The sequence below is a fragment of the Schistocerca gregaria genome, chromosome 2, assembly GCF_023897955.1.
Source record: "Schistocerca gregaria isolate iqSchGreg1 chromosome 2, iqSchGreg1.2, whole genome shotgun sequence".
Taxonomy (NCBI): Eukaryota; Metazoa; Arthropoda; class Insecta; order Orthoptera; family Acrididae; genus Schistocerca; species Schistocerca gregaria.
This window is the reverse complement of record NC_064921.1, coordinates 2,188,148-2,332,326: the sequence shown is the minus strand read 5'-3', so window position 1 is coordinate 2,332,326 and position 144,179 is coordinate 2,188,148. Positions and strand designations below refer to the sequence as shown.

Here is a 144,179-nt window from a genome sequence, read left to right as displayed (position 1 = left end):
TCATATAATTACAATGAATATAATGATTCCTGCAATAGAAATTGTAGACCCAATTCTTGATACTACGTTTCATGATGTATATGCGTCTGGGTAGTCAGAGTATCGTCGAGGTATTCCTGCTAATCCTAGGAGGTGTTGAGGAAAGAATGTTAAATTTACTCCAATGAATATAATTGTAAATTGGATTTTTAATCATGTATTATTTATAGTTAATCCTGTAAATAGTGGATATCATTGAATGACACCTCCTATAATTGCAAATACTGCTCCTATAGATAATACATAATGAAAGTGGGCTACTACATAATATGTATCATGTAATACAATATCAAGTGATGAATTTGCTAATACTAATCCTGTTAATCCACCAATTGTAAATAGGAAAATAAATCCTAGAGCTCATAATAATGGTGGATTGAACTTGAATTTAGTTCCATATAATGTAGCTAATCATCTAAATACCTTAATTCCTGTAGGTACAGCAATAATTATTGTTGCTGATGTAAAATATGCTCGTGTGTCAACATCCATTCCTACTGTAAATATATGATGTGCTCATACAATAAATCCTATTAGTCCAATTGATAGTATAGCATAAATTATACCTAATGTTCCAAATGATTCAATTTTTCCTCTTTCTTGACATACAATATGTGAAATAATTCCGAACCCCGGTAGAATTAAAATATAAACTTCTGGGTGTCCAAAGAATCAAAATAGATGTTGATATAGAATTGGGTCACCCCCTCCTGCAGGGTCAAAGAATGATGTATTTAAATTTCGATCTGTTAATAATATAGTAATAGCTCCTGCTAAAATTGGAAGTGAAAGAAGGAGAAGTAATGCTGTAATAGCTACAGATCATACAAATAAAGGTGTTTGATCTAAAGTTATACTTTCTGATCGTATATTAATTGCTGTTGTAATGAAATTCACTGCACCAAGAATAGATGATACACCTGCTAAGTGCAGTGAAAAAATAGCTAGAGGGTCATAGAATGATGTATTTAAATTTCGATCTGTTAATAATATAGTAATAGCTCCTGCTAAAACTGGAAGTGAAAGAAGGAGAAGTAATGCTGTAATAGCTACAGATCATACAAATAAAGGTGTTTGATCTAAAGTTATACTTTCTGATCGTATATTAATTGCTGTTGTAATGAAATTCACTGCACCAAGAATAGATGATACACCTGCTAAGTGCAGTGAAAAAATAGCTAGATCTACAGATGCACCCCCGTGTGCAATAGCTCCTGCTAGAGGAGGGTAAACTGTTCATCCTGTACCAGCACCATTATCTACTATAGAAGATGTAAGAAGAAGGGTTAGTGAAGGTGGTAGTAATCAAAAACTTATATTATTTATTCGTGGAAATGCTATATCTGGTGCACCAATTATTAGTGGAACAAGTCAATTACCAAATCCACCAATTATAATAGGTATTACTATAAAGAAAATTATTACGAATGCGTGAGCTGTAATAATAACATTATAAATCTGGTCATCCCCAATTAGAGATCCGGGTTGGCCAAGTTCAGCACGAATAAGTATTCTTATTGATGTTCCTACTATTCCTGCTCATGCTCCAAATATGAAGTATAAAGTTCCAATGTCCTTATGGTTTGTTGAGAATAATCATTTTTGCTGTAAGATGGCTGAACTTTAGGTGGTAGACTGTAAATCTACTTATGAGATGTTTTCTCTCTTATCATATTTAGGTCTTATATTCAATTATGATTCTAGACTGCAATTCTAGAGGTGTAAAATTTTACTAAGGCCTAAAAGATTATTCTTTTAATTATAACTTTGAAGGTTATTAGTTTGATTAACTTAAGTCCTTAGTATAATGAAATTAAGGTTGATGTTGAAATCAATCCGATTGTTGAAATTATTACTGTTATAGGAAGAATGATTCTTGATTTTTGGGACTTTATCTTTATAGATCACGAATTTTCTGTGTATGATATAATTAGAGCTGAGAATCTAATACGTATATAGTAGTAGAGTGTAATTGTAGTTAATACAACTATAATAGTTATAATAGTTGTTATATTGTTTTCTATTAATGATTGTATTACAATTCATTTTGGTAAGAATCCAAGGAATGGTGGTAGTCCACCTAAAGATAATAAAGATAAGAATATTATGAATTTAATTTCGGTTTTTATAGTTCTGGCTGAATAAATTTGATTTATGAAAAATAAATTTATTTGCTTAAATAATAAAACTATAATTAATCTTAATAGTGAGTAAATAATGAAGTATAGTTCTCAGATGTTTTCTCTGACTGTTAATGATCTAATTATTCAACCTAGATGTCTGATTGATGAATATGCTAAAAGTTGTCGTAAGGATGTTTGATTTAAACCTCCTATTGCCCCAATAATAATTCTTAAGATAATAATTGTTCAAATAAAAGTTCTTAATTGAATACAATAAGATAAGACCATTATTGGGGCGATTTTTTGTCATGTTATTAATGTTAAACAATTATTTCATCTTGATGCTCCTATAACTTCTGGAAATCAGAAATGGAAAGGTGCAGCTCCAATCTTTAATAATAGTCTAGATCTAATTATTATTGATGGGATAAATTCTGTTTCCCATCCCATGGGATATTTTATTTGAATCAGCAAAATTGAAAATAATAATATTGTCGATGCTATTGCTTGGACAATAAAATATTTAATTGATGATTCATTTATTATTATATTTTTATTTCTTGTTAGGAGCGGAATAAATGAAAGTAAGTTGATCTCAAGTCCTATTCAAACCCCAAATCAGGAATTTGATGAAATGGACAGGATCGTTCCTATCATTAATGTTGATAGGAAGAGAAGTTTTGTAGAGTTGTTGGTCATTAAAAAGGAGAGGATTGATACCTCTATAAATGGGGTATGAACCCATTAGCTTGTTTAGCTTACCTTTTTACATTAAGGTGTATGATGCACGTTAGTTTTTGATACTAAAGGAGGTAGTTTAATTCTGTCTTATGTAATTTTAATGAAGATAATTTTATTTACTTTATTTACCCTATCAAGGTAACCCTTTAGTCAGGCACTTCATTTATTTAATATATAAATCGAAAGTTTTTTTTGAAATTCTTTTATGTATTATTTTGTTTAATTAGGATTAATTTATCCTGCTCATTTTTTTATATATATATATATAATAAATAATTTATATTAATATATTACATTTAATTGAAATTAAAGTATTATAAGTTCATCTTACCATTATCAATTGATTATTTTAATGCAATTATTTACCTAGGATTATAGCTACTTATGTTTTTAGCTTAAAATAGGTTATTATAATATAATATATATAATAATATGTAATTTAATATTTAATATTATTATAATTGGATATAATAAATAAAATTATTAATTTAAATATAAAATATTATAATTAATTATCAAGTGATTTTGGATTTAGCAATTGATTTAGTATCGGCATATTCGTGCCAGCAGCCGCGGTTATACGATTGATACAAGTGAATATTATTGGTTAAAACAGTTGTTTATATTCTTAGGGTTGAAATATAAATTTGTAAGGTGAAATGTTAAAATTTATTTGTGGCCCTTTTTATGAATCTGTGAAATTTAAATAATAAACTAGGATTAGATACCCTATTATTTTAAATGTTAATTATATTTTTAAAATTTTTGTAATAATGATAGAATTAGTATATTTATTTGTATGAAATTTTTACCTTGTGAACTTATTATAAGGAACTAGGCAAAATTGATTTCCGCCTGTTTATCAAAAACATGTCCTCTTGTTTATATTTTGAGGTCTGGCCTGCTCACTGAGCGTATTTTTAAAGAGCCGCGGTATTTTGACCGTGCAAAGGTAGCATAATCATTAGTCTCTTAATTAGTGGCTGGAATGAATGGCTTGACGAGAAATCAACTGTCTCTTAATAAATTTTTGAATTTAACTTTTGAGTCAAAAGGCTTAAATTCTTCTTTAGGACGAGAAGACCCTATAGAGCTTGACATTTTACTTTTATATAGTTTTTTGTTTGTCTTTCTATATTTAATGATGATGTTTTGTTCGGGTGACATGAAGAATAGATAAACTCTTCATTATTATATCATTTATTTATGTTTGTTATTTTGATCCATAATTTATGATCATAAGATTAAGTTACCTTAGGGATAACAGCGTAATTGTTTTTGAGAGCTCATATCGACAAAGCAGATTGCGACCTCGATGTTGGATTAAGAAAAATTTTGGGTGCAGGAGCCCAATGATTAGGTCTGTTTGACCTTTAAATTCTTACATGATCTGAGTTCAGACCGGCGTGAGCCAGGTCGGTTTCTATCCTAAGATTGTTAATCCATATTAGTACGAAAGGACCATATGGTTAAAATATTTTTTGTTATATTGATTAATATTAATTTATTTACTATTTTGACAGATTAACGTGTTGAATTTAGAATTCATTTATGTAGATTTTTTCTACAAATAGTATTGATACTTTATGATTTATTTATATTTATTTTGAATTTTCTTTTATTGGTTATTTGTGTTTTAATTAGTGTTGCCTTTTTAACTTTATTAGAGCGTAAGGTTTTAGGTTATATTCAGATTCGAAAGGGTCCAAATAAGGTAGGTTTTGTTGGAATTCCTCAGCCATTTAGAGATGCTATTAAGTTAATTTGTAAGGAGCAGCCAATTCCTATTATATCTAATTACCTACTTTATTATTTTTCCCCTGTTTTTAATTTAATGATTTCTTTAGCCGTTTGAGTAATTTTTCCTTATTTAACTTATATGTGTTCTTTTTCTTATGGATTTTTATTTTTTTTATGTTGTACTCGATTAGGTGTTTATACTGTTATAATTGCTGGTTGATCTTCTAATTCAAATTATTCATTATTAGGTTCTCTTCGTTCTGTTGCTCAAACAATTTCTTATGAAATTAGTTTAGCTTTAATTTTATTGTCTTTAATTATTTTAATTGGTAGTTTTAATATGTTTGATTTTATAAACTATCAGCTTTATTGTTGATTTATTATTATTTCTTTTCCTTTAGCTTTAGCTTGTTTTGCTTCTTGCTTAGCTGAAACTAATCGTACTCCTTTTGATTTTGCTGAAGGGGAATCTGAGTTAGTTTCAGGATTTAATATTGAGTATGGTGCGGGTGGTTTTACTTTAATTTTTTTAGCTGAATATACTAGAATTGTCTTCATAAGAATGTTATTGGCTTTAATTTTTTTGGGCGGTGGTTTTTATTCTTTTATATTTTTTATTAAGCTTGCTATTATACCTTTTGGTTTTATTTGGGTTCGTGGAACATTACCACGGTTCCGTTGTGATAAATTAATGTACCTAGCTTGAAAAAGTTTTTTACCTTTATCTTTGAATTTTTTTATTTTCTTTGTTGGTTTAAAGATTTTATTTATCTCATTTGTTTAGTGAAATTTTTTGAGAAAAGTTAATAGAAGAGTTAAACTTCTAATTTTATGTTTTCAAAACATATGCTTTTCCTAAGCTAATTAACTTTATTCCTTAATTAATTTATCTCATGCATTTGCGACATGGACATTAATTAAGAAATATGTGAAGTAAATAATTGTTAAGATTTGACCTGTTATAATATAAGGTTCTTCAACAGGTCGTTTACCAATTAACGTTAGTAAGCATACAACAACTACTATAATTCAGAATAAAATTTGATTAATAGGGTAAAATTGAATGCCTCGGAATGGTGTTTTATTATAAAATGGTAAAATTATTAAGATTCTAATTGATAAAAATAATGCAATAACACCTCCTAACTTATTAGGGATAGATCGTAGAATTGCATATGCAAATAGGAAATATCATTCTGGTTGAATGTGAACTGGTGTTACTAATGGGTTGGCAGGTACAAAGTTATCTGGATCTCCTAATAGGTAAGGATTAATTAAACATAGTATAATTAATAATGATGTTATTATTACAAATGTAATAGAATCCTTAAAGGTAAAGTATGGATGGAATGGAATTTTTTCAATATCTCCATTTAGTCCAAGAGGATTATTAGATCCTGTTTGGTGAAGAAAAAATAAATGAATTGCTGCTATAGCAGCAATAATAAATGGTAATACAAAATGGAATGTGAAGAATCGATTTAATGTTGCATTATCAACAGCGAATCCTCCTCATACTCATTGGACTAAATCTGTTCCTAAGTATGGGATTGCTGATAATAAATTAGTAATTACTGTTGCACCTCAAAAAGATATTTGGCCTCAGGGTAAGACATATCCTATAAATGCAGTTGCTATAACTAAAAATAAAATCACTGTACCAATTATTCAGGTATGTATATATATATAAGATCCATAGTAAATTCCCCGTCCTACATGTAAGTAAATACAAATAAAAAATATAGATGCTCCATTTGCGTGTAAGGTTCGGATAATTCAACCATTATTTACGTCTCGGCAGATGTGTACTACACTACTGAATGCTATTTCAATATTTGATGTATAATGTATAGCTAAAAATAGTCCAGTTACGATTTGAATTACCAAACATAACCCTAATAGGGATCCAAAATTTCATCAAAATGAAATATTTGTTGGGGCAGGTAAGTCAATTAAAGAGTTATTAATAATTTTAATTAAAGGATGTCTTAATCGTAAGGGTTTATTCATTAGTAATTATCTTATTTTACGAATAGGTCCCTGATTAATATTGGTGATTTTAACAACTGCTAGTAGTGCTAAAAATAAATAAATTATTATTATTATTGTAATAATGAATGTTGGTCTATTATATAATTTTCTAAAGATATTGTTATTTCTTGATAATTGATTGAATTATCAATATTTATAGTTTCGGTGTTTTTGAAAAAGTCTATAAATATAGATATATCTAGAATAATTAATATTAATATGATAAATACTCACATTATTAATGTAATAATTATAGTGATTGATTTAGGCTGAAATATTTCGTTTGATGCAATTCTTGTAATGTAAATAAATAATACTAGTATACCACCAAGAAATGTTAAAAATAAAATATATGATAATCAATATCTTTCTATTATTGTTCCTGTTATTAATCCAACTAGGAAGGTTTGAAGGATAATAAAAAGCATTATTGATATTGGGTGTCTTAATTTAATCTATAATTATATTATTTAACTAATATATATGAAAGTTAACTTAATATAAAAAAAAGAATTCATATTAATAACATATTATATTAAATTACATAATTGTATAAAATATATTTATTATATTATTTAATCTTTCTTTATTTATTAGTGAAAAGAAAGATTAAATAAGAAAGAATATAATACATTTATTGCTATACATGTTCCATATTAATCTTTAATTATATATAATAGAGAAGTTGTTGTGGTCATACATAGGGGCGTTTCTTTTTTTTTTGTTAATGTTTGTGGTTTTTTTCTTTTTTTTTTCTTTAAATATTTGAATCTTTTATTTTTTCCTGAATTAATAGATTTAAAATTTTCTTATTTTTTTTTTAAAAAGTTTTATTCTTGCTTGTTTATTCACTTTTTCTTTGTATTATATGTAAGTTTTGTTAGACTAAATGTTCTTTTTGCAGTAATTTGATTTAATTCTCAAGTGATTTTGGATTTAGCAATTGATTTAGTATCGGCATAATTCGTGCCAGCAGCCGCGGTTATACGATTGATACAAGTGAATATTATTGGTTAAAACAGTTGTTTATATTATTAGGGTTGAAATATAAATTTGTAAGGTGAAATGTTAAAATTTATTTGTGGCCCTTTTTATGAATCTGTGAAATTTAAATAATAAACTAGGATTAGATACCCTATTATTTTAAATGTTAATTATATTTACCAGGGTACTATTAGTTAAGGTCTTTAAACCCAAAGAATTTGGCGGTATCTCATTCCATTCAGAGGAACCTACCCCATGATTGATAATACACGATTTACTCTACTTAATTTATTTGTTTGTATATCTCCGTTATCAGAGAATCTTTTTAGAGTTATAATTCTCAAGATTTATAATTATAAAATATTTCAGGTCAAGGTGCAGCTTATAGTTAAGAGGAGGTGGGTTACAATAGATTTTTGTTTATAACGGATTTGATAGTGAAATACTGTTAATGAAGGTGGATTTGATAGTAATTTAATTTATTTAATTTAACTGATATTGGCTCTGAGATGTGTACACATCGCCCGTCGCTCTCATTATTGATTATTCTATTTTATTTTAAAGTAGCTTCAATTTAGATGAGATAAGTCGTAACATAGTAGATGTACTGGAAAGTGTATCTAGGAAGAGTTTCAAGATATAACTTATTAGTAAAGTGTTTCATTTACACAGAAAATTTTTCTGTGCAAATCAGGATATCTTGATTATTTATTTTATTATATTTATTTTTTGTTTATTTAATTATTTAATATAAATAATTTTATTGTATTTTTGTCTTAGTATATTTTATAGAATTGATTTTTTAAATTATAGTTTATTGGTAATGTAAGTGTTTTATGAAATATTATTTTAAATTTTTTTAAGTAGATTTTATTTATTGTACCTTTTGTATCAGGGTTTATCAAAATTTTAGTATTTATTTTACTTGTCTCGATTTGGGTTGATTTATAAATAATTTATAGTTAATGTATCATAATTATTATTAAATTATTTATAGAAATGAGATGTTAATCGTTTCCCAAGATATCTAGTTTCTTAAGAAAAAATTTAATTTTTTAAAGTTATTTGTTTTTATTTAATTTTTTAAGTAAAAATATTAACTTATTTATTCTTTAAGGGATAAGCTTTGAAGTTAATAACCTATAATTTATTTTATAGAAATATAATAGTAAGCTTTAAACCAGCTATCTTTAAAATTACGTTTTAGTTCATTATTTTTTATTTTGATTTTATAAATATTTTAGGTTTTTTATTAAGATTATTAATTTAATTTTAAAATTTTTGTAATAATGATAGAATTAGTATATTTATTTGTATGAAATTTTTACCTTGTGAACTTATTATAAGGAACTAGGCAAAATTGATTTCCGCCTGTTTATCAAAAACATGTCCTCTTGTTTATATTTTGAGGTCTGGCCTGCTCACTGAGCGTATTTTTAAAGAGCCGCGGTATTTTGACCGTGCAAAGGTAGCATAATCATTAGTCTCTTAATTAGTGGCTGGAATGAATGGCTTGACGAGAAATCAACTGTCTCTTAATAAATTTTTGAATTTAACTTTTGAGTCAAAAGGCTTAAATTCTTCTTTAGGACGAGAAGACCCTATAGAGCTTGACATTTTACTTTTATATAGTTTTTTGTTTGTCTTTCTATATTTAATGATGATGTTTTGTTGGGGTGACATGAAGAATAGATAAACTCTTCATTATTATATCATTTATTTATGTTTGTTATTTTGATCCATAATTTATGATCATAAGATTAAGTTACCTTAGGGATAACAGCGTAATTGTTTTTGAGAGCTCATATCGACAAAGCAGATTGCGACCTCGATGTTGGATTAAGAAAAATTTTGGGTGCAGGAGCCCAATGATTAGGTCTGTTCGACCTTTAAATTCTTACATGATCTGAGTTCAGACCGGCGTGAGCCAGGTCGGTTTCTATCCTAAGATTGTTAATCCATATTAGTACGAAAGGACCATATGGTTAAAATATTTTTTGTTATATTGATTAATATTAATTTATTTACTATTTTGACAGATTAATGTGTTGAATTTAGAATTCATTTATGTAGATTTTTTCTACAAATAGTATTGATACTTTATGATTTATTTATATTTATTTTGAATTTTCTTTTATTGGTTATTTGTGTTTTAATTAGTGTTGCCTTTTTAACTTTATTAGAGCGTAAGGTTTTAGGTTATATTCAGATTCGAAAGGGTCCAAATAAGGTAGGTTTTGTTGGAATTCCTCAGCCATTTAGAGATGCTATTAAGTTAATTTGTAAGGAGCAGCCAATTCCTATTATATCTAATTACCTACTTTATTATTTTTCCCCTGTTTTTAATTTAATGATTTCTTTAGCCGTTTGAGTAATTTTTCCTTATTTAACTTATATGTGTTCTTTTTCTTATGGATTTTTATTTTTTTTATGTTGTACTAGATTAGGTGTTTATTCTGTTATAATTGCTGGTTGATCTTCTAATTCAAATTATTCATTATTAGGTTCTCTTCGTTCTGTTGCTCAAACAATTTCTTATGAAGTTAGTTTAGCTTTAATTTTATTGTCTTTAATTATTTTAATTGGTAGTTTTAATATGTTTGATTTTATAAACTATCAGCTTTATTGTTGATTTATTATTATTTCTTTTCCTTTAGCTTTAGCTTTTTTTGCTTCTTGCTTAGCTGAAACTAATCGTACTCCTTTTGATTTTGCTGAAGGGGAATCTGAGTTAGTTTCAGGATTTAATATTGAGTATGGTGCGGGTGGTTTTACTTTAATTTTTTTAGCTGAATATACTAGAATTGTCTTCATAAGAATGTTATTGGCTTTAATTTTTTTGGGCGGTGATTTTTATTCTTTTATATTTTTTATTAAGCTTGCTATTATATCTTTTGGTTTTATTTGGGTTCGTGGAACATTACCACGGTTCCGTTATGATAAATTAATGTACTTAGCTTGAAAAAGTTTTTTACCTTTATCTTTGAATTTTTTTATTTTCTTTGTGGGTTTAAAGATTTTATTTATCTCATTTGTTTAGTGAAATTTTTTGAGAAAAGTTAATAGAAGAGTTAAACTTCTAATTTTATGTTTTCAAAACATATGCTTTTCCTAAGCTAATTAACTTTATTCCTTAATTAATTTATCTCATGCGTTTGCGACATGGACGTTAATTAAGAAATATGTGAAGTAAATAATTGTTAAGATTTGACCTGTTATAATATAAGGTTCTTCAACAGGTCGTTTACCAATTCACGTTAGTAAGCATACAACAACTACTATAATTCAGAATAAAATTTGATTAATAGAGTAAAATTGAATGCCTCGGAATGGTGCTTTATTATAAAATGGTAACATTATTAAGATTCTAATTGATAAAAATAATGCAATAACACCTCCTAACTTATTAGGGATAGATCGTAGAATTGCATATGCAAATAGGAAATATCATTCTGGTTGAATGTGAACTGGTGTTACTAATGGGTTGGCAGGTACAAAGTTATCTGGATCTCCTAATAGGTAAGGATTAATTAAACATAGTATAATTAATAATGATGTTATTATTACAAATGTAATAGAATCCTTAAAGGTAAAGTATGGATGGAATGGAATTTTTTCAATATCTCCATTTAGTCCAAGAGGATTATTAGATCCTGTTTGGTGAAGAAAAAATAAATGAATTGCTGCTATAGCAGCAATAATAAATGGTAATACAAAATGGAATGTGAAGAATCGATTTAATGTTGCATTATCAACAGCGAATCCTCCTCATACTCATTGGACTAAATCTGTTCCTAAGTATGGGATTGCTGATAATAAATTAGTAATTACTGTTGCACCTCAAAAAGATATTTGGCCTCAGGGTAAGACATATCCTATAAATGCAGTTGCTATAACTAAAAATAAAATCACTGTACCAATTATTCAGGTATGTATATATATATAAGATCCATAGTAAATTCCCCGTCCTACATGTAAGTAAATACAAATAAAAAATATAGATGCTCCATTTGCGTGTAAGGTTCGGATAATTCAACCATTATTTACGTCTCGGCAGATGTGTACTACACTACTGAATGCTATTTCAATATTTGATGTCTAATGTATAGCTAAAAATAGTCCAGTTACGATTTGAATTACCAAACATAACCCTAATAGGGATCCAAAATTTCATCAAAATGAAATATTTGTTGGGGCAGGTAAGTCAATTAAAGAGTTATTAATAATTTTAATTAAAGGATGTCTTAATCGTAAGGGTTTATTCATTAGTAATTATCTTATTTTACGAATAGGTCCCTGATTAATATTGGTGATTTTAACAACTGCTAGTAGTGCTAAAAATAAATAAATTATTATTATTATTGTAATAATGAATGTTGGTCTATTATATAATTTTTCTAAAGATATTGTTATTTCTTGATAATTGATTGAATTATCAATATTTATAGTTTCGGTGTTTTTGAAAAAGTCTATAAATATAGATATATCTAGAATAATTAATATTAATATGATAAATACTCACATTATTAATGTAATAATTATAGTGATTGATTTAGGCTGAAATATTTCGTTTGATGCAATTCTTGTAATGTAAATAAATAATACTAGTATACCACCAAGAAATGTTAAAAATAAAATATATGATAATCAATATCTTTCTATTATTGTTCCTGTTATTAATCCAACTAGGAAGGTTTGAAGGATAATAAAAAGCATTATTGATATTGGGTGTCTTAATTTAATAAAATTAATATTTATTACATTTGATAATGATATAATTATTATTTTGATCATTTCAGGGGTTAGTTTATTTAAAATACCGGTTTTGGGGACCGATGATGGAAGCTTTTCCACCTCTGAAGTTTTAAAAGTGGGGGCTGGACTTATTTCCGGTTTACAAGACCGGCGTTTTTTTTAAACTATTAAAACTAATGTTTATATTCTCTATTTTTACTTCTTTATTGATTTATTTTGCTGGTGTTTATGTTTTTTCTTCTAAACGTAAACATTTATTAATGGTTCTTTTGAGATTAGAATATATTGTTCTTTCTTTATTTATGTTAGTTATTGTTTTTCTTATTGAGTTTGATATGATTATTTTTTTCCTGTTATTTTTTTAGTTTTTTCTGTTTGTGAGGGTGCTTTAGGTCTTTCTATTTTAGTTTCAATAATTCGTTCTCATGGTAATGATTTTTTTAATTCTTTTGGTTTATCTTTATGTTAAAGTATTTATTTATAACTATTTTTTTGATCCCTCTTTGTTTATTAAATAATTGTTGATGGTTGGTTCATTCTTTAATGTTTCTGTCGGGTTTTGTTTTTATAATTTGTGTTTATTCATATGCTGATTTGAATGTAATTAGATATTATTTTGGTATTGATTATTTTTCTTTTAGTTTAATTTTACTTAGTTTTTGGATTTGTTCTTTAATAATCACTGCTAGAGGTTAAGTTTATTTAAGTTCATATCATTCTAATTTTTTTGTTTTTATGGTTTTGATTTTAATAATTATGCTTTATTGTTCATTTGCTAGATTAAGTCTTCTTTCTTTTTATATTTCTTTTGAGGCTAGATTAGTTCCTACTTTACTTTTAATTTTGGGTTGGGGTTATCAACCTGAGCGTTTGCAGGCTGGTGTTTATTTAATTTTTTATACTTTGGTTGCTAGATTACCTTTATTATTAGTTTTATTTAAGGTTTATGATTTTTCTAATACTTTATATTTTCCTTTATTGGTTGATTTTGGTTCTTATTATTTTATGTTTTATGTATTTATAATTTTGGCTTTTTTAGTTAAGATACCTATGTTTTTGGTTCATTTATGACTTCCTAAGGCTCATGTAGAGGCCCCTATTTCAGGTAGAATAATTCTTGCTGGTGTTTTATTAAAGTTAGGTGGTTATGGTATTTTTCGTGTTATAAAGGTTATTTCTTATTTGGGTTTAAAGTTTAATTATTTTTGATTGTCTTTAGGTTTATCTGGGGGTGTTATTGTAAGATTTATTTGTTTTCGTCAGGTTGATTTAAAGTCTTTAATTGCATATTCTTCTGTTGCTCATATAAGAATGGTTATTGGTGGATTGATGACTATGAGTTGATGAGGTTGTGTAGGTTCTCTTTCTCTAATGGTTGGTCATGGTTTATGTTCTTCTGGTTTATTTTGTTTATCTAATATTATTTATGAACGTTTAGGTAGACGAAGATTATTAATTAACAAGGGTATAATTAATTTGATGCCAAGAATGGCTTTATGATGATTTCTTTTAAGATCATCAAATATGGCTGCTCCTCCTTCTTTAAATTTGGTAGGTGAAATTAGATTATTAAATAGAATTATATCTTGATCTTCTTTTAGATTCTTTGCTTTGATTTTTTTATCTTTTTTTAGAGCTGTTTATACTTTGTATATATATTCTTATTCTCAGCATGGGAATTATTATTCTGGTGTTTATACTTGTTCTCTTGGTTATTTTCGTGAATATCATCTTTTACTTTTACATTGATTGCCTTTAAATATTCTCTGTTTAAAGGGTGAATATTTCTTTGTTTAGTTTGCTTAAGTATTTTAATTAAAAATATTGTTTTGTGGAATCAATGATATGAAGTTTTTCATCTTAGGCCGTGAATTTATTTTCTATTTGTTCTTTGAGTTTTTTTTCTTTGTTTATTTCGAGAACTATAATTTTTATTTTAGGTATTTATTATTTAATAATTGATTATAGAGTTTTTGTTGAGTGAGAGCTTTTCAATTTAAATGGTTCTATAGTTGTTATAACTTTAATTTTGGATTGAATATCTCTTATTTTTATATCTTTTGTTATATATATTTCTTCTTTGGTTATTTATTATAGAGAGGATTATATATCTGGTGAAAAGAATATAAATCGTTTTATTATTATTGTTTTAATATTTATTCTTTCTATAGGTTTTTTAATTATTAGTCCTAATTTAATTAGAATTTTATTAGGTTGAGATGGTTTAGGTTTAGTTTCTTATTGTTTAGTTATTTATTATCAAAATGTAAAATCTTATAGTGCTGGTATATTAACTGCACTTTCTAATCGTATTGGTGATGTTGCTATTTTAATTTCTATTGCATGAATGTTAAATTTTGGTGGTTGAAATTATATTTATTATTATGATTTTATTTCTAATTCTTTTGAAATAAAGCTCATTACTATATTAATTGTTTTAGCAGCTATAACTAAGAGAGCTCAGATTCCATTCTCTTCATGACTTCCTGCTGCTATACCAGCTCCTACTCCTGTTTCTGCTTTAGTTCATTCTTCTACTCTTGTTACTGCTGGTGTTTATTTATTAATTCGTTTTAGACCAATATTGGATACTTATAATTGTGGTTGATTTTTACTTTTAATTGGTTGTATAACTATATTTATGGCTGGATTGGGCGCTAATTTTGAGTTTGATTTGAAGAAGATTATTGCTCTTTCTACTTTAAGACAACTTGGTTTAATAATAAGAATTTTGGCTATAGGTTATCCAAAGCTTGCATTTTTTCATTTATTGGCTCATGCTTTATTTAAGGCATTATTATTTATATGTGCAGGTTCAATAATTCATATTTGAAGGATTCTCAGGATATTCGTTTTATAGGATCAATTGTTAATTTCATACCTTTAACTTCAGTTTGTTTTAATGTTTCTAGTTTATCTTTGTGTGGAATACCTTTTTTAGCGGGATTTTATTCAAAGGATTTAATTCTTGAGATGGTTTGTTTAAGATGAATTAATTGTTTAATTTTTTTTCTTTATTATTTTCTACTGGTTTAACTGCTTCTTATTCTTTTCGTTTGTTTTATTATTCTATATCTGGTGATAATAATTTTTATTCTAGATTTTCTTTTGATGATAAGGGTTATTATATTTCATTTGGAATAATTGGTCTATTGTTTGTTGCTGTTTTTGGTGGTAGTCTTTTATCTTGATTAATTTTTCCTATTCCTCATGTGATTGCTTTACCTTATTATTTAAAGTTTTTAACTATTACAGTTGTTATTTTAGGTGCTTATTTAGGTTATCTTATTTCTAATTTTGATTTTTCTCATAATTTATTTTCTTTAAGTATACTTTCTTTTGTTAGATTTGCTGGTTCTATATGATTTATACCTTTTCTTTCAACTAAGTTTATTAGATATATTCCTTTAAAAATAGGTTATTATTCATCTAAGTCATTTGATTATGGTTGAGGTGAATTACTTGGTGGTCAAGGTTTATATAGATTATTTATTTATTTAATTGGTTATATTCAAGGTTGATATGATTCTAATTTCAAGATTTATCTTTTAACTTTTATTTTTTGAATATTTATTTTGGTAATATTGTTTTTCGTTTACTTAAATAGCTTATAATTAGAGCGTGACACTGAAGATGTTAAGCAAGTATTTTTACTTTTAAGTATTTATAAATATAGATATATTATTTTTACAGTGAAAATGTAATGTTTTATTTAAACTATATAAATTTTAGAAATGTTAACGGAGTTTAACCGCTAATATAAAAAGTAAGCAGCTTTCATATTGGCTTTACATTTCCTTAATTGGAACTATTATAGTTCAATTATATTATTAACAGTAATACGCCTCTTTTTGGCTTCAATTAATAAGAATAAGGGTAGTACATACCAATCTTCCAGGTCGAAACTGACTGCAATATTTCGCTTCTTATTCTATTTAAGGTTGATTGATAATATCAATACTTTTTGAATGCAACCCAAATGTTATATTTAACTACAACCCTTTATTCTGCTCATTGTAATGCTCCTTGGTTTCATTCATGGTATAGTCCTCCTAATAGAACTAGAATAAAAAATATTGTTGATACTGTTCAGATTATAATGTCTGAAGTTTTAAAAATAATTACAATTGGTAGAATTAGTGCAATTTCTACATCAAAAATTAAAAAGATTACTGCGATTAGGAAGAATCGTATTGAGAATGGTATTCGTGCTGATCTTTTTGGATCAAGCCCACATTCAAATGGTGATCTTTTTTCTCGATCATTAATTAATTTTTTTGATAGTGTTGTTGCCAGGATTATAACAATTATTGGAATAATAAATCTAATGAAAACTCTTGTTGATAGAATTAGAATTGTTTTTCTTGATTTATATCAAGCTTTCTGATTGGAAGTCAAATGTACTATTTATACTAGAAAAACAATTATCTACCTCATCAATAAATAGAGATATATAAGAATAATCATACTACGTCTACGAAGTGTCAGTATCATGCTGCTGCTTCAAATCCAAAGTGATAAATCTAAGTGATAAATCTAATGAAAACTCTTGTTGATAGAATTAGAATTGTTTTTCTTGATTTATATCAAGCTTTCTGATTGGAAGTCAAATGTACTATTTATACTAGAAAAACAATTATCTACCTCATCAATAAATAGAGATATATAAGAATAATCATACTACGTCTACGAAGTGTCAGTATCATGCTGCTGCTTCAAATCCAAAGTGATGTCTTGGTGAAAATTGATTTATTGAGTGTCGAAGTAGACATGTTGATAAAAAGATTGTTCCAATAATTACGTGTAAACCATGGAATCCTGTTGCAACAAAGAATGTTGATCCATAAACTGCATCTGCAATGGTAAAAGGTGCTTCTCAATATTCATATGCTTGAAGTATTGTAAAGTATAGTCCTAATAACACTGTGAAGAATAATCCTTGTAGTGCTTGAGTATGATTAGATTCCATTAAACTATGATGTGCTCATGTTACTGTTACTCCTGATGCTAAAAGAATAGCTGTATTAAGTAATGGAATTTGTATAGGGTTAAAGGGTTGAATTCCTATTGGAGGTCATAGTATTCCTAGTTCAATTGTTGGTGCTAATCTTCTTCTAAAGAATGCTCAAAAAAAAGAAACGAAAAATAATACCTCTGATGCAATAAATAAAATTATTCCTCATCGTAATCCAATTGATACAAATCCTGTATGTAATCCTTGATATGTTCCTTCTCGTACTACATCTCGTCATCATTGAATTATAGTTAGTAGGGTAATTCCAAATCCAATTATGAATAAGTTAATATTAAATAGGTGGAATCATTTTGCTAGTCCTGATACTAGGACTATTGCTCCAATTGCTCCTGTTAATGGTCAAGGTCTATAGTCTACTAAGTGGAATGGGTGGTTTGAGTGAGTTGTTAACATAGGTTTAATATACTTCTCTAGAATATAGAGTTCTTAGAATTGAGAAAACATAGGCTTGAATTATTGCTACTGCTGATTCTAGAATTAATAGAAGTATTTGTCCAATAATTAGTAATGAGATTAAGTTTATTGCTATAGATGGTCCTGTGTTTCCTAATAAGGTTAATAATAAGTGTCCTGCAATTATATTTGCTGCCAACCGTACTGCTAATGTACCTGGTCGAATAACATTACTAATTGTTTCAATTAGTACTATAAATGATATTAATGCAGGCGGTGTACCTTGTGGTACAAGGTGTGTAAATATATGATTAGTATGGTTAATTCATCCAAATAATATAAATCTTAGCCATATTGGTAGGGCAATTGCAAATGTTAATGCTAAATGTCTTGTTCTAGTAAAAATATAAGGGAATAATCCTATGAAATTGTTAAATAATATTATAATAAAAATTGAGATGAAAATGAATGTTGTTCCATTAAATGATTTTGGTCCAAGAAGTGTTTTAAATTCATTATGTAAGGTTAAATTTAGTTTATTTCAGATAATGTTAATTCGTGATGGTGTAAGTCAAAATAGTGATGGGATTAATAATAGTCCTAGAAATGTTCTAGTTCAATTTAATGATAAATTAAAGATGTTAGTTGATGGGTCAAATGTTGAGAATAGATTTGTTATCATTTTCAATTTAAGTTTTTTATTTCAATTGTTCCTTTTTCTGCTCTTTTAATAAGGTTAGGTTTAAATGAGAAGAAGTTTATTTGATTAAACAAGATTAATGTAGCTGAAAATATAATGAATAGTGAGAATCATATAAGAGGGGATATTTGAGGGATTTGGATATAATTTCCCCATCAGAAGTAGTCGTTAATTTACTATTATTTGGTTTAAGAGACCATTACTTACTTTCAGTCATCTGATGAATTTCAAGGTGTACTAATTTTTTTTAGTTACTTTAGATTGACACTCTAATGTTATTTATTTTAACTAACTCCTTAAATTATCTTAGATAATCACTTAATAAATAAATTTACTGAAGTTCTTTCAATTACAATTGGTATAAATCTGTGGTTTGCTCCACAGATTTCTGAGCATTGTCCAAAGAATAATCCAGGTCGTTTTATTGTGAATGTTCCTTGATTTAACCGACCTGGCGTTGCATCAATTTTAACCCCTAATGCAGGAACTGCTCATGAGTGTAGAACATCTGATGCTCTTGTTAATACTCGTACTTCTGTATTTATTGGTAGGATTGTTCGGTTATCTACATCTAGTAGTCGGAATCCATCATTTTCTAGGTCTTGTTCTGGTGTTATATAAGTGTCAAATTCTACGTCTATGAAGTCTGAATATTCATATCTTCAATATCATTGTCGTCCAATGGTTTTAATTGTAATTATTGCATCTACTGAATCATCAAGTAAATATAATAGTCGTAATGATGGAAGGGCAATAAAAATTAATGTAATTGCTGGTAAAGCTGTTCAGATTGTTTCAATTAAATGTCCATGAAGTATATTACGGTTAGTATAGGCAATAAATAATATATAACTTAGGGCATAACCTACAATTACTGTAATTAATAATAATACGACCATAGTATGATCATGAAAGAATGATAATTGCTCCATTAATGGTGAAGCTCCATCTTGAAGAGATAAATTTGATCATGTTGCCATTAATAAATATTTTCTAATAAAAGGTCAAACCTTTATTTGTAGAGCTTAAATCTACTGCACTAATCTGCCATATTAGAATCTAGAGATTAATGGTAATTCTGAGTAACTATGTTCTGCAGGAGGGTTATTTTGTAGTCATTCTGTTGATCTTCTTATGTTAGCTCTAAATATAATTGCTCGGTTTGTAATCATTCTTTCTCATATAATTACAATGAATATAATGATTCCTACAATAGAAATTGTAGACCCAATTCTTGATACTACGTTTCATGATGTATATGCGTCTGGGTAGTCAGAGTATCGTCGAGGTATTCCTGCTAATCCTAGGAAGTGTTGAGGAAAGAATGTTAAATTTACTCCAATGAATATAATTGTAAATTGGATTTTTAATCATGTATTATTTATAGTTAATCCTGTAAATAGTGGATATCATTGAATGACACCTCCTATAATTGCAAATACTGCTCCTATAGATAATACATAATGAAAGTGGGTTACTACATAATATGTATCATGTAATACAATATCAAGTGATGAATTTGCTAATACTAATCCTGTTAATCCACCAATTGTAAATAGGAAAATAAATCCTAGAGCTCATAATAATGGTGGATTGAACTTGAATTTAGTTCCATATAATGTAGCTAATCATCTAAATACCTTAATTCCTGTAGGTACAGCAATAATTATTGTTGCTGATGTAAAATATGCTCGTGTGTCAACATCCATTCCTACTGTAAATATATGATGTGCTCATACAATAAATCCTATTAGTCCAATTGATAGTATAGCTTGAATTATACCTAATGTTCCAAATGATTCAATTTTTCCTCTTTCTTGACATACAATATGTGAAATAATTCCGAACCCCGGTAGAATTAAAATATAAACTTCTGGGTGTCCTAAGAATCAAAATAGATGTTGATATAGAATTGGGTCACCCCCTCCTGTAGGGTCAAAGAATGATGTATTTAAATTTCGATCTGTTAATAATATATTAATAGCTCCTGCTAAAACTGGAAGTGAAAGAAGGAGAAGTAATGCTGTAATAGCTACAGATCATACAAATAAAGGTGTTTCATCTAAAGTTATACTTTCTGATCGTATATTAATTGCTGTTGTAATGAAATTCACTGCACCAAGAATAGATGATACACCTGCTAAGTGCAGTGAAAAAATAGCTAGATCTACAGATGCACCCCCGTGTGCAATAGCTCCTGCTAGAGGAGGGCAAACTGTTCATCCTGTACCAGCACCATTATCTACTATAGAAGATGTAAGAAGAAGGGTTAGTGAAGGTGGTAGTAATCAAAAACTTATATTATTTATTCGTGGAAATGCTATATCTGGTGCACCAATTATTAGTGGAACAAGTCAATTACCAAATCCACCAATTATAATAGGTATTACTATAAAGAAAATTATTACGAATGCGTGAGCTGTATTAATAACATTATAAATCTGGTCATCCCCAATTAGAGATCCGGGTTGGCCAAGTTCAGCACGAATAAGTATTCTTATTGATGTTCCTACTATTCCTGCTCATGCTCCAAATATGAAGTATAAAGTACCAATGTCCTTATGGTTTGTTGAGAATAATCATTTTTGCGGTAAGATGGCTGAATTTTAGGTGGTAGACTGTAAATCTACTTATGAGATGTTTTCTCTCTTATCATATTTAGGTCTTATATTCAATTATGATTCTAGACTGCAATTCTAGAGGTGTAAAATTTTACTAAGGCCTAAAAGATTATTCTTTTAATTATAACTTTGAAGGTTATTAGTTTGATTAACTTAAGTCCTTAGTATAATGAAATTAAGGTTGATGTTGAAATCAATCCTATTGTTGAAATTATTACTGTTATAGGAAGAATGATTCTTGATTCTTGGGACTTTATCTTTATAGATCACGAATTTCCTGTGTATGATATAATTAGAGCTGAGAATCTAATACGTATATAGTAGTAGAGTGTAATTGTAGTTAATACAACTATAATAGTTATAATAGTTGTTATATTGTTTTCTATTAATGATTGTATTACAATTCATTTTGGTAAGAATCCAAGGAATGGTGGTAGTCCACCTAAAGATAATAAAGATAAGAATATTATGAATTTAATTTCGGTTTTTATATTTGTGGCTGAATAAATTTGATTTATGAAAAATAAATTTATTTGATTAAATAATAAAACTATAATTAATCTTAATAGTGAGTAAATAATGAAGTATAGTTCTCAGATGTTTTCTCTGACTGTTAATGATCTAATTATTCAACCTAGATGTCTGATTGATGAATATGCTAAAAGTTGTCGTAAGGATGTTTGATTTAAACCTCCTATTGCCCCAATAATAATTCTTAAGATAATAATTGTTCAAATAAAAGTTCTTAATTGAATACAATAAGATAAGACCATTATTGGGGCGATTTTTTGTCATGTTATTAATGTTAAACAATTATTTCATCTTGATGCTCCTATAACTTCTGGAAATCAGAAATGGAAAGGTGCAGCTCCAATCTTTAATAATAGTCTAGATCTAATTATTATTGATGGGATAAATTCTGTTTCCCATCCCATGGGATATTTTATTTGAATCAGCAAAATTGAAAATAATAATATTGTCGATGCTATTGCTTGGACAATAAAATATTTAATTGATGATTCATTTATTATTATATATTTATTTCTTGTTAGGAGCGGAATAAATGAAAGTAAGTTGATCTCAAGTCCTATTCAAACCCCAAATCAGGAATTTGATGAAATGGACAGGATCGTTCTTATCATTAATGTTGATAGGAAGAGAAGTTTTGTAGAGTTGTTGGTCATTAAAAAGGAGAGGATTGATACCTCTATAAATGGGGTATGAACCCATTAGCTTGTTTAGCTTACCTTTTTACATTAAGGTGTATGATGCACGTTAGTTTTTGATACTAAAGGAGGTAGTTTAATTCTATCTTATGTAATTTTAATGAAGGTAATTTTATTTACTTTATTTACCCTATCAAGGTAACCCTTTAATCAGGCACTTCATTTATTTAATATATAAATCGAAAGTTTTTTTTTGAAATTCTTTTATGTATTTTTTTGTTTAATTAGGATTAATTTATCCTGCTCATTTTATATATATATATATATATATATATATATATATATATATATATATATATATATATATATATATATATATAATTTATATTAATATATAACATTTAATTGAAATTAAAGTATTATAAGTTCATCTTACCATTATCAATTGATTATTTTAATGCAGTTATTTACCTAGGATTATAGCTACTTATGTTTTTAGCTTAAAATAGGTTATTATAATATAATATATATAATAATATGTAATTTAATATTTAAAATTATTATAATTGGATATAATAAATAAAATTATTAATTTAAATATAAAATATTATAATTAATATAAATAATTATATTAATTATAATAATATAATTATGTAAATTATCTATAATTAGATTATTTAACTAATATATATGAAAGTTAACTTAATATAAAAAAAGAATTCATATTATTAACATATTATATTAAATTACATAATTGTGTAAAATATATTTATTATATTATTTAATCTTTCTTTATTTATTAGTGAAAAGAAAGATTAAATAAGAAAGAATATAATACATTTATTGCTATACATGTTCCATATTAATCTTTAATTATATATAATAGAAAAGTTGTTGTGGTCATACATAGGGGCGTTTCTTTTTTTTTGTTAATGTTTGTGGTTTTTTTCTTTTTTTTTCTTTTAATATTTGAATCTTTTATTTTTTCCTGAATTAATAGATTTAAAATTTTCTTATTTTTTATTTTTAAAAGTTTTATTCTTGCTTGTTTATTCACTTTTTCTTTGTATTATATGTAAGTTTTGTTAGACTAAATGTTCTTTTTGCAGTAATTTGATTTAATTATCAAGTGATTTTGGATTTAGCAATTGATTTAGTATCGGCATAATTCGTGCCAGCAGCCGCGGTTATACGATTGATACAAGTGAATATTATTGGTTAAAACAGTTGTTTATATTATTAGGGTTGAAATATTAATTTGTAAGGTGAAATGTTAAAATTTATTTGTGGCCCTTTTTATGAATCTGTGAAATTTAAATAATAAACTAGGATTAGATACCCTATTATTTTAAATGTTAATTATATTTACCAGGGTACTATTAGTTAAGGTCTTTAAACCCAAAGAATTTGGCGGTATCTCATTCCATTCAGAGGAACCTACCCCATGATTGATAATACACGATTTACTCTACTTAATTTATTTGTTTGTATATCTCCGTTATCAGAGAATCTTTTTAGAGTTATAATTCTCAAGATTTATAATTATAAAATATTTCAGGTCAAGGTGCAGCTTATAGTTAAGAGGAGGTGGGTTACAATAGATTTTTGTTTATAACGGATTTGATAGTGAAATACTGTTAATGAAGGTGGATTTGATAGTAATTTAATTTATTTAATTTAACTGATATTGGCTCTGAGATGTGTACACATCGCCCGTCGCTCTCATTATTGATTATTCTATTTTATTTTAAAGTAGCTTCAATTTAGATGAGATAAGTCGTAACATAGTAGATGTACTGGAAAGTGTATCTAGGAAGAGTTTCAAGATATAACTTATTAGTAAAGTGTTTCATTTACACTGAAAATTTTTCTGTGCAAAACAGGATATCTTGATTATTTATTTTATTATATTTATTTTTTGTTTATTTAATTATTTAATATAAATAATTTTATTGTATTTTTGTCTTAGTATATTTTATAGAATTGATTTTTTAAATTATAGTTTATTGGTAATGTAAGTGTTTTATGAAATATTATTTTAAATTTTTTTAAGTAGATTTTATTTATTGTACCTTTTGTATCAGGGTTTATCAAAATTTTAGTATTTATTTTACTTGTCTCGATTTGGGTTGATTTATAAATAATTTATAGTTAATGTATCTTAATTATTATTAAATTATTTATAGAAATGAGATGTTAATCGTTTCCCAAGATATCTAGTTTCTTAAGAAAAAATTTAATTTTTTAAAGTTATTTGTTTTTATTTAATTTTTTAAGTAAAAATATTAACTTATTTATTCTTTAAGGGATAAGCTTTGAAGTTAATAACCTATAATTTATTTTATAGAAATATAATAGTAAGCTTTAAACCAGCTATCTTTAAGATTACGTTTTAGTTCATTATTTTTTATTTTGATTTTATAAATATTTTAGGTTTTTTATTAAGATTATTAATTTAATTTTAAAATTTTTGTAATAATGATAGAATTAGTATATTTATTTGTATGAAATTTTTACCTTGTGAACTTATTATAAGGAACTAGGCAAAATTGATTTCCGCCTGTTTATCAAAAACATGTCCTCTTGTTTATATTTTGAGGTCTGGCCTGCTCACTGAGCGTATTTTTAAAGAGCCGCGGTATTTTGACCGTGCAAAGGTAGCATAATCATTAGTCTCTTAATTAGTGGCTGGAATGAATGGCTTGACGAGAAATCAACTGTCTCTTAATAAATTTTTGAATTTAACTTTTGAGTCAAAAGGCTTAAATTCTTCTTTAGGACGAGAAGACCCTATAGAGCTTGACATTTTACTTTTATATAGTTTTTTGTTTGTCTTTCTATATTTAATGATGATGTTTTGTTGGGGTGACATGAAGAATAGATAAACTCTTCATTATTATATCATTTATTTATGTTTGTTATTTTGATCCATAATTTATGATCATAAGATTAAGTTACCTTAGGGATAACAGCGTAATTGTTTTTGAGAGCTCATATCGACAAAGCAGATTGCGACCTCGATGTTGGATTAAGAAAAATTTTGGGTGCAGGAGCCCAATGATTAGGTCTGTTCGACCTTTAAATTCTTACATGATCTGAGTTCAGACCGGCGTGAGCCAGGTCGGTTTCTATCCTAAGATTGTTAATCCATATTAGTACGAAAGGACCATATGGTTAAAATATTTTTTGTTATATTGATTAATATTAATTTATTTACTATTTTGACAGATTAATGTGTTGAATTTAGAATTCATTTATGTAGATTTTTTCTACAAATAGTATTGATACTTTATGATTTATTTATATTTATTTTGAATTTTCTTTTATTGGTTATTTGTGTTTCAATTAGTGTTGCCTTTTTAACTTTATTAGAGCGTAAGGTTTTAGGTAATATTCAGATTCGAAAGGGTCCAAATAAGGTAGGTTTTGTTGGAATTCCTCAGCCATTTAGAGATGCTATTAAGTTAATTTGTAAGGAGCAGCCAATTCCTATGATATCTAATTACCTACTTTATTATTTTTCCCCTGTTTTTAATTTAATGATTTCTTTAGCCGTTTGAGTAATTTTTCCTTATTTAACTTATATGTGTTCTTTTTCTTATGGATTTTTATTTTTTTTATGTTGTACTAGATTAGGTGTTTATACTGTTATAATTGCTGGTTGATCTTCTAATTCAAATTATTCATTATTAGGTTCTCTTCGTTCTGTTGCTCAAACAATTTCTTATGAAGTTAGTTTAGCTTTAATTTTATTGTCTTTAATTATTTTAATTGGTAGTTTTAATATGTTTGATTTTATAAACTATCAGCTTTATTGTTGATTTATTATTATTTCTTTTCCTTTAGCTTTAGCTTGTTTTGCTTCTTGCTTAGCTGAAACTAATCGTACTCCTTTTGATTTTGCTGAAGGGGAATCTGAGTTAGTTTCAGGATTTAATATTGAGTATGGTGCGGGTGGTTTTACTTTAATTTTTTTAGCTGAATATACTAGAATTGTCTTCATAAGAATGTTATTGGCTTTAATTTTTTTGGGCGGTGATTTTTATTCTTTTATATTTTTTATTAAGCTTGCTATTATATCTTTTGGTTTTATTTGGGTTCGTGGAACATTACCACGGTTCCGTTATGATAAATTAATGTACTTAGCTTGAAAAAGTTTTTTACCTTTATCTTTGAATTTTTTTATTTTCTTTGTTGGTTTAAAGATTTTATTTATCTCATTTGTTTAGTGAAATTTTTTGAGAAAAGTTAATAGAAGAGTTAAACTTCTAATTTTATGTTTTCAAAACATATGCTTTTCCTAAGCTAATTAACTTTATTCCTTAATTAATTTATCTCATGCGTTTGCGACATGGACATTAATTAAGAAATATGTGAAGTAAATAATTGTTAAGATTTGACCTGTTATAATATAAGGTTCTTCAACAGGTCGTTTACCAATTCACGTTAGTAAGCATACAACAACTACTATAATTCAGAATAAAATTTGATTAGTAGGGTAAAATTGAATGCCTCGGAATGGTGTTTTATTATAAAATGGTAAAATTATTAAGATTCTAATTGATAAAAATAATGCAATAACACCTCCTAAGTTATTAGGGATAGATCGTAGAATTGCATATGCAAATAGGAAATATCATTCTGGTTGAATGTGAACTGGTGTTACTAATGGGTTGGCAGGTACAATGTTATCTGGATCTCCTAATAGGTAAGGATTAATTAAACATAGTATAATTAATAATGATGTTATTATTACAAATGTAATAGAATCCTTAAAGCTAAAGTATGGATGGAATTGAATTTTTTCAATATCTCCATTTAGTCCAAGAGGATTATTAGATCATGTTTGGTGAAGAAAAAATAAATGAATTGCTGCTATAGCAGCAATAATAAATGGTAATACAAAATGGAATGTGAAGAATCGATTTAATGTTGCATTATCAACAGCGAATCCTCCTCATACTCATTGGACTAAATATGTTCCTAAGTATGGGATTGCTGATAATAAATTAGTAATTACTGTTGCACCTAAAAAGATATTTGGCCTCAGGGTAAGACATATCCTATAAATGCAGTTGCTATAACTAAAAATAAAATCACTGTACCAATTATTCAGGTATGTATATATATATAAGATCCATAGTAAATTCCCCGTCCTACATGTAAGTAAATACAAATAAAAAATATAGATGCTCCATTTGCGTGTAAGGTTCGGATAATTCAACCATTATTTACGTCTCGGCAGATGTGTACTACACTACTGAATGCTATTTCAATATTTGATGTCTAATGTATAACTAAAAATAGTCCAGTTACGATTTGAATTACCAAACATAACCCTAATAGGGATCCAAAATTTCATCAAAATGAAATATTTGTTGGGGCAGGTAAGTCAATTAAAGAGTTATTAATAATTTTAATTAAAGGATGTCTTAATCGTAAGGGTTTATTCATTAGTAATTATCTTATTTTACGAATAGGTCCCTGATTAATATTGGTGATTTTAACAACTGCTAGTAGTGCTAAAAATAAATAAATTATTATTATTATTGTAATAATGAATGTTGGTCTATTATATAATTTTTCTAAAGATATTGTTATTTCTTGATAATTGATTGAATTATCAATATTTATAGTTTCGGTGTTTTTGAAAAAGTCTATAAATATAGATATATCTAGAATAATTAATATTAATATGATAAATACTCACATTATTAATGTAATAATTATAGTGATTGATTTAGGCTGAAATATTTCGTTTGATGCAATTCTTGTAATGTAAATAAATAATACTAGTATACCACCAAGAAATGTAAAAAATAAAATATATGATAATCAATATCTTTCTATTATTGTTCCTGTTATTAATCCAACTAGGAAGGTTTGAAGGATAATAAAAAGCATTATTGATATTGGGTGTCTTAATTTAATAAAATTAATATTTATTACATTTGATAATGATATAATTATTATTTTGATCATTCCAGGGGTTAGTTTATTTAAAATACCGGTTTTGGGGACCGATGATGGAAGCTTTTCCACCTCTGAAGTTTTAAAAGTGGGGGCTGGACTTATTTCCGGTTTACAAGACCGGCGTTTTTTTTAAACTATTAAAACTAATGTTTATATTCTCTATTTTTACTTCTTTATTGATTTATTTTGCTGGTGTTTATGTTTTTTCTTCTAAACGTAAACATTTATTAATGGTTCTTTTGAGATTAGAATATATTGTTCTTTCTTTATTTATGTTAGTTATTGTTTTTCTTATTGAGTTTGATTATGTATTTTTTTCCTGTTATTTTTTTAGTTTTTTCTGTTTGTGAGGGTGCTTTAGGTCTTTCTATTTTAGTTTCAATAATTCGTTCTCATGGTAATGATTTTTTTAATTCTTTTGGTTTATCTTTATGTTAAAGTATTTATTTATAACTAATTTTTTGATCCCTCTTTGTTTATTAAATAATTGTTGATGGTTGGTTCATTCTTTAATGTTTCTGTCGGGTTTTGTTTTTATAATTTGTGTTTATTCATATGCTGATTTGAATATAATTAGATATTATTTTGGTATTGATTATTTTTCTTTTAGTTTAATTTTACATAGTTTTTGGATTTGTTCTTTGATAATCACTGCTAGAAGTTCAGTTTATTTAAGTTCATATCATTCAAATTTTTTTGTTTTTATGGTTTTGATTTTAATAATTATGCTTTATTGTTCATTTGCTAGATTAAGTCTTCTTTCTTTTTATATTTTTTTGAGGCTAGATTAGTTCCTACTTTACTTTTAATTTTGGGTTGGGGTTATCAACCTGAGCGTTTGCAGGCTGGTGTTTATTTAATTTTTTATACTTTGGTTGCTAGATTACCTTTACTATTAGTTTTATTTAAGGTTTATGATTTTTCTAATACTTTATATTTTCCTTTATTGGTTGATTTTGGTTCTTATTATTTTATGTTTTATGTATTTATAATTTTGGCGTTTTTAGTTAAGATACCTATGTTTTTGGTTCATTTATGACTTCCTAAGGCTCATGTAGAGGCCCCTATTTCAGGTAGAATAATTCTTGCTGGTGTTTTATTAAAGTTAGGTGGTTATGGTATTTTTCGTGTTATAAAGGTTATTTCTTATTTGGGTTTAAAGTTTAATTATTTTTGATTGTCTTTAGGTTTATCTGGGGGTGTTATTGTAAGATTTATTTGTTTTCGTCAGGTTGATTTAAAGTCTTTAATTGCATATATTTCTGTTGCTCATAAAAGAATGGTTATTGGTGGATTGATGACTATGAATTGATGAGGTTGTGTAGGTTCTCTTTCTCTAATGGTTGGTCATGGTTTATGTTCTTCTGGTTTATTTTGTTTATCTAATATTATTTATGAACGTTTAGGTAGACAAAGATTATTAATTAACAAGGGTATAATTAATTTGATGCCAAGAATGGCTTTATGATGATTTCTTTTAAGATCATCAAATATGGCTGCTCCTCCTTCTTTAAATTTGGTAGGTGAAATTAGATTATTAAATAGAATTATATCTTGATCTTCTTTTAGATTCTTTGCTTTGATTTTTTTATCTTTTTTTAGAGCTGTTTATACTTTGTATATATATTCTTATTCTCAGCATGGGAATTATTATTCTGGTGTTTATACTTGTTCTCTTGGTTATTTTCGTGAATATCATCTTTTACTTTTACATTGATTGCCTTTAAATATTCTCTGTTTAAAGGGTGAATATTTCTTTTCTTTGGGTTGCTTAAGTATTTTAATTAAAAATATTGTTTTGTGGAATCAATGATATGAAGTTTTTCATCTTAGGCCATGAATTTATTTTCTATTTGTTCTTTGAGTTTTTTTTCTTTGTTTATTTCGAGAACTATAATTTTTATTTTAGGTATTTATTATTTAATAATTGATTATAGAGTTTTTGTTGAGTGAGAGCTTTTCAATTTAAATGGTTCTATAGTTGTTATAACTTTAATTTTGGATTGAATATCTCTTATTTTTATATCTTTTGTTATATATATTTCTTCTTTGGTTATTTATTATAGAGAGGATTATATATCTGGTGAAAAGAATATAAATCGTTTTATTATTATTGTTTTAATATTTATTCTTTCTATAGGTTTTTAATTATTAGTCCTAATTTAATTAGAATTTTATTAGGTTGAGATGGTTTAGGTTTAGTTTCTTATTGTTTAGTTATTTATTATCAAAATGTAAAATCTTATAGTGCTGGTATATTAACTGCACTTTCTAATCGTATTGGTGATGTTGCTATTTTAATTTCTATTGCATGAATGTTAAATTTTGGTGGTTGAAATTATATTTATTATTATGATTTTATTTCTAATTCTTTTGAAATACAGCTCTTTACTATATTAATTGTTTTAGCAGCTATAACTAAGAGAGCTCAGATTCCTTTCTCTTCATGACTTCCTGCTGCTATAGCAGCTCCTACTCCTGTTTCTGCTTTAGTTCATTCTTCTACTCTTGTTACTGCTGGTGTTTATTTATTAATTCGTTTTAGACCAATATTGGATACTTATAATTGTGGTTGATTTTTACTTTTAATTCGTTGTATAACTATATTTATGGCTGGATTGGGCGCTAATTTTGAGTTTGATTTAAAGAAGATTATTGCTCTTTCTACTTTAAGACAACTTGGTTTAATAATAAGAATTTTGGCTATAGGTTATCCAAAGCTTGCATTTTTTCATTTATTGGCTCATGCTTTATTTAAGGCATTATTATTTATATGTGCAGGTTCAATAATTCATAATTTGAAGCATTCACAGGATATTCGTTTTATAGGATCAATTGTTAATTTCATACCTTTAACTTCAGTTTGTTTTAATGTTTCTAGTTTATCTTTGTGTGGAATACCTTTTTTAGCGGGATTTTATTCAAAGGATTTAATTCTTGAGATGGTTTGTTTAAGATGAATTAATTGTTTAATTTTTTTTCTTTATTTTTTTTCTACTGGTTTAACTGCTTCTTATTCTTTTCGTTTGTTTTATTATTCAATATCTGGTGATAATAATTTTTATTCTAGATTTTCTTTTGATGATAACGGTTATTATATTTCATTTGGAATAATTGGTCTATTGTTTGTTGCTGTTTTTGGTGGTAGTCTTTTATCTTGATTAATTTTTCCTATTCCTCATGTGATTGCTTTACCTTATTATTTAAAGTTGTTAACTATTACAGTTGTTATTTTAGGTGCTTATTTAGGTTATCTTATTTCTAATTTTGATTTTTCTCATAATTTATTTTCTTTAAGTATACTTTCTTTTGTTAGATTTGCTGGTTCTATATGATTTATACCTTTTCTTTCAACTAAGTTTATTAGATATATTCCTTTAAAAATAGGTTATTATTCATCTAAGTCATTTGATTATGGTTGAGGTGAATTACTTGGTGGTCAAGGTTTATATAGATTATTTATTTATTTAATTGGTTATATTCAAGGTTGATATGATTCTAATTTCAAGATTTATCTTTTAACTTTTATTTTTTGAATATTTATTTTGGTAATATTGTTTTTCGTTTACTTAAATAGCTTATAATTAGAGCGTGACACTGAAGATGTTAAGGAAGTATTTTTACTTTTAAGTATTTATAAATATAGATATATTATTTTTACAGTGAAAATGTAATGTTTTATTTAAACTATATAAATTTTAGAAATGTTAACGGAGTTTAACCGCTAATATAAAAAGTTAGCAGCTTTCATATTGGCTTTACATTTCCTTAATTGGAACTATTATAGTTCAATTATATTATTAACAGTAATACGCCTCTTTTTTGCTTCAATTAATAAGAATAAGGGTAGTACATACCAATCTTCCAGGTCGAAACTGACTGCAATATTTCGCTTCTTATTCTATTTAAGGTTGATTGATAATATCAATACTTTTTGAATGCAACCCAAATGTTATATTTAACTACAACCCTTTATTCTGCTCATTGTAATGCTCCTTGGTTTCATTCATGGTATAGTCCTCCTAATAGAACTAGAATAAAAAATATTGTTGATACTGTTCAGATTATAATGTCTGAAGTTTTAAAAATAATTACAATTGGTAGAATTAGTGCAATTTCTACATCAAAAATTAAAAACATTACTGCGATTAGGAAGAATCGTATTGAGAATGGTATTCGTGCTGATCTTTTTGGATCAAACCCACATTCAAATGGTGATCTTTTTTCTCGATCATTAATTAATTTTTTTGATAGTGTTGTTGCCAGGATTATAACAATTATTGGAATAATAAATCTAATGAAAACTCTTGTTAATAGAATTAGAATTGTTTTTCTTGATTTATATCAAGCTTTCTGATTGGAAGTCAAATGTACTATTTATACTAGAAAAACAATTATCTACCTCATCAATAAATAGAGATATATAAGAATAATCATACTACGTCTACGAAGTGTCAGTATCATGCTGCTGCTTCAAATCCAAAGTGATGTCTTGGTGAAAATTGATTTATTGAGTGTCGAAGTAGACATGTTGATAAAAAGATTGTTCCAATAATTACGTGTAAACCATGGAATCCTGTTGCAACAAAGAATGTTGATCCATAAACTGCATCTGCAATGGTAAAAGGTGCTTCTCAATATTCATATGCTTGAAGTATTGTAAAGTATAGTCCTAATAACACTGTGAAGAATAATCCTTGTAGTGCTTGAGTATGATTAGATTCCATTAAACTATGATGTGCTCATGTTACTGTTACTCCTGATGCTAAAAGAATAGCTGTATTAAGTAATGGAATTTGTATAGGGTTAAAGGGTTGAATTCCTATTGGATATAAATAATTATATTAATTATAATATTTTATATTTAAATTAATAATTTTATTTATTATATCCAATTATAATAATATTAAATATTAAATTACATATTATTATATATATTATATTATAATAACCTATTTTAAGCTAAAAACATAAGTAGCTATAATCCTAGGAAAATAATTGCATTAAAATAATCAATTGATAATGGTAAGATGAACTTATAATACTTTAATTTCAATTAAATGTAATATATTAATATAAATTATTTATTATATATATATATATAAAAAAATAAAATGAGCAGGATAAATTAATCCTAAATAAACAAAATAATACATAAAAGAATTTAAAAAAAAAACTTTCGATTTATATATTAAATAAATGAAGTGCCTGATTAAAGGGTTACCTTGATAGGGTAAATAAAGTAAATAAAATTACCTTCATTAAAATTACATAAGATAGAATTAAACTACCTCCTTTAGTATCAAAAACTAACGTGCATCATACACCTTAATGTAAAAAGGTAAGCTAAACAAGCTAATGGGTTCATACCCCATTTATAGAGGTACCAATCCTCTCCTTTTTAATGACCAACAACTCTACAAAACTTCTCTTCCTATCAACATTAATGATAGGAACGATCCTGTCCATTTCATCAAATTCCTGATTTGGGGTTTGAATAGGACTTGAGATCAACTTACTTTCATTTATTCCGCTCCTAACAAGAAATAAAAATATAATAATAAATGAATCATCAATTAAATATTTTATTGTCCAAGCAATAGCATCGACAATATTATTATTTTCAATTTTGCTGATTCAAATAAAATATCCCATGGGATGGGAAACAGAATTTATCCCATCAATAATAATTAGATCTAGACTATTATTAAAGATTGGAGCTGCACCTTTCCATTTCTGATTTCCAGAAGTTATAGGAGCATCAAGATGAAATAATTGTTTAACATTAATAACATGACAAAAAATCGCCCCAATAATGGTCTTATCTTATTGTATTCAATTAAGAACTTTTATTTGAACAATTATTATCTTAAGAATTATTATTGGGGCAATAGGAGGTTTAAATCAAACATCCTTACGACAACTTTTAGCATATTCATCAATCAGACATCTAGGTTGAATAATTAGATCATTAACAGTCAGAGAAAACATCTGAGAACTATACTTCATTATTTACTCACTATTAAGATTAATTATAGTTTTATTATTTAAGCAAATAAATTTATTTTTCATAAATCAAATTTATTCAGCCAGAAATATAAAAACCGAAATTAAATTCATAATATTCTTATCTTTATTATCTTTAGGTGGACTACCACCATTCCTTGGATTCTTACCAAAATGAATTGTAATACAATCGTTAATAGAAAACAATATAACAACTATTATAACTATTATAGTTGTATTAACTACAATTACACTCTACTACTATATACGTATTAGATTCTCAGCTCTAATTATATCATACACAGAAAATTCGTGATCCATAAAGATAAAGTCCCAAAAATCAAGAATCATTCTTCCTATAACAGTAATAATTTCAACAATAGGATTGATTTCAACATCAACCTTAATTTCATTATACTAAGGACTTAAGTTAATCAAACTAATAACCTTCAAAGTTATAATTAAAAGAATAATCTTTTAGGCCTTAGTAAAATTTTACACCTCTAGAATTGCAGTCTAGAATCATAATTGAATATAAGACCTAAATATGATAAGAGAGAAAACATCTCATAAGTAGATTTACAGTCTACCACCTAAAATTCAGCCATCTTACCGCAAAAATGATTATTCTCAACAAACCATAAGGACATTGGTACTTTATACTTCATATTTGGAGCATGAGCAGGAATAGTAGGAACATCAATAAGAATACTTATTCGTGCTGAACTTGGCCAACCCAGATCTCTAATTGGGGATGACCAGATTTATAATGTTATTATTACAGCTCACGCATTCGTAATAATTTTCTTTATAGTAATACCTATTATAATTGGTGGATTTGGTAATTGACTTGTTCCACTAATAATTGGTGCACCAGATATAGCATTTCCACGAATAAATAATATAAGTTTTTGATTACTACCACCTTCACTAACCCTTCTTCTTACATCTTCTATAGTAGATAATGGTGCTGGTACAGGATGAACAGTTTACCCTCCTCTAGCAGGAGCTATTGCACACGGGGGTGCATCTGTAGATCTAGCTATTTTTTCACTGCACTTAGCAGGTGTATCATCTATTCTTGGTGCAGTGAATTCCATTACAACAGCAATTAATATACGATCAGAAAGTATAACTTTAGATCAAACACCTTTATTTGTATGATCTGTAGCTATTACAGCATTACTTCTCCTTCTTTCACTTCCAGTTTTAGCAGGAGCTATTACTATATTATTAACAGATCGAAATTTAAATACATCATTCTTTGACCCTCTAGCTATTTTTTCACTGCACTTAGCAGGTGTATCATCTATTCTTGGTGCAGTGAATTTCATTACAACAGCAATTAATATACGATCAGAAAGTATAACTTTAGATCAAACACCTTTATTTGTATGATCTGTAGCTATTACAGCATTACTTCTCCTTCTTTCACTTCCAGTTTTAGCAGGAGCTATTACTATATTATTAACAGATCGAAATGTAAATACATCATTCTTTGACCCTGCAGGAGGGGGTGACCCAATTCTATATCAACATCTATTTTGATTCTTTGGACACCCAGAAGTTTATATTTTAATTCTACCGGGGTTCGGAATTATTTCACATATTGTATGTCAAGAAAGAGGAAAAATTGAATCATTTGGAACATTAGGTATAATTTATGCTATACTATCAATTGGACTAGTAGGATTTATTGTATGAGCACATCATATATTTACAGTAGGAATGGATGTTGACACACGAGCATATTTTACATCAGCAACAATAATTATTGCTGTACCTACAGGAATTAAGGTATTTAGATGATTAGCTACATTATATGGAACTAAATTCAAGTTCAATCCACCATTATTATGAGCTCTAGGATTTATTTTCCTATTTACAATTGGTGGATTAACAGGATTAGTATTAGCAAATTCATCACTTGATATTGTATTACATGATACATATTATGTAGTAGCCCACTTTCATTATGTATTATCTATAGGAGCAGTATTTGCAATTATAGGAGGTGTCATTCAATGATATCCACTATTTACAGGATTAACTATAAATAATACATGATTAAAAATCCAATTTACAATTATATTCATTGGAGTAAATTTAACATTCTTTCCTCAACACTTCCTAGGATTAGCAGGAATACCTCGACGATACTCTGACTACCCAGACGCATATACATCATGAAACGTAGTATCATGAATTGGGTCTACAATTTCTATTGTAGGAATCATTATATTCATTGTAATTATATGAGAAAGAATGATTACAAACCGAGCAATTATATTTAGAGCTAACATAAGAAGATCAACAGAATGACTACAAAATAACCCTCCTGCAGAACATAGTTACTCAGAATTACCATTAATCTCTAGATTCTAATATGGCAGATTAGTGCAGTAGATTTAAGCTCTACAAATAAAGGTTTGACCTTTTATTAGAAAATATTTATTAATGGCAACATGATCAAATTTATCTCTTCAAGATGGAGCTTCACCATTAATGGAGCAATTATCATTCTTTCATGATCATACTATGGTCGTATTATTATTAATTACAGTAATTGTAGGTTATGCCCTAAGTTATATATTATTTATTGCCTATACTAACCGTAATATACTTCATGGACATTTAATTGAAACAATCTGAACAGCTTTACCAGCAATTACATTAATTTTTATTGCCCTTCCATCATTACGACTATTATATTTACTTGATGATTCAGTAGATGCAATAATTACAATTAAAACCATTGGACGACAATGATATTGAAGATATGAATATTCAGACTTCATAGACGTAGAATTTGACACTTATATAACACCAGAACAAGACCTAGAAAATGATGGATTCCGACTACTAGATGTAGATAACCGAACAATCCTACCAATAAATACAGAAGTACGAGTATTAACAAGAGCATCAGATGTTCTACACTCATGAGCAGTTCCTGCATTAGGGGTTAAAATTGATGCAACGCCAGGTCGGTTAAATCAAGGAACATTCACAATAAAACGACCTGGATTATTCTTTGGACAATGCTCAGAAATCTGTGGAGCAAACCACAGATTTATACCAATTGTAATTGAAAGAACTTCAGTAAATTTATTTATTAAGTGATTATCTAAGATAATTTAAGGAGTTAGTTAAAATAAATAACATTAGAGTGTCAATCTAAAGTAACTAAAAAAAATTAGTACACCTTGAAATTCATCAGATGACTGAAAGTAAGTAATGGTCTCTTAAACCAAATAATAGTAAATTAACGACTACTTCTGATGGGGAAATTATATCCAAATCCCTCAAATATCCCCTCTTATATGATTCTCACTATTCATTATATTTTCAGCTACATTAATCTTGTTTAATCAAATAAACTTCTTCTCATTTAAACCTAACCTTATTAAAAGAGCAGAAAAAGGAACAATTGAAATAAAAAACTTAAATTGAAAATGATAACAAATCTATTCTCAACATTTGACCCATCAACTAACATCTTTAATTTATCATTAAATTGAACTAGAACATTTCTAGGACTATTATTAATCCCATCACTATTTTGACTTACACCATCACGAATTAACATTATCTGAAATAAACTAAATTTAACCTTACATAATGAATTTAAAACACTTCTTGGACCAAAATCATTTAATGGAACAACATTCATTTTCATCTCAATTTTTATTATAATATTATTTAACAATTTCATAGGATTATTCCCTTATATTTTTACTAGAACAAGACATTTAGCATTAACATTTGCAATTGCCCTACCTATATGGCTAAGATTTATATTATTTGGATGAATTAACCATACTAATCATATATTTACACACCTTGTACCACAAGGTACACCGCCTGCATTAATATCATTTATAGTACTAATTGAAACAATTAGTAATGTTATTCGACCAGGTACATTAGCAGTACGGTTGTCAGCAAATATAATTGCAGGACACTTATTATTAACCTTATTAGGAAACACAGGACCATCTATAGCAATAAACTTAATCTCATTACTAATTATTGGACAAATACTTCTATTAATTCTAGAATCAGCAGTAGCAATAATTCAAGCCTATGTTTTCTCAATTCTAAGAACTCTATATTCTAGAGAAGTATATTAAACCTATGTTAACAACTCACTCAAACCACCCATTCCACTTAGTAGACTATAGACCTTGACCATTAACAGGAGCAATTGGAGCAATAGTCCTAGTATCAGGACTAGCAAAATGATTCCACCTATTTAATATTAACTTATTCATAATTGGATATGGAATTACCCTACTAACTATAATTCAATGATGACGAGATGTAGTACGAGAAGGAACATATCAAGGATTACATACAGGATTTGTATCAATTGGATTACGATGAGGAATAATTTTATTTATTGCATCAGAGGTATTATTTTTCGTTTCTTTTTTTTGAGCATTCTTTAGAAGAAGATTAGCACCAACAATTGAACTAGGAATACTATGACCTCCAATAGGAATTCAACCCTTTAACCCTATACAAATTCCATTACTTAATACAGCTATTCTTTTAGCATCAGGAGTAACAGTAACATGAGCACATCATAGTTTAATGGAATCTAATCATACTCAAGCACTACAAGGATTATTCTTCACAGTGTTATTAGGACTATACTTTACAATACTTCAAGCATATGAATATTGAGAAGCACCTTTTACCATTGCAGATGCAGTTTATGGATCAACATTCTTTGTTGCAACAGGATTCCATGGTTTACACGTAATTCTTGGAACAATCTTTTTATCAACATGTCTACTTCGACACACAATAAATCAATTTTCACCAAGACATCACTTTGGATTTGAAGCAGCAGCATGATACTGACACTTCGTAGACGTAGTATGATTATTCTTATATATCTCTATTTATTGATGAGGTAGATAATTGTTTTTCTAGTATAAATAGTACATTTGACTTCCAATCAGAAAGCTTGATATAAATCAAGAAAAACAATTCTAATTCTATCAACAAGAGTTTTCATAAGATTTATTATTCCAATAATTGTTATAATCCTGGCAACAACACTATCAAAAAAATTAATTAATGATCGAGAAAAAAGATCACCATTTGAATGTGGGTTTGATCCAAAAAGATCAGCACGAATACCATTCTCAATACGATTCTTCCTAATCGCAGTAATCTTTTTAATTTTTGATGTAGAAATTACACTAATTCTACCAATTGTAATTATTTTTAAAACTTCAGACATTATAATCTGAACAGTATCAACAATATTTTTTATTCTAGTTCTATTAGGAGGACTATACCATGAATGAAACCAAGGAGCATTACAATGAGCAGAATAAAGGGTTGTAGTTAAATATAACATTTGGGTTGCATTCAAAAAGTATTGATATTATCAATCAACCTTAAATAGAATAAGAAGCGAAATATTGCAGTCAGTTTCGACCTGGAAGATTGGTATGTACTACCCTTATTCTTATTAATTGAAGCCAAAAAGAGGCGTATTACTGTTAATAATATAATTGAACTATAATAGTTCCAATTAAGGAAATGTAAAGCCAATATGAAAGCGGCTAACTTTTTATATTAGCGGTTAAACTCCGTTAACATTTCTGAAATTTATATAGTTTAAATAAAACATTACATTTTCACTGTAAAAATAATATATCTATATTTATAAATACTTAAAAGTAAAAATACTTCCTTAACATCTTCAGTGTCACGCTCTAATTATAAGCTATTTAAGTAAACGAAAAACAATATTACCAAAATAAATATTCAAAAAATAAAAGTTAAAAGATAAATCTTGAAATTAGAATCATATCAACCTTGAATATAACCAATTAAATAAATAAATAATCTATATAAACCTTGACCACCAAGTAATTCACCTCAACCATAATCAAATGACTTAGATGAATAATAACCTATTTTTAAAGGAATATATCTAATAAACTTAGTTGAAAGAAAAGGTATAAATCATATAGAACCAGCAAATCTAACAAAAGAAAGTATACTTAAAGAAAATAAATTATGAGAAAAATCAAAATTAGAAATAAGATAACCTAAATAAGCACCTAAAATAACAACTGTAATAGTTAAAAACTTTAAATAATAAGGTAAAGCAATCACATGAGGAATAGGAAAAATTAATCAAGATAAAAGACTACCACCAAAAACAGCAACAAACAATAGACCAATTATTCCAAATGAAATATAATAATCCTTATCATCAAAAGAAAATCTAGAATAAAAATTATTATCACCAGATATGGAATAATAAAACAAACGAAAAGAATAAGAAGCAGTTAAACCAGTAGAAAAAAAATAAAGAAAAAAAATTAAACAATTAATTCATCTTAAACAAACCATCTCAAGAATTAAATCCTTTGAATAAAATCCCGCTAAAAAAGGTATTCCACACAAAGATAAACTAGAAACATTAAAACAAACTGAAGTTAAAGGTATGAAATCAACAATTGATCCTATAAAACGAATATCCTGAGAATCCTTCAAATTATGAATTATTGAACCTGCACATATAAATAATAATGCCTTAAATAAAGCATGAGCCAATAAATGAAAAAATGCAAGCTTTGGATAACCTATAGCCAAAATTCTTATTATTAAACCAAGTTGTCTTAAAGTAGAAAGAGCAATAATCTTCTTTAAATCAAACTCAAAATTAGCGCCCAATCCAGCCATAAATATAGTTATACAACCAATTAAAAGTAAAAATCAACCACAATTATAAGTATCCAATATTGGTCTAAAACGAATTAATAAATAAACACCAGCAGTAACAAGAGTAGAAGAATGAACTAAAGCAGAAACAGGAGTAGGAGCTGCTATAGCAGCAGGAAGTCATGAAGAGAAAGGAATCTGAGCTCTCTTAGTTATAGCTGCTAAAACAATTAATATAGTAATGAGCTTTATTTCAAAAGAATTAGAAATAAAATCATAATAATAAATATAATTTCAACCACCAAAATTTAACATTCATGCAATAGAAATTAAAATAGCAACATCACCAATACGATTAGAAAGTGCAGTTAATATACCAGCACTATAAGATTTTACATTTTGATAATAAATAACTAAACAATAAGAAACTAAACCTAAACCATCTCAACCTAATAAAATTCTAATTAAATTAGAACTAATAATTAAAAAACCTATAGAAAGAATAAATATTAAAACAATAATAATAAAACGATTTATACTCTTTTCACCAGATATATAATCCTCTTTATAATAAATAACCAAAGAAGAAATATATATAACAAAAGATATAAAAATAAGAGATATTCAATCCAAAATTAAAGTTATAACAACTATAGAACCATTTAAATTGAAAAGCTCTCACTCAACAAAAACTCTATAATCAATTATTAAATAATAAATACCTAAAATAAAAATTATAGTTCTCGAAATAAACAAAGAAAAAAAACTCAAAGAACAAATAGAAAATAAATTCACGGCCTAAGATGAAAAACTTCATATCATTGATTCCACAAAACAATATTTTTAATTAAAATACTTAAGCAAACTAAACAAAGAAATATTCACCCTTTAAACAGAGAATATTTAAAGGCAATCAATGTAAAAGTAAAAGATGATATTCACGAAAATAACCAAGAGAACAAGTATAAACACCAGAATAATAATTCCCATGCTGAGAATAAGAATATATATAAAAAGTATAAACAGCTCTAAAAAAAGATAAAAAAATCAAAGCAAAGAATCTAAAAGTAGATCAAGATATAATTCTATTTAATAATCTAATTTCACCTACCAAATTTAAAGAAGGAGGAGCAGCCATATTTGATGATCTTAAAAGAAATCATCATAAAGCCATTCTTGGCATCAAATTAATTATACCCTTGTTAATTAATAATCTTCGTCTACCTAAACGTTCATAAATAATATTAGATAAACAAAATTAACCAGAAGAACATAAACCATGACCAACCATTAGAGAAAGAGAACCTACACAACCTCATCAATTCATAGTCATCAATCCACCAATAACCATTCTTATATGAGCAACAGAAGAATATGCAATTAAAGACTTTAAATCAACCTGACGAAAACAAATAAATCCTACAATAACACCCCCAGATAAACCTAAAGACAATCAAAAATAATTAAACTTTAAACCCAAATAAGAAATAACCTTTATAACACGAAAAATACCATAACCACCTAACTTTAATAAAACACCAGCAAGAATTATTCTACCTGAAATAGGGGCCTCTACATGAGCCTTAGGAAGTCATAAATGAACCAAAAACATAGGTATCTTAACTAAAAAGGCCAAAATTTAAATACATAAAACATAAAATAATAAGAACCAAAATCAACCAATAAAGGAAAATATAAAGTATTAGAAAAATCATAAACCTTAAATAAAACTAATAATAAAGGTAATCTAGCAACCAAAGTATAAAAAATTAAATAAACACCAGCCTGCAAATGCTCAGGTTGATAACCCCAACCCAAAATTAAAAGTAAAGTAGGAACTAATCTAGCCTCAAAAAAAATATAAAAAGAAAGAAGACTTAATCTAGCAAATGAACAATAAAGCATAATTATTAAAATCAAAACCATAAAAACAAAAAAATTAGAATGATATGAACTTAAATAAACTGAACCTCTAGCAGTGATTATTAAAGAACAAATCCAAAAACTAAGTAAAATTAAACTAAAAGAAAAATAATCAATACCAAAATAATATCTAATTATATTCAAATCAGCATATGAATAAACACAAATTATAAAAACAAAACCCGACAGAAACATTAAAGAATGAACCAACCATCAACAATTATTTAATAAACAAAGAGGGATCAAAAAAATAGTTATAAATAAATACTTTAACATAAAGATAAACCAAAAGAATTAAAAAAATCATTACCATGAGAACGAATTATTGAAACTAAAATAGAAAGACCTAAAGCACCCTCACAAACAGAAAAAACTAAAAAAATAACAGGAAAAAAATAATCATAATCAAACTCAATAAGAAAAACAATAACTAACATAAATAAAGAAAGAACAATATATTCTAATCTCAAAAGAACCATTAATAAATGTTTACGTTTAGAAGAAAAAACATAAACACCAGCAAAATAAATCAATAAAGAAGTAAAAATAGAGAATATAAACATTAGTTTTCATAGTTTAAAAAAAACGCCGGTCTTGTAAACCGGAAATAAGTCCAGTCCCCACTTTTAAAACTTCAGAGGTGGAAAAGCTTCCATCATCGGTCCCCAAAACCGGTATTTTAAATAAACTAACCCCTGAAATGATCAAAATAATAATTATATCATTATCAAATGTAATAAATATTAATTTTATTAAATTAAGACACCCAATATCAATAATGCTTTTTATTATCCTTCAAACCTTCCTAGTTGGATTAATAACAGGAACAATAATAGAAAGATATTGATTATCATATATTTTATTTTTAACATTTCTTGGTGGTATACTAGTATTATTTATTTACATTACAAGAATTGCATCAAACGAAATATTTCAGCCTAAATCAATCACTATAATTATTACATTAATAATGTGAGTATTTATCATATTAATATTAATTATTCTAGATATATCTATATTTATAGACTTTTTCAAAAACACCGAAACTATAAATATTGATAATTCAATCAATTATCAAGCAATAACAATATCTTTAGAAAAATTATATAATAGACCAACATTCATTATTACAATAATAATAATAATTTATTTATTTTTAGCACTACTAGCAGTTGTTAAAATCACCAATATTAATCAGGGACCTATTCGTAAAATAAGATAATTACTAATGAATAAACCCTTACGATTAAGACATCCTTTAATTAAAATAATTAATAACTCTTTAATTGACTTACCTGCCCAACAAATATTTCATTTTGATGAAATTTTGGATCCCTATTAGGGTTATGTTTGGTAATTCAAATCGTAACTGGACTATTTTTAGCTATACATTATACATCAAATATTGAAATAGCATTCAGTAGTGTAGTACACATCTGCCGAGACGTAAATAATGGTTGAATTATCCGAACCTTACACGCAAATGGAGCATCTATATTTTTTATTTGTATTTACTTACATGTAGGACGGGGAATTTACTATGGATCTTATATATATATACATACCTGAATAATTGGTACAGTGATTTTATTTTTAGTTATAGCAACTGCATTTATAGGATATGTCTTACCCTGAGGCCAAATATCTTTTTGAGGTACAACAGTAATTACTAATTTATTATCAGCAATCCCATACTTAGGAACAGATTTAGTCCAATGAGTATGAGGAGGATTCGCTGTTGATAATGCAACATTAAATCGATTCTTCACATTCCATTTTGTATTACCATTTATTATTGCTGCTATAGCAGCAATTCATTTATTTTTTCTTCACCAAACAGGATCTAATAATCCTCTTGGACTAAATGGAGATATTGAAAAAATTCCATTCCATCCATACTTTACCTTTAAGGATTCTATTACATTTGTAATAATAACATCATTATTAATTATACTATGTTTAATTAATCCTTACCTATTAGGAGATCCAGATAACTTTGTACCTGCCAACCCATTAGTAACACCAGTTCACATTCAACCAGAATGATATTTCCTATTTGCAAATGCAATTCTATGATCTATCCCTAATAAGTTAGGAGGTGTTATTGCATTATTTTTATCAATTAGAATCTTAATAATTTTACCATTTTATAATAAAACACCATTCCGAGGCATTCAATTTTACCCTATTAATCAAATTTTATTCTGAATTATAGTAGTTGTTGTATGCTTACTAACGTGAATTGGTAAACGACCTGTTGAAGAACCTTATATTATAACAGGTCAAATCTTAACAATTATTTACTTCACATATTTCTTAATTAATGTCCATGTCGCAAACGCATGAGATAAATTAATTAAGGAATAAAGTTAATTAGCTTAGGAAAAGCATATGTTTTGAAAACATAAAATTAGAAATTTAACTCTTCTATTAACTTTTCTCAAAAAATTTCACTAAACAAATGAGATAAATAAAATCTTTAAACCAACAAAGAAAATAAAAAATTTCAAAGATAAAGGTAAAAAACTTTTTCAAGCTAAGTACATTAATTTATCATAACGGAACCGTGGTAATGTTCCACGAACCCAAATAAGACCAAAAGATATAATAGCAAGCTTAATAAAAAATATAAAACAATAAAAATCACCGCCCAAAAAAATTAAAGCCAATAACATTCTTATGAAGACAATTCTAGTATATTCAGCTAAAAAAATTAAAGTAAAACCACCCGCACCATACTCAATATTAAATCCTGAAACTAACTCAGATTCCCCTTCAGCAAAATCAAAAGGAGTACGAGTAGTTTCAGCTAAGCAAGAAGCAAAACAAGCTAAAGCTAAAGGAAAAGAAATAATAATAAATCAACAATAAAGCTGATAGTTTATAAAATCAAACATATTAAAACTACCAATTAAAATAATTAAAGACAATAAAATTAAAGCTAAACTAACTTCATAAGAAATTGTTTGAGCAACATAACGAAGAGAACCTAATAATGAATAATTTGAATTAGAAGATCAACCAGCAATTATAACAGTATAAACACCTAATCTAGTACAACATAAAAAAAATAAAAATCCATAAGAAAAAGAACACATATAAGTTAAATAAGGAAAAATTACTCAAACGGCTAAAGAAATCATTAAATTAAAAAGCAGGGGAAAAATAATAAAGTAGGTAATCTGATATAATAGGAATTGGCTGCTCCTTACAAATTAACTTAATAGCATCTCTAAATGGCTGAGGAATTCCAACAAAACCTACCTTATCTGGACCCTTTCGAATCTGAATATAACCTAAAACCTTACGCTCTAATAAAGTTAAAAAGGCAACACTAATTAAAACACAAATAACCAATAAAAGAAAATTCAAAATAAATATAAATAAATCATAAAGTATCAATACTATTTGTAGAAAAAATCTACATAAATGAATTCTAAATTCAACACATTAATCTGTCAAAATAGTAAATAAATTAATATTAATCAATATAACAAAAAATATATTAACCATATGGTCCTTTCGTACTAATATGGATTAACAATCTTAGGATAGAAACCGACCTGGCTCACGCCGGTCTGAACTCAGATCATGTAAGAATTTAAAGGTCGAACAGACCTAATCATTGGGCTCCTGCACCCAAAATTTTTCTAAATCCAACATCGAGGTCGCAATCTGCTTTGTCGATATGAGCTCTCAAAAACAATTACGCTGTTATCCCTAAGGTAACTTAATCTTATGATCATAAATTATGGATCAAAATAACAAACATAAATAAATGATATAATAATGAAGAGTTTATCTATTCTTCATGTCACCCCAACAAAACATCATCATTAAATATAGAAAGACAAACAAAAAACTATATAAAAGTAAAATGTCAAGCTCTATAGGGTCTTCTCTTCCTAAAGAAGAATTTAAGCCTTTTGACTCAAAAGTTAAATTCAAAAATTTATTAAGAGACAGTTGATTTCTCGTCAAGCCATTCATTCCAGCCACTAATTAAGAGACTAATGATTATGCTACCTTTGCACGGTCAAAATACCGCGGCTCTTTAAAAATACGCTCAGTGAGCAGGCCAGACCTCAAAATATAAACAAGAGGACATGTTTTTGATAAACAGGCGGAAATCAATTTTGCCTAGTTCCTTATAATAAGTTCACAAGGTAAAAATTTCATACTAATAAATATACTAATTCTATCATTATTACAAAAATTTTAAAATTAAATTAATAATCTTAATAAAAAACCTAAAATATTTATAAAATCAAAATAAAAAATAATGAACTAAAACGTAATCTTAAAGATAGCTGGTTTAAAGCTTACTATTATATTTCTATAAAATAAATTATAGGTTATTAACTTCAAAGCTTATCCCTTAAAGAATAAATAAGTTAATATTTTTACTTAAAAAATTAAATAAAAACAAATAACTTTAAAAAATTAAATTTTTTCTTAAGAAACTAGATATCTTGGGAAACGATTAACATCTCATTTCTATAAATAATTTAATAATAATTATGATACATTAACTATAAATTATTTATAAATCAACCCAAATCGAGACAAGTAAAATAAATACTAAAATTTTGATAAACCCTGATACAAAAGGTACAATAAATAAAATCTACTTAAAAAAATTTAAAATAATATTTCATTAAACACTTACATTACCAATAAACTATAATTTAAAAAATCAAATCTATAAAATATACTAAGACAAAAATACAATAAAATTATTTATATTAAATAATTAAATAAACAAAAAATAAATATAATAAAATAAATAATCAAGATATCCTGATTTGCACAGAAAAATTTTCAGTGTAAATGAAACACTTTACTAATAAGTTATATCTTGAAACTCTTCCTAGATACACTTTCCAGTACATCTACTATGTTACGACTTATCTCATCTAAATTGAAGCTACTTTAAAATAAAATAGAATAATCAATAATGAGAGCGACGGGCGATGTGTACACATCTCAGAGCCAATATCAGTTAAATTAAATAAATTAAATTACTATCAAATCCACCTTCATTAACAGTATTTCACTATGAAACCCGTTATAAACAAAAATCTATTGTAACCCACCTCCTCTTAACTATAAGCTGCACCTTGACCTGAAATATTTTATAATTATAAATCTTGAGAATTATAACTCTAAAAAGATTCTCTGATAACGGAGATATACAAACAAATAAATTAAGTAGAGTAAATCGTGTATTATCAGACATGGGGTAGGTTCCTCTGAATGGAATGAGATACCGCCAAATTCTTTGGGTTTAAAGACCTTAACTAATAGTACCCTGGTAAATATAATTAACATTTAAAATAATAGGGTATCTAATCCTAGTTTATTATTTAAATTTCACAGATTCATAAAAAGGGCCATAAATAAATTTTAACATTTCACCTTACAAATTTATATTTCAACCCTAATAATATAAACAACTGTTTTAACCAATAATATTCACTTGTATCAATCGTATAACCGCGGCTGCTGGCACGAATTATGCCAATACTAAATCAATTGCTAAATCCAAAATCACTTGATAATTAAATCAAATTACTGCAAAAAGAACATTTAGTCTAACAAAACTTACATATAATACAAAGAAAAAGTGAATAAACAAGCAAGAATAAAACTTTTAAAAATAAAAAATAAGAAAATTTTAAATCTATTAATTCAGGAAAAAATAAAAGAATCAAATATTTAAAGAAAAAAAAGAAAAAAACCACAAACATTAACAAAAAAAAAAAGAAACGCCCCTATGTATGACCACAACAACTTCTCTATTATATATAATTAAAGATTAATATGGAACATGTATAGCAATAAATGTATTATATTCTTTCTTATTTAATCTTTCTTTTCACTAATAAATAAAGAAAGATTAAATAATATAATAAATAAATGATTAGTATGGTTAATTCATCCAAATAATATAAATCTTAGCCATATAGGTAGGGCAATTGCAAATGTTAATGCTAAATGTCTTGTTCTAGTAAAAATATAAGGGAATAATCCTATGAAATTGTTAAATAAAATTATAATAAAAATTGAGATGAAAATGAATGTTGTTCCATTAAATGATTTTGGTCCAAGAAGTGTTTTAAATTCATTATGTAAAGTTAAATTTAGTTTATTTCAGATAATGTTAATTCGTGATGGTGTAAGTCAAAATAGTGATGGGATTAATAATAGTCCTAGAAATGTTCTAGTTCAATTTAATGATAAATTAAAGATGTTAGTTGAGGGGTCAAATGTTGAGAATAGATTTGTTATCATTTTCAATTTAAGTTTTTTATTTCAATTGTTCCTTTTTCTGCTCTTTTAATAAGGTTAGGTTTAAATGAGAAGAAGTTTATTTGATTAAACAAGATTAATGTAGCTGAAAATATAATGAATAGTGAGAATCATATAAGAGGGGATATTTGAGGGATTTGGATATAATTTCCCCATCAGAAGTAGTCGTTAATTTACTATTATTTGGTTTAAGAGACCATTACTTACTTTCAGTCATCTGATGAATTTCAAGGTGTACTAATTTTTTTTAGTTACTTTAGATTGACACTCTAATGTTATTTATTTTAACTAACTCCTTAAATTATCTTAGATAATCACTTAATAAATAAATTTACTGAAGTTCTTTCAATTACAATTGGTATAAATCTGTGGTTTGCTCCACAGATTTCTGAGCATTGTCCAAAGAATAATCCAGGTCGATTTATTGTGAATGTTCCTTGATTTAACCGACCTGGCGTTGCATCAATTTTAACCCCTAATGCAGGAACTGCTCATGAGTGTAGAACATCTGATGCTCTTGTTAATACTCGTACTTCTGTATTTATTGGTAGGATTGTTCGGTTATCTACATCTAGTAGTTGGAATCCATCAATTTCTAGGTCTTGTTCTGGTGTTATATAAGTGTCAAATTCTACGTCTATGAAGTCTGAATATTCATATCTTCAATATCATTGTCGTCCAATGGTTTTAATTGTAATTATTGCATCTACTGAATCATCAAGTAAATATAATAGTCGTAATGATGGAAGGGCAATAAAAATTAATGTAATTGCTGGTAAAGCTGTTCAGATTGTTTCAATTAAATGTCCATGAAGTATATTACGGTTAGTATAGGCAATAAATAATATATAACTTAGGGCATAACCTACAATTACTGTAATTAATAATAATACGACCATAGTATGATCATGAAAGAATGATAATTGCTCCATTAATGGTGAAGCTCCATCTTGAAGAGATAAATTTGATCATGTTGCCATTAATAAATATTTTCTAATAAAAGGTCAAACCTTTATTTGTAGAGCTTAAATCTACTGCACTAATCTGCCATATTAGAATCTAGAGATTAATGGTAATTCTGAGTAACTATGTTCTGCAGGAGGGTTATTTTGTAGTCATTCTGTTGATCTTCTTATGTTAGCTCTAAATATAATTGCTCGGTTTGTAATCATTCTTTCTCATATAATTACAATGAATATAATGATTCCTACAATAGAAATTGTAGACCCAATTCTTGATACTACGTTTCATGATGTATATGCGTCTGGGTAGTCAGAGTATCGTCGAGGTATTCCTGCTAATGCTAGGAAGTGTTGAGGAAAGAATGTTAAATTTACTCCAATGAATATAATTGTAAATTGGATTTTTAATCATGTATTATTTATAGTTAATCCTGTAAATAGTGGATATCATTGAATGACACCTCCTATAATTGCAAATACTGCTCCTATAGATAATACATAATGAAAGTGGGCTACTACATAATATGTATCATGTAATACAATATCAAGTGATGAATTTGCTAATACTAATCCTGTTAATCCACCAATTGTAAATAGGAAAATAAATCCTAGAGCTCATAATAATGGTGGATTGAACTTGAATTTAGTTCCATATAATGTAGCTAATCATCTAAATACCTTAATTCCTGTAGGTACAGCAATAATTATTGTTGCTGATGTAAAATATGCTCGTGTGTCAACATCCATTCCTACTGTAAATATATGATGTGCTCATACAATAAATCCTATTAGTCCAATTGATAGTATAGCATAAATTATACCTAATGTTCCAAATGATTCAATTTTTCCTCTTTCTTGACATACAATATGTGAAATAATTCCGAACCCCGGTAGAATTAAAATATAAACTTCTGGGTGTCCAAAGAATCAAAATAGATGTTGATATAGAATTGGGTCAACCCCTCCTGCAGGGTCAAAGAATGATGTATTTAAATTTCGATATGTTAATAATATAGTAATAGCTCCTGCTAAAACTGGAAGTGAAAGAAGGAGAAGTAATGCTGTAATAGCTACAGATCATACAAATAAAGGTGTTTGATCTAAAGTTATACTTTCTGATCGTATATTAATTGCTGTTGTAATGAAATTCACTGCACCAAGAATAGATGATACACCTGCTAAGTGCAGTGAAAAAATAGCTAGATCTACAGATGCACCCCCGTGTGCAATAGCTCCTGCTAGAGGAGGGTAAACTGTTCATCCTGTACCAGCACCATTATCTACTATAGAAGATGTAAGAAGAAGGGTTAGTGAAGGTGGTAGTAATCAAAAACTTATATTATTTATTCGTGGAAATTCTATATCTGGTGCACCAATTATTAGTGGAACAAGTCAATTACCAAATCCACCAATTATAATAGGTATTACTATAAAGAAAATTATTACGAATGCGTGAGCTGTAATAATAACATTATAAATCTGGTCATCCCCAATTAGAGATCCGGGTTGGCCAAGTTCAGCACGAATAAGTATTCTTATTGATGTTCCTACTATTCCTGCTCATGCTCCAAATATGAAGTATAAAGTACCAATGTCCTTATGGTTTGTTGAGAATAATCATTTTTGCGGTAAGATGGCTGAATTTTAGGTGGTAGACTGTAAATCTACTTATGAGATGTTTTCTCTCTTATCATATTTAGGTCTTATATTCAATTATGATTCTAGACTGCAATTCTAGAGGTGTAAAATTTTACTAAGGCCTAAAAGATTATTCTTTTAATTATAACTTTGAAGGTTATTAGTTTGATTAACTTAAGTCCTTAGTATAATGAAATTAAGGTTGATGTTGAAATCAATCCTATTGTTGAAATTATTACTGTTATAGGAAGAATGATTCTTGATTTTTGGGACTTTATCTTTATAGATCACGAATTTTCTGTGTATGATATAATTAGAGCTGAGAATCTAATACGTATATAGTAGTAGAGTGTAATTGTAGTTAATAAAACTATAATAGTTATAATAGTTGTTATATTGTTTTCTATTAATGATTGTATTACAATTCATTTTGGTAAGAATCCAAGGAATGGTGGTAGTCCACCTAAAGATAATAAAGATAAGAATATTATGAATTTAATTTCGGTTTTTATATTTCTGGCTGAATAAATTTGATTTATGAAAAATAAATTTATTTGCTTAAATAATAAAACTATAATTAATCTTAATAGTGAGTAAATAATGAAGTATAGTTCTCAGATGTTTTCTCTGACTGTTAATGATCTAATTATTCAACCTAGATGTCTGATTGATGAATATGCTAAAAGTTGTCGTAAGGATGTTTGATTTAAACCTCCTATTGCCCCAATAATAATTCTTAAGATAATAATTGTTCAAATAAAAGTTCTTAATTGAATACAATAAGATAAGACCATTATTGGGGCGATTTTTTGTCATGTTATTAATGTTAAACAATTATTTCATCTTGATGCTCCTATAACTTCTGGAAATCAGAAATGGAAAGGTGCAGCTCCAATCTTTAATAATAGTCTAGATCTAATTATTATTGATGGGATAAATTCTGTTTCCCATCCCATGGGATATTTTATTTGAATCAGCAAAATTGAAAATAATAATATTGTCGATGCTATTGCTTGGACAATAAAATATTTAATTGATGATTCATTTATTATTATATTTTTATTTCTTGTTAGGAGCGGAATAAATGAAAGTAAGTTGATCTCAAGTCCTATTCAAACCCCAAATCAGGAATTTGATGAAATGGACAGGATCGTTCCTATCATTAATGTTGATAGGAAGAGAAGTTTTGTAGAGTTGTTGGTCATTAAAAAGGAGAGGATTGATACCTCTATAAATGGGGTATGAACCCATTAGCTTGTTTAGCTTACCTTTTTACATTAAGGTGTATGATGCACGTTAGTTTTTGATACTAAAGGAGGTAGTTTAATTCTATCTTATGTAATTTTAATGAAGGTAATTTTATTTACTTTATTTACCCTATCAAGGTAACCCTTTAATCAGACACTTCATTTATTTAATATATAAATCGAAAGTTTTTTTTTAAATTCTTTTATGTATTATTTTGTTTAATTAGGATTAATTTATCCTGCTCATTTTATTTTTATATATATATATATATAATAAATAATTTATATTAATATATTACATTTATTTGAAATTAAAGTATTATAAGTTCATCTTACCATTATCAATTGATTATTTTAATGCAATTATTTACCTAGGATTATAGCTACTTATGTTTTTAGCTTAAAATAGGTTATTATAATATAATATATATAATAATATGTAATTTAATATTTAATTTTATTATAATTGGATATAATAAATAAAATTATTAATTTAAATATAAAATATTATAATTAATATAAATAATTATATTAATTATAATAATATAATTATGTAAATTATCTATAATTAGATTATTTAACTAATATATATGAAAGTTAACTTAATATACCAGGGTACTATTAGTTAAGGTCTTTAAACCCAAAGAATTTGGCGGTATCTCATTCCATTCAGAGGAACCTACCCCATGATTGATAATACACGATTTACTTTTTTAGAGTTATAATTCTCAAGATTTATAATTATAAAATATTTCAGGTCAAGGTGCAGCTTATAGTTAAGAGGAGGTGGGTTACAATAGATTTTTGTTTATAACGGATTTCATAGTGAAATACTGTTAATGAAGGTGGATTTGATAGTAATTTAATTTATTTAATTTAACTGATATTGGCTCTGAGATGTGTACACATCGCCCGTCGCTCTCATTATTGATTATTCTATTTTATTTTAAAGTAGCTTCAATTTAGATGAGATAAGTCGTAACATAGTAGATGTACTGGAAAGTGTATCTAGGAAGAGTTTCAAGATATAACTTATTAGTAAAGTGTTTCATTTACACTGAAAATTTTTCTGTGCAAATCAGGATATCTTGATTATTTATTTTATTATATTTATTTTTTGTTTATTTAATTATTTAATATAAATAATTTTATTGTATTTTTGTCTTAGTATATTTTATAGAATTGATTTTTTAAATTATAGTTTATTGGTAATGTAAGTGTTTTATGAAATATTATTTTAAATTTTTTTAAGTAGATTTTATTTATTGTACCTTTTGTATCAGGGTTTATCAAAATTTTAGTATTTATTTTACTTGTCTCGATTTGGGTTGATTTATAAATAATTTATAGTTAATGTATCATAATTATTATTAAATTATTTATAGAAATGAGATGTTAATCGTTTCCCAAGGTATCTAGTTTCTTAAGAAAAAATTTAGTTTTTTAAAGTTATTTGTTTTTATTTAATTTTTTAAGTAAAAATATTAACTTATTTATTCTTTAAGGGATAAGCTTTGAAGTTAATAACCTATAATTTATTTTATAGAAATATAATAGTAAGCTTTAAACCAGCTATCTTTAAGATTACGTTTTAGTTCATTATTTTTTATTTTGATTTTATAAATATTTTAGGTTTTTTATTAAGATTATTAATTTAATTTTAAAATTTTTGTAATAATGATAGAATTAGTATATTTATTTGTATGAAATTTTTACCTTGTGAACTTATTATAAGGAACTAGGCAAAATTGATTTCCGCCTGTTTATCAAAAACATGTCCTCTTGTTTATATTTTGAGGTCTGGCCTGCTCACTGAGCGTATTTTTAAAGAGCCGCGGTATTTTGACCGTGCAAAGGTAGCATAATCATTAGTCTCTTAATTAGTGGCTGGAATGAATGGCTTGACGAGAAATCAACTGTCTCTTAATAAATTTTTGAATTTAACTTTTGAGTCAAAAGGCTTAAATTCTTCTTTAGGACGTGAAGACCCTATAGAGCTTGACATTTTACTTTTATATAGTTTTTTGTTTGTCTTTCTATATTTAATGATGATGTTTTGTTGGGGTGACATGAAGAATAGATAAACTCTTCATTATTATATCATTTATTTATGTTTGTTATTTTGATCCATAATTTATGATCATAAGATTAAGGGATAACAGCGAAATTGTTTTTGAGAGCTCATATCGACAAAGCAGATTGCGACCTCGATGTTGGATTAAGAAAAATTTTGGGTGCAGGTGCCCAATGATTAGGTCTGTTCGACCTTTAAATTCTTACATGATCTGAGTTCAGACCGGCGTGAGCCAGGTCGGTTTCTATCCTAAGATTGTTAATCCATATTAGTACGAAAGGACCATATGGTTAAAATATTTTTTGTTATATTGATTAATATTAATTTATTTACTATTTTGACAGATTAATGTGTTGAATTTAGAATTCATTTATGTAGATTTTTTCTACAAATAGTATTGATACTTTATGATTTATTTATATTTATTTTGAATTTTCTTTTATTGGTTATTTGTGTTTTAATTAGTGTTGCGTTTTTAACTTTATTAGAGCGTAAGGTTTTAGCTTATATTCAGATTCGAAAGGGTCCAAATAAGGTAGGTTTTGTTGGAATTCCTCAGCCATTTAGAGATGCTATTAAGTTAATTTGTAAGGAGCAGCCAATTCCTATTATATCTAATTACCTACTTTATTATTTTTCCCCTGTTTTTAATTTAATGATTTCTTTAGCCGTTTGAGTATTTTTTCCTGATTTAACTTATATGTGTTCTTTTTCTTATGGATTTTTATATGTTGTACTAGATTAGGTGTTTATACTGTTATAATTGCTGGTTGATCTTCTAATTCAAATTATTCATTATTAGGTTCTCTTCGTTCTGTTGCTCAAACAATTTCTTATGAAGTTAGTTTAGCTTTAATTTTATTGTCTTTAATTATTTTAATTGGTAGTTTTAATATGTTTGATTTTATAAACTATCAGCTTTATTGTTGATTTATTATTATTTCTTTTCCTTTAGCTTTAGCTAGTTTTGCTTCTTGCTTAGCTGAAACTAATCGTACTCCTTTTGATTTTGCTGAAGGGGAATCTGAGTTAGTTTCAGGATTTAATATTGAGTATGGTGCGGGTGGTTTTACTTTAATTTTTTTAGCTGAATATACTAGAATTGTCTTCATAAGAATGTTATTGGCTTTAATTTTTTTGGGCGGTGATCTTTATTCTTTTATATTTTTTATTAAGCTTGCTATTATATCTTTTGGTTTTATTTGGGTTCGTGGAACATTACCACGGTTCCGTTATGATAAATTAATGTACTTAGCTTGAAAAAGTTTTTTACCTTTATCTTTGAATTTTTTTATTTTCTTTGTTGGTTTAAAGATTTTATTTATCTCATTTGTTTAGTGAAATTTTTTGAGAAAAGTTATTAGAAGAGTTAAACTTCTAATTTTATGTTTTCAAAACATATGCTTTTCCTAAGCTAATTAACTTTATTCCTTAATTAATTTATCTCATGCGTTTGCGACATGGACATTAATTAAGAAATATGTGAAGTAAATAATTGTTAAGATTTGACCTGTTATAATATAAGGTTCTTCAACAGGTCGTTTACCAATTCACGTTAGTAAGCATACATCAACTACTATAATTCAGAATAAAATTTGATTAATAGGGTAAAATTGAATGCCTTGGAATGGTGTTTTATTATAAAATGGTAAAATTATTAAGATTCTAATTGATAAAAATAATGCAATAACACCTCCTAACTTATTAGGGATAGATCGTAGAATTGCATATGCAAATAGGAAATATCATTCTTGTTGAATGTGAACTGGTGTTACTAATGGGTTGGCAGGTACAAAGTTATCTGGATCTCCTAATAGGTAAGGATTAATTAAACATAGTATAATTAATAATGATGTTATTATTACAAATGTAATAGAACCCTTAAAGGTACAGTATGGATGGAATGGAATTTTTTCAATATCTCCATTTAGTCCAAGAGGATTATTAGATCCTGTTTGGTGAAGAAAAAATAAATGAATTGCTGCTATAGCAGCAATAATAAATGGTAATACAAAATGGAATGTGAAGAATCGATTTAATGTTGCATTATCAACAGCGAATCCTCCTCATACTCATTGGACTAAATCTGTTCCTAAGTATGGGATTGCTGATAATAAATTAGTAATTACTGTTGTACCTCAAAAAGATATTTGGCCTCAGGGTAAGACATATCCTATAAATGCAGTTGCTATAACTAAAAATAAAATCACTGTACCAATTATTCAGGTATGTATATATATATAAGATCCATAGTAAATTCCCCGTCCTACATGTAAGTAAATACAAATAAAAAATATAGATGCTCCATTTGCGTGTAAGGTTCGGATAATTCAACCATTATTTACGTCTCGGCAGATGTGTACTACACTACTGAATGCTATTTCAATATTTGATGTATAATGTATAGCTAAAAATAGTCCAGTTACGATTTGAATTACCAAACATAACCCTAATAGGGATCCAAAATTTCATCAAAATGAAATATTTGTTGGGGCAGGTAAGTCAATTAAAGAGTTATTAATAATTTTAATTAAAGGATGTCTTAATCGTAAGGGTTTATTCATTAGTAATTATCTTATTTTACGAATAGGTCCCTGATTAATATTGGTGATTTTAACAACTGCTAGTAGTGCTAAAAATAAATAAATTATTATTATTATTGTAATAATGAATGTTGGTCTATTATATAATTTTTCTAAAGATATTGTTATTTCTTGATAATTGATTGAATTATCAATATTTATAGTTTCGGTGTTTTTGAAAAAGTCTATAAATATAGATATATCTAGAATAATTAATATTAATATGATAAATACTCACATTATTAATGTAATAATTATAGTGATTGATTTAGGCTGAAATATTTCGTTTGATGCAATTCTTGTAATGTAAATAAATAATACTAGTATACCACCAAGAAATGTTAAAAATAAAATATATGATAATCAATATCTTTCTATTATTGTTCCTGTTATTAATCCAACTAGGAAGGTTTGAAGGATAATAAAAAGCATTATTGATATTGGGTGTCTTAATTTAATAAAATTAATATTTATTACATTTGATAATGATATAATTATTATTTTGATCATTTCAGGGGTTAGTTTATTTAAAATACCGGTTTTGGGGACCGATGATGGAAGCTTTTCCACCTCTGAAGTTTTAAAAGTGGGGGCTGGACTTATTTCCGGTTTACAAGACCGGCGTTTTTTTTAAACTATGAAAACTAATGTTTATATTCTCTATTTTTACTTCTTTATTGATTTATTTTGCTGGTGTTTATGTTTTTTCTTCTAAACGTAAACATTTATTAATGGTTCTTTTGAGATTAGAATATATTGTTCTTTCTTTATTTATGTTAGTTATTGTTTTTCTTATTGAGTTTGATTATGATTATTTTTTTCCTGTTATTTTTTTAGTTTTTTCTGTTTGTGAGGGTGCTTTAGGTCTTTCTATTTTAGTTTCAATAATTCGTTCTCATGGTAATGATTTTTTTAATTCTTTTGGTTTATCTTTATGTTAAAGTATTTATTTATAACTATTTTTTTGATCCCTCTTTGTTTATTAAATAATTGTTGATGGTTGGTTCATTCTTTAATGATTCTGTCGGGTTTTGTTTTTATAATTTGTGTTTATTCATATGCTGATTTGAATATATTTAGATATTATTTTGGTATTGATTATTTTTCTTTTAGTTTAATTTTACTTAGTTTTTGGATTTGTTCTTTAATAATCACTGCTAGAGGTTCAGTTTATTTAAGTTCATATCATTCTAATTTTTTTGTTTTTATGGTTTTGATTTTAATAATTATGCTTTATTGTTCATTTGCTAGATTAAGTCTTCTTTCTTTTTATATTTTTTTTGAGGCTAGATTAGTTCCTACTTTACTTTTAATTTTGGGTTGGGGTTATCAACCTGAGCGTTTGCAGGCTGGTGTTTATTTAATTTTTTATACTTTGGTTGCTAGATTACCTTTATTATTAGTTTTATTTAAGGTTTATGATTTTTCTAATACTTTATATTTTCCTTTATTGGTTGATTTTGGTTCTTATTATTTTATGTTTTATGTATTTATAATTTTGGCTTTTTTAGTTAAGATACCTATGTTTTTGGTTCATTTATGACTTCCTAAGGCTCATGTAGAGGCCCCTATTTCAGGTAGAATAATTCTTGCTGGTGTTTTATTAAAGTTAGGTGGTTATGGTATTTTTCGTGTTATAAAGGTTATTTCTTATTTGGGTTTAAAGTTTAATTATTTTTGATTGTCTTTAGGTTTATCTGGGGGTGTTATTGTAAGATTTATTTGTTTTCGTCAGGTTGATTTAAAGTCTTTAATTGCATATTCTTCTGTTGCTCATATAAGAATGGTTATTGGTGGATTGATGACTATGAATTGATGAGGTTGTGTAGGTTCTCTTTCTCTAATGGTTGGTCATGGTTTATGTTCTTCTGGTTTATTTTGTTTATCTAATATTATTTATGAACGTTTAGGTAGACGAAGATTATTAATTAACAAGGGTATAATTAATTTGATGCCAAGAATGGCTTTATGATGATTTCTTTTAAGATCATCAAATATGGCTGCTCCTCCTTCTTTAAATTTGGTAGGTGAAATTAGATTATTAAATAGAATTATATCTTGATCTACTTTTAGATTCTTTGCTTTGATTTTTTTATCTTTTTTTAGAGCTGTTTATACTTTGTATATATATTCTTATTCTCAGCATTGGAATTATTATTCTGGTGTTTATACTTGTTCTCTTGGTTATTTTCGTGAATATCATCTTTTACTTTTACATTGATTGCCTTTAAATATTCTCTGTTTAAAGGGTGAATATTTCTTTGTTTAGTTTGCTTAAGTATTTTAATTAAAAATATTGTTTTGTGGAATCAATGATATGAAGTTTTTCATCTTAGGCCGTGAATTTATTTTCTATTTGTTCTTTGAGTTTTTTTTCTTTGTTTATTTCGAGAACTATAATTTTTATTTTAGGTATTTATTATTTAATAATTGATTATAGAGTTTTTGTTGAGTGAGAGCTTTTCAATTTAAATGGTTCTATAGTTGTTATAACTTTAATTTTGGATTGAATATCTCTTATTTTTATATCTTTTGTTATATATATTTCTTCTTTGGTTATTTATTATAGAGAGGATTATATATCTGGTGAAAAGAATATAAATCGTTTTATTATTATTGTTTTAATATTTATTCTTTCTATAGGTTTTTTAATTATTAGTCCTAATTTAATTAGAATTTTATTAGGTTGAGATGGTTTAGGTTTAGTTTCTTATTGTTTAGTTATTTATTATCAAAATGTAAAATCTTATAGTGCTGGTATATTAACAGCACTTTCTAATCGTATTGGTGATGTTGCTATTTTAATTTCTATTGCATGAATGTTAAATTTTGGTGGTTGAAATTATATTTATTATTATGATTTTATTTCTAATTCTTTTGAAATAAAGCTCATTACTATATTAATTGTTTTAGCAGCTATAACTAAGAGAGCTCAGATTCCTTTCTCTTCATGACTTCCTGCTGCTATAGCAGCTCTTACTCCTGTTTCTGCTTTAGTTCATTCTTCTACTCTTGTTACTGCTGGTGTTTATTTATTAATTCGTTTTAGACCAATATTGGATACTTATAATTGTGGTTGATTTTTACTTTTAATTGGTTGTATAACTATATTTATGGCTGGATTGGGCGCTAATTTTGAGTTTGATTTAAAGAAGATTATTGCTCTTTCTACTTTAAGACAACTTGGTTTAATAATAAGAATTTTGGCTATAGGTTATCCAAAGCTTGCATTTTTTCATTTATTGGCTCATGCTTTATTTAAGGCATTATTATTTATATGTGCAGGTTCAATAATTCATAATTTGAAGGATTCTCAGGATATTCGTTTTATAGGATCAATTGTTAATTTCATACCTTTAACTTCAGTTTGTTTTAATGTTTCTAGTTTATCTTTGTGTGGAATACCTTTTTTAGCGGGATTTTATTCAAAGGATTTAATTCTTGAGATGGTTTGTTTAAGATGAATTAATTGTTTAATTTTTTTTCTTTATTTTTTTTCTACTGGTTTAACTGCTTCTTATTCTTTTCGTTTGTTTTATTATTCAATATCTGGTGATAATAATTTTTATTCTAGATTTTCTTTTGATGATAAGGGTTATTATATTTCATTTGGAATAATTGGTCTATTGTTTGTTGCTGTTTTTGGTGGTAGTCTTTTATCTTGATTAATTTTTCCTATTCCTCATGTGATTGCTTTACCTTATTATTTAAAGTTTTTAACTATTACAGTTGTTATTTTAGGTGCTTATTTAGGTTATCTTATTTCTAATTTTGATTTTTCTCATAATTTATTTTCTTTAAGTATACTTTCTTTTGTTAGATTTGCTGGTTCTATATGATTTATACCTTTTCTTTCAACTAAGTTTATTAGATATATTCCTTTAAAAATAGGTTATTATTCATCTAAGTCATTTGATTATGGTTGAGGTGAATTACTTGGTGGTCAAGGTTTATATAGATTATTTATTTATTTAATTGGTTATATTAAAGGTTGATATGATTCCAATTTCAAGATTTATCTTTTAACTTTTATTTTTTGAATATTTATTTTGGTAATATTGTTTTTCGTTTACTTAAATAGCTTATAATTAGAGCGTGACACTGAAGATGTTAAGGAAGTATTTTTACTTTTAAGTATTTATAAATATAGATATATTATTTTTACAGTGAAAATGTAATGGTTTTATTTAAACTATATAAATTTTAGAAATGTTAACGGAGTTTAACCGCTAATATAAAAAGTTAGCAGCTTTCATATTGGCTTTACATTTCCTTAATTGGAACTATTATAGTTCAATTATATTATTAACAGTAATACGCCTCTTTTTGGCTTCAATTAATAAGAATAAGGGTAGTACATACCAATCTTCCAGGTCGAAACTGACTGCAATATTTCGCTTCTTATTCTATTTAAGGTTGATTGATAATATCAATATTTTTTGAATGCAACCCAAATGTTATATTTAACTACAACCCTTTATTCTGCTCATTGTAATGCTCCTTGGTTTCATTCATGGTATAGTCCTCCTAATAGAACTAGAATAAAAAATATTGTTGATACTGTTCAGATTATAATGTCTGAAGTTTTAAAAATAATTACAATTGGTAGAATTAGTGCAATTTCTACATCAAAAATTAAAAAGATTACTGCGATTAGGAAGAATCGTATTGAGAATGGTATTCGTGCTGATCTTTTTGGATCAAACCCACATTCAAATGGTGATCTTTTTTCTCGATCATTAATTAATTTTTTTGATAGTGTTGTTGTCAGGATTATAACAATTATTGGAATAATAAATCTAATGAAAACTCTTGTTGATAGAATTAGAATTGTTTTTCTTGATTTATATCAAGCTTTCTGATTGGAAGTCAAATGTACTATTTATACTAGAAAAACAATTATCTACCTCATCAATTAATAGAGATATATAAGAATAATCATACTACGTCTACGAAGTGTCAGTATCATGCTGCTGCTTCAAATCCAAAGTGATGTCTTGGTGAAAATTGATTTATTGAGTGTCGAAGTAGACATGTTGATAAAAAGATTGTTCCAATAATTACGTGTAAACCATGGAATCCTGTTGCAACAAAGAATGTTGATCCATAAACTGCATCTGCAATGGTAAAAGGTGCTTCTCAATATTCATATGCTTGAAGTATTGTAAAGTATAGTCCTAATAACACTGTGAAGAATAATCCTTGTAGTGCTTGAGTATGATTAGATTCCATTAAACTATGATGTGCTCATGTTACTGTTACTCCTGATGCTAAAAGAATAGCTGTATTAAGTAATGGAATTTGTATAGGGTTAAAGGGTTGAATTCCTATTGGAGGTCATAGTATTCCTAGTTCAATTGTTGGTGCTAATCTTCTTCTAAAGAATGCTCAAAAAAAAGAAACGAAAAATAATACCTCTGATGCAATAAATAAAATTATTCCTCATCGTAATCCAATTGATACAAATCCTGTATGTAATCCTTGATATGTTCCTTCTCGTACTACATCTCGTCATCATTGAATTATAGTTAGTAGGGTAATTCCAAATCCAATTATGAATAAGTTAATATTAAATAGGTGGAATCATTTTGCTAGTCCTGATACTAGGACTATTGCTCCAATTGCTCCTGTTAATGGTCAAGGTCTATAGTCTACTAAGTGGAATGGGTGGTTTGAGTGAGTTGTTAACATAGGTTTAATATACTTCTCTAGAATATAGAGTTCTTAGAATTGAGAAAACATAGGCTTGAATTATTGCCACTGCTGATTCTAGAATTAATAGAAGTATTTGTCCAATAATTAGTAATGAGATTAAGTTTATTGCTATAGATGGTCCTGTGTTTCCTAATAAGGTTAATAATAAGTGTCCTGCAATTATATTTGCTGCCAACCGTACTGCTAATGTACCTGGTCGAATAACATTACTAATTGTTTCAATTAGTACTATAAATGATATTAATGCAGGCGGTGTACCTTGTGGTACAAGGTGTGTAAATATATGATTAGTATGGTTAATTCATCCAAATAATATAAATCTTAGCCATATAGGTAGGGCAATTGCAAATGTTAATGCTAAATGTCTTGTTCTAGTAAAAATATAAGGGAATAATCCTATGAAATTGTTAAATAATATTATAATAAAAATTGAGATGAAAATGAATGTTGTTCCATTAAATGATTTTGGTCCAAGAAGTGTTTTAAATTCATTATGTAAGGTTAAATTTAGTTTATTTCAGATAATGTTAATTCGTGATGGTGTAAGTCAAAATAGTGATGGGATTAATAATAGTCCTAGAAATGTTCTAGTTCAATTTAATGATAAATTAAAGATGTTAGTTGATGGGTCAAATGTTGAGAATAGATTTGTTATCATTTTCAATTTAAGTTTTTTATTTCAATTGTTCCTTTTTCTGCTCTTTGAATAAGGTTAGGTTTAAATGAGAAGAAGTTTATTTGATTAAACAAGATTAATGTAGCTGAAAATATAATGAATAGTGAGAATCATATAAGAGGGGATATTTGAGGGATTTGGATATAATTTCCCCATCAGAAGTAGTCGTTAATTTACTATTATTTGGTTTAGGAGACCATTACTTACTTTCAGTCATCTGATGAATTTCAAGGTGTACTAATTTTTTTTAGTTACTTTAGATTGACACTCTAATGTTATTTATTTTAACTAACTCCTTAAATTATCTTAGATAATCACTTAATAAATAAATTTACTGAAGTTCTTTCAATTACAATTGGTATAAATCTGTGGTTTGCTCCACAGATTTCTGAGCATTGTCCAAAGAATAATCCAGGTCGATTTATTGTGAATGTTCCTTGATTTAACCGACCTGGCGTTGCATCAATTTTAACCCCTAATGCAGGAACTGCTCATGAGTGTAGAACATCTGATGCTCTTGTTAATACTCGTACTTCTGTATTTATTGGTAGGATTGGTCGGTTATCTACATCTAGTAGTCGGAATCCATCATTTTCTAGGTCTTGTTCTGGTGTTATATAAGTGTCAAATTCTACGTCTAAAGTCCTTAGTATAATGAAATTAAGGTTGATGTTGAAATCAATCCTATTGTTGAAATTATTACTGTTATAGGAAGAATGATTCTTGATTTTTGGGACTTTATCTTTATAGATCACGAATTTTCTGTGTATGATATAATTAGAGCTGAGAATCTAATACGTATATAGTAGTAGAGTGTAATTGTAGTTAATACAACTATAATAGTTATAATAGTTGTTATATTGTTTTCTATTAATGATTGTATTACAATTCATTTTGGTAAGAATCCAAGGAATGGTGGTAGTCCACCTAAAGATAATAAAGATAAGAATATTATGAATTTAATTTCGGTTTTTATATTTCTGGCTGAATAAATTTGATTTATGAAAAATAAATTTATTTGCTTAAATAATAAAACTATAATTAATCTTAATAGTGAGTAAATAATGAAGTATAGTTCTCAGATGTTTTCTCTGACTGTTAATGATCTAATTATTCAACCTAGATGTATGATTGATGAATATGCTAAAAGTTGTCGTAAGGATGTTTGATTTAAACCTCCTATTGCCCCAATAATAATTCTTAAGATAATAATTGTTCAAATAAAAGTTCTTAATTGAATACAATAAGATAAGACCATTATTGGGGCGATTATTTGTCATGTTATTAATGTTAAACAATTATTTCATCTTGATGCTCCTATAACTTCTGGAAATCAGAAATGGAAAGGTGCACCTCCAATCTTTAATAATAGTCTAGATCTAAATATTATTGATGGGATAAATTCTGTTTCCCATCCCATGGGATATTTTATTTGAATCAGCAAAATTGAAAATAATAATATTGTCGATGCTATTGCTTGGACAATAAAATATTTAATTGATGATTCATTTATTATTATATTTTTATTTCTTGTTAGGAGCGGAATAAATGAAAGTAAGTTGATCTCAAGTCCTATTCAAACCCCAAATCAGGAATTTGATGAAATGGACAGGATCATTCCTATCATTAATGTTGATAGGAAGAGAAGTTTTGTAGAGTTGTTGGTCATTAAAAAGGAGAGGATTGATACCTCTATAAATGGGGTATGAACCCATTAGCTTGTTTAGCTTACCTTTTTACATTAAGGTGTATGATGCACGTTAGTTTTTGATACTAAAGGAGGTAGTTTAAGTCTATCTTATGTAATTTTAATGAAGGTAATTTTATTTACTTTATTTACCCTATCAAGGTAACCCTTTAATCAGGCACTTCATTTATTTAATATATAAATCGAAAGTTTTTTTTTGAAATTCTTTTATGTATTATTTTGTTTAATTAGGATTAATTTATCCTGCTCATTTTTTTTATATATATATAATAAATAATTTATATTAATATATTACATTTAATTGAAATTAAAGTATTATAAGTTCATCTTACCATTATCAATTGATTATTTTAATGCAATTATTTACCTAGGATTATAGCTACTTATGTTTTTAGCTTAAAATAGGTTATTATAATATAATATATATAATAATATGTAATTTAATATTTAATGTTATTATAATTGGATATAATAAATAAAATTATTAATTTAAATATAAAATATTATAATTAATATAAATAATTATATTAATTATAATAATATAATTATGTAAATTATCTATAATTAGATTATTTAACTAATATCTATGAAAGTTAACTTAATATAAAAAAAAGAATTCATATTAATAACATATTATATTAAATTACATAATTGTATAAAATATATTTCTTATATTATTTAATCTTCCTTTATTTATTAGTGAAAAGAAAGATTAAATAAGAAAGAATATAATACATTTATTGCTATACATGTTCCATATTAATCTTTAATTATATATAATAGAGAAGTTGTTGTGGTCATACATATGGGCGTTTCTTTTTTTTTTGTTAATGTTTGTGGTTTTTTTCTTTTTTTTTCTTTAAATATTTGAATCTTTTATTTTTTCCTGAATTAATAGATTTAAAGTTTTCTTATTTTTTATTTTTAAAAGTTTTATTCTTGCTTGTTTATTCACTTTTTCTTTGTATTATATGTAAGTTTTGTTAGACTAAATGTTCTTTTTGCAGTAATTTGATTTAATTATCAAGTGATATTGGATTTAGCAATTGATTTAGTATCGGCATAATTCGTGCCAGCAGCCGCGGTTATACGATTGATACAAGTGAATATTATTGGTTAAAACAGTTGTTTATATTATTAGGGTTGAAATATAAATTTGTAAGGTGAAATGTTAAAATTTATTTGTGGCCCTTTTTATGAATCTGTGAAATTTAAATAATAAACTAGGATTAGATACCCTATTATTTTAAATGTTAATTATATTTACCAGGGTACTATTAGTTAAGGTCTTTAAACCCAAAGAATTTGGCGGTATCTCATTCCATTCAGAGGAACCTACCCCATGTTTGATAATACACGATTTACTCTACTTAATTTATTTGTTTGTATATCTCCGTTATCAGAGAATCTGTTTAGAGTTATAATTCTCAAGATTTATAATTATAAAATATTTCAGGTCAAGGTGCAGCTTATAGTTAAGAGGAGGTGGGTTACAATAGATTTTTGTTTATAACGGATTTCATAGTGAAATACTGTTAATGAAGGTGGATTTGATAGTAATTTAATTTATTTAATTTAACTGATATTGGCTCTGAGATGTGTACACATCGCCCGTCGCTCTCATTATTGATTATTCTATTTTATTTTAAAGTAGCTTCAATTTAGATGAGATAAGTCGTAACATAGTAGATGTACTGGAAAGTGTATCTAGGAAGAGTTTCAAAATATAACTTATTAGTATAGTGTTTCATTTACACTGAAAATTTTTCTGTGCAAATCAGGATATCTTGATTATTTATTTTATTATATTTATTTTTTGTTTTTTTAATTATTTAATATAAATAATTTTATTGTATTTTTGTCTTAGTATATTTTATAGATTTGATTTTTTAAATTATAGTTTATTGGTAATGTAAGTGTTTAATGAAATATTATTTTAAATTTTTTTAAGTAGATTTTATTTATTGTACCTTTTGTATCAGGGTTTATCAAAATTTTAGTATTTATTTTACTTGTCTCGATTTGGGTTGATTTATAAATAATTTATAGTTAATGTATCATAATTATTATTAAAATATTTATAGAAATGAGATGTTAATCGTTTCCCAATATATCTAGTTTCTTAACAAAAACTTTAATTTTTTAAAGTTATTTGTTTTTATTTAATTTTTTAAGTAAAAATATTAACTTATTTATTCTTTAAGGGATAAGCTTTGAAGTTAATAACCTATAATTTATTTTATAGAAATATAATAGTAAGCTTTAAACCAGCTATCTTTAAGATTACGTTTTAGTTCATTACTTTTTATTTTGATTTTATAAATATTTTAGGTTTTTTATTAAGATTATTAATTTAATTTTAAAATTTTTGTAATAATGATAGAATTAGTATATTTATTTGTATGAAATTTTTACCTTGTGAACTTATTATAAGGAACTAGGCAAAATTGATTTCCGCCTGTTTATCAAAAACATGTCCTCTTGTTTATATTTTGAGGTCTGGCCTGCTCACTGAGCGTATTTTTAAAGAGCCGCGGTATTTTGACCGTGCAAAGGTAGCATAATTATTAGTCTCTTAATTAGTGGCTGGAATGAATGGCTTGACGAGAAATCAACTGTCTCTTAATAAATTTTTGAATTTAACTTTTGAGTCAAAAGGCTTAAATTCTTCTTTAGGAAGAGAAGACCCTATAGAGCTTGACATTTTACTTTTATATAGTTTTTTGTTTGTCTTTCTATATTTAATGATGATGTTTTGTTGGGGTGACATGAAGAATAGATAAACTCTTCATTATTATATCATTTATTTATGTTTGTTATTTTGATCCATAATTTATGATCATAAGATTAAGTTACCTTAGGGATAACAGCGTAATTGTTTTTGAGAGCTCATATCGACAAAGCAGATTGCGACCTCGATGTTGGATTAAGAAAAATTTTGGGTGCAGGAGCCCAATGATTAGGTCTGTTCGACCTTTAAATTCTTACATGATCTGAGTTCAGACCGGCGTGAGCCAGGTCGGTTTCTATCCTAAGATTGTTAATCCATATTAGTACGAAAGGAACATATGGTTAAAATATTTTTTGTTATATTGATTAATATTAATTTATTTACTATTTTGACAGATTAATGTGTTGAATTTAGAATTCATTTATGTAGATTTTTTCTACAAATAGTATTGATACTTTATGATTTATTTATATTTATTTTGAATTTTCTTTTATTGGTTATTTGTGTTTTAATTAGTGTTGCCTTTTTAACTTTATTAGAGCGTAAGGTTTTAGGTTATATTCAGATTCGAAAGGGTCCAAATAAGGTAGGTTTTGTTGGAATTCCTCAGCCATTTAGACACGCTATTAAGTTAATTTGTAAGGAGCAGCCAATTCCTATTATATCTAATTACCTACTTTATTATTTTTCCCCTGTTTTTAATTTAATGATTTCTTTAGCCGTTTGAGTAATTTTTCCTTATTTAACTTATATGTGTTCTTTTTCTTATGGATTTTTATTTTTTTTATGTTGTACTAGATTAGGTGTTTATACTGTTATAATTGCTGGTTGATCTTCTAATTCAAATTATTCATTATTAGGTTCTCTTCGTTCTGTTGCTCAAACAATTTCTTATGAAGTTAGTTTAGCTTTAATTTTATTGTCTTTAATTATTTTAATTGGTAGTTTTAATATGTTTGATTTTATAAACTATTGCTTTATTGTTGATTTATTATTATTTCTTTTCCTTTAGCTTTAGCTTGTTTTGCTTCATGCTTAGCTGAAACTAATCGTACTCCTTTTGATTTTGCTGAAGGGGAATCTGAGTTAGTTTCAGGATTTAATATTGAGTATGGTGCGGGTGGTTTTACTTTAATTTTTTTAGCTGAATATACTAGAATTGTCTTCATAAGAATGTTATTGGCTTTAATTTTTTTGGGCGGTGATTTTTATTCTTTTATATTTTTTATTAAGCTTGCTATTATATCTTTTGGTTTTATTTGGGTTCGTGGAACATTACCACGGTTCCGTTATGATAAATTAATGTACTTAGCTTGAAAAAGTTTTTTACCTTTATCTTTGAATTTTTTATTTTCTTTGTTGGTTTAAAGATTTTATTTATCTCATTTGTTTAGTGAAATTTTTTGAGAAAAGTTAATAGAAGAGTTAAACTTCTAATTTTATGTTTTCAAAACATATGCTTTTCCTAAGATAATTAACTTTATTCCTTAATTAATTTATCTCATGCGTTTGCAACATGGACATTAATTAAGAAATATGTGAAGTAAATAATTGTTAAGATATGACCTGTTATAATATAAGGTTCTTCAACAGGTCGTTTACCAATTCACGTTAGTAAGCATACAACAACTACTATAATTCAGAATAAAATTTGATTAATAGGGTAAAATTGAATGCCTCGGAATGGTGTTTTATTATAAAATGGTAAAATTATTAAGATTCTAATTGATAAAAATAATGCAATAACACCTCCTAACTTATTAGGGATAGATCGTAGAATTGCATATGCAAATAGGAAATATCATTCTGGTTGAATGTGAACTGGTGTTACTAATGGGTTGGCAGGTACAAAGTTATCTGGATCTCCTAATAGGTAAGGATTAATTAAACATAGTATAATTATTAATGATGTTATTATTACAAATGTAATAGAATCCTTAAAGGTAAAGTATGGATGGAATGGAATTTTTTCAATATCTCCATTTAGTCCAAGAGGATTATTAGATCCTGTTTGGTGAAGAAAAAATAAACGAATTGCTGCTATAGCAGCAATAATAAATGGTAATGCAAAATGGAATGTGAAGAATCGATTTAATGTTGCATTATCAACAGCGAATCCTCCTCATACTCATTGGACTAAATCTGTTCCTAAGTATGGGATTGCTGATAATAAATTAGTAATTACTGTTGTACCTCAAAAAGATATTTGGCCTCAGGGTAAGACATATCCTATAAATGCAGTTGCTATAACTAAAAATAAAATCACTGTACCAATTATTCAGGTATGTATATATATATAAGATCCATAGTAAATTCCCCGTCCTACATGTAAGTAAATACAAATAAAAAACATAGATGCTCCATTTGCGTGTAAGGTTCGGATAATTCAACCATTATTTACGTCTCGGCAGATGTGTACTACACTACTGAATGCTATTTCAATATTTGATGTATAATGTATAGCTAAAAATAGTCCAGTTACGATTTGAATTACCAAACATAACCCTAATAGGGATCCAAAATTTCATCAAAATGAAACATTTGTTGGGGCAGGTCAGTCAATGAAAGAGTTATTAATAATTTTAATTAAAGGATGTCTTAATCGTAAGGGTGTATTCATTAGTAATTATCTTATTTTACGAATAGGTCCCTGATTAATATTGGTGATTTTAACAACTGCTAGTAGTGCTAAAAATAAATAAATTATTATTATTATTGTAATAATGAATGTTGGTCTATTATATAATTTTTCTAAAGATATTGTTATTTCTTGATAATTGATTGAATTATCAATATTTATAGTTTCGGTGTTTTTGAACAAGTCTATAAATATAGATATATCTAGAATAATTAATATTAATATGATAAATACTCACATTATTAATGTAATAATTATAGTGATTGATTTAGGCTGAAATATTTCGTTTGATGCAATTCTTGTAATGTAAATAAATAATACTAGTATACCACCAAGAAATGTTAAAAATAAAATATATGATAATCAATATCTTTCTATTATTGTTCCTGTTATTAATCCAACTAGGAAGGTTTGAAGGATAATAAAAAGCATTATTGATATTGGGTGTCTTAATTTAATAAAATTAATATTTATTACATTTGATAATGATATAATTATTATTTTGATCATTTCAGGGGTTAGTTTATTTAAAATACCGGTTTTGGGGACCGATGATGGAAGCTTTTCCACCTCTGAAGTTTTAAAAGTGGGGGCTGGACTTATTTCCGGTTTACAAGACCGGCGTTTTTTTTAAACTATTAAAACTAATGTTTATATTCTCTATTTTTACTTCTTTATTGATTTATTTTGCTGGTGTTTATGTTTTTTCTTCTAAACGTAAACATTTATTAATGGTTCTTTTGAGATTAGAATATATTGTTCTTTCTTTATTTATGTTAGTTATTGTTTTTCTTATTGAGTTTGATTATGATTATTTTTTTCCTGTTATTTTTTTAGTTTTTTCTGTTTGTGAGGGTGCTTTAGGTCTTTCTATTTTAGTTTCAATAATTCGTTCTCATGGTAATGATTTTTTTAATTCTTTTGGTTTATCTTTATGTTAAAGTATTTATTTATAACTATTTTTTTGATCCCTCTTTGTTTATTAAATAATTGTTGATGGTTGGTTCATTCTTTAATGTTTCTGTCGGGTTTTGTTTTTATAATTTGTGTTTATTCATATGCTGATTTGAATATAATTAGATATTATTTTGGTATTGATTATTTTTCTTTTAGTTTAATTTTACTTAGTTTTTGGATTTGTTCTTTAATAATCACTGCTAGAGGTTCAGTTTATTTAAGTTCATATCATTCTAATTTTTTTGTTTTTATAGTTTTGATTTTAATAATTATGCTTTATTGTTCATTTGCTAGATTAAGTCTTCTTTCTTTTTATATTTTTTTGAGGCTAGATTAGTTCCTACTTTACTTTTAATTTTGGGTTGGGGTTATCAACCTGAGCGTTTGCAGGCTGGTGTTTATTTAATTTTTTATACTTTGGTTGCTAGATTACCTTTATTATTAGTTTTATTTAAGGTTTATGATTTTTCTAATACTTTATATTTTCCTTTATTGGTTGATTTTGGTTCTTATTATTTTATGTTTTATGTATTTATAATTTTGGCTTTTTTAGTTAAGATACCTATGTTTTTGGTTCATTTATGACTTCCTAAGGCTCATGTAGAGGCCCCTATTTCAGGTAGAATAATTCTTGCTGGTGTTTTATTAAAGTTAGGTGGTTATGGTATTTTTCGTGTTATAAAGGTTATTTCTTATTTGGGTTTAAAGTTTAATTATTTTTGATTGTCTTTAGGTTTATCTGGGGGTGTTATTGGAAGATTTATTTGTTTTCATCAGGTTGATTTAAAGTCTTTAATTGTATATTCTTCTGTTGCTCATATAAGAATGGTTATTGGTGGATTGATGACTATGAATTGATGAGGTTGTGTAGGTTCTCTTTCTCTAATGGTTGGTCATGGTTTATGTTCTTCTGGTTTATTTTGTTTATCTAATATTATTTATGAACGTTTAGGTAGACGAAGATTATTAATTAACAAGGGTATAATTAATTTGATGCCAAGAATGGCTTTATGATGATTTCTTTTAAGATCATTAAATATGGCTGCTCCTCCTTCTTTAAATTTGGTAGGTGAAATTAGATTATTAAATAGAATTATATCTTGATCTTCTTTTAGATTCTTTGCTTTGATTTTTTTATCTTTTTTTAGAGCTGTTTATACTTTGTATATATATTCTTATTCTCAGCATGGGAATTATTATTCTGGTGTTTATACTTGTTCTCTTGGTTATTTTCGTGAATATCATCTTTTACTTTTACATTGATTGCCTTTAAATATTCTCTGTTTAAAGGGTGAATATTTCTTTGTTTAGTTTGCTTAAGTATTTTAATTAAAAATATTGTTTTGTGGAATCAATGATATGAAGTTTTTCATCTTAGGCCGTGAATTTATTTTCTATTTGTTCTTTGAGTTTTTCTTTCTTTGTTTATTTCGAGAACTATAATTTTTATTTTAGGTATTTATTATTTAATAATTGATTATAGAGTTTTTGTTGAGTGAGAGCTTTTCAATTTAAATGGTTCTATAGTTGTTATAACTTTAATTTTGGATTGAATATCTCTTATTTTTATATCTTTTGTTATATATATTTCTTCTTTGGTTATTTATTATAGAGAGGATTATATATCTGGTGAAAAGAATATAAATCGTTTTATTATTATTGTTTTAATATTTATTCTTTCTATAGGTTTTTTAATTATTAGTCCTAATTTAATTAGAATTTTATTAAGTTGAGATGGTTTAGGTTTAGTTTCTTATTGTTTAGTTATTTATTATCAAAATGTAAAATCTTATAGTGCTGGTATATTAACTGCACTTTCTAATCGTATTGGAAATGTTGCTATTTTAATTTCTATTGCATGAATGTTAAATTTTGGTGGTTGAAATTATATTTATTATTATGATTTTATTTCTAATTCTTTTGAAATAAAGCTCATTACTATATTAATTGTTTTAGCAGCTATAACTAAGAGAGCTCAGATTCCTTTCTCTTCATGACTTCCTGCTGCTATAGCAGCTCCTACTCCTGTTTCTGCTTTAGTTCATTCTTCTACTCTTGTTACTGCTGGTGTTTATTTATTAATTCGTTTTAGACCAATATTGGATACTTATAATTGTGGTTGATTTTTACTTTTAATTGGTTGTATAACTATATTTATGGCTGGATTGGGCGCTAATTTTGAGTTTGATTTAAAGAAGATTATTGCTCTTTCTACTTTAAGACAACTTGGTTTAATAATAAGAATTTTGGCTATAGGTTATCCAAAGCTTGCATTTTTTCATTTATTGGCTCATGCTTTATTTAAGGCATTATTATTTATATGTGCAGGTTCAATAATTCATAATTTGAAGGATTCTCAGGATATTCGTTTTATAGGATCAATTGTTAATTTCATACCTTTAACTTCAGTTTGTTTTAATGTTTCTAGTTTATCTTTGTGTGGAATACCTTTTTTAGCGGGATTTTATTCAAAGGATTTAATTCTTGAGATGGTTTGTTTAAGATGAATTAATTGTTTAATTTTTTTTCTTTATTTTTTTTCTACTGGTTTAACTGCTTCTTATTCTTTTCGTTTGTTTTATTATTCAATATCTGGTGATAATAATTTTTATTCTAGATTTTCTTTTGATGATAAGGGTTATTATATTTCATTTGGAATAATTGGTCTATTGTTTGTTGCTGTTTTTGGTGGTAGTCTTTTATCTTGATTAATTTTTCCTATTCCTCATGTGATTGCTTTACCTTATTATTTAAAGTTTTTAACTATTACAGTTGTTATTTTAGGTGCTTATTTAGGTTATCTTATTTCTAATTTTGATTTTTCTCATAATTTATTTTCTTTAAGTATACTTTCTTTTGTTAGATTTGCTGGTTCTATATGATTTATACCTTTTCTTTCAACTAAGTTTATTAGATATATTCCTTTAAAAATAGGTTATTATTCATCTAAGTCATTTGATTATGGTTGAGGTGAATTACTTGGTGGTCAAGGTTTATATAGATTATTTATTTATTTAATTGGTTATATTCAAGGTTGATATGATTCTAATTTCAAGATTTATCTTTTAACTTTTATTTTTTGAATATTTATTTTGGTAATATTGTTTAGTCGTTTACTTAAATAGCTTATAATTAGAGCGTGACACTGAAGATGTTAAGGAAGTATTTTTACTTTTAAGTATTTATAAATATAGATATATTATTTTTACAGTGAAAATGTAATGTTTTATTTAAACTATATAAATTTTAGAAATGTTAACGGAGTTTAACCGCTAATATAAAAAGTTAGCAGCTTTCATATTGGCTTTACATTTCCTTAATTGGAACTATTATAGTTCAATTATTTTATTAACAGTAATACGCCTCTTTTTGGCTTCAATTAATAAGAATAAGGGTAGTACATACCAATCTTCCAGGTCGAAACTGACTGCAATATTTCGCTTCTTATTCTATTTAAGGTTGATTGATAATATCAATACTTTTTGAATGCAACCCAAATGTTATATTTAACTACAACCCTTTATTCTGCTCATTGTAATGCTCCTTGGTTTCATTCATGGTATAGTCCTCCTAATAGAACTAGAATAAAAAATATTGTTGATACTGTTCAGATTATAATGTCTGAAGTTTTAAAAATAATTACAATTGGTAGAATTAGTGCAATTTCTACATCAAAAATTAAAAAGATTACTGCGATTAGGAAGAATCGTATTGAGAATGGTATTCGTGCTGATCTTTTTGGATCAAACCCACATTCAAATGGTGATCTTTTTTCTCGATCATTAATTAATTTTTTTGATAGTGTTGTTGCCAGGATTATAACAATTATTGGAATAATAAATCTAATGAAAACTCTTGTTGATAGAATTAGAATTGTTTTTCTTGATTTATATCAAGCTTTCTGATTGGAAGTCAAATGTACTATTTATACTAGAAAAACAATTATCTACCTCATCAATAAATAGAGATATATAAGAATAATCATACTACGTCTACGAAGTGTCAGTATCATGCTGCTGCTTCAAATCCAAAGTGATGTCTGGGTGAAAATTGATTTATTGAGTGTCGAAGTAGACATGTTGATAAAAAGATTGTTCCAATAATTACGTGTAAACCATGGAATCCTGTTGCAACAAAGAATGTTGATCCATAAACTGCATCTGCAATGGTAAAAGGTGCTTCTCAATATTCATATGCTTGAAGTATTGTAAAGTATAGTCCTAATAACACTGTGAAGAATAATCCTTGTAGTGCTTGAGTATGATTAGATTCCATTAAGCTATGATGTGCTCATGTTACTGTTACTCCTGATGCTAAAAGAATAGCTGTATTAAGTAATGGAATTTGTATAGGGTTAAAGGGTTGAATTCCTATTGGAGGTCATAGTATTCCTAGTTCAATTGTTGGTGCTAATCTTCTTCTAAAGAATGCTCAAAAAAAAGAAACGAAAAATAATACCTCTGATGCCATAAATAAAATTATTCCTCATCGTAATCCAATTGATACAAATCCTGTATGTAATCCTTGATATGTTCCTTCTCGTACTACATCTCGTCATCATTGAATTATAGTTAGTAGGGTAATTCCAAATCCAATTGTGAATAAGTTAATATTAAATAGGTGGAATCATTTTGCTAGTCCTGATACTAGGACTATTGCTCCAATTGCTCCTGTTAATGGTCAAGGTCTATAGTCTACTAAGTGGAATGGGTGGTTTGAGTGAGTTGTTAACATAGGTTTAATATACTTCTCTAGAATATAGAGTTCTTAGAATTGAGAAAACATAGGCTTGAATTATTGCTACTGCTGATTCTAGAATTAATAGAAGTATTTGTCCAATAATTAGTAATGAGATTAAGTTTATTGCTATAGATGGTCCTGTGTTTCCTAATAAGGTTAATAATAAGTGTCCTGCAATTATATTTGCTGCCAACCGTACTGCTAATGTACCTGGTCGAATAACATTACTAATTGTTTCAATTAGTACTATAAATGATATTAATGCAGGCGGTGTACCTTGTGGTACAAGGTGTGTAAATATATGATTAGTATGGTTAATTCATCCAAATAATATAAATCTTAGCCATATAGGTAGGGCAATTGCAAATGTTAATGCTAAATGTCTTGTTCTAGTAAAAATATAAGGGAATAATCCTATGAAATTGTTAAATAATATTATAATAAAAATTGAGATGAAATTGAATGTTGTTCCATTAAATGATTTTGGTCCAAGAAGTGTTTTAAATTCATTATGTAAGGTTAAATTTAGTTTATTTCAGATAATGTTAATTCGTGATGGTGTAAGTCAAAATAGTGATGGGATTAATAATAGTCCTAGAAATGTTCTAGTTCAATTTAATGATAAATTAAAGATGTTAGTTGATGGGTCAAATGTTGAGAATAGATTTGTTATCATTTTCAATTTAAGTTTTTTATTTCAATTGTTCCTTTTTCTGCTCTTTTAATAAGGTTAGGTTTAAATGAGAAGAAGTTTATTTGATTAAACAAGATTAATGTAGCTGAAAATATAATGAATAGTGAGAATCATATAAGAGGGGATATTTGAGGGATTTGGATATAATTTCCCCATCAGAAGTAGTCGTTAATTTACTATTATTTGGTTTAAGAGACCATTACTTACTTTCAGTCATCTGATGAATTTCAAGGTGTACTAATTTTTTTTAGTTACTTTAGATTGACACTCTAATGTTATTTATTTTAACTAACTCCTTAAATTATCTTAGATAATCTTTTAATAAATAAATTTACTGAAGTTCTTTCAATTACAATTGGTATAAATCTGTGGTTTGCTCCACAGATTTCTGAGCATTGTCCAAAGAATAATCCAGGTCGATTTATTGTGAATGTTCCTTGATTTAACCGACTTGGCGTTGCATCAATTTTAACCCCTAATGCAGGAACTGCTCATGAGTGTAGAACATCTGATGCTCTTGTTAATACTCGTACTTCTGTATTTATTGGTAGGATTGTTCGGTTATCTACATCTAGTAGTCGGAATCCATCATTTTCTAGGTCTTGTTCTGGTGTTATATAAGTGTCAAATTCTACGTCTATGAAGTCTGAATATTCATATCTTCAATATCATTGTCGTCCAATGGTTTTAATTGTAATTATTGCATCTACTGAATCATCAAGTAAATATAATAGTCGTAATGATGGAAGGGCAATAAAAATTAATGTAATTGCTGGTAAAGCTGTTCAGATTGTTTCAATTAAATGTCCATGAAGTATATTACGGTTAGTATAGGCAATAAATAATATATAACTTAGGGCATAACCTACAATTACTGTAATTAATAATAATACGACCATAGTATGATCATGAAAGAATGATAATTGCTCCATTAATGGTGAAGCTCCATCTTGAAGAGATAAATTTGATCATGTTGCCATTAATAAATATTTTCTAATAAAAGGTCAAACCTTTATTTGTAGAGCTTAAATCTACTGCACTAATCTGCCATATTAGAATCTAGAGATTAATGGTAATTCTGAGTAACTATGTTCTGCAGGAGGGTTATTTTGTAGTCATTCTGTTGATCTTCTTATGTTAGCTCTAAATATAATTGCTCGGTTTGTAATCATTCTTTCTCATATAATTACAATGAATATAATGATTCCTACAATAGAAATTGTAGACCCATTTCTTGATACTACGTTTCATGATGTATATGCGTCTGGGTAGTCAGAGTATCGTCGAGGTCAAAGAATGATGTATTTAAATTTCGATCTGTTAATAATATAGTAATAGCTCCTGCTAAAACTGGAAGTGAAAGAAGGAGAAGTAATGCTGTAATAGCTACAGATCATACAAATAAAGGTGTTTGATCTAAAGTTATACTTTCTGATCGTATATTAATTGCTGTTGTAATGAAATTCACTGCACCAAGAATAGATGATACACCTGCTAAGTGCAGTGAAAAAATAGCTAGATCTACAGATGCACCCCCGTGTGCAATAGCTCCTGCTAGAGGAGGGTAAACTGTTCATCCTGTACCAGCACCATTATCTACTATAGAAGATGTAAGAAGAAGGGTTAGTGAAGGTGGTAGTAATCAAAAACTTATATCATTTATTCGTGGAAATGCTATATCTGGTGCACCAATTATTAGTGGAACAAGTCAATTACCAAATCCACCAATTATAATAGGTATTACTATAAAGAAAATTATTACGAATGCGTGAGCTGTAAAAATAACATTATAAATCTGGTCATCCCCAATTAGAGATCCGGGTTGGCCAAGTTCAGCACGAATAAGTATTCTTATTGATGTTCCTACTATTCCTGCTCATGCTCCAAATATGAAGTATAAAGTACCAATGTCCTTATGGTTTGTTGAGAATAATCATTTTTGCGGTAAGATGGCTGAATTTTAGGTGGTAGACTGTAAATCTACTTATGAGATGTTTTCTCTCTTATCATATTTAGGTCTTATATTCAATTATGATTCTAGACTGCAATTCTAGAGGTGTAAAATTTTACTAAGGCCTAAAAGATTATTCTTTTAATTATAACTTTGAAGGTTATTAGTTTGATTAACTTAAGTCCTTAGTATAATGAAATTAAGGTTGATGTTGAAATCAATCCTATTGTTGAAATTATTACTGTTATAGGAAGAATGATTCTTGATTTTTGGGACTTTATCTTTATAGATCACGAATTTTCTGTGTATGATATAATTAGAGCTGAGAATCTAATACGTATATAGTAGTAGAGTGTAATTGTAGTTAATACAACTATAATAGTTATAATAGTTGTTATATTGTTTTCTATTAATGATTGTATTACAATTCATTTTGGTAAGAATCCAAGGAATGGTGGTAGTCCACCTAAAGATAATAAAGATAAGAATATTATGAATTTAATTTCGGTTTTTATATTTCTGGCTGAATAAATTTGATTTATGAAAAATAAATTTATTTGCTTAAATAATAAAACTATAATTAATCTTAATAGTGAGTAAATAATGAAGTATAGTTCTCAGATGTTTTCTCTGACTGTTAATGATCTAATTATTCAACCTAGATGTCTGATTGATGAATATGCTAAAAGTTGTCGTAAGGATGTTTGATTTAAACCTCCTATTGCCCCAATAATAATTCTTAAGATAATAATTGTTCAAATAAAAGTTCTTAATTGAATACAATAAGATAAGACCATTATTGGGGCGATTTTTTGTCATGTTATTAATGTTAAACAATTATTTCATCTTGATGCTCCTATAACTTCTGGAAATCAGAAATGGAAAGGTGCAGCTCCAATCTTTAATAATAGTCTAGATCTAATTATTATTGATGGGATAAATTCTGTTTCCCATCCCATGGGATATTTTATTTGAATCAGCAAAATTGAAAATAATAATATTGTCGATGCTATTGCTTGGACAATAAAATATTTAATTGATGATTCATTTATTATTATATTTTTATTTCTTGTTAGGAGCGGAATAAATGAAAGTAAGTTGATCTCAAGTCCTATTCAAACCCCAAATCAGGAATTTGATGAAATGGACAGGATCGTTCCTATCATTAATGTTGATAGGAAGAGAAGTTTTGTAGAGTTGTTGGTCATTAAAAAGGAGAGGATTGATACCTCCAAATATGAAGTATAAAGTACCAATGTCCTTATGGTTTGTTGAGAATAATCATTTTTGCGGTAAGATGGCTGAATTTTAGGTGGTAGACTGTAAATCTACTTATGAGATGTTTTCTCTCTTATCATATTTAGGTCTTATATTCAATTATGATTCTAGACTGCAATTCTAGAGGTGTAAAATTTTACTAAGGCCTAAAAGATTATTCTTTTAATTATAACTTTGAAGGTTATTAGTTTGATTAACTTAAGTCCATAGTATAATGAAATTAAGGTTGATGTTGAAATCAATCCTATTGTTGAAATTATTACTGTTATAGGAAGAATGATTCTTGATTTTTGGGACTTTATCTTTATAGATCACGAATTTTCTGTGTATGATATAATTAGAGCTGAGAATCTAATACGTATATAGTAGTAGAGTGTAATTGTAGTTAATACAACTATAATAGTTATAATAGTTGTTATATTGTTTTCTATTAATGATTGTATTACAATTCATTTTGGTAAGAATCCAAGGAATGGTGGTAGTCCACCTAAAGATAATAAAGATAAGAATATTATGAATTTAATTTCGGTTTTTATATTTCTGGCTGAATAAATTTGATTTATGAAAAATAAATTTATTTGCTTAAATAATAAAACTATAATTAATCTTAATAGTGAGTAAATAATGAAGTATAGTTCTCAGATGTTTTCTCTGACTGTTAATGATCTAATTATTCAACCTAGATGTCTGATTGATGAATATGCTAAAAGTTGTCGTAAGGATGTTTGATTTAAACCTCCTATTGCCCCAATAATAATTCTTAAGATAATAATTGTTCAAATAAAAGTTCTTAATTGAATACAATAAGATAAGACCATTATTGGGGCGATTTTTTGTCATGTTATTAATGTTAAACAATTATTTCATCTTGATGCTCCTATAACTTCTGGAAATCAGAAATGGAAAGGTGCAGCTCCAATCTTTAATAATAGTCTAGATCTAATTATTATTGATGGGATAAATTCTGTTTCCCATCCCATGGGATATTTTATTTGAATCAGCAAAATTGAAAATAATAATATTGTCGATGCTATTGCTTGGACAATAAAATATTTAATTGATGATTCATTTATTATTATATTTTTATTTCTTGTTAGGAGCAGAATAAATGAAAGTAAGTTGATCTCAAGTCCTATTCAAACCCCAAATCAGGAATTTGATGAAATGGACAGGATCGTTCCTATCATTAATGTTGATAGGAAGAGAAGTTTTGTAGAGTTGTTGGTCATTAAAAAGGAGAGGATTGATACCTCTATAAATGGGGTATGAACCCATTAGCTTGTTTAGCTTACCTTTTTACATTAAGGTGTATGATGCACGTTAGTTTTTGATACTAAAGGAGGTAGTTTAATTCTATCTTATGTAATTTTAATGAAGGTAATTTTATTTACTTTATTTACCCTATCAAGGTAACCCTTTAATCAGGCACTTCATTTATTTAATATATAAATCGAAAGTTTTTTTTGAAATTCTTTTATGTATTATTTTGTTTAATTAGGATTAATTTATCCTGCCCATTTTATTTTTTATATATATATATATAATAAATAATTTATATTAATATATTACATTTAATTGAAATTAAAGTATTATAAGTTCATCTTACCATTATCAATTGATTATTTTAATGCAATTATTTACCTAGGATTATAGCTACTTATGTTTTTAGCTTAAAATAGGTTATTATAATATAATATATATAATAATATGTAATTTAATATTTAATATTATTATAATTGGATATAATAAATAAAATTATTAATTTAAATATAAAATATTATAATTAATATAAATAATTATACTAATTATAATAATATAATTATGTAAATTATCTATAATTAGATTATTTAACTAATATATATGAAAGTTAACTTAATATAAAAAAAGAATTCATATTAATAACATATTATATTAAAGTACATAATTGTATAAAATATATTTATTATATTATTTAATCTTTCTTTATTTATTAGTGAAAAGAAAGATTAAATAAGAAAGAATATAATATATTTATTGCTATACATGTTCCATATTAATCTTTAATTATATATAATAGAGAAGTTGTTGTGGTCATACATAGGGGCGTTTCTTTTTTTTTGTTAATGTTTGTGGTTTTTTCTTTTTTTTCTTTAAATATTTGAATCTTTTATTTTTCCTGAATTAATAGATTTAAAATTTTCTTATTTTTTTATTTTTAAAAGTTTTATTCTTGCTTGTTTATTCACTTTTTCTTTGTATTATATGTAAGTTTTGTTAGACTAAATGTTCTTTTTGCAGCAATTTGATTTAATTATCAAGTGATTTTGGATTTAGCAATTGATTTAGTATCGGCATAATTCGTGCCAGCAGCCGCGGTTATACGATTGATACAAGTGAATATTATTGGTTAAAACAGTTGTTTATATTATTAGGGTTGAAATATAAATTTGTAAGGTGAAATGTTAAAATTTATTTGTGGCCCTTTTTATGAATCTGTGAAATTTAAATAATAAACTAGGATTAGATACCCTATTATTTTAAATGTTAATTATATTTACCAGGGTACTATTAGTTAAGGTCTTTAAACCCAAAGAATTTGGCGGTATCTCATTCCATTCAGAGGAACCTACCCCATGATTGATAATACACGATTTACTCTACTTAATTTATTTGTTTGTATATCTCCGTTATCAGAGAATCTTTTTAGAGTTATAATTCTCAAGATTTATAATTATAAAATATTTCAGGTCAAGGTGCAGCTTATAGTTAAGAGGAGGTGGGTTACAATAGATTTTTGTTTATAACGGATTTGATTGTGAAATACTGTTAATGAAGGTGGATTTGATAGTAATTTAATTTATTTAATTTAACTGATATTGGCTCTGAGATGTGTACACATCGCCCGTCGCTCTCATTTTTGATTATTCTATTTTATTTTAAAGTAGCTTCAATTTAGATGAGATAAGTCGTAACATAGTAGATGTACTGGAAAGTGTATCTAGGAAGAGTTTCAAGATATAACTTATTAGTAAAGTGTTTCATTTACACTGAAAATTTTTCTGTGCAAATCAGGATATCTTGATTATTTATTTTATTATATTTATTTTTTGTTTATTTAATTATTTAATATAAATAATTTTATTGTATTTTTGTCTTAGTATATTTTATAGAATTGATTTTTTAAATTATAGTTTATTGGTAATGTAAGTGTTTTATGAAATATTATTTTAAATTTTTTTAAGTAGATTTTATTTATTGTACCTTTTGTATCAGGGTTTATCAAAATTTTAGTATTTATTTTACTTGTCTCGAATTGGGTTGATTTATAAATAATTTATAGTTAATGTATCATAATTATTATTAAATTATTTATAGAAATGAGATGTTAATCGTTTTCCAAGATATCTAGTTTCTTAAGAAAAAATTTAATTTTTTAAAGTTATTTGTTTTTATTTAATTTTTTAAGTAAAAATATTAACTTATTTATTCTTTAAGGGATAAGCTTTGAAGTTAATAACCTATAATTTATTTTATAGAAATATAATAGTAAGCTTTAAACCAGCTATCTTTAAGATTACGTTTTAGTTCATTATTTTTTATTTTGATTTTATAAATATTTTAGGTTTTTTATTAAGATTATTAATTTAATTTTAAAATTTTTGTAATAATGATAGAATTAGTATATTTTTTTGTATGAAATTTTTACCTTGTGAACTTATTATAAGGAACTAGGCAAAATTGATTTCCGCCTGTTTATCAAAAACATGTCCTCTTGTTTATATTTTGAGGTCTGGCCTGCTCACTGAGCGTATTTTTAAAGAGCCGCGGTATTTTGACCGTGCAAAGGTAGCATAATCATTAGTCTCTTAATTAGTGGCTGAAATGAATGGCTTGACGAGAAATCAACTGTCTCTTAATAAATTTTTGAATTTAACTTTTGAGTCAAAAGGCTTAAATTCTTCTTTAGGACTAGAAGACCCTATAGAGCTTGACATTTTACTTTTATATAGTTTTTTGTTTGTCTTTCTATATTTAATGATGATGTTTTGTTGGGGTGACATGAAGAATAGATAAACTCTTCATTATTATATCATTTATTTATGTTTGTTATTTTGATCCATAATTTATGATCATAAGATTATGTTACCTTAGGGATAACAGCGTAATTGTTTTTGAGAGCTCATATCGACAAAGCAGATTGCGACCTCGATGTTGGATTAAGAAAAATTTTGGGTGCAGGAGCCCAATGATTAGGTCTGTTCGACCTTTAAATTCTTACATGATCTGAGTTCAGACCGGCGTGAGCCAGGTCGGTTTCTATCCTAAGATTGTTAATCCATATTAGTACGAAAGGACCATATGGTGAAAATATTTTTTGTTATATTGATTAATATTAATTTATTTACTATTTTGACAGATTAATGTGTTGAATTTAGAATTCATTTATGTAGATTTTTTCTACAAATAGTATTGATACTTTATGATTTATTTATATTTATTTTGAATTTTCTTTTATTGGTTATTTGTGTTTTAATTAGTGTTGCCTTTTTAACTTTATTAGAGCGTAAGGTTTTAGGTTATATTCAGATTCGAAAGGGTCCAAATAAGGTAGGTTTTGTTGGAATTCCTCAGCCATTTAGAGATGCTATTAAGTTAATTTGTAAGGAGCAGCCAATTCCTATTATATCTAATTACCTACTTTATTATTTTTCCCCTGTTTTTAATTTAATGATTTCTTTAGCCGTTTGAGTAATTTTTCCTTATTTAACTTATATGTGTTCTTTTTCTTATGGATTTTTATTTTTTTTATGTTGTACTAGATTAGGTGTTTATACTGTTATAATTGCTGGTTGATCTTCTAATTCAAATTATTCATTATTAGGTTCTCTTCGTTCTGTTGCTCAAACAATTTCTTATGAAGTTAGTTTAGCTTTAATTTTATTGTCTTTAATTATTTTAATTGGTAGTTTTAATATGTTTGATTTTATAAACTATCAGCTTTATTGTTGATTTATTATTATTTCTTTTCCTTTAGCTTTAGCTTGTTTTGCTTCTTGCTTAGCTGAAACTAATAGTACTCCTTTTGATTTTGCTGAAGGGGAATCTGAGTTAGTTTCAGGATTTAATATTGAGTATGGTGCGGGTGGTTTTACTTTAATTTTTTTAGCTGAATATACTAGAATTGTCTTCATAAGAATGTTATTGGCTTTAATTTTTTTGGGCGGTGATTTTTATTCTTTTATATTTTTTATTAAGCTTGCTATTATATCTTTTGGTTTTATTTGGGTTCGTGGAACATTACCACGGTTCCGTTATGATAAATTAATGTACTTAGCTTGAAAAAGTTTTTTACCTTTATCTTTGAATTTTTTTATTTTCTTTGTTGGTTTAAAGATTTCATTTATCTCATTTGTTTAGTGAAATTTTTTGAGAAAAGTTAATAGAAGAGTTAAACTTCTAATTTTATGTTTTCAAAACATATGCTTTTCCTAAGCTAATTAACTTTATTCCTTAATTAATTTATCTCATGCGTTTGCGACATGGACATTAATTAAGAAATATGTGAAGTAAATAATTGTTAAGATTTGACCTGTTATAATATAAGGTTCTTCAACAGGTCGTTTACCAATTCACGTTAGTAAGCATACAACTACTATAATTCAGAATAAAATTTGATTAATAGGGTAAAATTGAATGCCTCGGAATGGTGTTTTATTATAAAATGGTAAAATTATTAAGATTCTAATTGATAAAAATAATGCAATAACACCTCCTAACTTATTAGGGATAGATCGTAGAATTGCATATGCAAATAGGAAATATCATTCTGGTTGAATGTGAACTGGTGTTACTAATGGGTTGGCAGGTACAGAGTTATCTAGATCTCCTAATAGGTAAGGATTAATTAAACATAGTATAATTAATAATGATGTTATTATTACAAATGTAATAGAATCCTTAAAGGTAAAGTATGGATGGAATGGAATTTTTTCAATATCTCCATTTACTCCAAGAGGATTATTAGATCCTGTTTGGTGAAGAAAAAATAAATGAATTGCTGCTATAGCAGCAATAATAAATGGTAATACAAAATGGAATGTGAAGAATCGATTTAATGTTGCATTATCAACAGCGAATCCTCCTCATACTCATTGGACTAAATCTGTTCCTAAGTATGGGATTGCTGATAATAAATTAGTAATTACTGTTGTACCTCAAAAAGATATTTGGCCTCAGGGTAAGACATATCCTATAAATGCAGTTGCTATAACTAAAAATAAAATCACTGTACCAATTATTCAGGTATGTATATATATATAAGATCCATAGTAAATTCCCCATCCTACATGTAAGTAATTACAAATAAAAAATATAGATGCTCCATTTACGTGTAAGGTTCGGATAATTCAACCATTATTTACGTCTCGGCAGATGTGTACTACACTACTGAATGCTATTTCAATATTTGATGTATAATGTATAGCTAAAAATAGTCCAGTTACGATTTGAATTACCAAACATAACCCTAATAGGGATCCAAAATTTCATCAAAATGAAATATTTGTTGGGGCAGGTAAGTCAATTAAAGAGTTATTAATAATTTTAATTAAAGGATGTCTTAATCGTAAGGGTTTCTTCATTAGTAATTATCTTATTTTACGAATAGGTCCCTGATTAATATTGGTGATTTTAACAACTGCTAGTAGTGCTAAAAATAAATAAATTATTATTATTTTTGTAATAATGAATGTTGGTCTATTATATAATTTTTCTAAAGATATTGTTATTTCTTGATAATTGATTGAATTATCAATATTTATAGTTTCGGTGTTTTTGAAAAAGTCTATAAATATAGATATATCTAGAATAATTAATATTAATATGATAAATACTCACATTATTAATGTAATAATTATAGTGATTGATTTAGGCTGAAATATTTCGTTTGATGCAATTCTTGTAATGTAAATAAATAATACTAGTATACCACCAAGAAATGTTAAAAATAAAATATATGATAATCAATATCTTTCTGTTATTGTTCCTGTTATTAATCCAACTAGGAAGGTTTGAAGGATAATAAAAAGAATTATTGATGTTGGGTGTCTTAATTTAATAAAATTAATATTTATTACATTTGATAATGATATAATTATTATTTTGATCATTTCAGGGGTTAGTTTATTTAAAATACCGGTTTTGGGGACCGATGATGGAAGCTTTTCCACCTCTGAAGTTTTAAAAGTGGGGGCTGGACTTATTTCCGGTTTACAAGACCGGCGTTTTTTTTTAAACTATTAAAACTAATGTTTATATTCTCTATTTTTACTTCTTTATTGATTTATTTTGCTGGTGTTTATGTTTTTTCTTCTAAACATAAACATTTATTAATGGTTCTTTGGAGATTAGAATATATTGTTCTTTCTTTATTTATGTTAGTTATTGTTTTTCTTATTGAGTTTGATTATGATTATTTTTTTCCTGTTATTTTTTTAGTTATTTCTGTTTGTGAGGGTGCTTTAGGTCTTTCTATTTTAGTTTCAATAATTCGTTCTCATGGTAATGATTTTTTTAATTCTTTTGGTTTATCTTTATGTTAAAGTATTTATTTATAACTATTTTTTTGATCCCTCTTTGTTTATTAAATAATTGATGATGGTTGGTTCATTCTTTAATGTTTCTGTCGGGTTTTTATAGTTTGTGTTTATTCATATGCTGATTTGAATATAATTAGATATTATTTTGGTATTGATTATTTTTCTTTTAGTTTAATTTTACTTAGTTTTTGGATTTGTTCTTTAATAATCACTGCTAGAGGTTCAGTTTATTTAAGTTCATATCATTCTAATTTTTTTGTTTTTATGGTTTTGATTTTAATAATTATGCTTTATTGTTCATTTGCTAGATTAAGTCTTCTTTCTTTTTATATTTTTTTTGAGGCTAGATTAGTTCCTACTTTACTTTTAATTTTGGGTTGGGGTTATCAACCTGAGCGTTTGCAGGCTGGTGTTTATTTAATTTTTTATACTTTGGTTGCTAGATTACCTTTATTATTAGTTTTATTTAAGGTTTATGATTTTTCTAATACTTTATATTTTCCTTTATTGGTTGATTTTGGTTCTTATTATTTTATGTTTTATGTATTTATTATTTTGGCTTTTTTAGTTAAGATACCTATGTTTTTGGTTCATTTATGACTTCCTAAGGCTCATGTAGAGGCCCCTATTTCAGGTAGAATAATTCTTGCTGGTGTTTTATTAAAGTTAGGTGGTTATGGTATTTTTCGTGTTATAAAGGTTAATTCTTATTTGGGTTTAAAGTTTAATTATTTTTGATTGTCTTTAGGTTTATCTGGGGGTGTTATTGTAAGATTTATTTGTTTTCGTCAGGTTGATGTAAAGTCTTTAATTGCATATTCTTCTGTTGCTCATATAAGAATGGTTATTGGTGGATTGATGACTATGAATTGATGAGGTTGTGTAGGTTCTCTTTCTCTAATGGTTGGTCATGGTTTATGTTCTTCTGGTTTATTTTGTTTATCTAATATTATTTATGAACGTTTAGGTAGACGAAGATTATTAATTAACAAGGGTATAATTAATTTGATGCCAAGAATGGCTTTATGATGATTTCTTTTAAGATCATCAAATATGGCTGCTCCTCCTTCTTTAAATTTGGTAGGTGAAATTAGATTATTAAATAGAATTATATCTTGATCTTCTTTTAGATTCTTTGCTTTGATTTTTTTATCTTTTTTTAGAGCTGTTTATACTTTGTATATATATTCTTATTCTCAGCATGGGAATTATTATTCTGGTGTTTATACTTGTTCTCTTGGTTATTTTCGTGAATATCATCTTTTACTTTTACATTGATTGCCTTTAAATATTCTCTGTTTAAAGGGTGAATATTTCTTTGTTTAGTTTGCTTAAGTATTTTAATTAAAAATATTGTTTTGTGGAATCAATGATATGAAGTTTTTCATCTTAGGCCGTGAATTTATTTTCTATTTGTTCTTTGAGTTTTTTTTCTTTGTTTATTTCGAGAACTATAATTTTTATTTTAGGTATTTATTATTTAATAATTGATTATAGAGTTTTTGTTGAGTGAGAGCTTTTCAATTTAAATGGTTCTATAGTTGTTATAACTTTAATTTTGGATGGAATATCTCTTATTTTTATATCTTATGTTATATATATTTCTTCTTTGGTTATTAATATAGAGAGGATTATATATCTGGTGAAAAGAATATAAATCGTTTTATTATTATTGTTTTAATATTTATTCTTTCTATAGGTTTTTTAATTATTAGTCCTAATTTAATTAGAATTTTATTAGGTTGAGATGGTTTAGGTTTAGTTTCTTATTGTTTAGTTATTTATTATGAAAATGTAAAATCTTATAGTGCTGGTATATTAACTGCACTTTCTAATCGTATTGGTGATGTTGCTATTTTAATTTCTATTGCATGAATGTTAAATTTTGGTGGTTGAAATTATATTTATTATTATGATTTTATTTCTAATTCTTTTGAAATAAAGCTCATTACTATATTAATTGTTTTAGCAGCTATAACTAAGAGAGCTCAGATTCCTTTCTCTTCATGACTTCCTGCTGCTATAGCAGCTCCTACTCCTGTTTCTGCTTTAGTTCATTCTTCTACTCTTGTTACTGCTGGTGTTTATTTATTAATTCGTTTTAGACCAATATTGGATACTTATAATTGTGGTTGATTTTTACTTTTAATTGGTTGTATAACTTTATTTATGGCTGGATTGGGCGCTAATTTTGAGTTTGATTTAAAGAAGATTATTGCTCTTTCTACTTTAAGACAACTTGGTTTAATAATAAGAATTTTGGCTATAGGTTATCCAAAGCTTGCATTTTTTCATTTATTGGCTCATGCTTTATTTAAGGCATTATTATTTATATGTGCAGGTTCAATAATTCATAATTTGAAGGATTCTCAGGATATTCGTTTTATAGGATCAATTGTTAATTTCATACCTTTAACTTCAGTTTGTTTTAATGTTTCTAGTTTATCTTTGTGTGGAATACCTTTTTTAGCGGGATTTTATTCAAAGGATTTAATTATTGAGATGGTTTGTTTAAGAAGAATTAATTGTTTAATTTTTTTCTTTATTTTTTTCTACTGGTTTAACTGCTTCTTATTCTTTTCGTTTGTTTTATTATTCAATATCTGGTGATAATAATTTTTATTCTAGATTTTCTTTTGATGATAAGGGTTATTATATTTCATTTGGAATAATTGGTCTATTGTTTGTTGCTGTTTTTGGTGGTAGTCTTTTATCTTGATTAATTTTTCCTATTCCTCATGTGATTGCTTTACCTTATTATTTAAAGTTTTTAACTATTACAGTTGTTATTTTAGGTGCTTATTTAGGTTATCTTATTTCTAATTTTGATTTTTCTCATAATTTATTTTCTTTAAGTATACTTTCTTTTGTTAGATTTGCTGGTTCTATATGATTTATACCTTTTCTTTCAACTAAGTTTATTAGATATATTCCTTTAAAAATAGGTTATTATTCATCTAAGTCATTTGATTATGGTTGAGGTGAATTACTTGGTGGTCAAGGTTTATATAGATTATTTATTTATTTAATTGGTTATATTCAAGGTTGATATGATTCTAATTTCAAGATTTATCTTTTAACTTTTATTTTTTGAATATTTATTTTGGTAATATTGTTTTTCGTTTACTTAAATAGCTTATAATTAGAGCGTGACACTGAAGATGTTAAGGAAGTATTTTTACTTTTAAGTATTTATAAATATAGATATATTATTTTTACAGTGAAAATGTAATGTTTTATTTAAACTATATAAATTTTAGAAATGTTAACGGAGTTTAACCGCTAATATAAAAAGTTAGCAGCTTTCATATTGGCTTTACATTTCCTTAATTGGAACTATTATAGTTCAATTATATTATTAACAGTAATACGCCTCTTTTTGGCTTCAATTAATAAGAATAAGGGTAGTACATACCAATCTTCCAGGTCGAAACTGACTGCAATATTTCGCTTCTTATTCTATTTAAGGTTGATTGATAATATCAATACTTTTTGAATGCAACCCAAATGTTATATTTAACTACAACCCTTTATTCTGCTCATTGTAATGCTCCTTGGTTTCATTCATGGTATAGTCCTCCTAATAGAACTAGAATAAAAAATATTGTTGATACTGTTCAGATTATAATGTCTGAAGTTTTAAAAATAATTACAATTGGTAGAATTAGTGCAATTTCTACATCAAAAATTAAAAAGATTACTGCGATTAGGAAGAATCGTATTGAGAATGGTATTCGTGCTGATCTTTTTGGATCAAACCCACATTCAAATGGTGATCTTTTTTCTCGATCATTAATTAATTTTTTTGATAGTGTTGTTGCCAGGATTATAACAATTATTGGAATAATAAATCTAATGAAAACTCTTGTTGATAGAATTAGAATTGTTTTTCTTGATTTATATCAAGCTTTCTGATTGGAAGTCAAATGTACTATTTATACTAGAAAAACAATTATCTACCTCATCAATTAATAGAGATATATAAGAATAATCATACTACGTCTACGAAGTGTCAGTATCATGCTGCTGCTTCAAATCCAAAGTGATGTCTTGGTGAAAATTGATTTATTGAGTGTCGAAGTAGACATGTTGATAAAAAGATTGTTCCAATAATTACGTGTAAACCATGGAATCCTGTTGCAACAAAGAATGTTGATCCATAAACTGCATCTGCAATGGTAAAAGGTGCTTCTCAATATTCATATGCTTGAAGTATTGTAAAGTATAGTCCTAATAACACTGTGAAGAATAATCCTTGTAGTGCTTGAGTATGATTAGATTCCATTAAACTATGATGTGCTCATGTTACTGTTACTCCTGATGCTAAAAGAATAGCTGTATTAAGTAATGGAATTTGTATAGGGTTAAAGGGTTGAATTCCTATTGGAGGTCATAGTATTCCTAGTTCAATTGTTGGTGCTAATCTTCTTCTAAAGAATGCTCAAAAAAAAGAAACGAAAGATAATACCTCTGATGCAATAAATAAAATTATTCCTCATCGTAATCCAATTGATACAAATCCTGTATGTAATCCTTGATATGTTCCTTCTCGTACTACATCTCGTCATCATTGAATTATAGTTAGTAGGGTAATTCCAAATCCAATTATGAATAAGTTAATATTAAATAGGTGGAATCATTTTGCTAGTCCTGATACTAGGACTATTGCTCCAATTGCTCCTGTTAATGGTCAAGGTCTATAGTCTACTAAGTGGAATGGGTGGTTTGAGTGAGTTGTTAACATAGGTTTAATATACTTCTCTAGAATATAGAGTTCTTAGAATTGAGAAAACATAGGCTTGAATTATTGCTACTGCTGATTCTAGAATTAATAGAAGTATTTGTCCAATAATTAGTAATGAGATTAAGTTTATTGCTATAGATGGTCCTGTGTTTCCTAATAAGGTTAATAATAAGTGTCCTGCAATTATATTTGCTGCCAACCGTACTGCTAATGTACCTGGTCGAATAACATTACTAATTGTTTCAATTAGTACTATAAATGATATTAATGCAGGCGGTGTACCTTGTGGTACAAGGTGTGTAAATATATGATTAGTATGGTTAATTCATCCAAATAATATAAATCTTAGCCATATAGGTAGGGCAATTGCAAATGTTAATGCTAAATGTCTTGTTCTAGTAAAAATATAAGGGAATAATCCTATGAAATTGTTAAATAATATTACAATAAAAATTGAGATGAAAATGAATGTTGTTCCATTAAATGATTTTGGTCCAAGAAGTGTTTTAAATTCATTATGTAAGGTTAAATTTAGTTTATTTCAGATAATGTTAATTCGTGATGGTGTAAGTCACAATAGTGATGGGATTAATAATAGTCCTAGAAATGTTCTAGTTCAATTTAATGATAAATTAAAGATGTTAGTTGATGGGTCAAATGTTGAGAATAGATTTGTTATCATTTTCAATTTAAGTTTTTTATTTCAATTGTTCCTTTTTCTGCTCTTTTAATAAGGTTAGGTTTAAATGAGAAGAAGTTTATTTGATTAAACAAGATTAATGTAGCTGAAAATATAATGAATAGTGAGAATCATATAAGAGGGGATATTTGAGGGATTTGGATATAATTTCCCCATCAGAAGTAGTCGTTAATTTACTATTATTTGGTTTAAGAGACCATTACTTACTTTCAGTCATCTGATGAATTTCAAGGTGTACTAATTTTTTTTAGTTACTTTAGATTGACACTCTAATGTTATTTATTTTAACTAACTCCTTAAATTATCTTAGATAATCACTTAATAAATAAATTTACTGAAGTTCTTTCAATTACAATTGGTATAAATCTGTGGTTTGCTCCACAGATTTCTGAGCATTGTCCAAAGAATAATCCAGGTCGATTTATTGTGAATGTTCCTTGATTTAACCGACCTGGCGTTGCATCAATTTTAACCCCTAATGCAGGAACTGCTCATGAGTGTAGAACATCTGATGCTCTTGTTAATACTCGTACTTCTGTATTTATTGGTAGGATTGTTCGGTTATCTACATCTAGTAGTCGGAATCCATCATTTTCTAGGTCTTGTTCTGGTGTTATGTAAGTGTCAAATTCTACGTCTATGAAGTCTGAATATTCATATCTTCAATATCATTGTCGTCCAATGGTTTTAATTGTAATTATTGCATCTACTGAATCATCAAGTAAATATAATAGGCGTGATGATGGAAGGGCAATAAAAATTAATGTAATTGCTGGTAAAGCTGTTCAGATTGTTTCAATTAAATGTCCATGAAGTATATTACGGTTAGTATAGGCAATAAATAATATATAACTTAGGGCATAACCTACAATTACTGTAATTAATAATAATACGACCATAGTATGATCATGAAAGAATGATAATTGCTCCATTAATGGTGAAGCTCCATCTTGAAGAGATAAATTTGATCATGTTGCCATTAATAAATATTTTCTAATAAAAGGTCAAACCTTTATTTGTAGAGCTTAAATCTACTGCACTAATCTGCCATATTAGAATCTAGAGATTAATGGTAATTCTGAGTAACTATGTTCTGCAGGAGGGTTATTTTGTAGTCATTCTGTTGATCTTCTTATGTTAGCTCTAAATATAATTGCTCGGTTTGTAATCATTCTTTCTCATATAATTACAATGAATATAATGATTCCTACAATAGAAATTGTAGACCCAATTCTTGATACTACGTTTCATGATGTATATGCGTCTGGGTAGTCAGAGTATCGTCGAGGTATTCCTGCTAATCCTAGGAAGTGTTGAGAAAAGAATGTTAAATTTACTCCAATGAATATAATTGTAAATTGGATTTTTAATCATGTATTATTTATAGTTAATCCTGTAAATAGTGGATATCATTGAATGACACCTCCTATAATTGCAAATACTGCTCCTATAGATAATACATAATATTAGATAAACAAAATAAACCAGAAGAACATAAACCATGACCAACCATTAGAGAAAGAGAACCTACACAACCTCATCAATTCATAGTCATCAATCCACCAATAACCATTCTTATATGAGCAACAGAAGAATATGCAATTAAAGACTTTACATCAACCTGACGAAAACAAATAAATCTTACAATAACACCACCAGATAAACCTAAAGACAATCAAAAATAATTAAACTTTAAACCCAAATAAGAAATAACCTTTATAACACGAAAAATACCATAACCACCTAACTTTAATAAAACACCAGCAAGAATTATTCTACCTGAAATAGGGGCCTCTACATGAGCCTTAGGAAGTCATAAATGAACCAAAAACATAGGTATCTTAACTAAAAAAGCCAAAATTATAAATACATAAAACATAAAATAATAAGAACCAAAATCAACCAATAAAGGAAAATATAAAGTATTAGAAAAATCATAAACCTTAAATAAAACTAATAATAAAGGTAATCTAGCAACCAAAGTATAAAAAATTAAATAAACACCAGCCTGCAAACGCTCAGGTTGATAACCCCAACCCAAAATTAAAAGTAAAGTAGGAACTAATCTAGCCTCAAAAAAAATATAAAAAGAAAGAAGACTTAATCTAGCAAATGAACAATAAAGCATAATTATTAAAATCAAAACCATAAAAACAAAAAAATTAGAATGATATGAACTTAAATAAACTGAACCTCTAGCAGTGATTATTAAAGAACAAATCCAAAAACTAAGTAAAATTAAACTAAAAGAAAAATAATCAATACCAAAATAATATCTAATTATATTCAAATCAGCATATGAATAAACACAAATTATAAAAACAAAACCCGACAGAAACATTAAAGAATGAACCAACCATCAACAATTATTTAATAAACAAAGAGGGATCAAAAAAATAGTTATAAATAAATACTTTAACATAAAGATAAACCAAAAGAGTTAAAAAAATCATTACCATGAGAACGAATTATTGAAACTAAAATAGAAAGACCTAAAGCACCCTCACAAACAGAAAAAACTAAAAAAATAACAGGAAAAAAATAATCATAATCAAACTCAATAAGAAAAACAATAACTAACATAAATAAAGAAAGAACAATATATTCTAATCTCAAAAGAACCATTAATAAATGTTTACGTTTAGAAGAAAAAACATAAACACCAGCAAAATAAATCAATAAAGAAGTAAAAACAGAGAATATAAACATTAGTTTTAATAGTTTAAAAAAAACGCCGGTCTTGTAAACCGGAAATAAGTCCAGCCCCCACTTTTAAAACTTCAGAGGTGGAAAAGCTTCCATCATCGGTCCCCAAAACCGGTATTTTAAATAAACTAACCCCTGAAATGATCAAAATAATAATTATATCATTATCAAATGTAATAAATATTAATTTTATTAAATTAAGACACCCAATATCAATAATGCTTTTTATTATCCTTCAAACCTTCCTAGTTGGATTAATAACAGGAACAATAATAGAAAGATATTGATTATCATATATTTTATTTTTAACATTTCTTGGTGGTATACTAGTATTATTTATTTACATTACAAGAATTGCATCAAACGAAATATTTCAGCCTAAATCAATCACTATAATTATTACATTAATAATGTGAGTATTTATCATATTAATATTAATTATTCTAGATATATCTATATTTATAGACTTTTTCAAAAACACTGAAACTATAAATATTGATAATTCAATCAATTATCAAGAAATAACAATATCTTTAGAAAAATTATATAATAGACCAACATTCATTATTACAATAATAATAATAATTTATTTATTTTTAGCACTACTAGCAGTTGTTAAAATCACCAATATTAATCAGGGACCTATTCGTAAAATAAGATAATTACTAATGAATAAACCCTTACGATTAAGACATCCTTTAATTAAAATTATTAATAACTCTTTAATTGACTTACCTGCCCCAACAAATATTTCATTTTGATGAAATTTTGAATCCCTATTAGGGTTATGTTTGGTAATTCAAATCGTAACTGGACTATTTTTAGCTATACATTATACATCAAATATTGAAATAGCATTCAGTAGTGTAGTACACATCTGCCGAGACGTAAATAATGGTTGAATTATCCGAACCTTACACGCAAATGGAGCATCTATATTTTTTTATTTGTATTTACTTACATGTAGGATGGGGAATTTACTATGGATCTTATATATATATACATACCTGAATAATTGGTACAGTGATTTTATTTTTAGTTATAGCAACTGCATTTATAGGATATGTCTTACCCTGAGGCCAAATATCTTTTTGAGGTGCAACAGTAAATACTAATTTATTATCAGCAATCCCATACTTAGGAACAGATTTAGTCCAATGAGTATGAGGAGGATTCGCTGTTGATAATGCAACATTAAATCGATTCTTCACATTCCATTTTGTATTACCATTTATTATTGCTGCTATAGCAGCAATTCATTTATTTTTTCTTCACCAAACAGGATCTAATAATCCTCTTGGACTAAATGGAGATATTGAAAAAATTCCATTCCATCCATACTTTACCTTTAAGGATTCTATTACATTTGTAATAATAACATCATTATTAATTATACTATGTTTAATTAATCCTTACCTATTAGGAGATCCAGATAACTTTGTACCTGCCAACCCATTAGTAACACCAGTTCACATTCAACCAGAATGATATTTCCTATTTGCATATGCAATTCTACGATCTATCCCTAATAAGTTAGGAGGTGTTATTGCATTATTTTTATCAATTAGAATCTTAATAATTTTACCATTTTATAATAAAACACCATTCCGAGGCATTCAATTTTACCCTATTAATCAAATTTTATTCTGAATTATAGTAGTTGTTGTATGCTAACTAACGTGAATTGGTAAACGACCTGTTGAAGAACCTCATATTATAACAGGTCAAATCTTAACAATTATTTACTTCACATATTTCTTAATTAATGTCCATGTCGCAAACGCATGAGATAAATTAATTAAGGAATAAAGTTAATTAGCTTAGGAAAAGCATATGTTTTGAAAACATAAAATTAGAAGTTTAACTCTTCTATTAACTTTTCTCAAAAAATTTCACTAAACAAATGAGATAAATAAAATCTTTAAACCAACAAAGAAAATAAAAAAATTCAAAGATAAAGGTAAAAAACTTTTTCAAGCTAAGTACATTAATTTATCATAACGGAACCGTGGTAATGTTCCACAAACCCAAATAAAACCAAAAGATATAATAGCAAGCTTAATAAAAAATATAAAAGAATAAAAATCACCGCCCAAAAAAATTAAAGCCAATAACATTCTTATGAAGACAATTCTAGTATATTCAGCTAAAAAAATTAAAGTTAAACCACCCGCACCATACTCAATATTAAATCCTGAAACTAACTCAGATTCCCCTTCAGCAAAATCAAAAGGAGTACGATTAGTTTCAGCCAAGCAAGAAGCAAAACAAGCTACAGCTAAAGGAAAAGAAATAATAATAAATCAACAATAAAGCTGATAGTTTATAAAATCAAACATATTAAAACTACCAATTAAAATAATTAAAGACAATAAAATTAAAGCTAAACTAACTTCATAAGAAATTGTTTGAGCAACAGAACGAAGAGAACCTAATAATGAATAATTTGAATTAGAAGATCAACCAGCAATTATAACAGTATAAACACCTAATCTAGTACAACATAAAAAAATAAAAATCCATAAGAAAAAGAACACATATAAGTTAAATAAGGAAAAATTACTCAAACGGCTAAAGAAATCATTAAATTAAAAACAGGGGAAAAATAATAAAGTAGGTAATTAGATATAATAGGAATTGGCTGCTCCTTACAAATTAACTTAATAGCATCTCTAAATGGCTGAGGAATTCCAACAAAACCTACCTTATTTGGACCCTTTCGAATCTGAATATAACCTAAAACCTTACGCTCTAATAAAGTTAAAAAGGCAACACTAATTAAAACACAAATAACCAATAAAAGAAAATTCAAAATAAATATAAATAAATCATAAAGTATCAATACTATTTGTAGAAAAAATCTACATAAATGAATTCTAAATTCAACACATTAATCTGTCAAAATAGTAAATAAATTAATATTAATCAATACAACAAAAAATATTTTAACCATATGGTCCTTTCGTACTAATATGGATTAACAATCTTAGGATAGAAACCGACCTGGCTCACGCCGGTCTGAACTCAGATCATGTAAGAATTTAAAGGTCGAACAGACCTAATCATTGGGCTCCTGCACCCAAAATTTTTCTTAATCCAACATCGAGGTCGCAATCTGCTTTGTCGATATGAGCTCTCAAAAACAATTACGCTGGTATCCCTAAGGTAACTTAATCTTATGATCATAAGTTATGGATCAAAATAACAAACATAAATAAATGATATAATAATGAAGAGTTTATCTATTCTTCATGTCACCCCAACAAAACATCATCATTAAATATAGAAAGACAAACAAAAAACTATATAAAAGTAAAATGTCAAGCTCTATAGGGTCTTCTCGTCCTAAAGAAGAATTTAAGCCTTTTGACTCAAAAGTTAAATTCAAAAATTTATTAAGAGACAGTTGATTTCTCGTCAAGCCATTCATTCCACCCACTAATTAAGAGACTAATGATTATGCTACCTTTGCACGGTCAAAATACCGCGGCTCTTTAAAAATACGCTCAGTGAGCAGGCCAGACCTCAAAATATAAACAAGAGGACATGTTTTTGATAAACAGGCGGAAATCAATTTTGCCTAGTTCCTTATAATAAGTTCACAAGGTAAAAATTTCATACAAATAAATATACTAATTCTATCATTATTACAAAAATTTTAAAATTAAATTAATAATCTTAATAAAAAACCTAAAATATTTATAAAATCAAAATAAAAAGTAATGAACTAAAACGTAATCTTAAAGATAGCTGGTTTAAAGCTTACTATTATATTTCTATAAAATAAATTATAGGTTATTAACTTCAAAGCTTATCCCTTAAAGAATAAATAAGTTAATATTTTTACTTAAAAAATTAAATAAAAACAAATAACTTTAAAAAATTAAATTTTTTGTTAAGAAACTAGATATATTGGGAAACGATTAACATCTCATTTCTATAAATATTTTAATAATAATTATGATACATTAACTATAAATTATTTATAAATCAACCCAAATCGAGACAAGTAAAATAAATACTAAAATTTTGATAAACCCTGATACAAAAGGTACAATAAATAAAATCTACTTAAAAAAATTTAAAATAATATTTCATAAAACACTTACATTACCAATAAACTATAATTTAAAAAATCAATTCTATAAAATATACTAAGACAAAAATACAATAAAATTATTTATATTAAATAATTAAATAAACAAAAAATAAATATAATAAAATAAATAATCAAGATATCCTGATTTGCACAGAAAAATTTTCAGTGTAAATGAAACACTTTACTAATAAGTTATATCTTGAAACTCTTCCTAGATACACTTTCCAGTACATCTACTATGTTACGACTTATCTCATCTAAATTGAAGCTACTTTAAAATAAAATAGAATAATCAATAATGAGAGCGACGGGCGATGTGTACACATCTCAGAGCCAATATCAGTTAAATTAAATAAATTAAATTACTATCAAATCCACCTTCATTAACAGTATTTCACTATCAAATCCGTTATAAACAAAAATCTATTGTAACCCACCTCCTCTTAACTATAAGCTGCACCTTGACCTGAAATATTTTATAATTATAAATCTTGAGAATTATAACTCTAAAAAGATTCTCTGATAACGGAGATATACAAACAAATAAATTAAGTAGAGTAAATCGTGTATTATCAATCATGGGGTAGGTTCCTCTGAATGGAATGAGATACCGCCAAATTCTTTGGGTTTAAAGACCTTAACTAATAGTACCCTGGTAAATATAATTAACATTTAAAATAATAGGGTATCTAATCCTAGTTTATTATTTAAATTTCACAGATTCATAAAAAGGGCCACAAATAAATTTTAACATTTCACCTTACAAATTTATATTTCAACCCTAATAATATAAACAACTGTTTTAACCAATAATATTCACTTGTATCAATCGTATAACCGCGGCTGCTGGCACGAATTATGCCGATACTAAATCAATTGCTAAATCCAAAATCACTTGATAATTAAATCAAATTACTGCAAAAAGAACATTTAGTCTAACAAAACTTACATATAATACAAAGAAAAAGTGAATAAACAAGCAAGAATAAAACTTTTAAAAATAAAAAATAAGAAAATTTTAAATCTATTAATTCAGGAAAAAATAAAAGATTCAAATATTTAAAGAAAAAAAAGAAAAAAACCACAAACATTAACAAAAAAAAAGAAACGCCCCTATGTATGACCACAACAACTTCTCTATTATATATAATTAAAGATTAATATGGAACATGTATAGCAATAAATGTATTATATTCTTTCTTATTTAATCTTTCTTTTCACTAATAAATAAAGAAAGATTAAATAATATAATAAATATATTTTATACAATTATGTAATTTAATATAATATGTTATTAATATGAATTCTTTTTTTTATATTAAGTTAACTTTCATATATATTAGTTAAATAAACTAATTATAGATAATTTACATAATTATATTATTATAATTAATATAATTATTTATATTAATTATAATATTTTATATTTAAATTAATAATTTTATTTATTCTATCCAATTATAATAATATTAAATATTAAATTACATATTATTATATATATTATATTATAATAACCTATTTTAAGCTAAAAACATAAGTAGCTATAATCCTAGGTAAATAATTGCATTAAAATAATCAATTGATAATGGTAAGATGAACTTATAATACTTTAATTTCAATTAAATGTAAAATATTAATATAAATTATTTATTATATATATATATAAAAAAAATGAGCAGGATAAATTAATCCTAATTAAACAAAATAATACATAAAAGAATTTCAAAAAAAAACTTTCGATTTATATATTAAATAAATGAAGTGCCTGATTAAAGGGTTACCTTGATAGGGTAAATAAAGTAAATAAAATTACCTTCATTAAAATTACATAAGATAGAATTAAACTACCTCCTTTAGTATCAAAAACTAACGTGCATCATACACCTTAATGTAAAAAGGTAAGCTAAACAAGCTAATGGGTTCATACCCCATTTATAGAGGTATCAATCCTCTCCTTTTTAATGACCAACAACTCTACAAAACTTCTCTTCCTATCAACATTAATGATAGGAACGATCCTGTCCATTTCATCAAATTCCTGATTTGGGGTTTGAATAGGACTTGAGATCAACTTACTTTCATTTATTCCGCTCCTAACAAGAAATAAAAATATAATAATAAATGAATCATCAATTAAATATTTTATTGTCCAAGCAATAGCATCGACAATATTATTATTTTCAATTTTGCTGATTCAAATAAAATATCCCATGGGATGGGAAACAGAATTTATCCCATCAATAATAATTAGATCTAGACTATTATTAAAGATTGGAGCTGCACCTTTCCATTTCTGATTTCCAGAAGTTATAGGAGCATCAAGATGAAATAATTGTTTAACATTAATAACATGACAAAAAATCGCCCCAATAATGGTCTTATCTTATTGTATTCAATTAAGAACTTTTATTTGAACAACTATTATCTTAAGAATTATTATTGGGGCAATAGGAGGTTTAAATCAAACATCCTTACGACTACTTTTAGCATATTCATCAATCAGACATCTAGGTTGAATAATTAGATCATTAACAGTCAGAGAAAACATCTGAGAACTATACTTCATTATTTACTCACTATTAAGATTAATTATAGTTTTATTATTTAAGCAAATAAATTTATTTTTCATAAATCAAATTTATTCAGCCAGAAATATAAAAACCGAAATTAAATTCATAATATTCTTATCTTTATTATCTTTAGGTGGACTACCACCATTCCTTGGATTCTTACCAAAATGAATTGTAATACAATCATTAATAGAAAACAGTATAACAACTATTATAACTATTATAGTTGTATTAACTACAATTATACTCTACTACTATATACGTATTAGATTCTCAGCTCTAATTATATCATACACAGAAAATTCGTGATCTATAAAGATAAAGTCCCAAAAATCAAGAATCATTCTTCCTATAACAGTAATAATTTCAACAATAGGATTGATTTCAACATCAACCTTAATTTCATTATACTAAGGACTTAAGTTAATCAAACTAATAACCTTCAAAGTTATAATTAAAAGAATAATCTTTTAGGCCTTAGTAAAATTTTACACCTCTAGAATTGCAGTCTAGAATCATAATTGAATATAAGACCTAAATATGATAAGAGAGAAAACATCTCATAAGTAGATTTACAGTCTACCACCTAAAGTTCAGCCATCTTACAGCAAAAATGATTATTCTCAACAAACCATAAGGACATTGGTACTTTATACTTCATATTTGGAGCATGAGCAGGAATAGTAGGAACATCAATAAGAATACTTATTCGTGCTGAACTTGGCCAACCCGGATCTCTAATTGGGGATGACCAGATTTATAATGTTATTATTACAGCTCACGCATTCGTAATAATTTTCTTTATAGTAATATCTATTATAATTGGTGGATTTGGTAATTGACTTGTTCCACTAATAATTGGTGCACCAGATATAGTATTTCCACGAATAAATAATATAAGTTTTTGATTACTACCACCTTCACTAACCCTTCTTCTTACATCTTCTATAGTAGATAATGGTGCTGGTACAGGATGAACAGTTTACCCTCCTCTAGCAGGAGCTATTGCACACGGGGGTGCATCTGTAGATCTAGCTATTTTTTCACTGCACTTAGCAGGTGTATCATCTATTCTTGGTGCAGTGAATTTCATTACAACAGCAATTAATATACGATCAGAAAGTATAACTTTAGATCAAACACCTTTATTTGTATGATCTGTAGCTATTACAGCATTACTTCTCCTTCTTTCACTTCCAGTTTTAGCAGGAGCTATTACTATATTATTAACAGATCGAAATTTAAATACATCATTCTTTGACCCTGCAGGAGGGGGTGACCCAATTCTATATCAGCATCTATTTTGATTCTTTGGACACCCAGAAGTTTATATTTTAATTCTACCGGGGTTCGGAATTATTTCACATATTGTATGTCAAGAAAGAGGAAAAATTGAATCATTTGGAACATTAGGTATAATTTATGCTATACTATCAATTGGACTAATAGGATTTATTGTATGAGCACATCATATATTTACAGTAGGAATGGATGTTGACACACGAGCATATTTTACATCAGCAACAATAATTATTGCTGTACCTACAGGAATTAAGGTATTGAGATGATTAGCTACATTATATGGAACTAAATTCAAGTTCAATCCACCATTATTATGAGCTCTAGGATTTATTTTCCTATTTACAATTGGTGGATTAACAGGATTAGTATTAGCAAATTCATCACTTGATATTGTGTTACATGATACATATTATGTAGTAGCCCACTTTCATTATGTATTATCTATAGGAGCAGTATTTGCAATTATAGGAGGTGTCATTCAATGATATCCACTATTTACAGGATTAACTATAAATAATACATGATTAAAAATTCAATTTACAATTATATTCATTGGAGTAAATTTAACATTCTTTCCTCAACACTTCCTAGGATTAGCAGGAATACCTCGACGATACTCTGACTACCCAGACGCATATACATCATGAAACGTAGTATCAAGAATTGGGTCTACAATTTCTATTGTAGGAATCATTATATTCATTGTAATTATATGAGAAAGAATGATTACAAACCGAGCAATTATATTTAGAGCTAACATAAGAAGATCAACAGAATGACTACAAAATAACCCTCCTGCAGAACATAGTTACTCAGAATTACCATTAATCTCTAGATTCTAATATGGCGGATTAGTGCAGTAGATTTAAGCTCTACAAATAAAGGTTTGACCTTTTATTAGAAAATATTTATTAATGGCAACATGATCAAATTTATCTCTTCAAGATGGAGCTTCACCATTAATGGAGCAATTATCATTCTTTCATGATCATACTATGGTCGTATTATTATTAATTACAGTAATTGTAGGTTATGCCCTAAGTTATATATTATTTATTGCCTATACTAACCGTAATATACTTCATGGACATTTAATTGAAACAATCTGAACAGCTTTACCAGCAATTACATTAATTTTTATTGCCCTTCCATCATTACGACTATTATATTTACTTGATGATTCAGTAGATGCAATAATTACAATTAAAACCATTGGACGACAATGATATTGAAGATATGAATATTCAGACTTCATAGACGTAGAATTTGACACTTATATAACACCAGAACAAGACCTAGAAAATGATGGATTCCGACTACTAGATGTAGATAACCGAACAATCCTACCAATAAATACAGAAGTACGAGTATTAACAAGAGCATCAGATGTTCTACACTCATGAGCAGTTCCTGCATTAGGGGTTAAAATTGATGCAACGTCAGGTCGGTTAAATCAAGGAACATTCACAATAAATCGACCTGGATTTTTCTTTGGACAATGCTCAGAAATCTGTGGAGCAAACCACAGATTTATACCAATTGTAATTGAAAGAACTTCAGTAAATTTATTTATTAAGTGATTATCTAAGATAATTTAAGGAGTTAGTTAAAATAAATAACATTAGAGTGTCAATCTAAAGTAACTAAAAAAAATTAGTACACCTTGAAATTCATCAGATGACTGAAAGTAAGTAATGGTCTCCTAAACCAAATAATAGTAAATTAACGACTACTTCTGATGGGGAAAATATATCCAAATCCCTCAAATATCCCCTCTTATATGATTCTCACTATTCATTATATTTTCAGCTACATTAATCTTGTTTAATCAAATAAACTTCTTCTCATTTAAACCTAACCTTATTAAAAGAGCAGAAAAAGGAACATTTGAAATAAAAAACTTAAATTGAAAATGATAACAAATCTATTCTCAACATTTGACCCATCACTATTTTGACTTACACCATCACGAATTAACATTATCTGAAATAAACTAAATTTAACCTTACATAATGAATTTAAAACACTTCTTGGACCAAAATCATTTAATGGAACAACATTCATTTTCATCTCAATTTTTATTATAATATTATTTAACAATTTCATAGGATTATTCCCTTATATTTTTACTAGAACAAGACATTTAGCATTAACATTTGCAATTGCCCTACCTATATGGCTAAGATTTATATTATTTGGATGAATTAACCATACTAATCATATATTTACACACCTTGTACCACAAGGTACACCGCATGCATTAATATCATTTATAGTACTAATTGAAACAATTAGTAATGTTATTCGACCAGGTACATTAGCAGTACGGTTGGCAGCAAATATAATTGCAGGACACTTATTATTAACCTTATTAGGAAACACAGGACCATCTATAGCAATAAACTTAATCACATTACTAATTATTGGACAAATACTTCTATTAATTCTAGAATCAGCAGTAGCAATAATTCAAGCCTATGTTTTCTCAATTCTAAGAACTCTATATTCTAGAGAAGTATATTAAACCTATGTTAACAACTCACTCAAACCACCCATTCCACGTAGTAGACTATAGACCTTGACCATCAACAGGAGCAATTGGAGCAATAGTCCTAGTATCAGGACTAGCAAAATGATTCCACCTATTTAATATTAACTTATTCATAATTGGATTTGGAATTACCCTACTAACTATAATTCAATGATGACGAGATGTAGTACGAGAAGGAACATATCAAGGATTACATACAGGATTTGTATCAATTGGATTACGATGAGGAATAATTTTATTTATTGCATCAGAGGTAATGTAATGTAATTGCTGGTAAAGCTGTTCAGATTGTTTCAATTAAATGTCCATGAAGTATATTACGGTTAGTATAGGCAATAAATAATATATAACTTAGGGCATAACCTACAATTACTGTAATTAATAATAATACGACCATAGTATGATCATGAAAGAATGATAATTGCTCCATTAATGGTGAAGCTCCATCTTGAAGAGATAAATTTGATCATGTTGCCATTAATAAATATTTTCTAATAAAAGGTCAAACCTTTATTTGTGGAGCTTAAATCTACTGCACTAATCTGCCATATTAGAATCTAGAGATTAATGGTAATTCTGAGTAACTATGTTCTGCAGGAGGGTTATTTTGTAGTCATTCTGTTGATCTTCTTATGTTAGCTCTAAATATAATTGCTCGGTTTGTAATCATTCTTTCTCATATAATTACAATGAATATAATGATTCCTACATAAGAAATTGTAGACCCAATTCTTGATACTACGTTTCATGATGTATATGCGTCTGGGTAGTCAGAGTATGGTCGAGGTATTCCTGCTAATCCTAGGAAGTGTTGAGGAAAGAATGTTAAATTTACTCCAATGAATATAATTGTAAATTGGATTTTTAATCATGTATTATTTATAGTTAATCCTGTAAATAGTGGATATCATTGAATGACACCTCCTATAATTGCAAATACTGCTCCTATAGATAATACATAATGAAAGTGGGCTACTACATAATATGTATCATGTAATACAATATCAAGTGATGAATTTGCTAATACTAATCCTGTTAATCCACCAATTGTAAATAGGAAAATAAATCCTAGAGCTCATAATAATGGTGGATTGAACTTGAATTTAGTTCCATATAATGTAGCTAATCATCTAAATACCTTAATTCCTGTAGGTACAGCAATAATTATTGTTGCTGATGTAAAATATGCTCGTATGTCAACATCCATTCCTACTGTAAATATATGATGTGCTCATACAATAAATCCTATTAGTCCAATTGATAGTATAGCATAAATTATACCTAATGTTCCAAATGATTCAATTTTTCCTCTTTCTTGACATACAATATGTGAAATAATTCCGAACCCCGGTAGAATTAAAATATAAACTTCTGGGTGTCCAAAGAATCAAAATAGATGTTGATATAGAATTGGGTCACCCCCTCCTGCAGGGTCAAAGAATGATGTATTTAAATTTCGATCTGTTAATAATATAGTAATAGCTCCTGCTAAAACTGGAAGTGAAAGAAGGAGAAGTAATGCTGTAATAGCTACAGATCATACAAATAAAGGTGTTTGATCTAAAGTTATACTTTCTGATCGTATATTAATTGCTGTTGTAATGAAATTCACTGCACCAAGAATAGATGATACACCTGCTAAGTGCAGTGAAAAAATAGCTAGATCTACAGATGCACCCCCGTGTGCAATAGCTCCTGCTAGAGGAGGGTAAACTGTTCATCCTGTACCAGCACCATTATCTACTATAGAAGATGCAAGAAGAAGGGTTAGTGAAGGTGGTAGTAATCAAAAACTTATATTATTTATTCGTGGAAATGCTATATCTGGTGCACCAATTATTAGTGGAACAAGTCAATTACCAAATCCACCAATTATAATAGGTATTACTATAAAGAAAATTATTACGAATGCGTGAGCTGTAATAATAACATTATAAATCTGGTCATCCCCAATTAGAGATCCGGGTTGGCCAAGTTCAGCACGAATAAGTATTCTTATTGATGTTCCTACTATTCCTGCTCATGCTCGAAATATGAAGTATAAAGTACCTATGTCCTTACGGTTTGTTCAGAATAATCATTTTTGCGGTAAGATGGCTGAATTTTAGGTGGTAGACTGTAAATCTACTTATGAGATGTTTTCTCTCTTATCATATTTAGGTCTTATATTCAATTATGATTCTAGACTGCAATTCTAGAGGTGTAAAATTTTACTAAGGCCTAAAAGATTATTCTTTTAATTATAACTTTGAAGGTTATTAGTTTGATTAACTTAAGTCCTTAGTATAATGAAATTAAGGTTGATGTTGAAATCAATCCTATTGTTGAAATTATTACTGTTATAGGAAGAATGATTCTTGATTTTTGGGACTTTATCTTTATAGATCACGAATTTTCTGTGTATGATATAATTAGAGCTGAGAATCTAATATGTATATAGCAGTAGAGTGTAATTGTAGTTAATACAACTATAATAGTTATAATAGTTGTTATATTGTTTTCTATTAATGATTGTATTACAATTCATTTTGGTAAGATTCCAAGGAATGGTGGTAGTCCACCTAAAGATAATATAGATAAGAATATTATGAATTTAATTTCGGTTTTTATATTTCTGGCTGAATAAATTTGATTTATGAAAAATAAATTTATTTGCTTAAATAATAAAACTATAATTAATCTTAATAGTGGGTAAATAATGAAGTATAGTTCTCAGATGTTTTCTCTGACTGTTAATGATCTAATTATTCAACCTAGATGTCTGATTGATGAATAAGCTAAAAGTAGTCGTAAGGATGTTTGATTTAAACCTCCTATTGCCCCAATAATAATTCTTAAGATAATAATTGTTCAAATAAAAGTTCTTAATTGAATACAATAAGATAAGACCACTATTGGGGCGATTTTTTGTCATGTTATTAATGTTAAACAATTATTTCATCTTGATGCTCCTATAACTTCTGGAAATCAGAAATGGAAAGGTGCAGCTCCAATCTTTAATAATAGTCTAGATCTAATTATTATTGATGGGATAAATTCTGTTTCCCATCCCATGGGATATTTTATTTGAATCAGCAAAATTGAAAATAATAATATTGTCGATGCTATTGCTTGGACAATAAAATATTTAATTGATGATTCATTAATTATTATATTTTTATTTCTTGTTAGGAGCGGAATAAATGAAAGTAAGTTGATCTCAAGTCCTATTCAAACCCCAAATCAGGAATTTGATGAAATGGACAGGATCGTTCCTATCATTAATGTTGATAGGAAGAGAAGTTTTGTAGAGTTGTTGGTCATTAAAAAGGAGAGGATTGATACCTCTATAAATGGGGTATGAACCCATTAGCTTGTTTAGCTTACCTTTTTACATTAAGGTGTATGATGCACATTAGTTTTTGATACTAAAGGAGGTAGTTTAATTCTATCTTATGTAATTTTAATGAAGGTAATTTTATTTACTTTATTTACCCTCTCAAGGTAACCCTTTAATCAGGCACTTCATTTATTTAATATATAAATCGAAAGTTTTTTTTTGAAATTCTTTTATGTATTATTTTGTTTAATTAGGATTAATTTATCCTGCTCATTTTATTTTTATATATATATATATAATAAATAATTTATATTAATATATTACATTTAATTGAAATTAAAGTATTATAAGTTCATCTTACCATTATCAATTGATTATTTTAATGCAATTATTTACCTAGGATTATAGCTACTTATGTTTTTAGCTTAAAATAGGTTATTATAATATAATATATATAATAATATGTAATTTAATATTTAATATTATTATAATTGGATATAATAAATAAAATTATTAATTTAAATACAAAATATTATAATTAATATAAATAATTATATTAATTATAATAATATAATTATGTAAATTATCTATAATTAGTTTATTTAACTAATATATATGAAAGTTAACTTAATATAAAAAAAGAATTCATATTAATAACATATTATATTAAATTACATAATTGTATAAAATATATTTATTATATTATTTAATCTTTCTTTATTTATTAGTGAAAAGAAAGATTAAATAAGAAAGAATATAATACATTTATTGCTATACATGTTCCATATTAATCTTTAATTTTATATAATAGAGAAGTTGTTGTGGTCATACATAGGGGTGTTTCTTTTTTTTTGTTAATGTTTGTGGTTTTTTCTTTTTTTTTCTTTAAATATTTGAATCTTTTATTTTTTCCTGAATTAATAGATTTAAAATTTTCTTATTTTTTTTTTAAAAAGTTTTATTCTTGCTTGTTTATTCACTTTTTCTTTGTATTATATGTAAGTTTTGTTAGACTAAATGTTCTTTTTGCAGTAATTTGATTTAATTCTCAAGTGATTTTGGATTTAGCAATTGATTTAGTATCGGCATAATTCGTGCCAGCAGCCGCGGTTATACGATTGATACAAGTGAATATTATTGGTTAAAACAGTTGTTTATATTATTAGGGTTGAAATATAAATTTGTAAGGTGAAATGTTAAAATTTATTTGTGGCCCTTTTTATGAATCTGTGAAATTTAAATAATAAACTAGGATTAGATACCCTATTATTTTAAATGTTAATTATATTTACCAGGGTACTATTAGTTAAGGTCTTTAAACCCAAAGAATTTGGCGGTATCTCATTCCATTCAGAGGAACCTACCCCATGATTGATAATACACGATTTACTCTACTTAATTTATTTGTTTGTATATCTCCGTTATCAGAGAATCTTTTTAGAGTTATAATTCTCAAGATTTATAATTATAAAATATTTCAGGTCAAGGTGCAGCTTATAGTTAAGAGGAGGTGGGTTACAATAGATTTTTGTTTATAACGGATTTGATAGTGAAATACTGTTAATGAAGGTGGATTTGATAGTAATTTAATTTATTTAATTTACCTGATATTGGCTCTGAGATATGTACACATCGCCCGTCGCTCTCATTATTGATTATTCTATTTTATTTTAAAGTAGCTTCAATTTAGATGAGATAAGTCGTAACATAGTAGATGTACTGGAAAGTGTATCTAGGAAGAGTTTCAAGATATAACTTATTAGTAAAGTGTTTCATTTACACTGAAAATTTTTCTGTGCAAATCAGGATATCTTGATTATTTATTTTATTATATTTATTTTTTGTTTATTTAATTATTTAATATAAATAATTTTATTGTATTTTTGTCTTAGTATATTTTATAGAATTGATTTTTTATATTATAGTTTATTGGTAATGTAAGTGTTTTATGAAATATTATTTTAAATTTTTTTAAGTAGATTTTATTTATTGTACCTTTTGTATCAGGGTTTATCAAAATTTTCGTATTTATTTTACTTGTCTCGATTTGGGTTGATTTATAAATAATTTATAGTTAATGTATCATAATTATTATTAAATTATTTATAGAAATGAGATGTTAATCGTTTCCCAAGATATCTAGTTTCTTAAGAAAAAATTTAATTTTTTAAAGTTATTTGTTTTTATTTAATTTTTTAAGTAAAAATATTAACTTATTTAATCTTTAAGGGATAAGCTTTGAAGTTAATAACCTATAATTTATTTTATAGAAATATAATAGTAAGCTTTAAACCAGCTATCTTTAAGATTACGTTTTAGTTCATTATTTTTTTATTTTGATTTTATAAATATTTTAGGTTTTTTATTAAGATTATTAATTTAATTTTAAAATTTTTGTAATAATGATTTAATTAGTATATTTATTTGTATGAAATTTTTACCTTGTGAACTTATTATAAGGAACTAGGCAAAATTGATTTCCACCTGTTTATCAAAAACATGTCCTCTTGTTTATATTTTGAGGTCTGGCCTGCTCACTGAGCGTATTTTTAAAGAGCCGCGGTATTTTGACCGTGCAAAGGTAGCATAATCATTAGTCTCTTAATTAGTGGCTGGAATGAATGGCTTGACGAGAAATCAACTGTCTCTTAATAAATTTTTGAATTTAACTTTTGAGTCAAAAGGCTTAAATTCTTCTTTAGGACGAGAAGACCCTATAGAGCTTGACATTTTACTTTTATATAGTTTTTTGTTTGTCTTTCTATATTTAATGATGATGTTTTGTTGGGGTGACATGAAGAATAGATAAACTCTTCATTATTATATCATTTATTTATGTTTGTTATTTTGATCCATAATTTATGATCATAAGATTAAGTTACCTTAGGGATAACAGCGTAATTGTTTTTGAGAGCTCATATCGACAAAGCAGATTGCGACCTCGATGTTGGATTAAGAAAAATTTTGGGTGCAGGAGCCCAATGATTAGGTCTGTTCGACCTTTAAATTCTTACATGATCTGAGTTCAGACCGGCGTGAGCCAGGTCGGTTTCTATCCTAAGATTGTTAATCCATATTAGTACGAAAGGACCAAATGGTTAAAATATTTTTTGTTATATTGATTAATATTAATTTATTTACTATTTTGACAGATTAATGTGTTGAATTTAGAATTCATTTATGTAGATTTTTTCTACAAATAGTATTGATACTTTATGATTTATTTATATTTATTTTGAATTTTCTTTTATTGGTTATTTGTGTTTTAATTAGTGTTGCCTTTTTAACTTTATTAGAGCGTAAGGTTTTAGGTTATATTCAGATTCGAAAGGGTCCAGATAAGGTAGGTTTTGTTGGAATTCCTCAGCCATTTAGAGATGCTATTAAGTTAATTTGTAAGGAGCAGCCAATTCCTATTATATCTAATTACCTACTTTATTATTTTTCCCCTGTTTTTAATTTAATGATTTCTTTAGCCGTTTGAGTAATTTTTCCTTATTTAACTTATATGTGTTCTTTTTCTTATGGATTTTTATGTTTTTAAGGTTGTACTAGATTAGGTGTTTATACTGTTATAATTGCTGGTTGATCTTCTAATTCAAATTATTCATTATTAGGTTCTCTTCGTTCTGTTGCTCAAACAATTTCTTATGAAGTTAGTTTAGCTTTAATTTTATTGTCTTTAATTATTTTAATTGGTAGTTTTAATATGTTTGATTTTATAAACTATCAGCTTTATTGTTGATTTATTATTATTTCTTTTCCTTTAGCTTTAGCTTGTTTTGCTTCTTGCTTAGCTGAAACTAATCGTACTCCTTTTGATTTTGCTGAAGGGGAATCTGAGTTAGTTTCAGGATTTAATATTGAGTATGGTGCGGGTGGTTTTACTTTAATTTTTTTAGCTGAATATACTAGAATTGTCTTCATAAGAATGTTATTGGCTTTAATTTTTTTGGGCGGTGATTTTTATTCTTTTATATTTTTTATTAAGCTTGCTATTATATCTTTTGGTTTTATTTGGGTTCGTGGAACATTACCACGGTTCCGTTATGATAAATTAATGTACATAGCTTGAAAAAGTTTTTTACCTTTATCTTTGAATTTTTTTATTTTCTTTGTTGGTTTAAAGATTTTATTTATCTCATTTGTTTAGTGAAATTTTTTGAGAAAAGTTAATAGAAGAGTTAACCTTCTAATTTTATGTTTTCAAAACATATGCTTTTCCTAAGCTAATTAACTTTATTCCTTAATTAATTTATCTCATGCGTTTGCGACATGGACATTAATTAAGAAATATGTGAAGTAAATAATTGTTAAGATTTGACCTGTTATAATATAAGGTTCTTCAACAGGTCGTTTACCAATTCACGTTAGTAAGCATACAACAACTACTATAATTCAGAATAAAATTTGATTAATAGGGTAAAATTGAATGCCTCGGAATGGTGTTTTATTATAAAATGGTAAAATTATTAAGATTCTAATTGATAAAAATAATGCAATAACAACTCCTAACTTATTAGGGATAGATCGTAGAATTGCATATGCAAATAGGAAATATCATTCTGGTTGAATGTGAACTGGTGTTACTAATGGGTTGGCAGGTACAAAGTTATCTGGATCTCCTAATAGGTAAGGATTAATTAAACATAGTATAATTGATAATGATGTTATTATTACAAATGTAATAGAATCCTTAAAGGAAAAGTATGGATGGAATGGAATTTTTTCAATATCTCCATTTAGTCCAAGAGGATTATTAGATCCTGTTTGGTGAAGAAAAAACAAAGAATTGCTGCTATAGCAGCAATAATAAATGGTAATACCAAATGGAATGTGAAGAATCGATTTAATGTTGCATTATCAACAGCGAATCCTCCTCATACTCATTGGACTAAATCTGTTCCTAAGTATGGGATTGCTGATAATAAATTAGTAATTACTGTTGCACCTCAAAAAGATATTTGGCCTCAGGGTAAGACATATCCTATAAATGCAGTTGCTATAACTAAAAATAAAATCACTGTACCAATTATTCAGGTATGTATATATATATATATAAGATCCATAGTAAATTCCCCGTCCTACATGTAAGTAAATACAAATAAAAAATATAGCTGCTCCATTTGTGTGTAAGGTTCGGATAATTCAACCATTATTTACGTCTCAGCAGATGTGTACTACACTACTGAATGCTATTTCAATATTTGATGTATAATGTATAGCTAAAAATAGTCCAGTTATGATTTGAATTACCAAACATAACCCTAATAGGGATCCAAAATTTCATCAAAATGAAATATTTGTTGGGGCAGGTAAGTCAATTAAAGAGTTATTAATAATTTTAATTAAAGGATGTCTTAATCGTAAGGGTTTATTCATTAGTAATTATCTTATTTTACGAATAGGTCCCTGATTAATATTGGTGATTTTAACAACTCTAGTAGTGCTAAAAATAAATAAATTATTATTATTATTGTAATAATGAATGTTGGTCTATTATATAATTTTTCTAAAGATATTGTTATTTCTTGATAATTGATTGAATTATCAATATTTATAGTTTCGGTGTTTTTGAAAAAGTCTATAAATATAGATATATCTAGAATAATTAATATTAATATGATAAATACTCACATTATTAATGTAATAATTATAGTGATTGATTTAGGCTGAAATATTTCGTTTGATGCAATTCTTGTAATGTAAATAAATAATACTAGTATACCACCAAGAAATGTTAAAAATAAAATATATGATAATCAATATCTTTCTATTATTGTTCCTGTTATTAATCCAACTAGGAAGGTTTGAAGGATAATAAAAAGCATTATTGATATTGGGTGTCTTAATTTAATAAAATTAATATTTATTACATTTGATAATGATATAATTATTATTTTGATCATTTCAGGGGTTAGTTTATTTAAAATACCGGTTTTGGGGACCGATGATGGAAGCTTTTCCACCTCTGAAGTTTTAAAAGTGGGGGCTGGACTTATTTCCGGTTTACAAGACCGGCGTTTTTTTTAAACTATTAAAACTAATGTTTATATTCTCTATTTTTACTTCTTTATTGATTTATTTTGCTGGTGTTTATGTTTTTTCTTCTAAATGTAAACATTTATTAATGGTTCTTTTGAGATTAGATTATATTGTTCTTTCTTTATTTATGTTAGTTATTGTTTTTCTTATTGAGTTTGGTATGATTATTTTTTTCCTGTTATTTTTTTAGTTTTTTCTGTTTGTGAGGGTGCTTTAGGTCTTTCTATTTTAGTTTCAATAATTCGTTCTCATAGTAATGATTTTTTTTAATTCTTTTGGTTTATCTTTATGTTAAAGTATTTATTTATAACTATTTTTTGATCCCTCTTTGTTTATTAAATAATTGTTGATGGTTGGTTCATTCTTTAATGTTTCTGTCGGGTTTTGTTTTTATAATTTGTCTTTATTCATATGCTGATTTGAATATAATTAGATATTATTTTGGTATTGATTATTTTTCTTTTAGTTTAATTTTACTTAGTTTTTGGATTTGTTCTTTAATAATCACTGCTAGAGGTTCAGTTTATTTAAGTTCATATCATTCTAATTTTTTTGTTTTTATGGTTTTGATTTTAATAATTATGCTTTATTGTTCATTTGCTAGATTAAGTCTTCTTTCTTTTTATATTTTTATTGAGGCTAGATTAGTTCCTACTTTACTTTTAATTTTGGGTTGGGGTTATCAACCTGAGCGTTTGCAGGCTGGTGTTTATTTAATTTTTTATACTTTGGTTGCTAGATTACCTTTATTATTAGTTTTATTTAAGGTTTATGGTTTTTCTAATACTTTATATTTTCCTTTATTGGTTGATTATGGTTCTTATTATTTTATGTTTTATGTATTTATAATTTTGGCTTTTTTAGTTAAGATACCTATGTTTTTGGTTCATTTATGACTTCCTAAGGCTCATGTAGAGGCCCCTATTTCAGGTAGAATAATTCTTGCTGGTGTTTTATTAAAGTTAGGTGGTTATGGTATTTTTCGTGTTATAAAGGTTATTTCTTATTTGGGTTTAAAGTTTAAATATTTTTGATTGTCTTTAGGTTTATCTGGGGGTGTTATTGTAAGATTTATTTGTTTTCGTCAGGTTGATTTAAAGTCTTTAATTGCATATTCTTCTGTTGCTCATATAAGAATGGTTATTGGTGGATTGATGACTATGAATTGATGAGGTTGTGTAGGTTCTCTTTCTCTAATGGTTGGTCATGGTTTATGTTCTTCTGGTTTATTTTGTTTATCTAATATTATTTATGAACGTTTAGGTAGACGAAGATTATTAATTAACAAGGGTATAATTAATTTGATGCCAAGAATGGCTTTATGATGATTTCTTTTAAGATCATCAAATATGGCTGCTCCTCCTTCTTTAAATTTGGTAGGTGAAATTAGATTATTAAATAGAATTATATCTTGATCTTCTTTTAGATTCTTTGCTTTGATTTTTTTATCTTTTTTTAGAGCTGTTTATACTTTGTATATATATTCTTATTCTCAGCATGGGAATTATTATTCTGGTGTTTATACTTGTTCTCTTGGTTATTTTCGTGAATATCATCTTTTACTTTTACATTGATTGCCTTTAAATATTCTCTGTTTAAAGGGTGAATATTTCTTTGTTTAGTTTGCTTAAGTATTTTAATTAAAAATATTGTTTTGTGGAATCAATGATATGAAGTTTTTCATCTTAGGCCGTGAATTTATTTTCTATTTGATCTTTGAGTTTTTTTTCTTTGTTTATTTCGAGAACTATAATTTTTATTTTAGGTATTTATTATTTAATAATTGATTATAGAGTTTTTGTTGAGTGAGAGCTTTTCAATTTAAATGGTTCTATAGTTGTTATAACTTTAATTTTGGATTGAATATCTCTTATTTTTATATCTTTTGTTATATATATTTCTTTTTTGGTTATTTATTATAGAGAGGATTATATATCTGGTGAAAAGAATATAAATCGTTTTATTATTATTGTTTTAATATTTATTCTTTCTATAGGTTTTTTAATTATTAGTCCTAATTTAATTAGAATTTTATTAGGTTGAGATGGTTTAGGTTTAGTTTCTTATTGTTTAGTTATTTATTATCAAAATGTAAAATCTTATAGTGCTGGTATATTAACTGCACTTTCTAATCGTATTGGTGATGTTGCTATTTTAATTTCTATTGCATGAATGTTAAATTTTGGTGGTTGAAATTATATTTATTATTATGATTTTATTTCTAATTCTTTTGAAATAAAGCTCATTACTATATTAATTGTTTATATTTTGAGGTCTGGCCTGCTCACTGAGCGTATTTTTAAAGAGCCGCGGTATTTTGACCGTGCAAAGGTAGCATAATCATTAGTCTCTTAATTAGTGGCTGGAATGAATGGCTTGACGAGAAATCAACTGTCTCTTAATAAATTTTTGAATTTAACTTTTGAGTCAAAAGGCTTAAATTCTTCTTTAGGACGAGAAGACCCTATAGAGCTTGACATTTTACTTTTATATCGTTTTTTGTTTGTCTTTCTATATTTAATGATGATGTTTTTTTGGGGTGACATGAAGAATAGATAAACTCCTCATTATTATATCATTTATTTATGTTTGTTATTTTGATCCATAATTTATGATCATAAGATTAAGTTACCTTAGGGATAACAGCGTAATTGTTTTTGAGAGCTCATATCGACAAAGCAGATTGCGACCTCGATGTTGGATTAAGAAAAATTTTGGGTGCAGGAGCCCAATGATTAGGTCTGTTCGACCTTTAAATTCTTACATGATCTGAGTTCAGACCGGCGTGAGCCAGGTCGGTTTCTATCCTAAGATTGTTAATCCATATTAGTACGAAAGGACCATATGGTGAAAATATTTTTTGTTATATTGATTAATATTAATTTATTTACTATTTTGACAGATTAATGTGTTGAATTTAGAATTCATTTATGTAGATTTTTTCTACAAATAGTATTGATACTTTATGATTTATTTATATTTATTTTGAATTTTCTTTTATTGGTTATTTGTGTTTTAATTAGTGTTGCCTTTTTAACTTTATTAGAGCGTAAGGTTTTAGGTTATATTCAGATTCGAAAGGGTCCAAATAAGGTAGGTTTTGTTGGAATTCCTCAGCCATTTAGAGATGCTATTAAGTTAATTTGTAAGGAGCAGCCAATTCCTATTATATCTAATTACCTACTTTATTATTTTTCCCATGTTTTTAATTTAATGATTTCTTTAGCCGTTTGAGTAATTTTTCCTTATTTAACTTATATGTGTTCTTTTTCTTATGGATTTTTATTTTTTTTATGTTGTACTAGATTAGGTGTTTATACTGTTATAATTGCTGGTTGATCTTCTAATTCAAATTATTCATTATTAGGTTCTCTTCGTTCTGTTGCTCAAAAAATTTCTTATGAAGTTAGTTTAGCTTTAATTTTATTGTCTTTAATTATTTTAATTGGTAGTTTTAATATGTTTGATTTTATAAACTATCAGCTTTATTGTTGATTTATTATTATTTCTTTTCCTTTAGCTTTAGCTTGTTTTGCTTCTTGCTTAGCTGAAACTAATCGTACTCCTTTTGATTTTGCTGAAGGGGAATCTGAGTTAGTTTCAGGATTTAATATTGAGTATGGTGCGGGTGGTTTTACTTTAATTTTTTTAGCTGAATATACTAGAATTGTCTTCATAAGAATGTTATTGGCTTTAATTTTTTTGGGCGGTGATTTTTATTCTTTTATATTTTTTATTAAGCTTGCTATTATATCTTTTGGTTTTATTTGGGTTCGTGGAACATTACCACGGTTCCGTTATGATAAATTAATGTACTTAGCTTGAAAAAGTTTTTTACCTTTATCTTTGAATTTTTTTATTTTCTTTGTTGGTTTAAAGATTTTATTTATCTCATTTGTTTAGTGAAATTTTTTGAGAAAAGTTAATGGAAGAGTTAAACTTCTAATTTTATGTTTTCAAAACATATGCTTTTCCTAAGCTAATTAACTTTATTCCTTAATTAATTTATCTCATGCGTTTGCGACATGGACATTAATTAAGAAATATGTGAAGTAAATAATTGTTAAGATTTGACCTGTTATAATATAAGGTTCTTCAACAGGTCGTTTACCAATTCACATTAGTAAGCATACAACAACTACTATAATTCAGAATAAAATTTGATTAATAGGGTAAAATTGAATGCCTCGGAATGGTGTTTTATTATAAAATGGTAAAATTATTAAGATTCTAATTGATAAAAATAATGCAATAACACCTCCTAACTTATTAGGGATAGATCGTAGAATTGCATATGCAAATAGGATGTATCATTCTGGTTGAATGTGAACTGGTGTTACTAATGGGTTGGCAGGTACAAAGTTATCTGGATCTCCTAATAGGTAAGGATTAATTAAACATAGTATAATTAATAATGATGTTATTATTACAAATGTAATAGAATCCTTAAAGGTAAAGTATGGATGGAATGGAATTTTTTCAATATCTCCATTTAGTCCAAGAGGATTATTAGATCCTGTTTGGTGAAGAAAAAATAAATGAATTGCTGCTATAGCAGCAATAATAAATGGTAATACAAAATGGAATGTGAAGAATCGATTTAATGTTGCATTATCAACAGCGAATCCTCCTCATACTCATTGGACTAAATCTGTTCCTAAGTATGGGATTGCTGATAATAAATTAGTAATTACTGTTGCACCTCAAAAAGATATTTGGCCTCAGGGTAAGACATATCCTATAAATGCAGTTGCTATAACTAAAAATAAAATCACTGTACCAATTATTCAGGTATGTATATATATATATAAGATCCATAGTAAATTCCCCGTCCTACATGTAAGTAAATACAAATAAAAAATATAGATGCTCCATTTGCGTGTAAGGTTCGGATAATTCAACCATTATTTACGTCTCGGCAGATGTGTACTACACTACTGAATGCTATTTCAATATTTGATGTATAATGTATAGCTAAAAATAGTCCAGTTACGATTTGAATTACCAAACATAACCCTAATAGGGATCCAAAATTTCATCAAAATGAAATATTTGTTGGGGCAGGTAAGTCAATTAAAGAGTTATTAATAATTTTAATTAAAGGATGTCTTAATCGTAAGGGTTTATTCATTAGTAATTATCTTATTTTACGAATAGGTCCCTGATTAATATTGGTGATTTTAACAACTGCTAGTAGTGCTAAAAATAAATAAATTACTATTATTATTGTAATAATGAATGTTGGTCTATTATATAATTTTTCTAAAGATATTGTTATTTCTTGATAATTGATTGAATTATCAATATTTATAGTTTCGGTGTTTTTGAAAAAGTCTATAAATATAGATATATCTAGAATAATTAATATTAATATGATAAATACTCACATTATTAATGTAATAATTATAGTGATTGATTTAGGCTGAAATATTTCGTTTGATGCAATTCTTGTAATGTAAATAAATAATACTAGTATACCACCAAGAAATGTTAAAAATAAAATATATGATAATCAATATCTTTCTATTATTGTTCCTGTTATTAATCCAACTAGGAAGGTTTGAAGGATAATAAAAAGCATTATTGATATTGGGTGTCTTAATTTAATAAAATTAATATTTATTACATTTGATAATGATATAATTATTATTTTGATCATTTCAGGGGTTAGTTTATTTAAAATACCGGTTTTGGGGACCGATGATGGAAGCTTTTCCACCTCTGAAGTTTTAAAAGTGGGGGCTGGACTTATTTCCGGTTTACAAGACCGGCGTTTTTTTTAAACTATTAAAACTAATGTTTATATTCTCTATTTTTACTTCTTTATTGATTTATTTTGCTGGTGTTTATGTTTTTTCTTCTAAACGTAAACATTTATTAATGGTTCTTTTGAGATTAGAATATATTGTTCTTTCTTTATTTATGTTAGTTATTGTTTTTCTTATTGAGTTTGATTATGATTATTTTTTTCCTGTAATTTTTTTAGTTTTTTCTGTTTGTGAGGGTGCTTTAGGTCTTTCTATTTTAGTTTCAATAATTCGTTCTCATGGTAATGATTTTTTTAACTCTTTTGGTTTATCTTTATGTTAAAGTATTTATTTATAACTATTTTTTTGATCCCTCTTTGTTTATTAAATAATTGTTGATGGTTGGTTCATTCTTTAATGTTTCTGTCGGGTTTTGTTTTTATAATTTGTGTTTATTCATATGCTGATTTGAATATAATTAGATATTATTTTGGTATTGATTATTTTTCTTTTAGTTTAATTTTACTTAGTTTTTGGATTTGTTCTTTAATAATCACTGCTAGAGGTTCAGTTTATTTAAGTTCATATCATTCTAATTTTTTTGTTTTTATGGTTTTGATTTTAATAATTATGCTTTATTGTTCATTTGCTAGATTAAGTCTTCTTTCTTTTTATATTTTTATTGAGGCTAGATTAGTTCCTACTTTACTTTTAATTTTGGGTTGTGGTTATCAACCTGAGCGTTTGCAGGCTGGTGTTTATTTAATTTTTTATACTTTGGTTGCTAGATTACCTTTATTATTAGTTTTATTTAAGGTTTATGATTTTTCTAATTCTTTATATTTTCCTTTATTGGTTGATTTTGGTTCTTATTATTTTATGTTTTATGTATTTATAATTTTGGCTTTTTTAGTTAAGATACCTATGTTTTTGGTTCATTTATGACTTCCTAAGGCTCATGTAGAGGCCCCTATTTCAGGTAGAATAATTCTTGCTGGTGTTTTATTAAAGTTAGGTGGTTATGGTATTTTTCGTGTTATAAAGGTTATTTCTTATTTGGGTTTAAAGTTTAATTATTTTTGATTGTCTTTAGGTTTATATGGGGGTGTTATTGTAAGATTTATTTGTTTTCGTCAGGTTGATTTAAAGTCTTTAATTGCATATTCTTCTGTTGCTCATATAAGAATGGTTATTGGTGGATTGATGACTATGAATTGATGAGGTTGTGTAGGTTCTCTTTCTCTAATGGTTGGTCATGGTTTATGTTCTTCTGGTTTATTTTGTTTATCTAATATTATTTATGAACGTTTAGGTAGACGAAGATTATTAATTAACAAGGGTATAATTAATTTGATGCCAAGAATGGCTTTATGATGATTTCTTTTAAGATCGTCAAATATGGCTGCTCCTCCTTCTTTAAATTTGGTAGGTGAAATTAGATTATTAAATAGAATTATATCTTGATCTTCTTTTAGATTCTTTGCTTTGATTTTTTTATCTTTTTTTAGAGCTGTTTATACTTTGTATATATATTCTTATTCTCAGCATGGGAATTATTATTCTGGTGTTTATACTTGTTCTCTTGGTTATTTTCGTGAATATCATCTTTTACTTTTACATTGATTGCCTTTAAATATTCTCTGTTTAAAGGGTGAATATTTCTTTGTTTAGTTTGCTTAAGTATTTTAATTAAAAATATTGTTTTGTGGAATCAATGATATGAAGTTTTTCATCTTAGGCCGTGAATTTATTTTCTATTTGTTCTTTGAGTTTTTTTCTTTGTTTATTTCGTGAACTATAATTTTTATTTTAGGTATTTATTATTTAATAATTGATTATAGAGTTTTTGTTGAGTGAGAGCTTTTCAATTTAAATGGTTCTATAGTTGTTATAACTTTAATTTTGGATTGAATATCTCTTATTTTTATATCTTTTGTTATATATATTTCTTTTTTGGTTATTTATTATAGAGAGGATTATATATCTGGTGAAAAGAATATAAATCGTTTTATTATTATTGTTTTAATATTTATTCTTTCTATAGGTTTTTTAATTATTAGTCCTAATTTAATTAGAATTTTATTAGGTTGAGATGGTTTAGGTTTAGTTTCTTATTGTTTAGTTATTTATTATCAAAATGTAAAATCTTATAGTGCTGGTATATTAACTGCACTTTCTAATCGTATTGGTGATGTTGCTATTTTAATTTCTATTGCATGAATGTTAAATTTTGGTGGTTGAAATTATATTTATTATTATGATTTTATTTCTAATTCTTTTGAAATAAAGCTCATTACTATATTAATTGTTTATATTTTGAGGTCTGGCCTGCTCACTGAGCGTATTTTTAAAGAGCCGCGGTATTTTGACCGTGCAAAGGTAGCATAATCATTAGTCTCTTAATTAGTGGCTGGAATGAATGGCTTGACGAGAAATCAACTGTCTCTTAATAAATTTTTGAATTTAACTTTTGAGTCAAAAGGCTTAAATTCTTCTTTAGGACGAGAAGACCCTATAGAGCTTGACATTTTACTTTTATATCGTTTTTTGTTTGTCTTTCTATATTTAATGATGATGTTTTTTTGGGGTGACATGAAGAATAGATAAACTCCTCATTATTATATCATTTATTTATGTTTGTTATTTTGATCCATAATTTATGATCATAAGATTAAGTTACCTTAGGGATAACAGCGTAATTGTTTTTGAGAGCTCATATCGACAAAGCAGATTGCGACCTCGATGTTGGATTAAGAAAAATTTTGGGTGCAGGAGCCCAATGATTAGGTCTGTTCGACCTTTAAATTCTTACATGATCTGAGTTCAGACCGGCGTGAGCCAGGTCGGTTTCTATCCTAAGATTGTTAATCCATATTAGTACGAAAGGACCATATGGTGAAAATATTTTTTGTTATATTGATTAATATTAATTTATTTACTATTTTGACAGATTAATGTGTTGAATTTAGAATTCATTTATGTAGATTTTTTCTACAAATAGTATTGATACTTTATGATTTATTTATATTTATTTTGAATTTTCTTTTATTGGTTATTTGTGTTTTAATTAGTGTTGCCTTTTTAACTTTATTAGAGCGTAAGGTTTTAGGTTATATTCAGATTCGAAAGGGTCCAAATAAGGTAGGTTTTGTTGGAATTCCTCAGCCATTTAGAGATGCTATTAAGTTAATTTGTAAGGAGCAGCCAATTCCTATTATATCTAATTACCTACTTTATTATTTTTCCCATGTTTTTAATTTAATGATTTCTTTAGCCGTTTGAGTAATTTTTCCTTATTTAACTTATATGTGTTCTTTTTCTTATGGATTTTTATTTTTTTTATGTTGTACTAGATTAGGTGTTTATACTGTTATAATTGCTGGTTGATCTTCTAATTCAAATTATTCATTATTAGGTTCTCTTCGTTCTGTTGCTCAAAAAATTTCTTATGAAGTTAGTTTAGCTTTAATTTTATTGTCTTTAATTATTTTAATTGGTAGTTTTAATATGTTTGATTTTATAAACTATCAGCTTTATTGTTGATTTATTATTATTTCTTTTCCTTTAGCTTTAGCTTGTTTTGCTTCTTGCTTAGCTGAAACTAATCGTACTCCTTTTGATTTTGCTGAAGGGGAATCTGAGTTAGTTTCAGGATTTAATATTGAGTATGGTGCGGGTGGTTTTACTTTAATTTTTTTAGCTGAATATACTAGAATTGTCTTCATAAGAATGTTATTGGCTTTAATTTTTTTGGGCGGTGATTTTTATTCTTTTATATTTTTTATTAAGCTTGCTATTATATCTTTTGGTTTTATTTGGGTTCGTGGAACATTACCACGGTTCCGTTATGATAAATTAATGTACTTAGCTTGAAAAAGTTTTTTACCTTTATCTTTGAATTTTTTTATTTTCTTTGTTGGTTTAAAGATTTTATTTATCTCATTTGTTTAGTGAAATTTTTTGAGAAAAGTTAATGGAAGAGTTAAACTTCTAATTTTATGTTTTCAAAACATATGCTTTTCCTAAGCTAATTAACTTTATTCCTTAATTAATTTATCTCATGCGTTTGCGACATGGACATTAATTAAGAAATATGTGAAGTAAATAATTGTTAAGATTTGACCTGTTATAATATAAGGTTCTTCAACAGGTCGTTTACCAATTCACATTAGTAAGCATACAACAACTACTATAATTCAGAATAAAATTTGATTAATAGGGTAAAATTGAATGCCTCGGAATGGTGTTTTATTATAAAATGGTAAAATTATTAAGATTCTAATTGATAAAAATAATGCAATAACACCTCCTAACTTATTAGGGATAGATCGTAGAATTGCATATGCAAATAGGATATATCATTCTGGTTGAATGTGAACTGGTGTTACTAATGGGTTGGCAGGTACAAAGTTATCTGGATCTCCTAATAGGTAAGGATTAATTAAACATAGTATAATTAATAATGATGTTATTATTACAAATGTAATAGAATCCTTAAAGGTAAAGTATGGATGGAATGGAATTTTTTCAATATCTCCATTTAGTCCAAGAGGATTATTAGATCCTGTTTGGTGAAGAAAAAATAAATGAATTGCTGCTATAGCAGCAATAATAAATGGTAATACAAAATGGAATGTGAAGAATCGATTTAATGTTGCATTATCAACAGCGAATCCTCCTCATACTCATTGGACTAAATCTGTTCCTAAGTATGGGATTGCTGATAATAAATTAGTAATTACTGTTGCACCTCAAAAAGATATTTGGCCTCAGGGTAAGACATATCCTATAAATGCAGTTGCTATAACTAAAAATAAAATCACTGTACCAATTATTCAGGTATGTATATATATATATAAGATCCATAGTAAATTCCCCGTCCTACATGTAAGTAAATACAAATAAAAAATATAGATGCTCCATTTGCGTGTAAGGTTCGGATAATTCAACCATTATTTACGTCTCGGCAGATGTGTACTACACTACTGAATGCTATTTCAATATTTGATGTATAATGTATAGCTAAAAATAGTCCAGTTACGATTTGAATTACCAAACATAACCCTAATAGGGATCCAAAATTTCATCAAAATGAAATATTTGTTGGGGCAGGTAAGTCAATTAAAGAGTTATTAATAATTTTAATTAAAGGATGTCTTAATCGTAAGGGTTTATTCATTAGTAATTATCTTATTTTACGAATAGGTCCCTGATTAATATTGGTGATTTTAACAACTGCTAGTAGTGCTAAAAATAAATAAATTACTATTATTATTGTAATAATGAATGTTGGTCTATTATATAATTTTTCTAAAGATATTGTTATTTCTTGATAATTGATTGAATTATCAATATTTATAGTTTCGGTGTTTTTGAAAAAGTCTATAAATATAGATATATCTAGAATAATTAATATTAATATGATAAATACTCACATTATTAATGTAATAATTATAGTGATTGATTTAGGCTGAAATATTTCGTTTGATGCAATTCTTGTAATGTAAATAAATAATACTAGTATACCACCAAGAAATGTTAAAAATAAAATATATGATAATCAATATCTTTCTATTATTGTTCCTGTTATTAATCCAACTAGGAAGGTTTGAAGGATAATAAAAAGCATTATTGATATTGGGTGTCTTAATTTAATAAAATTAATATTTATTACATTTGATAATGATATAATTATTATTTTGATCATTTCAGGGGTTAGTTTATTTAAAATACCGGTTTTGGGGACCGATGATGGAAGCTTTTCCACCTCTGAAGTTTTAAAAGTGGGGGCTGGACTTATTTCCGGTTTACAAGACCGGCGTTTTTTTTAAACTATTAAAACTAATGTTTATATTCTCTATTTTTACTTCTTTATTGATTTATTTTGCTGGTGTTTATGTTTTTTCTTCTAAACGTAAACATTTATTAATGGTTCTTTTGAGATTAGAATATATTGTTCTTTCTTTATTTATGTTAGTTATTGTTTTTCTTATTGAGTTTGATTATGATTATTTTTTTCCTGTAATTTTTTTAGTTTTTTCTGTTTGTGAGGGTGCTTTAGGTCTTTCTATTTTAGTTTCAATAATTCGTTCTCATGGTAATGATTTTTTTAACTCTTTTGGTTTATCTTTATGTTAAAGTATTTATTTATAACTATTTTTTTGATCCCTCTTTGTTTATTAAATAATTGTTGATGGTTGGTTCATTCTTTAATGTTTCTGTCGGGTTTTGTTTTTATAATTTGTGTTTATTCATATGCTGATTTGAATATAATTAGATATTATTTTGGTATTGATTATTTTTCTTTTAGTTTAATTTTACTTAGTTTTTGGATTTGTTCTTTAATAATCACTGCTAGAGGTTCAGTTTATTTAAGTTCATATCATTCTAATTTTTTTGTTTTTATGGTTTTGATTTTAATAATTATGCTTTATTGTTCATTTGCTAGATTAAGTCTTCTTTCTTTTTATATTTTTATTGAGGCTAGATTAGTTCCTACTTTACTTTTAATTTTGGGTTGTGGTTATCAACCTGAGCGTTTGCAGGCTGGTGTTTATTTAATTTTTTATACTTTGGTTGCTAGATTACCTTTATTATTAGTTTTATTTAAGGTTTATGATTTTTCTAATTCTTTATATTTTCCTTTATTGGTTGATTTTGGTTCTTATTATTTTATGTTTTATGTATTTATAATTTTGGCTTTTTTAGTTAAGATACCTATGTTTTTGGTTCATTTATGACTTCCTAAGGCTCATGTAGAGGCCCCTATTTCAGGTAGAATAATTCTTGCTGGTGTTTTATTAAAGTTAGGTGGTTATGGTATTTTTCGTGTTATAAAGGTTATTTCTTATTTGGGTTTAAAGTTTAATTATTTTTGATTGTCTTTAGGTTTATATGGGGGTGTTATTGTAAGATTTATTTGTTTTCGTCAGGTTGATTTAAAGTCTTTAATTGCATATTCTTCTGTTGCTCATATAAGAATGGTTATTGGTGGATTGATGACTATGAATTGATGAGGTTGTGTAGGTTCTCTTTCTCTAATGGTTGGTCATGGTTTATGTTCTTCTGGTTTATTTTGTTTATCTAATATTATTTATGAACGTTTAGGTAGACGAAGATTATTAATTAACAAGGGTATAATTAATTTGATGCCAAGAATGGCTTTATGATGATTTCTTTTAAGATCGTCAAATATGGCTGCTCCTCCTTCTTTAAATTTGGTAGGTGAAATTAGATTATTAAATAGAATTATATCTTGATCTTCTTTTAGATTCTTTGCTTTGATTTTTTTATCTTTTTTTAGAGCTGTTTATACTTTGTATATATATTCTTATTCTCAGCATGGGAATTATTATTCTGGTGTTTATACTTGTTCTCTTGGTTATTTTCGTGAATATCATCTTTTACTTTTACATTGATTGCCTTTAAATATTCTCTGTTTAAAGGGTGAATATTTCTTTGTTTAGTTTGCTTAAGTATTTTAATTAAAAATATTGTTTTGTGGAATCAATGATATGAAGTTTTTCATCTTAGGCCGTGAATTTATTTTCTATTTGTTCTTTGAGTTTTTTTCTTTGTTTATTTCGTGAACTATAATTTTTATTTTAGGTATTTATTATTTAATAATTGATTATAGAGTTTTTGTTGAGTGAGAGCTTTTCAATTTAAATGGTTCTATAGTTGTTATAACTTTAATTTTGGATTGAATATCTCTTATTTTTATATCTTTTGTTATATATATTTCTTCTTTGGTTATTTATTATAGAGAGGATTATATATCTGGTGAAAAGACTATAAATCGTTTTATTATTATTGTTTTAATATTTATTCTTTCTATAGGTTTTTTAATTATTAGTCCTAATTTAATTAGAATTTTATTAGGTTGAGATGGTTTAGGTTTAGTTTCTTATTGTTTAGTTATTTATTATCAAAATGTAAAATCTTATAGTGCTGGTATATTAACTGCACTTTCTAATCGTATTGGTGATGTTGCTATTTTAATTTCTATTGCATGAATGTTAAATTTTGGTGGTTGAAATTATATTTATTATTATGATTTTATTTCTAATTCTTTTGAAATAAAGCTCATTACTATATTAATTGTTTTAGCAGCTATAACTAAGAGAGCTCAGATTCCTTTCTCTTCATGACTTCCTGCTGCTATAGCAGCTCCTACTCCTGTTTCTGCTTTAGTTCATTCTTCTACTCTTGTTACTGCTGGTGTTTATTTATTAATTCGTTTTAGACCAATATTGGATACTAATAATTGTGGTTGATTTTTACTTTTAATTGGTTGTATAACTATATTTATGGCTGGATTGGGCGCTAATTTTGAGTTTGATTTAAAGAAGATTATTGCTCTTTCTACTTTAAGACAACTTGGTTTAATAATAAGAATTTTGGCTATAGGTTATCCAAAGCTTGCATTTTTTCATTTATTGGCTCATGCTTTATTTAAGGCATTATTATTTATATGTGCAGGTTCAATAATTCATAATTTGAAGGATTCTCAGGATATTCGTTTTATAGGATCAATTGTTAATTTCATACCTTTAACTTCAGTTTGTTTTAATGTTTCTAGTTTATCTTTGTGTGGAATACCTTTTTTAGCGGGATTTTATTCAAAGGATTTAATTCTTGAGATGGTTTGTTTAAGATGAATTAATTGTTTAATTTTTTTTCTTTATTTTTTTTCTACTGGTTTAACTGCTTCTTATTCTTTTCGTTTGTTTTATTATTCAATTTCTGGTGATAATAATTTTTATTCTAGATTTTCTTTTGATGATAAGGGTTATTATATTTCATTTGGAATAATTGGTCTATTGTTTGTTGCTGTTTTTGGTGGTAGTCTTTTATCTTGATTAATTTTTCCTATTCCTCATGTGATTGCTTTACCTTATTATTTAAAGTTATTAACTATTACAGTTGTTATTTTAGGTGCTTATTTAGGTTATCTTATTTCTAATTTTGATTTTTCTCATAATTTATTTTCTTTAAGTATACTTTCTTTTGTTAGATTTGCTGGTTCTATAAGATTTATACCTTTTCTTTCAACTAAGTTTATTAGATATATTCCTTTAAAAATAGGTTATTATTCATCTAAGTCATTTGATTATGGTTGAGGTGAATTACTTGGTGGTCAAGGTTTATATAGATTATTTATTTATTTAATTGGTTATATTCAAGGTTGATATGATTTTAATTTCAAGATTTATCTTTTAACTTTTATTTTTTGAATATTTATTTTGGTAATATTGTTTTTCGTTTACTTAAATAGCTTATAATTAGAGCGTGACACTGAAGATGTTAAGGAAGTATTTTTACTTTTAAGTATTTATAAATATAGATATATTATTTTTACAGTGAAAATGTAATGTTTTATTTAAACTATATAAATTTTAGAAATGTTAACGGAGTTTAACCGCTAATATAAAAAGTTAGCAGCTTTCATATTGGCTTTACATTTCCTTAATTGGAACTATTATAGTTCAATTATATTATTAACAGTAATACGCCTCTTTTTGGCTTCAATTAATAAGAATAAGGGTAGTACATACCAATCTTCCAGGTCGAAACTGACTGCAATATTTCGCTTCTTATTCTAATTAAGGTTGATTGATAATATCAATACTTTTTGAATGCAACCCAAATGTTATATTTAACTACAACCCTTTATTCTGCTCATTGTAATGCTCCTTGGTTTCATTCATGGTATAGTCCTCCTAATAGAACTAGAATAAAAAATATTGTTGATACTGTTCAGATTATAATGTCTGAGGTTTTAAAAATAATTACAATTGGTAGAATTAGTGCAATTTCTACATCAAAAATTAAAAAGATTACTGCGATTAGGAAGAATCGTATTGAGAATGGTATTCGTGCTGACCTTTTTGGATCAAACCCACATTCAAATGGTGATCTTTTTTCTCGATCATTAATTAATTTTTTTGATAGTGTTGTTGCCAGGATTATAACAATTATTGGAATAATAAATCTAATGAAAACTCTTGTTGATAGAATTAGAATTGTTTTTCTTGATTTATATCAAGCTTTCTGATTGGAAGTCAAATGTACTATTTATACTAGAAAAACAATTATCTACCTCATCAATAAATAGAGATATATAAGAATAATCATACTACATCTACGAAGTGTCAGTATCATGCTGCTGCTTCAAATCCAAAGTGATGTCTTGGTGAAAATTGATTTATTGAGTGTCGAAGTAGACATGTTGATAAAAAGATTGTTCCAATAATTACGTGTAAACCATGGAATCCTGTTGCAACAAAGAATGTTGATCCATAAACTGCATCTGCAATGGTAAAAGGTGCTTCTCAATATTCATATGCTTGAAGTATTGTAAAGTATAGTCCTAATAACACTGTGAAGAATAATCCTTGTAGTGCTTGAGTATGATTAGATTCCATTAAACTATGATGTGCTCATGTTACTGTTACTCCTGATGCTAAAAGAATAGCTGTATTAAGTAATGGAATTTGTATAGGGTTAAAGGGTTGAATTCCTATTGGAGGTCATAGTATTCCTAGTTCAGTTGTTGGTGCTAATCTTCTTCTAAAGAATGCTCAAAAAAAAGAAACGAAAAATAATACCTCTGATGCAATAAATAAAATTATAGCTCATCGTAATCCAATTGATACAAATCCTGTATGTAATCCTTGATATGTTCCTTCTCGTACTACATCTCATCATCATTGAATTATAGTTAGTAGGGTAATTCCAAATCCAATTATGAATAAGTTAATATTAAATAGGTGGAATCATTTTGCTAGTCCTGATACTAGGACTATTGCTCCAATTGCTCCTGTTCATGGTCAAGGTCTATAGTCTACTAAGTGGAATGGGTGGTTTGAGTGAGTTGTTAACATAGGTTTAATATACTTCTCTAGAATATAGAGTTCTTAGAATTGAGAAAACATAGGCTTGAATTATTGCTACTACTGATTCTAGAATTAATAGAAGTATTTGTCCAATAATTAGTAATGAGATTAAGTTTATTGCTATAGATGGTCCTGTGTTTCCTAATAAGGTTAATAATAAGTGTCCTGCAATTATATTTGCTGCCAACCGTACTGCTAATGTACCTGGTCGAATAACATTACTAATTGTATCAATTAGCACTATAAATGATATTAATGCAGGCGGTGTACCTTGTGGTACAAGGTGTGTAAATATATGATTAGTATGGTTAATTCATCCAAATAATATAAATCTTAGCCATATAGGTAGGGCAATTGCAAATGTTAATGCTAAATGTCTTGTTCTAGTAAAAATATAAGGGAATAATCCTATGAAATTGTTAAATAATATTATAATAAAAATTGAGATGAAAATGAATGTTGTTCCATTAAATGATTTTGGTCCAAGAAGTGTTTTAAATTCATTATGTAAGGTTAAATTTAGTTTATTTCAGATAATGTTAATTCGTGATGGTGTAAGTCAAAATAGTGATGGGATTAATAATAGTCCTAGAAATGTTCTAGTTCAATTTAATGATAAATTAAAGATGTTAGTTGATGGGTCAAATGTTGAGAATAGATTTGTTATCATTTTCAATTTAAGTTTTTTATTTCAATTGTTCCTTTTTCTGCTCTTTTAATAAGGTTAGGTTTAAATGAGAAGAAGTTTATTTGATTAAACAAGATTAATGTAGCTGAAAATATAATGAATAGTGAGAATCATATAAGAGGGGATATTTGAGGGATTTGGATATAATTTCCCCATCAGAAGTAGTCGTTAATTTACTATTATTTGGTTTAAGAGACCATTACTTACTTTCAGTCATCTGATGAATTTCAAGGTGTACTAATTTTTTTTAGTTGCTTTAGATTGACACTCTAATGTTATTTATTTTAACTAACTCCTTAAATTATCTTAGATAATCACTTAATAAATAAATTTACTGAAGTTCTTTCAATTACAATTGGTATAAATCTGTGGTTTGCTCCACAGATTTCTGAGCATTGTCCAAAGAATAATCCAGGTCGATTTATTGTGAATGTTCCTTGATTTAACCGACCTGGCGTTGCATCAATTTTAACCCCTAATGCAGGAACTGCTCATGAGTGTAGAACATCTGATGCTCTTGTTAATACTCGTACTTCTGTATTTATTGGTAGGATTGTTCGGTTATCTACATCTAGTAGTCGGAATCCATCATTTTCTAGGTCTTGTTCTGGTGTTATATAAGTGTCAAATTCTACGTCTAAAGTCCTTAGTATAATGAAATTAAGGTTGATGTTGAAATCAATCCTATTGTTGAAATTATTACTGTTATAGGAAGAATGATTCTTGATTTTTGGGACTTTATCTTTATAGATCACGAATTTTCTGTGTATGATATAATTAGAGCTGAGAATCTAATACGTATATAGTAGTAGAGTGTAATTGTAGTTAATACAACTATAATAGTTATAATAGTTGTTATATTGTTTTCTATTAATGATTGTATTACAATTCATTTTGGTAAGAATCCAAGGAATGGTGGTAGTCCACCTAAAGATAATAAAGATAAGAATATTATGAATTTAATTTCGGTTTTTATATTTCTGGCTGAATAAATTTGATTTATGAAAAATAAATGTATTTGCTTAAATAATAAAACTATAATTAATCTTAATAGTGAGTAAATAATGAAGTATAGTTCTCAGATGTTTTCTCTGACTGTTAATGATCTAATTATTCAACCTAGATGTCTGATTGTTGAATATGCTAAAAGTTGTCGTAAGGATGTTTGATTTAAACCTCCTATTGCCCCAATAATAATTCTTAAGATAATAATTGTTCAAATAAAAGTTCTTAATTGAATACAATAAGATAAGACCATTATTGGGGCGATTTTTTGTCATGTTATTAATGTTAAACAATTATTTCATCTTGATGCTCCTATAACTTCTGGAAATCAGAAATGGAAAGGTGCAGCTCCAATCTTTAATAATAGTCTAGATCTAATTATTATTGATGGGATAAATTCTGTTTCCCATCCCATGGGATATTTTATTTGAATCAGCAAAATTGAAAATAATAATATTGTCGATGCTATTGCTTGGACAATAAAATATTTAATTGATGATTCATTTATTATTATATTTTTATTTCTTGTTAGGAGCGGAATAAATGAAAGTAAGTTGATCTCAAGTCCTATTCAAACCCCAAATCAGGAATTTGATGAAATGGACAGGATCGTTCCTATCATTAATGTTGATAGGAAGAGAAGTTTTGTAGAGTTGTTGGTCATTAAAAAGGAGAGGATTGATACCTCTATAAATGGGGTATGAACCCATTAGCTTGTTTAGCTTACCTTTTTACATTAAGGTGTATGATGCATGTTAGTTTTTGATACTAAAGGAGGTAGTTTAATTCTATCTTATGTAATTTTAATGAAGGTAATTTTATTTACTTTATATACCCCATCAAGGTAACCCTTTAATCAGGCACTTCATTTATTTAATATATAAATCGAAAGTTTTTTTTTGAAATTCCTTTATGTATTATTTTGTTTAATTAGGATTAATTTATCCTGCTCATTTTATATATATATATATATATATATATATATATATATATATATATATATATATATATATATATATATATATATATAATAAATAATTTATATTAATATATTACATTTAATTGAAATTAAAGTATTATAAGTTCATCTTACCATTATCAATTGATTATTTTAATGCAATTATTTACCTAGGATTATAGCTACTTATGTTTTTAGCTTAAAATAGGTTATTATAATATAATATATATAATAATATGTAATTTAATATTTAATATTATTATAATTGGATATAATAAATAAAATTATTAATTTAAATATAAAATATTATAATTAATATAAATAATTATATTAATTATAGTAATATAAATATGTAAATTATCTATAATTAGATTATTTAACTAATATATATGAAAGTTAACTTAATATAAAAAAAGAATTCATATTAATAACATATTATATTAAATTACATAATTGTATAAAATATATTTATTATATTATTTAATCTTTCTTTATTTATTAGTGAAAAGAAAGATTAAATAAGAAAGAATATAATACATTTATTGCTATACATGTTCCATATTAATCTTTAATTATATATAATAGAGAAGTTGTTGTGGTCATACATAGGGGCGTTTCTTTTTTTTTGTTAATGTTTGTGGTTTTTTTCTTTTTTTTTCTTTAAATATTTGAATCTTTTATTTTTTCCTGAATTAATAGATTTAAAATTTTCTTATTTTTTATTTTTAAAAGTTTTATTCTTGCTTGTTTATTCACTTTTTCTTTGTATTATATGTAAGTTTTGTTAGACTAAATGTTCTTTTTGCAGTAATTTGATTTAATTATCAAGTGATTTTGGATTTAGCAATTGATATAGTATCGGCATAATTCGTGCCAGCAGCCGCGGTTATACGATTGATACAAGTGAATATTATTGGTTAAAACAGTTGTTTATATTATTAGGGTTGAAATATAAATTTGTAAGGTGAAATGTTAAAATTTTTTTGTGGCCCTTTTTATGAATCTGTGAAATTTAAATAATAAACTAGGATTAGATACCCTATTATTTTAAATGTTAATTATATTTACCAGGGTACTATTAGTTAAGGTCTTTAAACCCAAAGAATTTGGCGGTATCTCATTCCATTCAGAGGAACCTACCCCATGATTGATAATACACGATTTACTCTACTTAATTTATTTGTTTGTATATCTCCGTTATCAGAGAATCTTTTTAGAGTTATAATTCTCAAGATTTATAATTATAAAATATTTCAGGTCAAGGTGCAGCTTATAGTTAAGAGGAGGTGGGTTACAATAGATTTTTGTTTATAACGGATTTGATAGTGAAATACTGTTAATGAAGGTGGATTTGATAGTAATTTAATTTATGTAATTTAACTGATATTGGCTCTGAGATGTGTACACATCGCCCGTCGCTCTCATTATTGATCATTCTATTTTATTTTAAAGTAGCTTCAATTTAGATGAGATAAGTCGTAACATAGTAGATGTACTGGAAAGTGTATCTAGGAAGAGTTTCAAGATATAACTTATTAGTAAAGTGTTTCATTTACACTGAAAATTTTTCTGTGCAAATCAGGATATCTTGATTATTTATTTTATTATATTTATTTTTTGTTTATTTAATTATTTAATATAAATAATTTTATTGTATTTTTGTCTTAGTATATTTTATAGAATTGATTTTTTAAATTATAGTTTATTGGTAATGTGAGTGTTTTATGAAATATTATTTTAAATTTTTTTAAGTAGATTTTATTTATTGTACCTTTTGTATCAGGGTTTATCAAAATTTTAGTATTTATTTTACTTGTCTCGATTTGGGTTGATTTATAAATAATTTATAGTTAATGTATCATAATTATTATTAAATTATTTATAGAAATGAGATGTTCATCGTTTCCCAAGATATCTAGTTTCTTAAGAAAAAATTTAATTTTTTAAAGTTATTTGTTTTTATTTAATTTTTTAAGTAAAAATATTAACTTATTTATTCTTTAAGGGATAAGCTTTGAAGTTAATAACCTATAATTTATTTTATAGAAATATAATAGTAAGCTTTAAACCAGCTATCTTTAAGATTACGTTTTAGTTCATTATTTTTTATTTTGATTTTATAAATATTTTAGGTTTTTTATTAAGATTATTAATTTAATTTTAAAATTTTTGTAATAATGATAGAATTAGTATATTTAATTGTATGAAATTTTTACCTTGTGAACTTATTATAAGGAACTAGGCATAATTGATTTCCGCCTGTTTATCAAAAACATGTCCTCTTGTTTATATTTTGAGGTCTGGTCTGCTCACTGAGCATATTTTTAAAGAGCCGCGGTATTTTGACCGTGCAAAGGTAGCATAATCATTAGTCTCTTAATTAGTGGCTGGAATGAATGGCTTGACGAGAAATCAACTGTCTCTTAATAAATTTTTGAATTTAACTTTTGAGTCAAAAGGCTTAAATTCTTCTTTAGGACGAGAAGACCCTATAGAGCTTGACATTTTACTTTTATATAGTTTTTTGTTTGTCTTTCTATATTTAATGATGATGTTTTGTTGGGGTGACATGAAGAATAGATAAACTCTTCATTATTATATCATTTATTTATGTTTGTTATTTTGATCCATAATTTATGATCATAAGATTAAGTTACCTTAGGGATAACAGCGTAATTGTTTTTGAGAGCTCATATCGACAAAGCAGATTGCGACCTCGATGTTGGATTAAGAAAAATTTTGGGTGCAGGAGCCCAATGATTAGGTCTGTTCGACCTTTAAATTCTTACATGATCTGAGTTCAGACCGGCGTGAGCCAGGTCGGTTTCTATCCTAAGATTGTTAATCCATATTAGTACGAAAGGACCATATGGTTAAAATATTTTTTGTTATATTGATTAATATTAATTTATTTACTATTTTGACAGATTAATGTGTTGAATTTAGAATTCATTTATGTAGATTTTTTCTACAAATAGTATTGATACTTTATGATTTATTTATATTTATTTTGAATTTTCTTTTATTGGTTATTTGTGTTTTAATTAGTGTTGCCTTTTTAACTTTATTAGAGCGTAAGATTTTAGGTTATATTCAGATTCGAAAGGGTCCAAATAAGGTAGGTTTTGTTGGAATTCCTCAGCCATTTAGAGATGCTATTAAGTTAATTTGTAAGGAGCAGCCAATTCCTATTATATCTAATTACCTACTTTATTATTTTTCCCCTGTTTTTAATTTAATGATTTCTTTAGCCGTTTGAGTAATTTTTCCTTATTTAACTTATATGTGTTCTTTTTCTTATGGATTTTTATTTTTTTTATGTTGTACTAGATTAGGTGTTTATACTGTTATAATTGCTGGTTGATCTTCTAATTCAAATTATTCATTATTAGGTTCTCTTCGTTCTGTTGCTCAAAAAATTTCTTATGAAGTTAGTTTAGCTTTAATTTTATTGTCTTTAATTATTTTAATTGGTAGTTTTAATATGTTTGATTTTATAAACTATCAGCTTTATTGTTGATTTATTATTATTTCTTTTCCTTTAGCTTTAGCTTGTTTTGCTTCTTGCTTAGCTGAAACTAATCGTACTCCTTTTGATTTTGCTGAAGGGGAATCTGAGTTAGTTTCAGGATTTAATATTGAGTATGGTGCAGGTGGTTTTACTTTAATTTTTTTAGCTGAATATACTAGAATTGTCTTCATAAGAATGTTATTGGCTTTAATTTTTTTGGGCGGTGATTTTTATTCTTTTATATTTTTTATTAAGCTTGCTATTATATCTTTTGGTTTTATTTGGGTTCGTGGAACATTACCACGGTTCCGTTATGATAAATTAATGTACTTAGCTTGAAAAAGTTTTTTACCTTTATCTTTGAATTTTTTTATTTTCTTTGTTGGTTTAAAGATTTTATTTATCTCATTTGTTTAGTGAAATTTTTTGAGAAAAGTTAATAGAAGAGTTAAACTTCTAATTTTATGTTTTCAAAACATATGCTTTTCCTAAGCTAATTAACTTTATTCCTTAATTAATTTATCTCATGCGTTTGCGACATGGACATTAATTAAGAAATATGTGAAGTAAATAATTGTTAAGATTTGACCTGTTATAATATAAGGTTCTTCAACAGGTCGTTTACCAATTCACGTTAGTAAGCATACAACAACTACTATAATTCAGAAAAAAATTTGATTAATAGGGTAAAATTGAATGCCTCGGAATGGTGTTTTATTATAAAATGGTAAAATTATTAAGATTCTAATTGATAAAAATAATGCAATAACACCTCCTAACTTATTAGGGATAGATCGTAGAATTGCATATGCAAATAGGAAATATCATTCTGGTTGAATGTGAACTGGTGTTACTAATGGGTTGGCAGGTACAAAGTTATCTGGATCTCCTAATAGGTAAGGATTAATTAAACATAGTATAATTAATAATGATGTTATTATTACAAATGTAATAGAATCCTTAAAGGTAAAGTATGGATGGAATGGAATTTTTTCAATATCTCCATTTAGTCCAAGAGGATTATTAGATCCTGTTTGGTGAAGAAAAAATAAATGAATTGCTGCTATAGCAGCAATAATAAATGGTAATACAAAATGGAATGTGAAGAATCGATTTAATGTTGCATTATCAACAGCGAATCCTCCTCATACTCATTGGACTAAATCTGTTCCTAAGTATGGGATTGCTGATAATAAATTAGTAATTACTGTTGCACCTCAAAAAGATGTTTGGCCTCAGGGTAAGACATATCCTATAAATGCAGTTGCTATAACTAAAAATAAAATCACTGTACCAATTATTCAGGTATGTATATATATATAAGATCCATAGTAAATTCCCCGTCCTACATGTAAGTAAATACAAATAAAAAATATAGATGCTCCATTTGCGTGTAAGGTTCGGATAATTCAACCATTATTTACGTCTCGGCAGATGTGTACTACACTACTGAATGCTATTTCAATATTTGATGTATAATGTATAGCTAAAAATAGTCCAGTTACGATTTGAATTACCAAACATAACCCTAATAGGGATCCAAAATTTCATCAAAATGAAATATTTGTTGGGGCAGGTAAGTCAATTAAAGAGTTATTAATAATTTTAATTAAAGGATGTCTTAATCGTAAGGGTTTATTCATTAGTAATTATCTTATTTTACGAATAGGTCCCTGATTAATATTGGTGATTTTAACAACTGCTAGTAGTGCTAAAGATAAATAAATTATTATTATTATTGTAATAATGAATGTTGGTCTATTATATAATTTTTCTAAAGATATTGTTATTTCTTGATAATTGATTGAATTATCAATATTTATTGTTTCGGTGTTTTTGAAAAAGTCTATAAATATAGATATATCTAGAATAATTAATATTAATATGATAAATACTCACATTATTAATGTAATAATTATAGTGATTGATTTATGCTGAAATATTTCGTTTGATGCAATTCTTGTAATGTAAATAAATAATACTAGTATACCACCAAGAAATGTTAAAAATAAAATATATGATAATCAATATCTTTCTAGTATTGTTCCTGTTATTAATCCAACTAGGAAGGTTTGAAGGATAATAAAAAGCATTATTGATATTGGGTGTCTTAATTTAATAAAATTAATATTTATTACATTTGATAATGATATAATTATTATTTTGATCATTTCAGGGGTTAGTTTATTTAAAATACCGGTTTTGGGGACCGATGATGGAAGCTTTTCCACCTCTGAAGTTTTAAAAGTGGGGGCTGGACTTATTTCCGGTTTACAAGACCGGCGTTTTTTTTAAAATATTAAAACTAATGTTTATATTCTCTATTTTTACTTCTTTATTGATTTATTTTGCTGGTGTTTATGTTTTTTCTTCTAAACGTAAACATTTATTAATGGTTCTTTTGAGATTAGAATATATTGTTCTTTCTTTATTTATGTTAGTTATTGTTTTTCTTATTGAGTTTGATTATGATTATTTTTTTCCTGTTATTTTTTTAGTTTTTTCTGTTTGTGAGGGTGCTTTAGGTCTTTCTATTTTAGTTTCAATAATTCGTTCTCATGGTAATGATTTTTTTAATTCTTTTGGTTTATCTTTATGTTAAAGTATTTATTTATAACTATTTTTTTGATCCCTCTTTGTTTATTAAATAATTGTTGATGGTTGGTTCATTCTTTAATGTTTCTGTCGGGTTTTGTTTTTATAATTTGTGTTTATTCATATGCTGATTTGAATATAATTAGATATTATTTTGGTATTGATTATTTTTCTTTTAGTTTAATTTTACTTAGTTTTTGGATTTGTTCTTTAATAATCACTGCTAGAGGTTCAGTTTATTTAAGTTCATATCATTCTAATTTTTTTGTTTTTATGGTTTTGATTTTAATAATTATGCTTTATTGTTCATTTGCTAGATTAAGTCTTCTTTCTTTTTATATTTTTATTGAGGCTAGATTAGTTCATACTTTACTTTTAATTTTGGGTTGGGGTTATCAACCTGAGCGTTTGCAGGCTGGTGTTTATTTAATTTTTTATACTTTGGTTGCTAGATTACCTTTATTATTAGTTTTATTTAAGGTTTATGATTTTTCTAATACTTTATATTTTCCTTTATTGGTTGATTTTGGTTCTTATTATTTTATGTTTTATGTATTTATAATTTTGGCTTTTTTAGTTAAGATACCTATGTTTTTGGTTCATTTATGACTTCCTAAGGCTCATGTAGAGGCCCCTATTTCAGGTAGAATAATTCTTGCTGGTGTTTTATTAAAGTTAGGTGGTTATGGTATTTTTCGTGTTATAAAGGTTATTTCTTATTTGGGTTTAAAGTTTAATTATTTTTGATTGTCTTTAGGTTTATCTGGGGGTGTTATTGTAAGATTTATTTGTTTTCGTCAGGTTGATTTAAAGTCTTTAATTGCATATGCTTCTGTTGCTCATATAAGAATGGTTATTGGTGGATTGATGACTATGAATTAATGAGGTTGTGTAGGTTCTCTTTCTCTAATGGTTGGTCATGGTTTATGTTCTTCTGGTTTATTTTGTTTATCTAATATTATTTATGAACGTTTAGGTAGACGAAGATTATTAATTAACAAGGGTATAATTAATTTGATGCCAAGAATGGCTTTATGATGATTTCTTTTAAGATCGTCAAATATGGCTGCTCCTCCTTCTTTAAATTTGGTAGGTGAAATTAGATTATTAAATAGAATTATATCTTGATCTTCTTTTAGATTCTTTGCTTTGATTTTTTTATCTTTTTTTAGAGCTGTTTATACTTTGTATATATATTCTTATTCTCAGCATGGGAATTATTATTCTGGTGTTTATACTTGTTCTCTTGGTTATTTTCGTGAATATCATCTTTTACTTTTACATTGATTGCCTTTAAATATTCTCTGTTTAAAGGGTGAATATTTCTTTTGTTTAGTTTGCTTAAGTATTTTAATTAAAAATATTGTTTTGTGGAATCAATGATATGAAGTTTTTCATCTTAGGCCGTGAATTTATTTTCTATTTGTTCTTTGAGTTTTTTTTCTTTGTTTATTTCGAGAACTATAATTTTTATTTTAGGTATTTATTATTTAATAATTGATTATAGAGTTTTTGTTGAGTGAGAGCTTTTCAATTTAAATGGTTCTATAGTTGTTATAACTTTAATTTTGGATTGAATATCTCTTATTTTTATATCTTTTGTTATATATATTTCTTCTTTGGTTATTTATTATAGAGAGGATTATATATCTGGTGAAAAGAATATAAATCGTTTTATTATTATTGTTTTAATATTTATTCTTTCTATAGGTTTTTTAATTATTAGTCCTAATTTAATTAGAATTTTATTAGGTTGAGATGGTTTAGGTTTAGTTTCTTATTGTTTAGTTATTTATTATCAAAATGTAAAATCTTATAGTGCTGGTATATTAACTGCACTTTCTAATCGTATTGGTGATGTTGCTATTTTAATTTCTATTGCATGAATGTTAAATTTTGGTGGTTGAAATTATATTTATTATTATGATTTTATTTCTAATTCTTTTGAAATAAAGCTCATTACTATATTAATTGTTTTAGCAGCTATAACTAAGAGAGCTCAGATTCCTTTCTCTTCATGACTTCCTGCTGCTATAGCAGCTCCTACTCCTGTTTCTGCTTTAGTTCATTCTTCTACTCTTGTTACTGCTGGTGTTTATTTATTAATTCGTTTTAGACCAATATTGGATACTTATAATTGTGGTTGATTTTTACTTTTAATTGGTTGTATAACTGTATTTATGGCTGGATTGGGCGCTAATTTTGAGTTTGATTTAAAGAAGATTATTGCTCTTTCTACTTTAAGACAACTTGGTTTAATAATAAGAATTTTGGCTATAGGTTAACCAAAGCTTGCATTTTTTCATTTATTGGCTCATGCTTTATTTAAGGCATTATT

The 144,179-nt window shown here is 26.6% G+C and overlaps 2 long non-coding RNA genes across 3 annotated transcripts; both read left to right on the top strand.

Moving 5' to 3' along the window:
* The first annotated feature begins 36,770 nt into the window (after positions 1–36,770).
* LOC126336216 (uncharacterized) lies at positions 36,771–106,122 on the top strand. The gene is made up of 2 exons (XR_007564916.1): positions 36,771–37,293; positions 105,968–106,122. It is a non-coding gene; the product is annotated as an uncharacterized LOC126336216 (long non-coding RNA).
* LOC126336215 (uncharacterized) lies at positions 50,299–79,391 on the top strand. 2 transcript variants are annotated; one of them, XR_007564915.1, is made up of 2 exons: positions 50,299–51,151; positions 78,886–79,391. It is a non-coding gene; the product is annotated as an uncharacterized LOC126336215 (long non-coding RNA). The 2 variants fall into 2 exon arrangements; XR_007564914.1 differs by having other exon boundaries at positions 50,299–51,169.
* Positions 106,123–144,179: the final 38,057 nt, after the last annotated feature.